This window comes from Leptodactylus fuscus, chromosome 6 (genome assembly GCF_031893055.1).
Source record: "Leptodactylus fuscus isolate aLepFus1 chromosome 6, aLepFus1.hap2, whole genome shotgun sequence".
Classification (NCBI taxonomy): domain Eukaryota; kingdom Metazoa; phylum Chordata; class Amphibia; order Anura; family Leptodactylidae; genus Leptodactylus; species Leptodactylus fuscus.
This window is the reverse complement of record NC_134270.1, coordinates 119,864,158-120,008,336: the sequence shown is the minus strand read 5'-3', so window position 1 is coordinate 120,008,336 and position 144,179 is coordinate 119,864,158. Positions and strand designations below refer to the sequence as shown.

Here is a 144,179-nt window from a genome sequence, read left to right as displayed (position 1 = left end):
ATAACAGCGCAGGGGAGGTGGGACAGGAACTACGACACTGGGGGCATTGAAAAAAATTGGAAAAAGTCATTGGCTGCCGAAATCAGGTGACCTCCATTTTAGACGAATAGTGGATTTCAAATCCGGGTCATATGAGAATGTGAACTTTGTGACTATGAGACAGGGATAGCTGTACAGGCAGGGATAGCTAGGGATAACCTTTATTTAGGGGGGAATGTTATTAAAAATAACTTTTTGGGGCTCTATCGGGTGTGTAATTGTGATTTTTGTGAGATAAACTTTTTCCCATAGGGATGCATTGGCCAGCGCTGATTGGCCGAATTCCGTACTCTGGCCAATCAGCGCTGGCCAATGCATTCTATTAGCTTGATGAAGCAGAGTGTGCACAAGGGTTCAAGCGCACCCTCGGCTCTGATGTAGCAGAGCCGAGGCTGCACAAGGGTTCAAGCGCACCCTCGGCTCTGATGTAGGAGAGCCGAGGGTGCACTTGAACCCTTGTGCACCCTCAGCTCTGCTACATCAGAGCCGAGGGTGCGCTTGAACCCTTGTGCACACTCTGCTTCATCAAGCTAATAGAATGCATTGGCCAGCGCTGATTGGCCAATGTATTCTATTAGCCTGATGAAGTAGAGCTGAATGTGTGTGCTAAGCACACACATTCAGCTCTACTTCATCGGGCTAATAGAATGCATTGGCCAGCGCTGATTGGCCAGAGTACGGAACTCGACCAATCAGCGCTGGCTCTGCTGGAGGAGGCGGAGTCTAAGATCGCTCCACACCAGTCTCCATTCAGGTCCGACCTTAGACTCCGCCTCCTTCGGCAGAGCCAGCGCTGATTGGCCGAAGGCTGGCCAATGCATTCCTATGCGAATGCAGAGACTTAGCAGTGCTGAGTCAGTTTTGCTCAACTACACATCTGATGCACACTCGGCACTGCTACATCAGATGTAGCAATCTGATGTAGCAGAGCCGAGGGTGCACTAGAACCCCTGTGCAAACTCAGTTCACGCTAATAGAATGCATTGGCCAGCGCTGATTGGCCAATGCATTCTATTAGCCCGATGAAGTAGAGCTGAATGTGTGTGCTAAGCACACACATTCAGCACTGCTTCATCAAGCCAATACAATGCATTAGCCAGTGCTGATTGGCCAGAGTACGGAATTCGGCCAATCAGCGCTGGCTCTGCTGGAGGAGGCGGAGTCTAAGATCGCTCCACACCAGTCTCCATTCAGGTCCGACCTTAGACTCCGCCTCCTCCAGCAGAGCCAGCGCTGATTGGCCGAATTCCGTACTCTGGCCAATCAGCACTGGCTAATGCATTGTATTGGCTTGATGAAGCGGTGCTGAATGTGTGTGCTTAGCACACACATTCAGCTCTACTTCATCGGGCTAATAGAATGCATTGGCCAATCAGCGCTGGCCAATGCATTCTATTAGCGTGAACTGAGTTTGCACAGGGGTTCTAGTGCACCCTCGGCTCTGCTACATCAGATTGCTACATCTGATGTAGCAGTGCCGAGTGTGCATCAGATGTGTAGTTGAGCAAAACTGACTCAGCACTGCTAAGTCTGCATTCGCATAGGAATGCATTGGCCAGCCTTCGGCCAATCAGCGCTGGCTCTGCCGGAGGAGGCGGAGTCTAAGGTCGGACCTGAATGGAGACTGGTGTGGAGCTATCTTAGACTCCGCCTCCTCCAGCAGAGCCAGCGCTGATTGGCCGAATTCCGTACTCTGGCCAATCAGCACTGGCTAATGCATTGTATTGGCTTGATGAAGCAGTGCTGAATGTGTGTGCTTAGCACACACATTCAGCTCTACTTCATCGGGCTAATAGAATGCATTGGCCAGCGCTGATTGGCCGAATTCCGTACTCTGGCCAATCAGCACTGGCTAATGCATTGTATTGGCTTGATGAAGCAGTGCTGAATGTGTGTGCTTAGCACACACATTCAGCTCTACTTCATCGGGCTAATAGAATGCATTGGCCAATCAGCGCTGGCCAATGCATTCTATTAGCGTGAACTGAGTTTGCACAGGGGTTCTAGTGCACCCTCGGCTCTGCTACATCAGATTGCTACATCTGATGTAGCAGTGCCGAGTGTGCATCAGATGTGTAGTTGAGCAAAACTGACTCAGCACTGCTAAGTCTGCATTCGCATAGGAATGCATTGGCCAGCCTTCGGCCAATCAGCGCTGGCTCTGCCGGAGGAGGCGGAGTCTAAGGTCGGACCTGAATGGAGACTGGTGTGGAGCGATCTTAGACTCCGCCTCCTCCAGCAGAGCCAGCGCTGATTGGCCGAATTCCGTACTCTGGCCAATCAGCACTGGCTAATGCATTGTATTGGCTTGATGAAGCAGTGCTGAATGTGTGTGCTTAGCACACACATTCAGCTCTACTTCATCGGGCTAATAGAATGCATTGGCCAATCAGCGCTGGCCAATGCATTCTATTAGCGTGAACTGAGTTTGCACAGGGGTTCTAGTGCACCCTCGGCTCTGCTACATCAGATTGCTACATCTGATGTAGCAGTGCCGAGTGTGCATCAGATGTGTAGTTGAGCAAAACTGACTCAGCACTGCTAAGTCTGCATTCGCATAGGAATGCATTGGCCAGCCTTCGGCCAATCAGCGCTGGCTCTGCCGGAGGAGGCGGAGTCTAAGGTCGGACCTGAATGGAGACTGGTGTGGAGCTATCTTAGACTCCGCCTCCTCCAGCAGAGCCAGCGCTGATTGGTCGAGTTCCGTACTCTGGCCAATCAGCACTGGCCAATGCATTTCTATGGGGAAAAGTTAGCTTGCGAAAATCGCAAACTGACAGGGATTTCCATGAAATAAAGTGACTTTTATGCCCCCAGACATGCTTCCCCTGCTGTCCCAGTGTCATTCCAGGGTGTTGGTATCATTTCCTGGGGTGTCATAGTGGACTTGGTGACCCTCCAGACACGAATTTGGGTTTCCCCCTTAACGAGTTTATGTTCCCCATAGACTATAATGGGGTTCGAAACCCATTCGAACACTCGAACAGTGAGCGGCTGTTCGAATCGAATTTCGAACCTCGAACATTTTAGTGTTCGCTCATCTCTAATTGTAACCAGAGCAACCACTTTTTGTGCCATTTCTCTAATAAAGATTACATAATAAAAGCTAAGGATTCATTGGTATTTACTGATCTCACCATTTTTGTGTTCTATAACCTGGGCTCTAACTATTATAAATGTCCACAATGTTGTCTTTATTTTTCTGTATTAGATTACATAGGGGTGAAGATCTTCATATCTGCAAACCATAGAATACTTATGCTATCTCTTGCTGCCAAAGAAGGGAAAAATCTAAATAGGTGAATGAGAACATGTAGCTTTAGTTATTATAGCATGTTATACTATTGGTACCTGTATCAAAAACTGGTCACTTCAATTGAATTGAATGAATTTTTTATGCACATGGGTGTATTATGTACAACAGACAAATTGCATGGAGCTACATTAATGTAGATGTTATGGGGTGACAATGTACCTCAGTGTGCCTCCAATATGCTTATAGACAGCAATTTGTATATAGCGTATATGTAATGTGTAATATCCCATCCTTTAAATAGGCTGTTCCATTGTGTGTGAGGGGCAGAGTTTGGTACCACCAAGGCAGTTGTTTCGGGAAAAAAGGAGACTGAAGGTTTAATCTTTGGAGCATAAGGAAGCAGAGACAGAGCAGTGAGATTGAGTTAGGCTCCTCCTTTTGGTTGCTACTAGAGATGAGCGAGCACTGTTCGGATCAGCCGATCCGAACAGCACGCTCCATAGAAATGAATGAATGCACTTGGTACTTCCGCTTTGACGGCGGCCGGCCGCTTAACCCCCCGCGTGCCGGCTACGTCCATTCATTTCTATGCGAACGTGCTGTTCGGATCGGCTGATCTGAACAGTACTCGCTCATCTCTAGTTGCTACATATCCCCCAGATTTACCATCCTGAACCCATCTCGGCTTAACTGAATTGACATCCTGAGTTTAGTTCATCTGAGGTGCATTCAGGCAGGTAAATGCAGCTGATACATGAACAAGCTTCCCAATCCAAATTTAGCTGTGTGACAAGCCTTAGGGTAGCAGCACATGACCATGTTTCACCCGTGAAACTCGGTCCATGTGTTAGCGAGATTTACAGCTTTAACTTCATGCTGGGAGTGCGACTAGTTATCTATGATGTTAGGAGTCCTTGTTTCCCAGCAACATACTGTCCCATACTGTATTTGGTACCAGACTGTATGTCGCTGGGAGGCAAGGACTCTTTACTAATTCCCAGCAATATGTCTGCAGCATGTTAGGCCTCCTGCACACGACCATCACTTTTATACGCAATTGCAAATCCATAATTGCCGATAAAAGTATAGACCCATTCACTTCTATAAGTCAATAATTGAGGCCGTGTGTCCGTGACGTATTCAAAGATTGCTAATTATGAAACATGTCCTATTTTTGGCTGCATGTTTAGACCAGTGTAGGGAATCATACAAGTCTTTTTGCAGATCCGTGATTTCAGATGACATGTAAAAATGTTTGTTGTGGATTGCAGAACAATATTTGCGTCAGTAAAAACCACTATGGTCATGTGCAGGAGGTCTGAATGTCTAGTAAACTGCCCCAATGTTGTGTTATTCGTTGTGAAGTATGTACATAGAGATCTCTGGGTGAGGCCAGCCATTCCTTCCTTTGTCTGCAGAGAAAATTGAGGATTTACGTGTGTGTATGTGCCAAGTAGATATTTGGAAAGAGAGTGTGTCTACAGTTGTTATGTAAGTGGTGTGATTGGTGTGTGTAGGCGTTTTGTGCATGGAAGGGTGAAAGAATGAATGAGGTAGGGGCAGCCAAGCAACTAGGCCACCGAGTTCATGCCGTCCAGGCATCCAAGTATGAAGACACTGAATAAGGGTCCAGCACATGTCCAACATTTGGTGTCGTGTCAATGTACCAGCTTCCAAATGCAATCTACCATCCAGGAACTGTACCATAAGGGGGAAGGAGCACTGGCTGCTGCCTGAGGAATAAAACGAATAGTGATACAGAATCTAAGTGTGTGAGTGGGAAAGATGGCTGTGTACCCAGTGATCACTGATCTACAGTTTTCCTACAAATTAAGTATCCATGTCTCTCCGAGAAGATATGCAAGTAAAATAAAGTTATTTTCAATGCGCCCCCTGGTGTCTGCATGAGTCAACTCTCAGCCAACTCAACACTAAGCTTCACCCATGTCATTCCTCTCCTATGTCCTGTGCTTCTGAAGATGTCAATACTTTCTTATCTAAGAGACCACTAAGAGACCAGATGAGTTCAGTGGTGTAGCAGGTAAGTGCATAGAATGAAAAGTTGCAAATTCATGGAACTGTCTATACCATTTGTGTGCATTGAGAACAGAATCTGTGTATTACAGATAAATCTGTGAAATACAGTGTATTTCAATGAGATGGTGCTTCAAAATGCTCTCCCCTGCCTCCTGCTTGGAAGAGCTGAGGCGGGAGAAACAGTCTGATGTTAGGATCCCACTAGCGTTGCCTAAGCATTTTTACAGAGTCCGACAGATCCTATTTTAAAAATTGAAAACAGCAGAGGAAAAAGTCCTCTGTGCGGTACATTTTCATATGCCGATTATCTGGCTGACATTTTGAGTCTTTAACGGAGATTCTGGCACAGATGTGAATGTAGCTTGAAGTTATGTCACTTTAGAATACTCTGAGACCCTGCAGTGTAAATAGGCGGACATTAGTCACTGATCTATCTCTTGCTGCTCTTCTGCTAGCTATACATCTCAGCTGACAGCTATCTCACTCATCTCCCCCATAAGTCTGAGTTCACACCTCTGGCTGTGGCTTATCTCCCAAGAACAAATGGATTGGGAAGTTGATTCTTATCTCTCCCGAAATCTGCTTTTTGGGGGAAGGTCAAGAGGAACACATACACATGGTTAGCCAAATCCCATTGAAATAGGAGCATGCAACCAACATTCAATGTGTATGGCCAGCTTTAGACAAAACTCAGTGCACTATGAAGAGACTCCACACCTATGTCTCTGCCATATCAGGGACGAAAAAGGAGCCAATATGGCAGACAGTCCACTCTACAGTGCTGGGACCAAAATTGACCAAAACCATTAAATTGATGCATGAGCAGTGGGGTCTGAGGCGTGGGGCGCTGAAATGACTTGAAGTAACTGGACCTAATGACTTCTTTTAGTATATTCATGTGAACTACTCATGATCCCAGACTAGTCAAGACTGCATGGTCCACATGACAAATGTATTGGGTTGGCCACAGCTTTAATTCAGCAATAAGTCAACATCCAACCTTAAGTGAAACAAAAACCTCCCATCCCAGGTGGTTGTCCTCTTTTATCTTCAAATGTAAATACGTGGACCCAACTTCTTTTTGGCAACTGGACATGGACTCCCACCCAAGATGTAACATCTGAAGAAAAGAAACCAAATCCAGGACAAAGTAAACAGCAAATAAATACTGACTCATGTAAACTCTATGTCTTTATGACTCTATGATTAAAAACACAAGTAATAAAACCGAGGAGCAGGGTGGGTGAGTGTTCCTCTCACTGCGTTTCAATGATAGAAAGTGAGTTTTCTACACCTATATATATGTCTTGTGAAACATTATATATTTCTTAATTCCACTTCTCCCAACCATCTTGTAGAAATTGGAGTCACCACTCATAATTAAAAACCTCACACCCCTTACTTGCTATGCAGTCCCAGTTTTCTCCTTAACCAATTCAGGGCTATCAATGTCAGGCATAAAATATAATATAATATATAAGGCTAGGTTCACATCTGTCCCTGGATTCCATTTGGGGACTCCATTTCCCATTCTGCTTGAAAAATGCAAAGAGAAAAGTTTTGCAATTTTCTCTGGACATTTTTTGGGCAGAAACCATGTGGACCCCATTATAGTCTATATGGTCTGTGGGTTTACAGGGGTAACCACTTTTTAAGCAGATTGAGTTTCCCTTTTTCGGGTCCTCAAACAGACCCAAAGAACGGAAACTGGAATGCAGGTGTGAACCTAGCGTAAGTTGCAAATTTCCTGTATTTGGATAATGCATAAAACTGCAGAATTTTGTCAGAACTTTGTAATGTTCCGGTGGAAGCAAAACTATGTAGTATATCTAATAGCAACAAATCACCTACTTGCACCAAGATGGTTAGACTCTGTCTGGTTGTTATGGACAACACCACAATTCTTGTATGTCATGTTTCTATATATGTGATGAAAACCCGGTATTCGCACTCTTTCATTCTATTCCATTCAGTTTGGGAATTTGGTTTCTTTTCTGCACATATGGCGAGCAGATTGTATCCTGAATGTAACAGTGTACAATCTCCAACCCCTGTAGCTACCCCCCTGCCTGACTCTCACACCTTGGCAAGAAATATATGCCAACACAGCATGGAGACGCTTGTCACCAAGCGTCTCCACAGCTGTTTGTGAATAATGTATATATGCATATCCAGTATTAGATCCTGGCAGATCATAATGTATTTATCAGTCTGCGTATCTGTCATATGTTCATGTATAATAACCCATCTCATCCTATAAACATCTGTGTCTGCCCATCAACATGGATTTATCTCCCCATATCTCAGCATACAAGACGTACAGCCACGTGTTGAAGTCAGTAATGGTGAAGTCATTGACCACATCAATGCGGTATAGGCTCGCACAGCTGAATGCAAGTAGTACAGATGAGGATAGGACATAATGCATGGATGATTTAAGGAAGGAAATTGGAGGGGTGAGGCATACTATTATACGTGACGGATTTAGATTGCGCCGAGAAGAGCTGAGTAAATGTTTGCAGGACTAGGACACCAAATTAGATAATTGATGCCAGAACTAGGTAGGGTTGGCTAATTGAGTACATAATGGATGGCGGAGTGATCAACCGGCCATACTGTACGTGAAAGCATTGAACGCTAGGAGATTTATATGTACAGAGATATCCATCCCATAAAGTTCCCATTCTATTTAATCTGTCCCACATGATTTATCTAATGGAGAAGCATAAAAAATTATACAAAATTTATAGAGGTGCCTGTCAGAACCTGCAATAAAAATATTACTCAACGTAATCTGAAGATTTCATACTCACATTATATGATAGGAAGCAGGGGTATAGGTATACAGGGTGCAGTGGTAGCACTTGCTACTGGCTCCTGGAAGCCTAAGGGGGATCGAAAGCCTATCTATAAGAAACTGCCCTGTAACATGGCGGTGGCAGTTGAATATGTTTGGAGGAGACCCTTTAATAAATTGCACCCAAAGAATTACTGTTTGCTATTCCAAGGTATGAAGGAAGTAAATCCAGAATTATGTCTAAATCACTTGTGAATTGGGTTTAACGTTATTTATAGTCCCGCATAAACTACTTCCCTGCTGTTCCAATGCAGGATATAAACAGTCAGAACCTTTTACAAGTTTGCTATAGAAGAAAAACTTCTCAAATACTTCAAGGGGTTATTTAAGATTAGAAAGGAGAGTATAGTTTTTCTCCAAGAAATAATGCCACCTACTTCTTAGTCCATGGGTTATGTCTGGTATTTCAGTCCAGTCTTAAAAGTGAATAGAGATGAGTGAACAGTGTTCTATCGAACTCATGTTCGATCAGATATTAGGCTGTTCGGCATGTTCAAATCGAATCGAACACCGCGTGGTAAAGTGCGCCATTACTCGATTCCCCTCCCACCTTCCCTGGCGCCTTTTTTGCTCCAATAACAGCGCAGGGTAGGTGGGACAGGAACTACGACACCGGTGACGTTGAAAAAAGTAGGCAAAACCCATTGGCTGCCGAAAACATGTGACCTCTAATTTAAAAGAACAGCGACGCCCAGCTTCGCGTCATTCTGAGCTTGCAATTCACCGGGGACGGAGGTTTCCGTCCAGTTAGCTAGGGCTAAGATTCTGGGTAGGCAGGGACAGGCTAGGATAGGAAGGAGAAGACAACCAACAGCTCTTATAAGAGCTAAATTCCAGGGAGAAGCTTGTCAGTGTAACGTGGCACTGACGGGCTCAATCGCCGCAACCCAGCTTTCCGCGGATCCTGAATGGAATACACTGACAGTGTATTCCCGTATACCCGATATATACCCCGATACCCGTTCCAACGGTGTGCCCCCCCACCTTCACCCCAGAAATACCCTGCAAGTCCCCTAGCAATAGAATTGGAGCTATATACACCCACTATTTTTGCTACTGCTATATAGTGCCATTGTCTCACTGGGAATTCAAAGAATATATTGGGGTTACATATCACTTCAATTCCAGGGAGAAGCTTGTCAGTGTAACGTGGCACTGACGGGCTCAATCGCCGCAACCCAGCTTTCCCAGGATCCTGAATGGAACACACTGACAGTGTATTCCCGTATACCACATATATACACCCCAAATCCCCGTTCCAACGGTGTGCCCCCCCACCTTCACCTCAGAAATACCCTGCAAGTCCCCTAGCAATAGAATTGGGGCTATATACACCCACTATTTTTGCTACTGGTATATAGTGCCATTGTCTGACTGGGAATTCAAAGAATATATTGGGGTTACGTGCACCCACAATTTTTGCTACTGGTATATAGTGCCATTGTCTCACTGGGAATTCAAAGAATATATTGGGGTTACGTGCACCCACAATTTTTGCTACTGGTATATAGTGCCATTGTCTGACTGGGAATTCAAAGAATATATTGGGGTTACGTGCACCCACAATTTTTGCTACTGGTATATAGTGCCATTGTCTGACTGGGAATTCAAAGAATATATTGGGGTTACAAATACCCTCATTTCTTGCTACTGGTATATAGTGCCAGTTTCTGACTGGTAATTCAAAGAATATATTGGGGTTACGTGCACCCACAATTTTTGCTACTGGTATATAGTGCCATTGTCTGACTGGGAATTCAAAGAATATATTGGGCTTACATATAACTTCAATTCCAGGGAGAAGCTTGTCAGTGTAACGTGGCACTGACGGGCTCAATCGCCGCAACCCAGCTTTCCCAGGATCCTGAATGGAACACACTGACAGTGTATTCCCGTATACCCCATATATACACCCCAAATTCCCGTTCCAACGGTGTGCCCCCCCACCTTCACCTCAGAAATACCCTGCAAGTCCCCTAGCAATAGAATTGGGGCTATATACACCCACAATTTTTGCTACTGGTATATAGTGCCATTGTCTGACTGGGAATTCAAAGAATATATTGGGGTTACGTGCACCCACAATTTTTGCTACTGGTATATAGTGCCATTGTCTCACTGGGAATTCAAAGAATATATTGGGGTTACAAATACCCTCATTTCTTGCTACTGGTATATAGTGCCATTGTCTGACTGGGAATTCAAAGAATATATTGGGGTTACAAATACCCTCATTTCTTGCTACTGCCATATAATGCCAGTTTCTGACTGGTAATTCAAAGAATATATTGGGGTTACGTGCACCCACAATTTTTGCTACTGGTATATAGTGCCATTTTCTGACTGGGAATTCAAAGAATATATTGGGGTTATAAATACCCTCATTTCTTGCTACTGGTATTTAGTGCCATTGTCTGACTGGGAATTCAAAGAATATATTGGGGTTATAAATACCCTCATTTCTTGCTACTGGTATATAGTGCCATTGTCTGACTGATAATTCAAAGAATATATTGGGGTTACGTGCACCCACAATTTTTGCTACTGGTATATAGTGCCATTGTCTGACTGGGAATTCAAAGAATATATTGGGGTTACAAATACCCTCATTTCTTGCTACTGCCATATAGTGCCAGTTTCTGACTGGTAATTCAAAGAATATATTGGGGTTACGTGCACCCACAATTTTTGCTACTGGTATATAGTGCCATTGTCTGACTGGGAATTCAAAGAATATATTGGGGTTACGTGCACCCACAATTTTTGCTACTGGTATATAGTGCCATTGTCTGACTGGGAATTCAAAGAATATATTGGGGTTACAAATACCCTCATTTCTTGCTACTGGTATATAGTGCCAGTTTCTGACTGGTAATTCAAAGAATATATTGGGGTTACGTGCACCCACAATTTTTGCTACTGGTATATAGTGCCATTGTCTGACTGGGAATTCAAAGAATATATTGGGCTTACATATAACTTCAATTCCAGGGAGAAGCTTGTCAGTGTAACGTGGCACTGACGGGCTCAATCGCCGCAACCCAGCTTTCCCAGGATCCTGAATGGAACACACTGACAGTGTATTCCCGTATACCCCATATATACACCCCAAATTCCCGTTCCAACGGTGTGCCCCCCCACCTTCACCTCAGAAATACCCTGCAAGTCCCCTAGCAATAGAATTGGGGCTATATACACCCACAATTTTTGCTACTGGTATATAGTGCCATTGTCTGACTGGGAATTCAAAGAATATATTGGGGTTACGTGCACCCACAATTTTTGCTACTGGTATATAGTGCCATTGTCTCACTGGGAATTCAAAGAATATATTGGGGTTACAAATACCCTCATTTCTTGCTACTGGTATATAGTGCCATTGTCTGACTGGGAATTCAAAGAATATATTGGGGTTACAAATACCCTCATTTCTTGCTACTGCCATATAGTGCCAGTTTCTGACTGGTAATTCAAAGAATATATTGGGGTTACGTGCACCCACAATTTTTGCTACTGGTATATAGTGCCATTGTCTGACTGGGAATTCAAAGAATATATTGGGGTTACGTGCACCCACAATTTTTGCTACTGGTATATAGTGCCATTGTCTGACTGGGAATTCAAAGAATATATTGGGGTTACAAATACCCTCATTTCTTGCTACTGGTATATAGTGCCAGTTTCTGACTGGTAATTCAAAGAATATATTGGGGTTACGTGCACCCACAATTTTTGCTACTGGTATATAGTGCCATTGTCTGACTGGGAATTCAAAGAATATATTGGGCTTACATATAACTTCAATTCCAGGGAGAAGCTTGTCAGTGTAACGTGGCACTGACGGGCTCAATCGCCGCAACCCAGCTTTCCCAGGATCCTGAATGGAACACACTGACAGTGTATTCCCGTATACCCCATATATACACCCCAAATTCCCGTTCCAACGGTGTGCCCCCCCACCTTCACCTCAGAAATACCCTGCAAGTCCCCTAGCAATAGAATTGGGGCTATATACACCCACAATTTTTGCTACTGGTATATAGTGCCATTGTCTGACTGGGAATTCAAAGAATATATTGGGGTTACGTGCACCCACAATTTTTGCTACTGGTATATAGTGCCATTGTCTCACTGGGAATTCAAAGAATATATTGGGGTTACAAATACCCTCATTTCTTGCTACTGGTATATAGTGCCATTGTCTGACTGGGAATTCAAAGAATATATTGGGGTTACAAATACCCTCATTTCTTGCTACTGCCATATAATGCCAGTTTCTGACTGGTAATTCAAAGAATATATTGGGGTTACGTGCACCCACAATTTTTGCTACTGGTATATAGTGCCATTGTCTGACTGGGAATTCAAAGAATATATTGGGGTTATAAATACCCTCATTTCTTGCTACTGGTATTTAGTGCCATTGTCTGACTGGGAATTCAAAGAATATATTGGGGTTATAAATACCCTCATTTCTTGCTACTGGTATATAGTGCCATTGTCTGACTGATAATTCAAAGAATATATTGGGGTTACGTGCACCCACAATTTTTGCTACTGGTATATAGTGCCATTGTCTCACTGGGAATTCAAAGAATATATTGGGGTTACGTGCACCCACAATTTTTGCTACTGGTATATAGTGCCATTGTCTGACTGGGAATTCAAAGAATATATTGGGGTTACGTGCACCCACAATTTTTGCTACTGGTATATAGTGCCATTGTCTGACTGGGAATTCAAAGAATATATTGGGGTTACAAATACCCTCATTTCTTGCTACTGGTATATAGTGCCATTGTCTGACTGGGAATTCAAAGAATATATTGGGGTTACAAATACCCTCATTTCTTGCTACTGCCATATAGTGCCAGTTTCTGACTGGTAATTCAAAGAATATATTGGGGTTACGTGCACCCACAATTTTTGCTACTGGTATATAGTGCCATTGTCTGACTGGGAATTCAAAGAATATATTGGGGTTATAAATACCCTCATTTCTTGCTACTGGTATTTAGTGCCATTGTCTGACTGGGAATTCAAAGAATATATTGGGGTTATAAATACCCTCATTTCTTGCTACTGGTATATAGTACCATTGTCTGACTGATAATTCAAAGAATATATTGGGGTTACGTGCACCCACAATTTTTGCTACTGGTATATAGTGCCATTGTCTGACTGGGAATTCAAAGAATATATTGGGGTTACAAATACCCTCATTTCTTGCTACTGCCATATAGTGCCAGTTTCTGACTGGTAATTCAAAGAATATATTGGGGTTACGTGCACCCACAATTTTTGCTACTGGTATATAGTGCCATTGTCTGACTGGGAATTCAAAGAATATATTGGGGTTACGTGCACCCACAATTTTTGCTACTGGTATATAGTGCCATTGTCTGACTGGGAATTCAAAGAATATATTGGGGTTACAAATACCCTCATTTCTTGCTACTGGTATATAGTGCCAGTTTCTGACTGGTAATTCAAAGAATATATTGGGGTTACGTGCACCCACAATTTTTGCTACTGGTATATAGTGCCATTGTCTGACTGGGAATTCAAAGAATATATTGGGCTTACATATAACTTCAATTCCAGGGAGAAGCTTGTCAGTGTAACGTGGCACTGACGGGCTCAATCGCCGCAACCCAGCTTTCCCAGGATCCTGAATGGAACACACTGACAGTGTATTCCCGTATACCCCATATATACACCCCAAATTCCCGTTCCAACGGTGTGCCCCCCCACCTTCACCTCAGAAATACCCTGCAAGTCCCCTAGCAATAGAATTGGGGCTATATACACCCACAATTTTTGCTACTGGTATATAGTGCCATTGTCTGACTGGGAATTCAAAGAATATATTGGGGTTACGTGCACCCACAATTTTTGCTACTGGTATATAGTGCCATTGTCTCACTGGGAATTCAAAGAATATATTGGGGTTACAAATACCCTCATTTCTTGCTACTGGTATATAGTGCCATTGTCTGACTGGGAATTCAAAGAATATATTGGGGTTACAAATACCCTCATTTCTTGCTACTGCCATATAGTGCCAGTTTCTGACTGGTAATTCAAAGAATATATTGGGGTTACGTGCACCCACAATTTTTGCTACTGGTATATAGTGCCATTGTCTGACTGGGAATTCAAAGAATATATTGGGGTTACGTGCACCCACAATTTTTGCTACTGGTATATAGTGCCATTGTCTGACTGGGAATTCAAAGAATATATTGGGGTTATAAATACCCTCATTTCTTGCTACTGGTATTTAGTGCCATTGTCTGACTGGGAATTCAAAGAATATATTGGGGTTATAAATACCCTCATTTCTTGCTACTGGTATATAGTGCCATTGTCTGACTGATAATTCAAAGAATATATTGGGGTTACGTGCACCCACAATTTTTGCTACTGGTATATAGTGCCATTGTCTCACTGGGAATTCAAAGAATATATTGGGGTTACGTGCACCCACAATTTTTGCTACTGGTATATAGTGCCATTGTCTGACTGGGAATTCAAAGAATATATTGGGGTTACGTGCACCCACAATTTTTGCTACTGGTATATAGTGCCATTGTCTGACTGGGAATTCAAAGAATATATTGGGGTTACAAATACCCTCATTTCTTGCTACTGGTATATAGTGCCATTGTCTGACTGGGAATTCAAAGAATATATTGGGGTTACAAATACCCTCATTTCTTGCTACTGCCATATAGTGCCAGTTTCTGACTGGTAATTCAAAGAATATATTGGGGTTACGTGCACCCACAATTTTTGCTACTGGTATATAGTGCCATTGTCTGACTGGGAATTCAAAGAATATATTGGGGTTACGTGCACCCACAATTTTTGCTACTGGTATATAGTGCCATTGTCTGACTGGGAATTCAAAGAATATATTGGGGTTACAAATACCCTCATTTCTTGCTACTGCCATATAGTGCCATTGTCTGACTGGTGATTCAAAGAATATATTGGGGTTACAAATACCCTCATTTCTTGCTACTGCCATATAGTGCCAGTTTCTGACTGGTAATTCAAAGAATATATTGGGGTTATAAATACCCTCATTTCTTGCTACTGGTATATAGTGCCATTGTCTGACTGGGAATTCAAAGAATATATTGGGGTTATAAATACCCTCATTTCTTTCTACTGGTATATAGTGCCATTGTCTGACTGGGAATTCAAAGAATATATTGGGGTTACAAATACCCTCATTTCTTGCTACTGCCATATAGTGCCAGTTTCTGACTGGTAATTCAAAGAATATATTGGGGTTACGTGCACCCACAATTTTTGCTACTGGTATATAGTGCCATTGTCTGACTGGGAATTCAAAGAATATATTGGGGTTACAAATACCCTCATTTCTTGCTACTGCCATATAGTGCCAGTTTCTGACTGGTAATTCAAAGAATATATTGGGGTTACGTGCACCCACAATTTTTGCTACTGGTATATAGTGCCATTGTCTGACTGGGAATTCAAAGAATATATTGGGGTTACAAATACCCTCATTTCTTGCTACTGCCATATAGTGCCAGTTTCTGACTGGTAATTCAAAGAATATATTGGGGTTACGTGCACCCACAATTTTTGCTACTGGTATATAGTGCCATTGTCTGACTGGGAATTCAAAGAATATATTGGGGTTACAAATACCCTCATTTCTTGCTACTGCCATATAGTGCCAGTTTCTGACTGGTAATTCAAAGAATATATTGGGGTTACGTGCACCCACAATTTTTGCTACTGGTATATAGTGCCATTGTCTGACTGGGAATTCAAAGAATATATTGGGGTTACGTGCACCCACAATTTTTGCTACTGGTATATAGTGCCATTGTCTGACTGGGAATTCAAAGAATATATTGGGGTTACAAATACCCTCATTTCTTGCTACTGCCATATAGTGCCATTGTCTGACTGGTAATTCAAAGAATATATTGGGGTTACAAATACCCTCATTTCTTGCTACTGCCATATAGTGCCAGTTTCTGACTGGTAATTCAAAGAATATATTGGGGTTATAAATACCCTCATTTCTTGCTACTGCCATATAGTGCCAGTTTCTGACTGGGAATTCAAAGAATATATTGGGGTTATAAATACCCTCATTTTTTTCTACTGGTATATAGTGCCATTGTCTGATTGGGAATTCAAAGAATATATTGGGGTTACAAATACCCTCATTTCTTGCTACTGGTATATAGTGCCATTGTCTGACTGGGAATTCAAAGAATATATTGGGGTTATAAATACCCTCATTTCTTGCTACTGGTATATAGTGCCATTGTCTGACTGGGAATTCAAAGAATATATTGGGGTTACAAATACCCTCATTTCTTGCTACTGGTATATAGTGCCATTGTCTGACTGGGAATTCAAAGAATATATTGGGGTTACAAATACCCTCATTTCTTGCTACTGGTATATAGTGCCATTGTCTGACTGGGAATTCAAAGAATATATTGGGGTTACAAATACCCTCATTTCTTGCTACTGCCATATAGTGCCAGTTTCTGACTGGTAATTCAAAGAATATATTGGGGTTACGTGCACCCACAATTTTTGCTACTGGTATATAGTGCCATTGTCTGACTGGGAATTCAAAGAATATATTGGGGTTACAAATACCCTCATTTCTTGCTACTGCCATATAGTGCCAGTTTCTGACTGGTAATTCAAAGAATATATTGGGGTTACGTGCACCCACGATTTTTGCTACTGGTATATAGTGCCATTGTCTGACTGGGAATTCAAAGAATATATTGGGGTTACAAATACCCTCATTTCTTGCTACTGCCATATAGTGCCAGTTTCTGACTGGTAATTCAAAGAATATATTGGGGTTACGTGCACCCACAATTTTTGCTACTGGTATATAGTGCCATTGTCTGACTGGGAATTCAAAGAATATATTGGGGTTACGTGCACCCACAATTTTTGCTACTGGTATATAGTGCCATTGTCTGACTGGGAATTCAAAGAATATATTGGGGTTACAAATACCCTCATTTCTTGCTACTGCCATATAGTGCCAGTTTCTGACTGGTAATTCAAAGAATATATTGGGGTTACGTGCACCCACGATTTTTGCTACTGGTATATAGTGCCATTGTCTGACTGGGAATTCAAAGAATATATTGGGGTTACAAATACCCTCATTTCTTGCTACTGCCATATAGTGCCAGTTTCTGACTGGTAATTCAAAGAATATATTGGGGTTACGTGCACCCACAATTTTTGCTACTGGTATATAGTGCCATTGTCTGACTGGGAATTCAAAGAATATATTGGGGTTACGTGCACCCACAATTTTTGCTACTGGTATATAGTCCCATTGTCTGACTGGGAATTCAAAGAATATATTGGGGTTACAAATACCCTCATTTCTTGCTACTGCCATATAGTGCCAGTTTCTGACTGGTAATTCAAAGAATATATTGGGGTTATAAATACCCTCATTTCTTGCTACTGGTATATAGTGCCATTGTCTGACTGGGAATTCAAAGAATATATTGGGGTTATAAATACCCTCATTTCTTGCTACTGGTATATAGTGCCATTGTCTGACTGGGAATTCAAAGAATATATTGGGGTTACAAATACCCTCATTTCTTGCTACTGGTATATAGTGCCATTGTCTGACTGGGAATTCAAAGAATATATTGAGGTTATAAATACCCTCATTTCTTGCTACTGGTATATAGTGCCATTGTCTGACTGATAATTCAAAGAATATATTGGGGTTACGTGCACCCACAATTTTTGCTACTGGTATATAGTGCCATTGTCTGACTGGGAATTCAAAGAATATATTGGGGTTACAAATACCCTCATTTCTTGCTACTGCCATATAGTGCCAGTTTCTGACTGGTAATTCAAAGAATATATTGGGGTTATAAATACCCTCATTTCTTGCTACTGGTATATAGTGCCATTGTCTGACTGGGAATTCAAAGAATATATTGGGGTTATAAATACCCTCATTTCTTGCTACTGGTATATAGTGCCATTGTCTGACTGGGAATTCAAAGAATATATTGGGGTTACGTGCACCCACAATTTTTGCTACTGGTATATAGTGCCAATTTCTAACTGGGAATTCAAAATGCGCAAGGCTCCCGGAAAGGGACGTGGACGAGGCCGTGGGCGAGGTCGGGGGAATGGTTCTGGGGAGCAAGGTAGCAGTGAAGCCACAGGGCGTCCCGTGCCTACTCCTGTGGGGCAGCAAACATTGCGCCACTCCACAGTGCCAGGGTTGCTTGCCACATTAACTAAACTGCAGGGTACAAACCTTAGTAGGCCCGAGAACCAGGAACAGGTCTTTCAATGGCTGTCAGAGAACGCTTACAGCACATTGTCCAGCAGCCAGTCAGACTCTGCCTCCTCTCCTCCTATTACCCAACAGTCTTGTCCTCCTTCCTCCCAAAATTCCCAAGCTTCACAGAACAATAACCCCAACTGTCCCTGCTCCCCAGAGCTGTTCTCCGCTCCTTTCATTGTCCCTCAACCTGCCTCTCCACGTCACGATTCCACGAACCTAACAGAGGAGCATCTGTGTCCAGATGCTCAAACACTAGAGTCTCCTCCATCTCCGTTCGATTTGGTGGTGGATGACCAGCGACCCACCCTCATCGACGATGATGTGACGCAGTTGCCGTCAGGGCATCCAGTTGACCGGCGCATTGTGCGGGAGGAGGAGATGAGACAGGAGTTGGAAGAGGAAGTGGTGGATGATGAGGACACTGACCCGACCTGGACAGGGGGGATGTCAAGCGGGGAAAGTAGTGTGGATGTTGAGGCAGGTGCAGCACCAAAAAGGGTAGCTAGAGGCAGAGGCAGAGGTCAGCAGCTTAGGTGAAGCCAGGCCACACCCGGAATCTCCCAAGATGTTCCAGTTCGTACCCAGCCCCGAAAAACTCCCACCTCGAGGGCACGTTTCTCGAAGGTGTGGAGTTTTTTCAAGGAATGCGCCGAGGACAGATATAGTGTTGTCTGCACAATTTGCCTCTCGAAATTGATTAGGGGCTATGAGAAGAGCAACCTGTCCACCACTTCAATGCGCCGTCATTTGGAATCCAATCACTGGAATCAGTGGCAGGCAGCAACGGCAGGACAAAGGCCGCCTGCCGTTCACGCCACTGCCACTGCCTCTGCCACTGCCTCTGCCACTGCCACTGCTGACTGTGCTGGCGATGCACTCCAGAGGACGAGCCAGGACACCACTTCATCTGCCTCCGCCACTTTGTTGACTTCTCCCTCATCCTCCCCTGTTCCTGTCTTATCTCCTTCTCCTGCACCATCAAAGGCACCATCAGGCGCTTCTTTACAACAACCCACCATCTCTCAGACATTGGAGCGGCGGCAGAAATACACTGCTAACCACCCACACGCGCAAGCCTTGAACGCCAACATCGCTAAACTGCTGGCCCAGGAGATGTTGGCGTTCCGGCTTGTTGAAACTCCCGCCTTCCTGGACCTGATGGCAACTGCGGCACCTCGCTATGCCGTCCCTAGCCGTCACTACTTCTCCCGGTGTGCCGTCCCCGCCTTGCACCAGCACGTGTCACTCAACATCAGGCGGGCCCTTAGTTCCGCACATTGCACAAAGGTCCACTTGACCACCGACGCGTGGACAAGTGCATGCGGACAGGGACGCTACATTTCACTGACGGCACACTGGGTGAATGTAGTTGAGGCTGGGACTGCTTCCCAAACTGGCCCGGTGTACCTCGTCTCCCCGCCTAACATTCCTGGCAGGGACACGAGAAGAACACCCCCCTCCTCCTCCTCCTCTACCGCCTCCTCCTCCGCCACCGCCTCCTCCTCCGCCACCGCCTCCTCCTCCGCTGTTAGATTGACCCCAGCTACGAGTTGGAAACGTTGCAGCACTGGCGTTGGTAGACGTCAGCAGGCTGTGCTGAAGCTGATCAGCTTGGGGGACAGACAGCACACTGCCTCCGAGGTGAGGGATGCCCTCCTCGATGAGACGGCAATATGGTTTGAGCCGCTGCACCTGGGCCCAGGCATGGTCGTTTGTGATAACGGCTGGAACCTGGTAGCAGCTCTGGAGCTTGTCGGACTCCAACATGTTCCATGCCTGGCCCACGTCTTCAACCTAGTGGTGCAACGTTTCCTAAAGAGCTACCCCAATGTTCCAGAGCTACTGGTGAAAGTGCGGCGCATGTGCGCCCACTTTCGCAAGTCGACAGTAGCCGCTGCTAGCTTAAAATCTCTCCAGCAACGCCTGCATGTGCCACAACACCGGCTTTTGTGCGACGTCCCCACACGCTGGAACTCAACGTTTCAGATGTTGAATAGAGTGGTTGAGCAGCAGAGACCTTTGATGGAATACCAGCTACAAAACTCTAGGGTGCCACAAAGTCAGCTGCCTCAGTTTCACATCCATGAGTGGCCATGGATGAGAGACCTTTGTGACATCCTACGGGTCTTTGAGGAGTCCACAAGGAGGGTGAGCTCTGAGGATGCGATGGTGAGCCTTACAATCCCTCTCTTGTGTGTTCTGAGAGAATCCCTGATTGACATCAGGGATATCTCAGATCACACAGAGGAGTTAGGGATAGCATCCGATCCGTCACAGCTGGAGAGTAGGTCCACACATCTGTCCGCTTCACTGCGTTTAATGGAGGAGGAGGAGGAGGAGGAGGAGGAGGAGGAAGAAGAGTTGTCAGATGATGTGATGGTGATATAGGAGGCTTCCGGGCAACTTCGAATCGTCCCATTGTTGCAGCGCGGATGGGTAGACATGGAGGATGAGGAGGAAATGGAGATTGAACTTTCCGGTGGGGCCAGAGGAGTCATGCCAACTAACACTGTGGCAGACATGGCTGAGTTCATGTTGTGGTGCTTTACAACCGACAAGCGTATTGTCAAAATCATGGAGGACAACCAGTACTGGATCTTTGCTATCCTTGACCCCCGGTATAAAAACAACATCTCGTCTTTTATTCCGGTAGAGGGGAGGGCCAATCGCATCAATGCTTGCCACAGGCAATTGGTGCAGAATATGATGGAGATGTTTCCAGCATGTGACGTTGGCGGCAGGGAGGGCAGTTCCTCCAGTAGGCAACCAAGTTCTCACCGGTCCACACAAACGAGGGGCACACTGTCTAAGGTCTGCGACACCTTGATGGCACCCCCTCGCCAAATTGCCGCCACGGAGGGTCCTAGTGTCACCAGGCGTGAGAAGTATAGGCGCATGTTGCGGGAATACCTTTCCGACCACAGCCCTGTCCTCTCCGACCCCTCTGCGCCCTACATGTATTGGGTGTCGAAGTTGGACCTGTGGCTTGAACTTGCCCTATATGCCTTGGACGTGCTGTCCTGTCCTGCCGCCAGCGTCCTATCTGAGAGGGTGTTCAGTGCAGCCGGTGGCATCATCACTGACAAGCGCACCCATCTGTCAGCTGAGAGTGCCGACCGGCTCACTTTGATAAAAATGAACCACCACTGGATAGAGCCTTCATTTTTGGGCCCACCTGTGTAAAGCACCCCAACATGAAACTCCATGTCTGTACTCAACCTCTCCAATTCCTCCGCATCCTCATACTCATCCACCATAAGCGTTGCACAATTCTGCTAATACTAGGCTCCCTCCACCCTGATTTCCACCAACTCTGCTGGTTAGAGGCTCCCTCCACCCTGATTTCCACCAACTCTGCTGGTTAGAGGCTCCCTCCACCATGAATTGGTCCAAACTGGGCTGTTTAGAGGCTCCCTCCACCATGAATTGGTCCAAACTGGGGTTTTTAGAGGCTCCCTCCACCATGAATTGGTCCAAACTGGGCTGTTTAGAGGTTTCCTCCACCATGAATTGGTCCAAACTGGGCTGGTTAGAGGCTCCCTCCACCATGAATTGGTCCAAACTGGGGTTTTTAGAGGCTCCCTCCACCATGAATTGGTCCAAACTGGGCTGTTTAGAGGCTCCCTCCACCATGAATTGGTCCAAACTGGGGTTTTTAGAGGCTCCCTCCACCATGAATTGGTCCAAACTGGGCTGGTTAGAGGCTCCCTCCACCATGAATTTGCCCAAACTGGGCTGTTTAGAGGCTCCCTCCACCATGAATTTGCCCAAACTGGGCTGTTTAGAGGCTCCCTCCACCATGAATTGGTCCAAACTGGGTTTTTTAGAGGCTCCCTCCACCATGAATTGGTCCAAACTGGGGTTTTTTAGAGGCTCCCTCCACCATGAATTTGCCCAAACTGGGCTGTTTAGAGGCTCCCTCCATCATGAATTGGTCCAAACTGGGGTTTTTAGAGGCTCCCTCCACCATGAATTGGTCCAAACTGGGGTTTTTAGAGGCTCCCTCCACCATGAATTGGTCCAAGCTGGGGTTTTTAGAGGCTCCCTCCACCATGAATTGGTCCAAACTGGGCTGTTTAGAGGCTCCCTCCACCATGAATTTGCCCAAACTGGGCTGTTTAGAGGCTCCCTCCACCATGAATTGGTCCAAACTGGGGTTTTTAGAGGCTCCCTCCACCATGAATTGGTCCAAACTGGGCTGTTTAGAGGCTCCCTCCACCATGAATTGGTCCAAACTGGGGTTTTTAGAGGCTCCCTCCACCATGAATTGGTCCAAACTGGGCTGTTTAGAGGTTTCCTCCACCATGAATTGGTCCAAACTGGGCTGTTTAGAGGCTCCCTCCACCATGAATTGGTCCAAACTGGGGTTTTTAGAGGCTCCCTCCACCATGAATTGGTCCAAACTGGGCTGTTTAGAGGCTCCCTCCACCATGAATTGGTCCAAACTGGGGTTTTTAGAGGCTCCCTCCACCATGAATTGGTCCAAACTGGGCTGGTTAGAGGCTCCCTCCACCATGAATTTGCCCAAACTGGGCTGTTTAGAGGCTCCCTCCACCATGAATTTGCCCAAACTGGGCTGTTTAGAGGCTCCCTCCACCATGAATTGGTCCAAACTGGGGTTTTTAGAGGCTCCCTCCACCATGAATTGGTCCAAACTGGGGTTTTTAGAGGCTCCCTCCACCATGAATTTGCCCAAACTGGGCTGTTTAGAGGCTCCCTCCATCATGAATTGGTCCAAACTGGGGTTTTTAGAGGCTCCCTCCACCATGAATTGGCCCAAACTGGGGTTTTTAGAGGCTCCCTCCACCATGAATTGGTCCAAACTGGGGTTTTTAGAGGCTCCCTCCACCATGAATTGGTCCAAACTGGGGTTTTTAGAGGCTCCCTCCACCATGAATTGGTCCAAACTGGGCTGTTTAGAGGCTCCCTCCACCATGAATTGGTCCAAACTGGGCTGTTTAGAGGCTCCCTCCACCATGAATTTGCCCAAACTGGGCTGTTTAGAGGCTCCCTCCAACATGAATTTGCCCAAACTGGGCTGTTTAGAGGCTCCCTCCACCATGAATTGGTCCAAACTGGGCTGTTTAGAGGCTCCCTCCACCATGAATTGGTCCAAACTGGGGTTTTTAGAGGCTCCCTCCACCATGAATTTGCCCAAACTGGGCTGTTTAGAGGCTCCCTCCACCATGAATTTGCCCAAACTGAGCTGTTTAGAGGCTCCCTCCACCATGAATTGGTCCAAACTGGGGTTTTTAGAGGCTCCCTCCACCATGAATTGGTCCAAACTGGGGGGTTTTAGAGGCTCCCTCCACCATGAATTTGCCCAAACTGGGCTGTTTAGAGGCTCCCTCCACCATGAATTGGTCCAAACTGGGGTTTTTAGAGGCTCCCTCCACCATGAATTGGTCCAAACTGGGCTGTTTAGAGGTTTCCTCCACCATGAATTGGTCCAAACTGGGCTGGTTAGAGGCTCCCTCCACCATGAATTGGTCCAAACTGGGGTTTTTAGAGGCTCCCTCCACCATGAATTGGTCCAAACTGGGCTGTTTAGAGGCTCCCTCCACCATGAATTGGTCCAAACTGGGGTTTTTAGAGGCTCCCTCCACCATGAATTGGTCCAAACTGGGCTGGTTAGAGGCTCCCTCCACCATGAATTTGCCCAAACTGGGCTGTTTAGAGGCTCCCTCCACCATGAATTTGCCCAAACTGGGCTGTTTAGAGGCTCCCTCCACCATGAATTGGTCCAAACTGGGTTTTTTAGAGGCTCCCTCCACCATGAATTGGTCCAAACTGGGGTTTTTTAGAGGCTCCCTCCACCATGAATTTGCCCAAACTGGGCTGTTTAGAGGCTCCCTCCATCATGAATTGGTCCAAACTGGGGTTTTTAGAGGCTCCCTCCACCATGAATTGGTCCAAACTGGGGTTTTTAGAGGCTCCCTCCACCATGAATTGGTCCAAGCTGGGGTTTTTAGAGGCTCCCTCCACCATGAATTGGTCCAAACTGGGCTGTTTAGAGGCTCCCTCCACCATGAATTTGCCCAAACTGGGCTGTTTAGAGGCTCCCTCCACCATGAATTGGTCCAAACTGGGGTTTTTAGAGGCTCCCTCCACCATGAATTGGTCCAAACTGGGCTGTTTAGAGGCTCCCTCCACCATGAATTGGTCCAAACTGGGGTTTTTAGAGGCTCCCTCCACCATGAATTGGTCCAAACTGGGCTGTTTAGAGGTTTCCTCCACCATGAATTGGTCCAAACTGGGCTGTTTAGAGGCTCCCTCCACCATGAATTGGTCCAAACTGGGGTTTTTAGAGGCTCCCTCCACCATGAATTGGTCCAAACTGGGCTGTTTAGAGGCTCCCTCCACCATGAATTGGTCCAAACTGGGGTTTTTAGAGGCTCCCTCCACCATGAATTGGTCCAAACTGGGCTGGTTAGAGGCTCCCTCCACCATGAATTTGCCCAAACTGGGCTGTTTAGAGGCTCCCTCCACCATGAATTTGCCCAAACTGGGCTGTTTAGAGGCTCCCTCCACCATGAATTGGTCCAAACTGGGGTTTTTAGAGGCTCCCTCCACCATGAATTGGTCCAAACTGGGGTTTTTAGAGGCTCCCTCCACCATGAATTTGCCCAAACTGGGCTGTTTAGAGGCTCCCTCCATCATGAATTGGTCCAAACTGGGGTTTTTAGAGGCTCCCTCCACCATGAATTGGCCCAAACTGGGGTTTTTAGAGGCTCCCTCCACCATGAATTGGTCCAAACTGGGGTTTTTAGAGGCTCCCTCCACCATGAATTGGTCCAAACTGGGGTTTTTAGAGGCTCCCTCCACCATGAATTGGTCCAAACTGGGCTGTTTAGAGGCTCCCTCCACCATGAATTGGTCCAAACTGGGCTGTTTAGAGGCTCCCTCCACCATGAATTTGCCCAAACTGGGCTGTTTAGAGGCTCCCTCCAACATGAATTTGCCCAAACTGGGCTGTTTAGAGGCTCCCTCCACCATGAATTGGTCCAAACTGGGCTGTTTAGAGGCTCCCTCCACCATGAATTGGTCCAAACTGGGGTTTTTAGAGGCTCCCTCCACCATGAATTTGCCCAAACTGGGCTGTTTAGAGGCTCCCTCCACCATGAATTTGCCCAAACTGAGCTGTTTAGAGGCTCCCTCCACCATGAATTGGTCCAAACTGGGGTTTTTAGAGGCTCCCTCCACCATGAATTGGTCCAAACTGGGGGGTTTTAGAGGCTCCCTCCACCATGAATTTGCCCAAACTGGGCTGTTTAGAGGCTCCCTCCACCATGAATTTGCCCAAACTGGGCTGTTTAGAGGCTCCCTCCACCATGAATTGGTCCAAACTGGGGTTTTTAGAGGCTCCCTCCACCATGAATTTGCCCAAACTGGGCTGTTTAGAGGCTCCCTCCATCATGAATTGGTCCAAACTGGGGTTTTTAGAGGCTCCCTCCACCATGAATTGGTCCAAACTGGGGTTTTTAGAGGCTCCCTCCACCATGAATTGGTCCAAACTGGGGTTTTTAGAGGCTCCCTCCACCATGAATTGGTCCAAACTGGGGTTTTTAGAGGCTCCCTCCACCATGAATTGGTCCAAACTGGGCTGTTTAGAGGCTCCCTCCACCATGAATTGGTCCAAACTGGGCTGTTTAGAGGCTCCCTCCACCATGAATTTGCCCAAACTGGGCTGTTTAGAGGCTCCCTCCAACATGAATTTGCCCAAACTGGGCTGTTTAGAGGCTCCCTCCACCATGAATTGGTCCAAACTGGGCTGTTTAGAGGCTCCCTCCACCATGAATTGGTCCAAACTGGGGTTTTTAGAGGCTCCCTCCACCATGAATTTGCCCAAACTGGGCTGTTTAGAGGCTCCCTCCACCATGAATTTGCCCAAACTGAGCTGTTTAGAGGCTCCCTCCACCATGAATTGGTCCAAACTGGGGTTTTTAGAGGCTCCCTCCACCATGAATTGGTCCAAACTGGGGGGTTTTAGAGGCTCCCTCCACCATGAATTTGCCCAAACTGGGCTGTTTAGAGGCTCCCTCCACCATGAATTTGCCCAAACTGGGCTGTTTAGAGGCTCCCTCCACCATGAATTGGTCCAAACTGGGGTTTTTAGAGGCTCCCTCCACCATGAATTTGCCCAAACTGGGCTGTTTAGAGGCTCCCTCCATCATGAATTGGTCCAAACTGGGGTTTTTAGAGGCTCCCTCCACCATGAATTGGTCCAAACTGGGGTTTTTAGAGGCTCCCTCCACCATGAATTGGTCCAAACTGGGGTTTTTAGAGGCTCCCTCCACCATGAATTGGTCCAAACTGGGGTTTTTAGAGGCTCCCTCCACCATGAATTGGTCCAAACTGGGCTGTTTAGAGGCTCCCTCCACCATGAATTTGCCCAAACTGGGCTGTTTAGAGGCTCCCTCCACCATGAATTTGCCCAAACTGGGCTGTTTAGAGGCTCCCTCCACCATGAATTGGTCCAAACTGGGGTTTTTAGAGGCTCCCTCCACCATGAATTGGTCCAAACTGGGGTTTTTAGAGGCTCCCTCCACCATGAATTGGTCCAAACTGGGGTTTTTAGAGGCTCCCTCCACCATGAATTGGTCCAAACTGGGCTGTTTAGAGGCTCCCTCCACCATGAATTTGCCCAAACTGGGCTGTTTAGAGGCTCCCTCCACCATGAATTTGCCCAAACTGGGCTGTTTAGAGGCTCCCTCCACCATGAATTGGTCCAAACTGGGCTGTTTAGAGGCTCCCTCCACCATGAATTGGTCCAAACTGGGGTTTTTAGAGGCTCCCTCCACCATGAATTTGCCCAAACTGGGCTGTTTAGAGGCTCCCTCCACCATGAATTTGCCCAAACTGAGCTGTTTAGAGGCTCCCTCCACCATGAATTGGTCCAAACTGGGGTTTTTAGAGGCTCCCTCCACCATGAATTGGTCCAAACTGGGGGGTTTTAGAGGCTCCCTCCACCATGAATTTGCCCAAACTGGGCTGTTTAGAGGCTCCCTCCACCATGAATTTGCCCAAACTGGGCTGTTTAGAGGCTCCCTCCACCATGAATTGGTCCAAACTGGGGTTTTTAGAGGCTCCCTCCACCATGAATTGGTCCAAACTGGGGGTTTTTAGAGGCTCCCTCCACCATGAATTTGCCCAAACTGGGCTGTTTAGAGGCTCCCTCCATCATGAATTGGTCCAAACTGGGGTTTTTAGAGGCTCCCTCCACCATGAATTGGTCCAAACTGGGCTGGTTAGAGGCTCCCTCCACCATGAATTTGCCCAAACTGGGCTGTTTAGAGGCTCCCTCCACCATGAATTGGTCCAAACTGGGGGTTTTTAGAGGCTCCCTCCACCATGAATTTGCCCAAACTGGGCTGTTTAGAGGCTCCCTCCATCATGAATTGGTCCAAACTGGGGTTTTTAGAGGCTCCCTCCACCATGAATTGGTCCAAACTGGGCTGGTTAGAGGCTCCCTCCACCATGAATTTGCCCAAACTGGGCTGTTTAGAGGCTCCCTCCACCATGAATTGGTCCAAACTGGGGTTTTTAGAGGCTCCCTCCACCATGAATTTGCCCAAACTCTGCTGGTTAGAGGCTCAATCCACCCTGATTTTCAAAACAAATGTTGGTGCCAACCTCAACTTACTACAAGGGCCAAATTCACTGCTGGTGACAAGCTCTCCTCACTGCAAGTGCCAAATACACATGTTTCAAGGTGTTTTCCTACTGTCAGAGAGGTGGTATTGAGTGTGTAAAGTGTGTAGTTGTTAGGCTGTGATGTTGGGGTAATAGAGGGTCTTTGGTGTGTTAGATGCCCCCAGACATGCTTCCCCTGCTGTCCCAGTGTCATTCCAGAGGTGTTGGCATCATTTCCTGGGGTGTCATAGTGGACTTGGTGACCCTCCAGACACGGATTTGGGTTTCCCCCTTAACGAGTATCTGTTCCCCATAGACTATAATGGGGTTCGAAACCCGTTCGAACACACGAACATTGAGCGGCTGTTCGAATCGAATTTCGAACCTCGAACATTTTAGTGTTCGCTCATCTCTAAAAGTGAATGTAAGTGACTATGGACGACATGTAATACCAAACATAACCTATGGACAAGAGTAGCACTGTTTCTGGGGAAAAACATCAGGTCTTTTTTTCTTCTATCTTATCTTATACAACCTTTTTAATACAGACGTTTGCTTCTTATTTATAGTCTGATCGGATCTTTCAGCATCAAAAGAGAAAAATGTCCTTTTAACAGCACAATGTGGATCATCTACAAAAAATGTCACTGACTTTGGACGTGACAAATGTTCTCATCTCTAGGGCTGTTCTTGAATGCTACAGCATAGAATGAAGCTGTTTTTGGAGACAATTTGCAGGGTTATATGTCCCACTTACATGGTCACTTATCATAGTGATGGATGTGACAACTTTGTGACGTTTATACAGATATCCTGCAGACCTATTATGTACCATAGACAATTTCTATGCTTCTCAGCTCTATACAAGGGATAGATCATTGCTGCAGATGCAATCGCGGACCCGCCTGCTTTTATAGGCTTGAAAATTACTTGGCTCCAAAGAATAATCGTAAAGTGACTTTCAATAGTCAATAATTCCATTCCTTTATTAGTAGCAAATCTAACTATAGAACTGACAAATTATAGGCTATGACATTGTATGCATGTTGTATACAATCATGACTTATTTAACAAAAAACTTCCAAAATTCTGTGCTCATTAATTTCATAAATATCTTTATAGACATGGAGACAATGATAAAATATTTGCATCAATTACTAAGGAGTGCCTACAACATACTGATTTATTGCTGGGGACAATGTATGAAGTGATCATTGGGGTCCCAGTGGTGGGTACTCAATTGATCAGACATTTATTACGTATCCTTTGGTTAGGTGATATATGTCCTTTTCCGGGACAAACCCATTAAGCATGATAGTATTAAATCTCAGGTTATACTTGTTCCAGAAGATTGTTTATGTATGAAGCAAAGATGGACTAACAAGACTGTGGATGAGTATAAGTGATGTCACCTTACATAGTTATATAGTAGATTAGGTTGGATGAAGACAGTCCATCAAGTCCAACCTACAAACCTAAAATCCCCTACCCCTACAGTGTTTGATCCAGAGGATGGCAAAAAAAAAACCATGAGGTTTATGCCAATTGCCCCATTTCAGGGGAAAAAAATCCTTCCCGACTCTAATCTGAACGTATAAAACCCTGGATCAACATAAAAACCCTTATCAACCTTGAAGCCGCTATGGCATTTAAGACAATTAATTGAATCTGGATTTCCAAAGCTGTTGGTTAAGCAAAAAGTATATTTTCAGATGGGATCCTCCATCTGAGTACTTTTTCTGTTCTGGGTGGAAGAGGGTCCAAGAGGAGCTTGTAAATTCCATATGCACTGAGCTGTAGATGCACACCATTTCTCAACTGGTTAAGTTCTCTTGTGGTATGAAGGAAGTTTCTGACTAATCATGGAAATAAAAAAAATAATTACAAATCAAAGTCATAAGGGAGAGATTCATGACAAAGACGGACTTCAAATGTCCTTCGGAGAGCACGCCTCATTTTCTTCCTAAATCAGGCACACCCTTCACCAGATCGTGTGTCTAGCATAGATTTCAGGTATCATTTACACCAGCTTATTGGTGGAGCCAGTCGCCCCACCGAGGTCATACCCTCACCACAACCCCTTCCAGGAAAGTGTCACTACAAAAAAGTAGAAAATTTGTGCACAAAAACCTAGCATACAAGGGATGGTAAATCTCCTAGCAATATACAGTGTTGGCCAAAAGTATTGGCAGCCCTGCAATTCTGTCAGATAATGCTCATTTTCTTCCACAAAATGATTGCAATCACAAATTCTTTGGTATTATTATCTTCATTTAATTTGTCTTCAGTGGAAAACCACAAAAAGAATTGTCAAAAAGCCAAATTGGATATAATTCCACACCAAACATAAAAAAGGGGGTGGACAAAAGTTACAAAAATTACTTCTCTAATTTGTGTAATTAATAGCACCTGTTACTTACCTGAGGCACCTAACAGGTGGTGGCAATAACTAAATCACATTTGCAGCCAGTTGAAATGGATTAAAGTTGACTCAACCTCTGTCCTGTGTCCTTGTGTGTACCACATTGAGCATGGAGAAAAGAAAGAAGACCAAAGAACTGTCTGAGGACTTGAGAAGCAAAATTGTGAGGAAGCATGAGCAATCTCAAGGCTACAAGTCCGTAACCAAAGACCTGAATGTTCCTGTGTCTATTGCGAGCAGTGTCATCAAGAAGTTTAAAGCCCATGGCACTGTGCCTAACCTCCCTAGATGTGGACGGAAAAGAAAAATTGATGAGAGATTTCAACGCAAGATTGTGCGGATGGTGGATAAAGAACCTCGACTAACATCCAAACAAGTTCAAGCTACCCTGCAGTCCGAGGGTACAACAGTGTCAACCCGTACTATCCGTCTGTGTCTGACTGAAAAGGGACTGTATGGTAGGATACCCAGGAAGACCCCATTTCTTACCCAGAAAAATAAAAAAAGCCAGGCTAGGGTTTGCCAAAACTTACCTGAGAAAGCCAAAAATGTTTTGGAAGAATGTTCTCTGGTCAGACACCTGTGGAGAAATCTGAAAATGGCAGTTTGGAGAAGGCCCCCTTCACATCTCAGGGACCTGGAGCAGTTTGCCAAAGAAGAATGGTCTAAAATTCCAGCAGAGCATTGTAAGAAACTCATTGATGGTTACCGGAAGCGGTTGTGCGCAGTTATTTTGTCTAAAGGTTGTGCTACCAAGTATTAGTCTGAAGGTGCCAATACTTTTGTCCGGCCCATTTTTGGAGTTTTGTGTAAAATGATCAATGATTTGACTTTTTTTTTTTCATTCTCTTTTGTGTTTTTTCATTGCAAGCAAAATAAATGAAGATATTAATACCAAAGAGTTTGTGCTTGCAATCATTTTCTGGAAGAAAGAGTATTATCTGACAGAATTGCAGGGGTGCCAATACTTTTGGCCAGCACTGCAGTTATGTGTACTGCTAGGAGTACTTGTCTCCCAGTGACAACTGTCTGATACCGATTACAGTACAGGACAGTACGTTGTTGGGGGATAGAGACTCTTAACTATAGTGCTAGGCGTCCTTCTCACGGCATAAGGTGCAGGTAAATCCAGCCCATAAACTGACCAAGTTTGACATTTGAAACTTGGTCGTCTGAATGTGCCCTTAATGTCTACCAGAGCTCAATGACAGTTCAGGTCAGGGGACCTATAAGAATGTATTTAATCTTTTAGACTTTACTACTGAAACCCTTGGCAATACCATAGGCTAACTCAATTTTATAAACACATCCATTCCTTAGATTGCCAAATAGCCTTGGAGTTCCTTGGGCTCACCAGATGACATGATTTTGAGGGATCCACCCTCCATCTATAAAGTATATGTCCACCTTTAATTGATTCATTATCTTCGTCACTATCATTGTACATACAGGACTTATTCTGTATTATTTGTGAATCAATCTATAGTGCACACTAGTCATGGACTCATATGGCAGGCGAATGGCTCAGATTGGGGTTGTCCGCAGCTTGATAACTTGGGACCAGTATTGTTTCAAAGCAGAATCAGAAACTGGTCAGTTGGTCACATCGGGGTTGGTAGGCCACCAAACTCATAGAGGTTGCTATGTTGGGCTAGTCTGACCCTCTTTCCAGTAACTCGATTCATTTTTGTATACTTTATTCATTCTACACTATGAAAGTAAAATGAACACCTCATTTCCCGTTTCCATAGCTATCTCACAGGATTTATTTGCTCTCTGCTGAGTGGTTAATCTTAGAGATATATTTTAAGTCCTCTGTAAAGGTTATGCAACGAAATTATATTGTATTTGAAGATAATTAATTCAATTGAAAAAATGTCAATCAGGCCCCCCGAAAGCTCCAAAACCGCGTCGTTGTCTGGATTATAAATCATTACCATGGTACATAGCTATAGAGCAGTGCTATCTAAAACTAGAGCAATGCTTCCTTATAGAGCCTTGATTCATAGTGTAAACCAACACCATAAAAAAAAGATTACTGGTGAGGCGAACTGAAATATTAATGCCTACAATTCATGACACGGAGACCGTGACTATCAATGGACATCAATAACATATATTTTTTCGTGGAGTGCTTCATATCATTGGTCTTCATGTTTTCAGAGCTTGTGTAAATGTAGCTCTCATAGCAAGGCAGGAATGGGTTTGAATGAGGAAAGGGTGGCCTCTGCAATTGAAACTTACACTTAGAGGGGTCTTCTGGGCTAAAATTTTCGATTGATGGGGTTCCAAAGGTCAGATCCCCACCTAGCCTTAAGACAAGTCATCAATAGTTTTAAGCTAGAAAACCAATTGTTTGGGGGTATGAGCTACGCATGTATGGGGTTCTCTCTAGTAAATAATAATAATAATACATTTTATTTATATGGCGCCAACATATTCCGCAGCACTGTACAATTTGTAGGGTTCAAGTACAGACAGAAAGATACATTACAAAGAAATAGTCATTTCACAGAATGGGACTGAGGGCCCTGCTCGCAAGAGCTTACAATCTATGAAGTAAAGGGGGTGACACAAGAAGTAACAAGGGTGGCATCAGAGGTAGCATTGCGTATACAGTGGTCAGATGCGTCTTTAGTTTGCACTTGAAGCTGTAGAAATTGGTAGTTAATCTGTTTGTCCGGGGTAGAGTATTCCAGAGAAGTGGTGCAACTCAGGTGCAATGGAGAGCCTTGTGGATGAGGATATTAAGTTTATAATGTATTCTGTAATGAATAGGCAGCCAATGTAGCGACTTGCACACACCAGAGGCATCGCTGTAGCGTCTAGACTGATAGATAGTACTAGGCAGCAAAAGGGGTGAAATAATGTTGTGTCACAGATAACATGGTAACATAATACAGTTGAAAAAAGACATGTGTCCATCAAGTTCAACCAAGGAATAAGAAAAGAAGTATAGTAACAGAGCCAGCAGAATACGACAGTGTCTACATAATAGTGCCATACTCTACTCAAATAGTACAACTCTCACCTTAAAGAAGCACTGGCAGATAAAAACTCTCCAGTGACTTCAGTTCAGAAATATTGGTTCCGTTTTGGTCCTCCAGGTCCGCCATACATTGTATATCTTTGAGTCTATGAAAACAGATAACACATGATGTCTTCTGTTTTTTTTTAACAAACCCAAAGACTTTTATTGGTGTGATGCATTCATGATGCACCCGCAAGTGAAAAAATGAAGGACATGCTTCCATTGTTTTGTTCCAGTCTTATGGTCTGCAACATAAATGGAAGTGCAGACAAGTGAATAAGGCCTTATCCATGCTACAAAGCAGTCTTGCTGTAGGGTTTGTATAAGGGTAACATATACAAATCTTGGGAGAGAATCTGGAAGTTACAGACACTTGGCAAGTGTCCCATTGCTGACGTGAGATCATCAGCGGTAATTAGAATATTGCTCCAGTCCTGGGTTGGGAAACAACAGCACATTTCTCAGACACTGTCTGAACTAGGAATTATTTCCAAATCAGCAGTTTTGAGGGGATATTAGCAGGTAGGAATTTTTCATTTAATGACATGCCACTCGATTTGTCTGTATTACGGGACGTTTAGGGTGGTCCTCAAAATGCAAGCTTTAGAATTTGATGGAGAATGTGTTCTCTACCGAAACAGACGGCAAATATTTCTTTCCACACTTAATATTCCAGGTTCACATTACACTTTGGAAATGTCCCTTTTGTTCAGTACTAGGACTGAAGGGGAAATCTGTCTTCCCAACACTAATAGGATCTAGACTGTGATAATGCTATCATCTGTATCTATATATAACTGGATTTAGAGGCCAGTTGGATGCTTGAATGAGCTTTAGCTTCTAGTAAAGTAGCTGCCAAAAAGCAACGCCACACCATGTCACAGCCTTGGTATGATGGACACCTGTCAAGACAGACAGGCATGAAAGGAGGATTCCTGGGAGACCATGCCGTTGGTGGACACAGCTGTTACAGACAAGATGTGATAGGCATATCAGACCTTGGCAAGGGAATCTGGCTTGGGCACGGGTGGGTTTAAAGGCAACATGATACATTCAGACCCTACTAACAAAGACAATGAATATTACATCTCACTCACACGGATCATAAGTCTTATTCAGCATCACTGGCCACCCTTCACTTCTGGCCATATTGTGAAGTTATTATTTGTATAGCTGCTCTGGTTGAATGGCTCATAAGATAGAGAAGACAACCAATCTAGGAGAGTCTTCGGAAATATTTGCTTATAACTGTCTCCTACTTCTTTCAAACCATTCAAACACTGCTTAGCAAGTTGTAAGGACCAGATAGAAGGAAGAATAACTGAAGAATCAGACTACAAAGAATTTGTAGTCTGTTACTACGGAGACACATTGATCGTTTTATTCAGACTATGATTTCCAAAGTTGGTCCAATTTTTTTAGACGCTTTGGAGAAAACTCTTTAAAGTCAATAACTTGAAATAGTAAATGCAGTCCTAGGAATTACTCTGGATGTGACTTCTTCTTTAGTTAATGGTGGCATTGGGAAACAGGCAGATAACCCAGCTTTTAGGTATATTTGTCCTCTAGAATAGATTAAGCAAAGTTCCCCTAATGCAACCAATAGGCAGTGAGTAGATTGAATTAGAGGTGAAGAAAGTAAAGCCCTAAAATGGAAGGAAGACAGAAGAAAACAATAAGCAACATTGTTTCTATTCGGATTATCTTATGAAACTCGCTGTCCCTTATACGTCAGTATGCTGCACCTTTTTTTTTTTTTTTCAGGAATAATGTGTGAATTTAATGTGACAAAGTGACATTACACCTTGAAATGTGAAATGAAAACTGACTTGTTGTGATTGTCTTATATGCACAAATCATCACTACAACCTGTCTGATGGTAACGTTTGCCAGGTTGGTTATAAAGGGTGCACTGCGCAGGGTTTCCTCCTTGTTAGAAGGATCCCTTGATAATAAGGTGAACCCAAACGTGTCATTGTGCTGGAACCCTAAGCAAGCCTCTGTTACCTGTGGGAAAACCTGACGGTGAGGGAGAAATTGTGCATTATACAGTTGTCATTTAAATCAATGCATTACCTACACAATACCTAGCACAGGACAGGTCCTTTAGAGACAGATGCTTATTTAACTCTTCTCCATTCTCATCAAGTTCCAATATGAACAATAGCTGAAGATGTCCAGTATTTACGGTATTTTTCAGATGATAATATGAGACATACACCTCACGTTTGGAAAAGAAAATTAAGGAAAAATGTTTCATATTAATTTAACTTTTCCTGGTGGTCAAATGGACTAGAAGGGTCATGGTCAATAATTAGTGAGGGGGCAGTAAGGTATCATTATACTGTGGGGGCACTAATGTGGCATCATACTGTGTGGGGGCACTAATGGGGCATTATACTCTATGTGGGGGCACTAATATGGCATTATACTATGTCAGAAGGCACTAAGGAACATTAAACTGTGGGGGGAACAATAACATTACAATATACTGTGTGGGGCACTAATGTGCCATTATCCTGTGTGGTGGGGGAATAAGGGAGCATTATACTGTGTGGGGGGCACTAATGTGGCATCATACTATGTGGGGGCACAAATATGGCATTATACTATGTGAGAAGGCACTAAGGAACATTAAACTGTGTGGGGGAGCAATAACATTGCAATATACTGTGTGGGGCACTAATGTGCCATTATCCTGTGTGGTGGGGGAATAAGGGAGCATTATACTGTGTGGGGGGCACTAATGTGGCATCATACTATGTGGGGGCACAAATATGGCATTATACTATGTGAGAAGGCACTAAGGAACATTAAACTGTGTGGGGAGCAATAACATTACAATATACTGTGTGGGGCACTAATGTGCCATTATCCTGTGTGGTAGGGGAATAAGGGAGCATTATACTGTGTGGGGGGCACTAATGTGGCATCATACTATGTGGGGGCACAAATATGGCATTATACTATGTGAGAAGGCACTAAGGAACATTAAACTGTGTGGGGAGCAATAACATTACAATATACTGTGTGGGGCACTAATGTGCCATTATCCTGTGTGGTGGGGGAATAAGGGAGCATTATACTGTGTGGGGGGCACTAATGTGGCATCATACTATGTGGGGGCACAAATATGGCATTATACTATGTGAGAAGGCACTAAGGAACATTAAACTGTGTGGGGGAGCAATAACATTACAATATACTGTGTGGGGCACTAATGTGCCATTATCCTGTGTGGTGGGGGAATAAGGGAGCATTATACTGTGTGGGGGGCACTAATGTGGCATCATACTATGTGGGGGCACAAATATGGCATTATACTATGTGAGAAGGCACTAAGGAACATTAAACTGTGTGGGGGAGCAATAACATTACAATATACTGTGTGCGGCACTAATGTGCCATTATACTGTGTGGTGGAGGAATAAGGGAGCATTATACTGTGTGGGGGACATTAAGAAACATTATACTGTGGGGGGAACTAAGGAACATTAAACTGTGTGGGGAGCACTAACATTGCAATATACTGTATGGGGCACTAATGTGCCATTATACTGTGTATGGGGCATTAAAGAACATTATACTGTGGGGGCACTAATGTGGCATCATAATATGTGGTGGGGACATAAGGGAGCATTATACTGTGTGGGGGACATTAAAAAACATTTTACTGTGGGGGTGCACTAAGGAACTTTATACTGCATGGAAGGCATTATGGAGCATTTTTGGGAGCACTAATGGGACCAATAGTAAAATGCCCAATTAGTGGCTTCCACAAGTCCAATTAGTACCACCACACAGTATAATGCTCCCCAGACAGTATAATACTGTTGAGTGCCCACACAAAGAATAGACACTAACAGCTGTCAGGAGAAACACTCATCTCTCGACTACTGACCCTCTGATACCTTACCACAGGGTAATCATTCCACCTCCCTGAACAGAACCTGTGTGGGGTCTAAGATTCATTTCCAAACCACACCTTAAAATGGCTTAAAACATAGTGTAGAATACTCCTAGAAACCTATCTATTCAATTTCTACCTCTCTAAGGTAATTTCTGGGCCTCCACCTATTATATTCTGGGGTCAGAGACAAATCTCTAATTGTTCAGTTTTGTAAAAAAAAAAAAAAAAAGAACAATTTAGAATAATCAAATCACCTATCTCTACTTAGCACCTCTTGTCAGGGTTGGCTATAGAGGGTCTACCATGCACTGAAATCTTGGAAACAACTTAAAATTAGAGCATGTTAATATTTACTACCCTAAATCACCAATAGAAATTCATATGTGTAGCAGTATAATTGAAATAATGAATGGTGTATTATTGGGCAATAAATAGCAGTCTCTGGAGAACTATATGGCAGTGTTATTTGGATACTGTATGGAGGAACTTTTTAATAACAAACTAAACACAAGAAGAACAGGACACAATCTTAATTTGGTGCGTGTGTGTGGGGGCATATATAAGATATTGAGCACAGTGCGTATCCCACGGGGACCAGATGGAGTGGAAGGCGTCCAGGGTGTTGTTGGTGTGAGCAAGACTGAATGAGTGGATTGAATTGACCACTGACACTATCTAGTTCAGGAGTCTCAAACGCGTCCAGGTAGATGGGCCACACATAGGAAAAATATGAAGTTGTTGGGCCATATTCCTTATGTTGGCCTCATATAGTAAAATGACCCATACCAATGACCCCATTCAGTAAATTGGCCTCCAACAACTGCCCTCATACAAAGGTACTGCCTCAATGCTACGGGCACACTGCTGGGATGTGACATATGCCCCCACAACATGAAGAAGCCGGATAGTGGAGAGGTAAGTACTACACTCATGCTGTCTATAGCACCTAATGTGATGTGTAGTATATAAATCACAAAGTGGTAAGAAAAGAAGCCTACGGCCAGAACCAGGTCAGGATTCCTCTTCTTCCCAATTCTAAGATCTGTCTAAATTTTGAATAAACAAATTGGCACAGCTGTCAGCAGACCTTGTGTATGAGACCTCTGATCTACTTAGTAAAGGTAAGCATTGGCAAGGAAATAGACAATAACAGCACAAATTTGCCGATCAGTGAAAAGAAGACCCCATTGGCCATCACCCAGCTTTCCTTGAAGCAGAAGTTTACCGCCATCACTGAGGTAGAAACCCAGAGACAGGGAACTGTTTAGGATGCATTTGGAATAAAGTACAAATCCAAGAGGCTGATTTCTATAAGGTACTAATCCTCTTTCTGCACCTCGCTGCACGGAGCCATCTCCTGCCAGATGTGAGATTGAGGAAATTTAAACACTAGCTTCTCAACACATACTTCTGTGCTTCTCAGACATTATGTGCTCCCACACAGTCAGACCACCCGGGATATGTGTCATGTAGCCCAGTTCTGCCAGGCATTGGAAAGCAGGCAAGGCAGACACTGGGACACAGCTTCTTAAATGGTTTGTGATCCATGGTGCTCACACTGCATTAGTCTCTATTCCTATTCTCTGCTGTCAACACAGAAGATTGCTCAAAAAGTTTAAAGGGCCAATAGACCTAAAGTCAGCAGTTTATAAAAAGAGCAGCTAATATCAGTCACATATGGAAATCTTTATGACAATATGCGGCAGGGATTTTTCTGGACTGAAATGGAAAAGTATAAAGAAGTGAAAACATTGTATTCTATGCATATAGGTAGAAAATCTAAATGACTTGTCTTTGGATTACTCTGAATGATCATGCTGCTGTCATCGATCTATTCCAGTGCCCCTAATAACATGCGGTGGATATGTAGGTTATATGTTTAGAGCAGCGTTATCCACTTGATGGCTATTGGGCTATCCAGGTTCGATATTTTGGGATGCAATACAGTATACAGTATATATTTTCAGGTCCTTTTGGTAATTTTGAAAACAGGTATTCCATTTTAGAGACTGACATCCTTTCCACATGCAGGGTGGCACACACAAACACACAAGAATATGGCCTCAAGATTAACCCATCATATGTCATTTGCACATGTAATACTGTCAACCACATACAAAACTTTTTTTTTATTATTTACTATTAAATTTTTTCCTGAAAAGTCATGTCAGATTGCTGAATTGCTGACAGACTCCTTCATCCTAACATGGGAAGTATTTTACTTCCTTGGCCTTATGTGTAATCAGACAGTGGGAACTACTTCTCAGCAGGAATGTTGGCAATATGGCCGTTCTGCTGCAGCCAGTAACGCACTCCTCTGCAGCCAATGCACCTCTGTACCTGGCCTTTCTCCTCCTGAGCTGTTGTCCAGAGAACAACCCCTTAAGGTCACATGAAGCCACTCACCAGCAAAGGGCAGAGATACTTCACTCCTCACTGAGGTCCCCTTTACCGAGGTAGATGATGAAAGTACAGACTATATCATTCTTCAGTGATACAACACGCCAGCTTGAAAGTAACAGTTCAATATATGTCCAATGTATAATATCGCAGGCAGCGGTGATGAATGGTACCCTTCTGCTATCGTAGGGGTTGCATTGTCCTTCCTCCGAGAATTTGTCCTCTTACCCATGAGTGTTCTAGGTTGTCCAGTATGAAATAACAGATGGCATTATTGTACCTTGGAGGAGGATTCCTTTCATGAGCTGTCCAATGTGCTGTCAAGCAGTCTATTCTCTGAGCTATTCCCGATTCTTCCAAGTAATTCAACTTCTGAGCTGTCCTCCAAGCCAACCCACTCACTAAAGAGCAAAGGAACAGGACTTAAAGGTTTTTTTTTGTTTGTTTTTTTTTTAAAAAAAGGTCTGTTAGTGCTAGTGATGGGTTAATAAGTACACCCATAAACCTTCAGCAGTTATTGGAGTGATTTCTGGGTGGCTCTGGTTTCTGCTGCATCCTCTGTATTTGTTTATTTGGTGGTAGTTACCAACTGTGTAACTTCCTTTGTAGCTGCTACACTAGTTCCCTCTCACTAAGCCCCCCTCACTCCGTTACAAAACCCTCCATCTCACAGAGCAATCCCACCCATTGCTAGAACCTCCCACCCTCCCTGTCTCACTAAGCCTAGCGATCCTGTCCATTACTAGCCCCTCCCACCCTCCCCTGCCCCCCCAGCTAACCTATACCGCCCACTACTAGAAGACAGGAAGAGGGGAGGAGCTGTTCCCTGGACACAGGAAGGCTTGCTAAGTATTGATTGGGATAGGAAAGGGGGAAGAGTAATGGTGACCATTTTGGAAGTCACCAAATTATCAGAAAGTGTCCCTGGGGTGGTGGCATGACCACTCCAGCGATATGGGTAATTCTATATTTTTTTTAAATTGAAGTAAATTAGAAGTTAGGTGGGTGGAGGGAGTTTAGTTTAGGCCTGGCACCCCACATTCAAATTGGCGGTGATTTGGCCCACAGTAGACCGTTTAGAGCCCCGTACGACTCAGCGGAGGTAATATGACGTCTGTTCATCGAACACTCATGTTCAACCGGTGCAACGTTGTCTCTGCGATATTGTAGGTCCACCTGAGACACTGTTGACCTTTGAAACTCAAATTCCTCGGTAATCTCCAAAATGCTATGCCCCATGTGTCTTGCACCAATTATAATCCCATGTTCAAAGTCAATTAACACACAACATGCTGCCATGTTCACGAGACAGCTGTCTTCATCAGGTTGCTCAGATATCCTGGTGACACTAGCACCATAGGCCGCATCGCGTTACACTGTTCAAGCATCATATCCGACACACTGGGACATGCCTTCCCCTGACTTTTGGCCACTGAGTGTATACAACAGTATAAACCCCTGTCAACGTACTCATGGTCCACAGGGTGAACAAATCCAATTCCAGAGTAGTACATCTAAAGGAGTGGTAACTTTTATTGATAGTAACTATTACATGGATTGGTATGGGGACATATTAATAATAAGCTCATCAGTAGTTTATAGTACTATATAGTACTATAGTACAGTAGCAATAGTCACCAGAATGCAAATGATGTTCCATGACAGAACTTTTCCAGAAGGATTGTTCATCCTTTTCCCATGGCAGTGAACATGTATGACCAAACATTACCTAGTGTAATGGCTAGTATGGTCTAACTTTATTTTATTTTTTTAACATACATTGGGAGCCCCCTTTAGGGCTCCCAATGTACATTTTCCCTATCAGTATGTCTTTAGCGTATGGAAGGAAAACCACACAAACACGGGGAGAACATACAAACTCCTTGTGGATGTTTTGTCCTTGGCAGGATTCAAACCCAGGACTCCAGCTCTGCAAGGCTTCAGTGCTAACCACTGAGCCACCGTGTTGTCCCAGTATGGTCTAACTTTAGTATGGCAATCTTACACCTGGCACAGTGAATGGTTGTATCATCAGTCTAATTCTACCCAATGTGTGTATGGCCACCTATAGCTGATCCACCTGCAGAGCTATTGTAGGATGTTATGTAGGTTATTATAATGTCCCTAAAGCACAATGTAATAGTGATCTATACAATTCCATAACAAAATGCCATTTGATGGATTCCTGCCCCGTTCCGATCATATCTTTCCATATCTTAAGGTTATGGTCGTCGCAAATAATATTATTTGTAACAAATACAGCTGTAATCCTCTTTCTCATGGTTCTCCACTATAAATAAAGATATCAGCATGAAAGAAAAGCTTTCTCCAATGAAGCCTTTATGTAGATGTTTTGTCTGCATGGTGGTTTTTCCGGCCTGAAATGTCTACATTAATGGAATATGCATTTTACCTACCAGAGATGTGGAAAGAGTAATACAAGCAGTATTTGGCACTATAAGAGATTGTTCTTTGATCCTCTTATGTAAAATGAAGAAGGGTCTAATATGTTGGGGTTGGAAAGCGAAGCCTTGTGTTGTGTCCATGGCAACCTAAACCAGGCCTAGCTAAGTAACTAAAGGCCTTTGGCGGTAGCCATGGCAATCGGAGAACGTGTCCTGCTCCCCGGTGAGGGTGGGGGGACCTCCGTCCTGTATACTCTCTCTTGGTGTCATGTTTTTCAAGTTGTGCTGTAAGTTTAACATTAACTCTTTGATGCTTGGAAACATGAGTTTCCCTGCCATACTATCTTCCTTTCTTCAGATAGCAAAAATAGTCCCAAAAATATTCACCAAGGAAAACCAACAAGAATAATATTCAAGACTTGGTGACATTATAGAAGGATGTTCCACCTAAAAGTCATTAAATGGAACATACAGAAAATATGGACAATTCCAGCATTGCCAAAAAGGGAAAAAAGAGATGAGTACACGTAGCCGGCGCCGCAAGCCATGCCAGCCAGTCCCAATCCATTTCTTCTTCAATATAGCATTACATTACAGACATATGCAAATATCTATGGTTTATTAATGTATATATAAAATTCCATTTATGAAAAATTCAGTGTGGGAGATGTAAGACTGGCATCGGTGATTATAAATTTAGTGCACTTCCCACATACCCCCATCAATGAAAATGGAGTGGTGGGAGGCATACCAGCAAAAAGTTGCAACGTTTTTATGCCTTGCACACCAGATAACTAGCATACAAAGCATGATAGATCTGCACATAAGCACAGGCAATGATGCAACTACCACTATAACAGCTGAAGTTGCTGCTACGAGGTCTGAGACCTTACGGGCCCGATAGGCCCCCTGTTGCTTTTTTTTTTTTTAATAATAGGCCATTAGCTAATTACATCATGGAAGTCAGATTTGCATATTATTCCCATGTTCCTTTGCACAGTGGAGCGCTCATGGCTTAATAAGACTCCACACACCTAATTGGTGGTCTCTCCCTATTGAGTGACAATATCCCCTCAACCCTGTCTAAGCCTCTCACCTCTGCCACGTCAGTCCTCTCTGCGCCAGGCTGATGAGATGCAAGAACATCAAAACAGCTGTCCTTGGCTTAGGGACTACCTGGTATAATCCCAACATCATTTCATACAAACGCCTCTGAGAAGGTCGGCATGATGTTAAAGGGAGCGCCCTCTATTGGTTTGCTTGACTGAGGCTCTGTCTTCCTAATTACATCATGGAAGATAGACTTGCACATTCTCAGTCAGCGCCCTCTATTGGTTTGCATGCCTGAGGCACTGGTTTCCTAATTACATCATGGAAGTCAGGTTTGCATATTCTTCCCATATTCCTAGGCTTAGTGAGACAGGGAGGGTGAGAAGGGCTAGTAATGGGCAGGATCACTAGGCTTAGTGAGACAGGGAGGCCAGAAGGGCTAGTAATGGTGGGATCTCTAGGCTTAGTGAGACAGGGAGGGTGAGAAGGGCTAGTAATGGGCAGGATTACTAGGCTTAGTGAGACAGAGAGGCGTGAAGGGCTAGTAATGGGCGGGATCTCTAGGCTTAGTGAGACAGGGAGGGTTTTGTAATGGACTGAAAGAGGAAGGGGGCTGAGTGAGAGGGAACTAGTGTAGCAGCTACACAGGAAGTTACACTGTGTAAACAAATGCAGGAGGATGCCAGCAGCTGCCAGAGACACCCAGAAATCACTCCAAACACGGCTAAAGATATATGGGTGTACTTATTAACCCATTACTAACACTAACAGACTTTCTAAAAAAAAAAAATTCTGCCCAGAAAACCCCTTTAATGTAACAGAGGATCTTTCCTGATTTAGTTACTGCCATAAAGCTCCACAGATCCAGTAGAAGACCATCCTATTAGGTTCGGACTTAAGGGTCAGTCACTTGCCACTAGAGTCGATGTATTATGATATGATTCACAACCTATTAATGATCTACTTGTGTGTGCAATAGTGTATACAGGAATTACTGGTTATGAATTAGTCAGAATGGTCTTATGTGTAAATAAATATATATCACTATAAAAATCATGCCAGAAAAAACTTTGCAAAGATTATGTATTCATCATTTGGCCCATATCTCTGCCAGGAGTTGAGCAGAGCTTAAACCCAAACATACCCAATGCACATAAATAGGTGCAGTTGTGCGAAACTAAACGCATCATGAGTCTGCATCCATAGCCTTTATTAAATGAGCTTCCTAAGCTGTTAAAATCCATTTGCTTATTATGTATTCCGCTGATCTGGGATTAAATGGTAATAGCAACTTGCAAACGCTAAAAGCCGTCTCATTAGAAACTCATTGGAAAACACAATATTCCCCCTAGTAGCCAATCCCAAGATCGGTGGAAACAGTATTGGTTAGAAAATGTGCGTCGTAGTACTTGCAAATGTCTTGCAGATGTTTGGCTTATTAGTAGGAACATATGAGACACCAATATGTCCTAATTAGATTAGTTGGAATGGTTTATCATTGCCGAGCTACTAGAATATGGGTCTAACCTCAGGAGGTGCCCATTCTTGTGTAAAGGCTTTAGATAGTGTTTGGAAATAAAGGTTGCTCAAAATTCAGTTCTGATCCTTGCAAACTGCTCAAGGCCTAATAGTAAGACAGAAGTACCCAGAGCTATCATAGACATATGGTAGGATGGCAAACGAAAGGATAAACAGGCAATAAAATATGGGCCCGGTTCATATCTGCATTTGGGTTTCTGTTCAGGCAGTCCACCTAGGTGTATTACCACCACCTATGAATTAAAAAGCGGTTACCTGGGAAACACGCGGACCCCATAAACTATAATGGGGTCCAAGTGGTTTCCCCTCGGTTTTGTGTGTTTCCCTAAAAAAAAAAACGTGATTTCATAGTTTATTGCTGAACAATAGCAACCCACCTGAACAATCTGTGCTACAGTGTAAAGCATAGAGGAGAGTTAATCTAAGGTTACCTTATAGAGGGCTGTATAAAGTCATATCGATGCATATAGAAAAAATACATCCAACAATATTGTGAAGCCCAAGCACTAATAGGTTAGTTTACAATGTAATGTAGTGCTCCTGTACTGAAAGACTGCTTTATCTAAGATATGTAATATTCACAGGAGAAAAATAATGCACTCTATAAAAAGAGTTGACTTCATATAAATATGAGCGCGTAGATTTCAGTGCGGGCCATAAAAGTGAGCTGCCACTTATTACGGCATCTTAGCAGATTTTCCTTCATATAATTCACCGCTCTGGAACATGCAAGATGTCTGTAAACTGCTCGTTAGCACTAACGATGAAGCGCCCTAATGGTGTGCAGGTGCAAAGGTTCCTCTAGGAGTGTAGCACGTAACAGCGATCCTCATTGGTAAATTTTTATGGCTATGGCTGAATGCAATATTTAAAGGAGAATATTTATTTTCTTTTTTCTTGATTTGAGGTTTTGCTGCATTTATTAAAATCAGGTCAAAGAACAATAAAAATGGAAAAACTACACTTCTATGCATGTATATATTTAGAGAGATAGATATTCTCTTTCTTTGCTTATTTAATGAATTAGAACATATGGTGTAAGTCCTGGTTTGGGAACATATTTCACTCTTTATTTATACAGTGCTGTTTCATTTTCTTGCTGACGCCAGGTTCATATGAGCGTTGCATCTATGTTGTTCGGGTCCGTTGTGGGACCTGAACAATGGAGAGAAGGACTGCTAAAACAGCAATTATACACAAATCCTGGTGGACCCCATTTACTATAATGGGGTGTATCGGGTGTCCATTGTTTTTAAATTTAAAGAGGACCTTTCATCAGATTGGGCACAGGCAGTTCTATATACTGCTGGAAAGCTGACAGTGCGCTGAATTCAGCGCACTGTCTGCTTTCCCAATCTGTGCTCCAGGTAAAGCGCCATCGGTCCCGGTACCGTAGCGCTTTACAGTCAGAAGGGCGTTTCTGACACAGGGACGCCCTTCTGCCCAGCAGCGCCTATAATGCTGTACTGTGGAGCAGGAAGGAACACCCCCTCCCTCTCCTGATAATACTCGTCTATGGATGAGCTGTGTGAGCAGAGGGAGGGGGCGTTCCTCCCCGCTCCACAGCACAGCGCGATAGGCGCTGCTGGGCAGAAGGGCGTCCCTGTGTCAGAAATGCCCTTCTGACTGTAAAGCGCTACGGTACCGGGACCGATAGTGCTTTACCCGGGGCACAGATCGGGAAAGCCGACAGTGCGCTGAATTCAGCGCACTGTCAGCTTTCCAGCAGTATATAGAACTGTCTGAATAGAAGAGTATATAGAACAATCTGATGAAAGGTCCTCTTTAAACCGGGAGATGAAAGAGTCCTGCAGTCCTTTTTCAACTTTTTCCTCCACTGATTTTTGGCACACACTATGATGGAGTCTCCAATGTATCTATCTATCTATCTATCTATCTATCTATCTATCTATCTATCTATCTATCTGCCATTTCCAGTTATCTCTTTACAACTAACCCATCAAGCATAAGTAGAACATACTAGTGCATCTCTATAAATTAGAATATCATCCAAATTATGGGCTGTTGCTCAGTGGTTAAAGGTGTTTTCAGATGAAAGTTAATTTTGCGTTTCATTTGGAAGGTCCCAGAGTCTGGAGGAAGAGTGGAGAGGCCACTGTACACAATCCAAGCTGCTTGAGGTCTAGTGTGAAGTTTCCACAATCACTGATGGTTTAGGAGCCATGTCATCTGCTGGTGTAGGTCCACTGTGTTTTATCAAGACCAAAGTCAGCGCAGCCGTCTACCAGGAAATTCTAGAGCCCTTCACACTTCCCTCTGCCCACAAGCTTTGTGGAGATGGAATTTTCAATTTCCAGCAGGATTTGGCACCTGTCCACATTGCCAAAAGTACCAAGACCTGGTTTAATAACCCCAGTATCACTGTGCTTGATTGGCCAGCAAAATCGCATGACCTTAACCCCATAGAGAAACTATGGGGTATTGTCAAGAGGAAGATGAGACCCCAGACCCAACAATGCAGACGAGCTGAAGGCTGCTATCATACAACCTAGACGTCGATAACACCTCTGCAGTGCCACAGGCTGATACCTCCATGCCACATTGCCACATTGATGCCGTCATTCATGCAATAGGAGCACCCACCAAGTATTGAGGGAATTTACTGGACAGACTTCTCATTAGAACAACATTTCTATATTAAATAATTTTTATACAGTTGGTCTTATATAATATTGTAATTTTCTGAGATAATGACTTTTGGGTTTTCCTTGGCTGTAAGCCATAAGCATCAACATTAACAGAAAGAAACACTTGGAAAAGTTCCCTCTGTTTGTAATGACCCAGTATAATATATGGGGGTCACTTTTTCAATTTAATTACTAAAAAAAACAAACATTTTTTGATGATTTTCTAATTTATTGATATTCATTGGATTCAACCTCAGGTGCTTAGCGCCATTCCGCCATCGGCCTGAACACACACACCTCTGCGGCACCATTCACTCACATCTCATGATCTTGAATAAGAGACACGGCAGACAACCTGTAATAATTATAATGTCCATTTTGTAATTGTCAGTCAAATTATTTTACATGGGGCTGGCGGCGGAGGGGGAAGGAGGAAGGATCTAGGCTTATCACAGAATAAAACATCAAATATTTACAATTTTAACAAAATCAACGCAGAAAAAACGGCCGAACAATAACAAATAATATTAACAAAAGAAAAAAAAATCCAACAATTTTAGATATTTATATAAAAAGTGCTCTAAAAAATTATTTTTTTTAAAGTAGCAAAAATGCTGCAATTAGGATCTGTTACAGAAAAGACAACATATATAGTAAAATAAAGGCACATTATTTGTTGTATTTCATATTAAATAATGGTAACTAGGCCCGAAACGTGACCTCTGACCTCACAGGTTGGGTTGGGAAGGTTATGACCTCTGGTTAAGTGCTTTAGCTGATACCGCTGATACAGCTGAATGACAATCGATCTATTGAAATTCTTCATTGCTCCTTTTAACAATCTTTAAGCGTTACTCCAGGAGCTTAGGATATCTGAGAATCCTTTCAAAGCCCAGGCCGAATGACTTTGGCTTATGGGATCTTGTAACCTAACTCCGATGATGCCTAATTATCAATTGTAACAGATGCAAAAAGCCAAAAGAGCAGGTAAGTGGAAAACTATTCCAACTACAGCTCTGAAAACCTGGCCTCACAGTGCAAATCATGACCTTAAGCCATAGCTGTCATTAAAGGGGATGCAAAAAAAATGGCTGCTTTCATTCCAAAACTGTATAACACCAGTCAATGGGTTGCGTGTTATTGAAGTTCAACTCCTTTCAGGTCAGTTGCAGTACCAGACATAGCCTATTGACAGGAGTGGCACTGTTTTGGGAGGAAAAAAAGCAATCATATTTTTCTAATTAAACTGCATTGTTGCAATGAGCAGAGAACTTTTAGTAGGAATATAGGATATAGGAGAGATAGAAGTCAAAGGTAATCCATTATCACAAGGAGTATACAAAGTAGTTATATGGCTTATGTTCAACATTGTTTACTTAGTTTTCATAGACCTGTTTCCTGTGAGATTTCTCAAGTTACTTTTTAATGCTATCATCCACAGTGTTGTAGGTACCTATTGCCTAAAATGCCTTCTCTACACAGACATAGAAATATAGGATAGGAGAGTGAGAGGAAAGTGAACATGTGGAGATCATGGTAGGACGTCTGGTGGTGCTTGAGTATGGTGGCATTATATGTTAGACCCTGTACACATTGACATATGCCTTGACTGTGGCCGTATGGCCCATGAGGTCTACCTTGTACTACCTGTACTTCATATCTCCGTGTCTCCTTTATACTTAGCTGCAATCGTTTACCAATGGGAAATCTTGTACCAGACAGCTAAATACATGGAAGACAAAAAGAGCACCATGGCAAACTCTACTCAAAAATGGTATTTTGTATTTGGGTAGAATATCTTAAGAACAAGCTATGGTTGGGCTTTAGGCTGTCTGTAAAAGCTATTTAATCTAAAGATATAAAGTACACATAAGTAAGAAAAGCACAAACACTTTGTATTTTAGGCTTTGACTGGAATGTAGGTCAACGCTAAACCTTTTTAGAATCTACTAGAAATAGTAGCCACATAATGTGATCAGACCTTACAATATCAGTGGCCATCAAAGGATCAGTATTCTCTTCAGAACCCCAGTGGTTCCCCAAATAACAGGAATGTGAATCCATCAGTCTGGCCAGTTCAGACAGATAGATCATACCGAATGTTGGAGAGGTGTTCATAGTTGACCTACACCATCTTAGAACATCAAGGATTTGAGGGTCTTTCAGCTGATATGTAGACTGATGACCCATTTTTCCTTTTAGGGCCTTCAGAAATCTTAATCTATATTTGGAACAAGACGCCTAATAAATCTTCATGTATGGAAAATGAAGGATAGGAAAAGGTGAAGTTGCCCAACCAGACTCTAATTCCCAATGGTGCAAAGGAATTTTAGAAAATCAAAGGAAATTTTCCACAAAAGGCATTTATGGCACATCCACAGGATATGCCGTAAATGTCTTAGCTTCCCCCTGAGGTTCCATGCTCTGCTACTTACCTGACTGCAACCTCGATCTGAAGACTAAACTATGGGTCAGGTTTGGCAGAAACATGGTAGCTCTGCTGTTTGTGTAACTCCCATAGAAGTGTGTGGGAGTTATGGAAACAGCACACAACAGTGAGCTATATTGTTTCCATAACTCCCATTCACTTTTACGGGAGTTACAGAAACAGGGTAGCTCAGAGCTATGCTGTTTCAGTAAAGCCGACTAGAGCTACCAGTCTTTATACAACAATGTCAGGTAAGTAGCAGGCCATGGAGGGTTTGTCTTAGAGATTGGCACAGGTCACAGAAGTGGGACCCACATCTATCAGACATTTATGGCATTATCCTGTCAATGAATGACTACAATGGGTAACAAAAATATTATCTTGGATACCAGATTGCATTTGTGTCCATGGTTTTAGCTACTGTTGGTGTATGTTACCCTGCTATGTAAAACTGCTAACTAGTATCTGGTCTGTGTATGGATCGTGCTATATCTGTTCGTTTTATCCCTGAGTGTGTCACAGGCTGGAGGTATTTAAGATGGCTGTCTATAGGATTGCTATTACTAGGCTGTACTTGCCCTGTACATATGGATCATGATGGCAGCTATGGATCCACAGAATGTTTTTGACTTGGATGTATTACCACATACTATGGTGTCCTACTATTTTAAAGAAGTTTCCATGATTATATGTTCTTCAAGTGTTCATGAAGTTTTAGCCTATAAATTCACCATGTACTAGGTATGGGTAGTTGTGATATCATTGTATGTTGATATTCACAGGCTTCTTTCCGGATGGTGGAAATGCTCCAGGGATCCAGATCGAGGGATCTCAAAGCTGCTATTGAAGAACACATAACTGGATTGAAAACTCTCAAATGTGGGAATGTAGTTGTTATTGGGAACTTAGACCAAGACTTGAAATTTTTTTCTTTTTAGACAATACTTGCATTACAGTGCAATGATATTGCATGATAAAATGCAGGATAAGTTGTATGTCATTGGTACCACCACAGATGATTGTCTCAGTGTCTGACAGTAGTCATGGAATTGTGTCCAGCTAGGTGCTTGGCAGTATTACTAGCTTGTTCTCTGCTGGTGGTAGCTATTGATGGTCTATGTATGCTCAAGTTCATGGCTGTTTGCTTGATCCATAGGTATTGGTCCAAGTTACACAGTATTGGAGGTACAATGCACACTCGTGAGCTTTGCTACAACTTTGGTATTTTCTCGGTTTTCCCGAAACTATGGCTGATTCACCTAATGGTAGTATATTGGATATCATGTGTGTTGTTTTATGGATATTCAAATGTTTTGCTGAGTCTATACAAAAAGTTTACTGTGAACCCATTCCCTACACAAAGTGGACCTGGTCAATATTCTCAAGGAACGTATGGCATCATTGAGGCTCGAAATGCAACGTTCCCAAGATGTCACTAGTTTCTAGTAATCTTAAGGGATTAATGTTAACAAAAACAAAATGGCTGTATCTACATTGTTCAGAAAGTGTGTACCTGGAAGGAATTTTTGTAAGTATTCTGTCATGGTCTTTGCGTTGAATATGGTCCACTTGAGGGAGGTAAAACCTTAAGAAAACAAGGATTCTGTGTTGCAGTACTAAGCCCGCACACAACCAACAATCTCTCTATAAAGTAGCAGCCATTTGGGTTATTGGGGAGGATCATCCTTCAAGGCCTATAAAACAACAACAAAATTTGGATAAAAAAAAGACCGACATTAGAAGAAGGTGGGTGCACCTTTGAATTCTCAAAGCAACGTCTGAAGATTTATAGTTCACGTTTCCTTATCATCTCAAAGTCTTATGGTCCATCACAGTGAGAAACCTGGAGATACAGGACATGAAAGGTCCATAGAGAAGATTACACACCACAATACTGAAAATAATGCTTCAGTGCAGACGGATTGTCCGTTAATACTGGGTAAAAAGGGTAGCTGGGAGGATTTCAGGGTCAAGGGGCAAACTTTCCTTCACATCTCGTGCGGAATGTTCCACTGAAAAAATTTCAACGTGGAACATCATCCTTCTGTCCCACTACATCTACGTTACACTGGTGAGGTAGCAGTAGAGTCGCTATACAAGCTCTGGGCGATGTCTTCCCTTTGAATTTTACGCAGAGCTGTATATAGAGCGTCAGTGGTGGCACAGTCTTTATTCGACCAATCGGATAGCAGTGCTCGTACCGGAAACTCCTCTCTGGTAAAAGTGTCTATGATCTCATCCTGGTAGCCAAGTTCTCCTGCCAGACTTCTCCAAGTCTGGTCCAAAGACCCACTCAGAAGCTTCTCCACCTCTTCTTGCTTATGTGGCGATAGGTTATTGTATAGGTGAAGATCATTCTTGCCTGGAGAAAGGAATAGACAAAATTAAGGCTAGCAATTTAATTCAGCAAACTGCTTAAAGGGCATGCTCACTTTTGCAGTAATTAAAAAAAAAAAATTAAAAAAATTACTTCAACACATATATAAAGGAAATGAAGAAACTTTACAAAAGGTTTTGTGTTAAAATCAAAACCATTTTGTATTCTTAGCTGTCATGCAGACCTATGTGTCTCCATGGTTACAGACTTTAAACAAACCCTTTGTAGTCAGATCATGCTCACTAATCTTCCAAATGCATGTTAGGCCTGGTTCACATCCGCGTTTGGTATTCAGTTCGGGGAGTCCACTTGGGGACCCCCCGAATGGAATACCGAACGCATTAAAAAGCGGTTAGCTAAGACACTACATGGACCCCATAGACTATAATGGTGTCTGTGTGTTTTCTGCGCAGTGTCCACACGAATCATGTGAAGAAAAAAGTGCTGCTTGTGCGGTGCGAACACACCATGATTTCCAAAACCGGTGCGGTTTTGGAAATCGCAGCATGTCAATTATACCTACGGAAACACCGGCGGTTCCTCCATAGGTATAGTTGAAACAGAAAGTCTGCAAAGGAAACCTCTGCAAACTTTCTGTCTAAAGCACTGCGGGAAGAAACATGATGCAATGCCATCACGGTTTTTCCTGCAGCGCCTTTTTGCTGCGGGACACCCGCCCGGTGGGGCCTTAGCCTAAATAAGGCTTTTTTTTTTATTGAAGAACAGTATGCAGTTTTTATTTGTAGTACTGAGTATCACATGTTTCTCTGCATCTTATCTGTCTCCCATTGGCCATTACATTGAAGACCTTTGCTTCGCAGAAATGAGCTACTCATTACTGATTCATTAAATTACATTAATAAATACTGCATGAACTTCTTCAGTAAAAAAGCACCATGTAAACATAGCCTAATAGGTCAATGCACTACTGATCCATGTATTTATTGTCAATCTATGTCTGCACCTCTAAGTGTAGACCAAGACCAAGTGCTTGTCATGTCCACCCTTCATGCAGAAGCTATATATAGGCATTATACAGTGTATATACATTCATCCGTAGGATCTATGGCTGTATCCTAAATCCATTGAAAGAGAGAATTCCCTCCCTAGCTTACTGGTGGCCCCAGTGGGCCAGAGTATATTATAAAGCAAGTGCACCTGTAATGCTCAGTCATGTAGCCCCCTTTTATATAGTCCCCGAGAATCCTATCAATGAAATTACACACAGTGTGAAGTATCTGAGCTCATATAAGATTATATGAGGTCAGTTATTTGTTCACAGATTTCTTGGGTCAGGATTACCATACCCTTGAGTACTATATGTTCCTGTTATATTATGCAGATGGGTAAAATAACACTAAGATTTCCTTTCCCATTCCCTCATTTTAACCTTGGCTCCGTTCAGCACCCTAAACCCAGCAGGAACTTTACACCATGTACAGTACAGTGAATACACAGCCATGTCAATTTCCTTTTTATCTCTAGGGAACCAATAGTGAGCCACAAAATGTAATAAAACATTGGCAAAAACTCAGTTACTTTGACACGTACAAGGTAAAAGTATATTATATATTCAGGCATTTATAACAGCAGCAGAGTTACAGACAGTACATGTGACAAGTCCTCACTTGCTGTGTTTCTCGGGATGGCTCTCAGTATATCAGGCTCAATATATCACTTGTCAAGAGTAGAAGAAATTGAACGATATATTAAAAAGGGAAAATGTACTAAGAAAACTTGCCAAAAAAAATACTTTTTTTCCTGATCAAGCCTGCTGTATTTTAGGAAACAGCACCACTCTTGTTCACAGGCTGGGTCAAGTATTGCATCTCAGCTCCGTTGATTTGAAAGGGGCATGGCTGCAATACTAAACACAACCTACGGAGGCAATGTTTCTGGGAGAATAAATAGGCCCCCTTTCCTAACCTCAAAACCTTTCAGTTTCTACTGACACTCTAAGCTGTTCAGTAGTCATGCAGCATGTTAGCATTAAAGTGGTAGTCGCCACTTTCTATTAGATTGTTCCTCTAATGACATGCTGTTATCATTAATGGGAGCCAAGAAGCCTAGAGACCCCCTGTATTGTTATTATTCAGTAAATGGAGCATAACATGGTGCCCATTGATGCCCATTTCCTAGCTAAAATCAGACTAGGATTTGTCATTTTTGGGGCCAAACAAATCTATATATCTGATGGCTCCTATAACACCGCCCCCATGGAATATCCAACCGCCTTTTTGTCCTCACAAACAATATACAGCCTCCTTGTTGTACACAAACACAATATACTTCCCTCTTCTTGTCCTCACACATAATATACTGGTCCCTTATTATGTCCACATAAAATATAATGCCCCTTTATTGTTCCTACACACAATGTATTGCCTCCTTATGACCCCCAACAAACAATACCCTACCCCCTTATGATACCCACACAATATATAGAGCCCTTAACTTCCCACATAATATACTGTATACTGCCACTTTATTGCCCCCAACACACAAAATACCGCCTCCTTAATGCGACTGCTGGTTGCTATGTGATCAGCTGGGGGTCAAATGCTATTGCTTGGTGGATAACACGGCCCGTGGACTTGGATACAATATATTGTTTATTATCAAACCTTATAGTATTATGTTCTTTACAAATCTTCCATACCTTGCGTGTGTCCTGCCGGTTGCTCAGCTGTACTATCACTATTCACGGAGATGCCACTGTCACTGTGAAGCTTCTCCCCTTCTGGAGACGGGGTCTGGTTCACTGGATGACTGTTTCCCCCTTGTTTGTTCTGTTTACAGCTGTTCCATCTGTGGAAATATAGTGTAATGAGTTGAGGCAGCCTTATTAAACAGAATTCAGGTAGCAATACATGGCCGAGGATACCAATAAACATTGCCATTCATCAGTACCATAAAGACCAAGACTCCTATCTAGAAGGAAACCACCATAGCAATTGGATGTTCTTTGGAGGTTTGCTTTCTCTAACATCTGATGATCAGGAAGAAGGTACGAGTGGCCACCACTTTCCATGCATATACTAAATGTAGTATTATGCCCCCCCCCCCCATTCAGATAAATAGGATACCCTGCAAAACATGGTAGTGCCAAGTCCACTATAGACCAAGACAGTCTATGAAGTTCCTCTTCCCTGTTCATACGGGGATCCCACACAAGGGATTTTTCTGACATCCATATGTCCTAGTAGGCTACATACGGGTTGTTGTCCTGACACAGTTTGTGAAGACCACTTCCTCAAATCATATATAAAATTGACTTTGCCATAACTCTAGTGGTAGAGCAGGTCACAGTTCTCCATGAATCTCAACCATATCAATGAAGACATTGGCAAGCCAAGCATATATTGACTCATAGGTTCTGTCCTTGGCATAGTATTCATCTGTAGCCTTGGTCAAATGATTGTAGCTTGTAGGCATTATCTGTGGTGTTGGTTTTACAAGGCGTGATCATCTTTATGAGCACTGGAAATATGGCTGACTAGAAAAAGCATTGGGTGACATGAGTTGGGGTGGTGTACTGTACTATTGTGGAGCATGACTACTTGGGCACTTTCCCCCAATATCGTCACATTGACTATAGACTATACAAGACAGAAATGACTCCACAAAGATAAGAACACTGGAAAACTCACCGCTTAAAAACTATAAATGCCACCAGTCCTGCAATGACAGCTGCCAAAATGGAGCAGTAGACCGGGATGAGGTTCTCAGCTGCTCCACTAGGAGTGATAGGTTCAGTACCCTCAGTAGATGGATTGACCGTCTCCATGTCCATTACAGTGCTGTCCTGAATGGTAATATCTGTGCTGAGAGTAAAAGGGGTCACTGATGCAAAGCGTGGATTGGGATCTGCAAACAAGGAAGAAAAAACACAACATTTTTGGGTTTACACTTCATTGATTATAATGTATCACTTTAAAATTTGTGGTATAATTGGGAGACTGCTAGATTTCAGTATTTGTGCATGGGAAAATCCAATGAGAATCGTGGCCCTATTTTTTAATCTTAATCATTAATCTGTTAAATTGGTGCAAAAAGTTGCCAAAATGTCATTTCTAAAGATTCATTTTACAGAGTTTTGAGGTCTCTGTATTCTGGAATCCTAAAGCTAAGCAGAACATATCTAGGAAGACTAGGGAATAGGAAATTCAAGGTGCGTTGGAACCTTGCCCAATATCAGCAAACGTATAGGGCCCGGGGGTGATGACAATAATTGATATATTACTGACAAGTGTGAAGATAAAATGCCAACAGTAATAAAATAGTACTAAAATAAGTGACTATGCATAGTAACTGCTGATATAAATTAGGTAAAGGTACTGTATAACAATGAGAATATAGTGGAAAAGAGCCATATAGGGCCATTTTATATGTAGACATATACCCCAAAACTATAGAGGTCCCAGTGAGGGATAGTGGATGTAAAGAAAAAAGAGGTATTCATGAGCTTTTCTGGAAACCTGTAAGGATCAGCGCCATGGGGGTCTCAGCGATGGATGGTAAGATGGAAAATTGGCTTCCAGGACCATTTCATCAGTGGATATATGATCCAGAACCGCAGAGATTTAGGAACTCCAATGACGCATGGTGGAGGTAAGATGAAAAAGGGGCATGTTTAATTTATCATCTCAATGTGCCATTTCATTTGCCCTTAAGGAGAGAATAAGACTGACTGCCAACTCTAGGAAATATTTAGTGACTTAATCTCCTTGTAGCCTGATTTTGAAGATTTGCCTTAAGCAAGCAATAGATAGACTGCCAACTATAGAAAACATTCTTGTGACAACTTTATAATAATTTCCATGACATCCTCTCAAATATTAGAACATTCAAGACAGGTTTGTGCTGTCTCTAACATGACCGCCTTTTTATAGTTCAGGTTTGTGCCCAGATAAAGGGAGTGCCCAGAATTCAGTCCCACAGATAGATAGGCTAGGGTTACCCGAATCATATGATGTTTTACCCTAGTGAATTGGCACTCTTTTTGGCAATATGCAAATGAGCTATTTGGTGCATTGAGTAAGCTGCAACGCTTTCATTGCCTATTAACAAAAACAGGGGTATCTTGGCATGGGAGGTGACTATCTGCTGGGCTGGTTAATACAAGCTGGATTCTGGTGACAGACTCCCTTTAAAAGGGTTGTCCATAATCAGAAAAAAAGCACCTGCATTTTTTTTTCTAGCTGTTGAAAATAATGAGTCTGAACTGGAAAACCAGACAAGGTACATGACGATGGCATCACTTGAAGATCTGTGTATGACATTACAATATGGCAATCTTTGCATAATGTCATGCAAAGAAATGCAAAGGCATATTGTATTATATTATATTACATATATTAGGATAATATGCAGGTTGGGTGTATCGGTGAAGTCATGTACCAGTGTTGCTCTCCTGCAGCAAATGCATCAAGCTCAGTCACAATTCTCACTCGAAATACTTAAATTCAATCTCTACTGTGTGTGCCCAAGATTAAGAACTGACAATTCAGTTGCGGCACACAGCACTCTTTTTGGACATATCTGCCATAATGTTGCTATTTTTCCCCTTGCTAAATGCTACAGCCCAGTGAAATCATATACATTATCTCTATAACTGATATTTTTCCCAGGTACAGTAAAATTTGCCATTTTTTAATAAAACATAAAAGATTGTACAGTGTGATGTGTTATTGAACAGATGTTTGCCTGCCATCTATTTACCCATAGCCATATCTGTCGCTGTCACTTTGACATAACCAAGTCCATGTTTGTATTAGAAAGCTAGAAAGGAGTTAGAATCCTAAATGCCCTAAGGACGATTTTTTCACGAAAGGCATTTGGATGACATCTGAGTGATTTCCATGCTACATTGATTTCAATGGGGGGTTCCTGTTCTGTTCCAATCCATTTTTACAGTCTTGGATAGAACATACGCCATAGTCCTCGGAATGGAACGGAGCATTGAAAGCCCCCTTAGACTGCATGGAGACTAACAGTGTCATATATGACTTTCTAAGCTTTAATTTCCACTTCTGGTTTGGACTGGAACAAAAACTTTGCCCCAAACTGGAAGAAATTCTGAAAGATTTTCCCATGGCTTGGAGGACAATGATGATAATCTGTTAAAAGAGGGGTCCAACCCGGGTTTGTCAGATGAGAACCTGCCACCATAATGAGGGTCCTACGGGGCCCTCTCTTCTATGTACACCACTTGGGCTGAGCACTTTTCAGGTTACCATATGATATGATGTTCTTTGATGTCTGCGTAGGCTAACTTTTCTGAAATAATTTTGCAGAGTTAATATTTCATGCAAAAGTATAACAATAGATAAATCTGAAATGTAGATTCTAATACAATATCTGTACATTCTCCAGACATCTTCGGAATGACACTCCGCATCTTTAGCAGACTCTATCAGGCTATCTCTCCACTAATGAATCCACGCTCAGCATTGTGCGATGGATGTCTAGGACAGAGATGGCCCTGTTGTGGTCTAGGATGCCCGTAGGCTGTTTCCTGCCTTTGCTGTGTCACACAATAAGGTCACTGTAAGCAACAAGTCACAGACAGACAGAGGGACACATCATTAGGCTGATGTGGATGTTATGTCATCCCAAGTGTGTGGAAGGGTAAAGCCTAAGAGCTAGTTCAACTGTACGGTGATGCCAGCATGTATATCTGCAGGCAGAACCCTATATGTAGTACAGCTGTATAGGAGGAATATGTCATCATTCATTGAAGACAACTGAATAATAGGGGAACGTCGTGGAATCCAAATTTCCTGAGGCTTCCCTGCAAAATACAAGCTCCTATGGCCAGCGGCCTGAATTATGATGCAGGGGAACAGCAGGGAATAGGATTTGTTCACTGCCCAGTGCTCGGCACTGGCACAAAATGATCTTATTCATAGATGGGGAATGCCTAAATTAGACATACATTAGGAAGCAGCTTTTAGGTGGTTCTTTGAAGCAGCAATGTGCTGTAGGTTATCATTCATTAATTAAAGAGAAAGTACAGAAAACAGGACAAAGATGTCAAGGATCCTAAGTCTTGTGGTTTCTCTGTAACCGTGCAAAAATGGCTAATTGGATAAAGGACAGTCCATATTCTAGAGGCAATTAAATTGAATAGATAGATAGATAAAGATAGATAGATAGATAGATAGATAGAGAAAGATAGAAAGAGAGAGAGAGAGAGAGAGAGAGAGAGATGGAATAGATAAAGGGAGAAATAGCTGAATAGATAGCCATAGATGGATCATTAATATATAGATGGATAGATAATGGATGGATGCAAAAGATATATAGATAGATCAGTTGAAGACTGGATAGCTCTTGTTTGTTTGTTTTTTGTTTTTTTTTTACATTTTTACATATTTACCTAGTCCACCGATACTTATCTAGTTCACTAATACTTTATCTAGTCTCATAGATTGTAAGCTCTTGCGAACAGGGCCCTCAGTCCCATTGTGTGAAATGACTTTCTTTGTAATGTATCTTTCTGTCTGTATTTGAACCCTACTAACTGTACAGTGCTGCAGAGTATGTTGGCGCTATATAAATAAAATTTATTATTATTATTATTATTATTATTATTATTATTATCTAGTCCACTAATACTTATCTAGTTTACTAATACTTTATCTAGTCCTCTGATACTTATCTAGTTTACTAATACTTTATCTAGTCCTCTGATACTTATCTACGTCTCTAATACTTTACCTAGTCCTCTGATACTTATCTACTTCACTAATACTTTACCTAGTCCACTGATACTTATCTACTTCACTAATACTTTACCTAGTCCACTGATACTTATCTACTTCTCTAATACTTTACCTAGTCCACTGATACTTATCTACTTCTCTAATACTTTACCTAGTCCACTGATACTTATCTACTTCACTAATACTTTACCTAGTCCACTGATACTTATCTACTTCACTAATACTTTACCTAGTCCACTAATACTTATCTACTTCTCTAATACTTTACCTAGTCCACTGATACTTATCTAGTTTACTAATACTTTACCTAGTCTACTGATACTTATCTAGTTTACTAATACTTTACCTAGTCTACTGATACTTATCTAGTTTACTAATACTTTAACTAATCCACTGATACTTATCTAGTTTACTAATACTTTACCTAGTCCACTGATACTTATCTACTTCACTAATACTTTACCTAGTCCACTGATACTTATCTACTTCACCAATACTTTACCTAGTCCACTGATACTTATCTAGTTTACTAATACTTTACCTAGTCCTCTGATACTTATCTACGTCTCTAATACTTTACCTAGTCCTCTGATGCTTATCTACTTCACTAATACTTTACCTAGTCCACTGATACTTATCTACTTCACCAATACTTTACCTAGTCCACTGATACTTATCTAGTTTACTAATACTTTACCTAGTCCTCTGATACTTATCTACATCTCTAATACTTTACCTAGTCCACTGATACTTATCTACTTCACTAATACTTTATCTAGTCCACTGATACTTATCTAGTTTACTAATACTTTACCTAGTCCACTGATACTTATCTATTTCTCTAATACTTTACCTAGTCCACTAATACTTATCTAGTTTACTAATACTTTACATAGTCCACTGATACTTATCTAGTTCTCTAATACTTTACCTAGTCCACTTATACTTATCTAGTTTACTAATACTTTACCTAGTCCACTGATACTTATCTAGTTTACTAATACTTTACCTAGCCACTGATACTTATCTAGTTTACTAATACGTTACCTAGTCCACTGATACTTATCTACTTCTCTAATACTTTACCTAGTCCACTGATACTTATCTACTTCTCTAATACTTTACCTAGTTCACTCATACTTCTCTACTTCTCTAATACTTTACCTAGTCCACTGATACTTATCTACTTCTCTAATACTTTACCTAGTCCACTGATACTTATCTAGTTTACTAATTCTTTACCTAGTCCACTGATATTTATCTAGTTTACTAATACTTTACCTAGTCCACTGATACTTATCTAGCTTACTAATACTTTACCTAGTCCACTGATACTTATCTAGTTTACTAATACGTTACCTAGTCCACTGATACTTCTCTACTTCTCTAATACTTTACCTAGTTCACTGATACTTATCTACTTCTCTAATACTTTACCTAGTCCACTGATACTTATCTAGTTTACTAATTCTTTACCTAGTCCACTGATACTTATCTAGTTTACTAATACTTTACCTAGTCCACTGATACTTATCTACTTCTCTAATACTTTACCTAGTCCACTGATACTTATCTACTTCTCTAATACTTTACCTAATCCACTGATACTTATCTAGTTTACTAATTATTTACCTAGTCCACTGATACTTATCTAGTTTACTAATACTTTACCTAGTCCACTGATACTTATCTACTTCTCTGATACTTTACCTAGTCCACTGATACTTATCTAGTTTACTAATACTTTACCTAGTCTACTGATACTTATCTAGTTTACTAATACTTTAACTAATCCACTGATACTTATCTAGTTTACTAATACTTTACCTAGTCCACTGATACTTATCTACTTCACTAATACTTTACCTAGTCCACTGATACTTATCTAGTTTACTAATACTTTACTTAGTTCTCTGATACTTATCTACTTCTCTAATACTTTACCTAGTCCACTGATACTTACCTAGTTTACTAATTCTTTACCTAGTTCTCTGATCCTCGGCTGCTCCTTCATAGATATTATGATCCAATGATGTTTCATGTTTACTTACTAATTCCATGAATTGTAAGATTATATACTTGTCACCTATCCTGTGATTCTCGGAAATGCTGTTTATATTCAATATAAAACCTTTCTTTTCTTTTCTGTATTACTTGCCAATTTGGGAAGAGAATCTGGACTGAGTTCTGTAGATATCAAGCCAAGATTTTTTAAGAATTAATGAATTTTCCACAACTTTAAAGCAGCTTAGGAATTGGACGCGTGGAGATGCTACTGAGAATCCTACAGCCAATATCTTGCAATACAACGAATGCAGTGCAATGAAAAGGTGATTTATGATGGAAAACACTGCCTTTTACCAGAAACAGCACCACACTGCCATTAGGTATTGTAGTTCAGCTCCACTTATTCCATTCAGTTGAGAAGGGCTATGCTGTAATACCAGACACAGCTCACGGACAAGAGTGTCGCTGTTACTCAGTGCTTAGCGAAATAAAAAAATTAAACATATTTGCAAGTAGACGTAATGAGAAAATCTAATTTTCTTCTATGCGTATAGTTCCTGTGCCTAGCTGTCTCAATGTTTGTAGACTACAAACAACTTATAATCTAATTCTGAAGTCATACTCTGTAATAGTCATGCTAGCCTATCCAATGTACTGAGGAACATGGTTCAGACTACACAGAATTTGTTAGATACCATGGAGATGCCATACATAAGGTTCCACTGGAGCTTTATGTTCAAAACAGTTGGAGATTTTTTTTCATGAAGGATACTCTAGGTTGACAGTAGCATTGACTCTCTGTTGTCTGGATCCATTGGAGAACCCAAACAACAGAGATGCAGACCACTAAAACAGCGGTTACACACGGAATCCAGTGGACCCCAGTGACTATAATGGGGTCCGTTGGGTGTCTGACCTTTTCAAACTGAAACCGGCAGAGGACCTCAGTCGATTTTCAAGAGCAGTGCGACAGAGTCTCTGGCACAGATGTGGCCAAAGTGTAAATATGTGGACAAAGTGCAAATATAAACAAATATTAAAGCTATACGATATGTATATTTTACATATTATTGAGATATAATAGTATACTTTTGTATACCTCTGCCCTCCCTATACATACTCACTGATGCATATTGTGTCTGATGTTGTAGTGCAGTCTTTCAGCATGAGCTCATCATCTTCACAGATTGTACATGGCAGACAGGGGTCCATATTGTTGTCCACATTTGAGAAGGTCCATTCGGGACATTTTTCACACATAGTGTTCTGGCTCATGTAACATGGTAGGACCATACCATATCCCACAGGGCATGTACCGCAATGTAGACATTCTCCTTTTGCATCGTCTCTGTAGAATCCATAAGCACAACCACACACAGCGTCATCGGTCTCCACACAAGGAGCTATCATACGTTTGTTACCATCACATTCTGTGCAAGGCTTACAGGCTTCAATGTGACTTGTTGTGTCCGAATAGGTGACACCTATGAGAGAAGAGAGAAGCTTGATAAATGTCATATTATTAGTATTATATTATGTTTTATTCCATGCCCTCGGTCTCTTTAGCTGTGTCTGATAAACTTATTTTACCAACGGCATATATTACATAATGGGGCTAAGTAAATCTGGGGCACATCAACATAAGGCCAGCCCTGGCTCCGAGATCTCATATGATCATTTAAATGTGGGCCACCTATAACCGCAACATGTAACTATGCAACTATACAAAATAAACCTGTTTTTCAGAAAACACAAAAAATTATTTGGTTCATAGACAGTAATATAAATTGTAAATTCTAGTGGTGAATCCCCAGTACTGTACCCAGCTTGTTAAAAATATTATAAGAAATTGAAATATACACATTTACATTGGATTATGTACAAGTGGATATTGCTGCCCTCTATAGAGGCATGGAAGATATCCTTGACAAGGAGACCCCAAGCTTTGTCAAGATGGACACGTATCTCATTAAATGTTATAACAAGCTGGAAATCCATGCCCTACTCAAGTGGGAAAACAGATGCACCATAGATATAGCGGTGGTGACTCACAGATGACTCATTGAGCAATTACACTGTACACAAGGCAGGACCAAGATAGATGATAAACACAAGTCAGAAATAAGTGAAAACATCTAATATTTATAAGGATTTCTCTATAAACAATTGCTCATTCGGAGACAAACTGCCACATTTCTCACTGGGTCTATTACAATAAATTTACATCGATATCCCGAAAACCTGACTAACAAAGGGTTATGGCCCGTATACTGTATAAACATTGGAGGGATATAGATTCTCAAGGCTGTACTTAGTTATAGTCTGTACAGAATGACTTACTTGAAGAACTCTAATGAAGGACTCATTGTATGGAAAGACTCAGTGAAAGTGGACAGAAGGGATGCATGATGGACTCAATGGGTGGACTCCATGTATGAAAGAACTTCAAGAAGGACTCCATTCCCCATGTGACAACCAAGAGCTTTATAAAGACGTTGTCTACCATCGAGGGTTTGTGTAGAAGCCTAGGATAGGATTTTCTTAAAGACTTTGCAATGAGAGTGCCAAAGGTTTTTCCAAAGAAAACTACAAGGACCACGATAATTGTGGTTTTCACTGTATCAGGCTAAAATATGTAAGTGTCTTGTACCTTGTGTGAGTTGTTAGATTTTATGCAACCCTAAATTTTAATAAAATTTTAATAAAAACCTAAAAAGCCATTATTTTATGACATATCGGATGATGGATCTGGTGTCTTCCTGCATCTCCATACATCCAGCTTAGGTGAGACAAACTTTTTGAGATTTTAAACATTTCCCATCATGCTTCAAATAGTGGCCAAGAGTTATATGATACATGTAATATAAATTTCCATTTTAATAGGAGAGACGATTGTCTGTATGGGCGAGACAGATTCTAATTATGGCATAATGCTCTAATAATGCCAGGAAAGGCAAGACAGTAGGGCCATTTTGTGGCTAGTGTTTCACCTGCCTGGAAACATGATCCCCTATGGGCAACTTTCAAGCATCAACCCCACCAATAGAAACATCTAATAGAGGTTGGCACTGTTGGCTTGCAGCACTGGGGTCCTGGGATTGATCCATCCAAAGGCAACATCTGTATGAAATGCAAATTGAGTCCCCATGTAGACAGAGCCTGTTTTACGCAATGAAAAATGCTAAACAGCATTGCAAAATATGTATGTACTATATAAATGAGTGCAATAAATAATATTGTATGAGCAATTAATCAATAGTGTTGAATACAATGTATACGCCTGTATGTCACTTGTCTATGTCAATTTATCTTATCTAACAAACTGTTATACTGAAATAATACAGCTTGTTTATATAATTCAACCATATTGTATTAACTAGAGATGGGCAAGCCTCACGACATTTATTTCAATTAATATTCGTGAGGTTCGGAACTTAGTTTGTTTCGGAGTGAACTTGTTCATATAGATCCGGAAGTGCAATTATTATATCCTGGGTTCTCCTCAGACCCCAGAGAATAATAAGTGGAGGTGAGGGAAACAACAAACACATTCACCTTGACTCACCTCTTCTTGGCAGTGTCTGGTGGTCCCTCGGCCTCCTGTTCAGGCGTTGTCTATCTTCCAGCTGACATCACACGCCCTTTGTTCACTGCTGAGGCCCGGAGGCCGGAAGAGGACACTGAGGGGCCACCAGAAACGTAAGCATTTCTTATTTTCCCCCACCTCCCCTGGGCCTCCACTTATTATACTCTGGAGTCTGAGGAGACTGAGTATAATAATGTTTTCTGGTTGATAAATCCCAAAAGTTTTGTGTTGCGGAAAGCCAAACCTTTTCGAAATTTTTGGTCGAATCTGGTTCTAAACTGATCGGTTCACCCATCCCTAGCATTGACTTTACAGAAAATGCCATTCTGTTGACATATATTTACCAGTAGAGGGAGCATATGTACTTACTATATTTATTGCTGGGTTCAGTAGGAGCTGTAAAAATCTGTTTAATTGAGCTCCCTCTAGTGGCTACTGTATGTGGTCAGAATTTCAGCATACATCATATAATTTCATATATTTAACAAAGCAGCTTAAAGTAAATGGAAGCTGGGCTGCAGTAACAATACACAGCTACTGAATAATGTACCGTACTGGCCATGGCAGCAGTCTCCTCAACCCATGACCTTTCATAACCTGCTCAATGTTTGCTAGTCATTGTATAACAATAAGTATATTAATGAACTTATAATATGCAGCCTGGGAAGCAAAGCAAAACAAGCTGTCCACATGAGTAATATCCAATATCAGAAGATAATACAGTGTGTCTGGCACTTGTATAGTTCCCAAGCAGCATACTGTGTCCAGGCTCCATGCATCACCCATGTGAAAGCAGCCAGCACCAAACTCTTATCTTTCCGGTATAGGACATTGACCTATCTTTGCAAAGCCAAAATATGGATGGTGTGTTGTAAGACCAAGCTTATTGTGCTTCCCACAAGATTATGGGCAGAAGTTCAGAATGCTACAATGTATTTTTCTGGCTTTTGATAAACAAACCACAATTTGGCAAAAGTTAAGAAAACTGAGATCAACAAAGAAATCATAACCATATCTGCAGAAGAATGTGCAGGACTGGGCAGAATTATTATATTGTCAATGATAAATCTGTGAGAGGGACTCGTGCAATATGTCACTTATCATACTGGTGTCTTGTTATGCAGAAATTTCTTTGTAAACCTTACCCACATAATGTTAGCCATGGTGCCCCCATTAATATAAGAGCACAGCCCCCCTTAAACGTGCCAGCAGACTGCAAAGTACCCCCCATAAACAATAAAGTGCTACCCTTCTTATGTCCATACAGTTAAGTAACAGAATTTTTCAGTCTTCAGGCACCACAAGGGGGAGCTCTCTGTAAGTACTGTGCATCGTTGCTATGAAAGTAAGAAGGAGCAACGTAAATATATATGTAGCACAGCCCTCAGCATGGTGGCTGTCAGCACTCTTTACTGTTTGTGGAAACCCCTGGTAAATCCGGGAGGGTAGACATTGGGCTGTACAAATGTCCTCTCAGTAAATAATGCTAAAATGAAGGCAGCAGTGATGGTGATTTACATATATCCACTCAATGAGATATTTATATCACTGTCTGGCCTGGCTGCCACTTTTGTTTTTCCATTCCCACAATGCACCTTCATTTCAGCAGGGAAATACACAGCGCACAATCCAGCCAAGCACCTGACTTGTGGTTTGTGGCTGGGATCTCGTATTACCTTCTCCAATTGAGTTTACTTTATGATTTTCACTTTTTAAAGAAGGATGGGAACAGAGAAATACTTATACAGATGGATCCTTCTAGAAGGGATCTGCTTTCAGATGGGAAAAGGGTTTAGGCAATATTATATGCAAACACATAGACATGACATAGAAAGAGAGGTAGAAACGTAGGAAATAGATACATAGATAGATACATACATAGACAAGTAAATAGACAGAAATAAGCACCACTATTATTGCAAAAAGTAACTTTTCAGGTGTCACATCATAGGACCTTTCTCAAGATAGATTGACAGATATTTCCAATAAAAGTTGGTACCACCAATGATCCACACTAGTACGGACTTGAGATAATAATAAGAAGGCTTGAGAAAGGTCTTTTGACCTAAGCATCGCACAAGCCGGAATAACGTCCTTATTGCAGTGGATCATTGGTGGGGCTGCCTTTTATTGGAAATATTAGAAAAAGAATCCCTGCCTAATTCGTGTACCTTATACTCTTATACTCTGTGTGTGAACTGGGCTGCTCTGAAATTTTGGTTTCTAGATAGATATGAGGTAGATATATATGTAGATAGATAGGCTTGGGCTACACATATAAATAGGGAGAAATATATGAGAGTAGTAGCTCAGCTCATTGGATGGGTGGATGGATGGATAGATAGATAGATAGATAGATAGATAGATAGATAGATAGATAGATAGATAGATAGATAGATAGATATGAGGTAGAGAAATATGTAGATAGATAGGCTTGGGCTATACATATAGATAGAGAGAAATATATGGGAGGAATAGCTCAGCTCAGCTCATTGGATGGATAGATAGATAGATAGATAGATAGATAGATAGATAGATAGATAGATAGATAGATAGATAGTAGAAAAAAATGCAGAAGCAGCACAGCATACAAACCGGGTGCAAAACCAAACTAGAAGATGGCTAATATTCAACTTTACATGGATAGATAGATAGATAGATAGATAGATAGATAGATAGATAGATAGATAGATAGATAGATAGATAGATACTGTAGATAGATAGATAGATAGATAGATAGATAAATAGATAGATGATAGATAGATAGATAGGTAGATAGATAGATAGATAGATAGATACTGTAGATAGATAGATAGATAGATAGATAGATAGATAGATAGATAGATAGATGATAGATAGATATCCTTCTGTAGAAATACAGTAAGGTCATTGCCTCCTAATAATGTCATTCTATATTCCAATATCACTAGTATAAATGTTGATCTATTTTTATTGATATATTGATTTCTGTATAAACAGTATGTATATATGTATATTATCTATTCAGATATGTATTAATTTTGAGAAATGGATAAATGATAGATATAATAGATATATGAAATGTAGATAGTATGCCCCCCTCTCGAACCCCTATAAACTTTGACTCTGCTTTCTAGATATCAGCCAAGAATGGCCAGAATAATACGGACACGCTAAAGTATATATAGTATGATTTTGTTTTTGCTATGGGGATTCTTTCTGGAAAATAGTCAGAAACCTGGCCAGGAGCCACAATAAGTTGATGGAGGAGTTGAGGCTTACTAGCTCCTTATTGTGTAATACTGGGGGATAAGATGGAGTCATCTGCTGCCACTGACTATTGGTGACCCCTCACTGCCCCCACCTGTACATGGCAGGCAATAGGCACATTCATAGTTCCTTCACATTTCCTGCTGTTTTCAGACAAGATTCCCTGACATTGACAGTGGTCTGGCAAACACTGATCCTAATTGTTGTCATTCACCATTTCTTCCCACAGTGAGTGTAAAATCAATTCAAGATGTTGTAAAATCTGGCACAATATGTTATGTGCAAACAAAGGAAAGTGAGTTCTGTTCTGTTTCATGTTTCCACTTTTCCACCAGTCTTGTTGAACTATGCCCCATTTATACTTCCACATCCTGACCTACTGACTACTATGTTAGAAAGAGTGTATACACATATCCGACTCTTCTTCATCCATCTTCTTCACAACACTGTATATAACAGGGGCATTGACTGAGGAGGGTAAGCGACAGAGGTGGATAAATCCTATAAATGACTACGAAAGGAATTTGATACAACATCCCAATGTCAGTAATTACCTAGTTTGGTAATTCCAGGTTTACAGAAGGCCTTCAGTTCCCAGTAGCCATTGGTTTTGCCCACTCTCAATTTGACAATCATTGAGTTTATTGCCAAGGGCTGCAATTAATTCAAACTTCTTGGACCCTATCTATGTAGAATACAATGATCCCCTTACAAGGATGACCAATGTTGGCTATGTGGAAGACAAAAATACAAGGAGGTCATGGCCATCTCTAGTGAAGTATACTAAGTGCACATGGGGCTACTATACTGTTGGCATGCCACAAATGTCCAAAGTAGGAAAACACCAATTCAAGGGTTATACATCTCTCAATCATAAGGGTTACACATCTCTCAGTCATAATGTAGCTCTTGGGGTTCAAGCTCTTCTGACTTCTGTGAGAATCTTTTGCCACGCTGAATACTTCCATCTCCCCCTACACACCCAGTTATGAGCCTGATCTTTCCACATATATTATGTGCATCTTTCCAGATCCAGGAATTGCTGCTTGAGGTTAGCCATTATAATAGCACCAAGTCCCTAAACCCTAGCAGCCCGTGATACGGCACCACTCATGTAACTGGAAAGTTATTAAGTGAACATGAAGCCTATTTCTCAGCTTTCAGGGATGAGGGCACCAAAAATGTGTTTGATGCACGCAGACCATAGTCCCAACAGGACAGCAGGAATTACTACAGCATTTGACTCAATGTTCTGCTGGAGGCATAAATAATTGACTTTCATTGCATCCTTTGTATAGCACAAGACAAGTGAATCATTTGTTTTAACAAGTCCTTCTAAGCACATCAATTCCCATCTATGTAAAAGAAGCGGCACTGGCATTTACATGTATATTAAATGTAAGCTGTGGGGCCCCCTAGAGGCAGAAAAGGCATTGAGTCAGAAATTGTATTGTATATCTGCTTCATGGAAAAGTAAATTACAACTAATATTCCTCCCTCCAGTATCTTAACCCATTGCATGACAGCTCTCGTTCTTATGCTGCTGTCATCTTCACACTCCCATTCATACATAATATCTCATCTCCACCCATGCGTGTGCTACAGGGGACCATTCTTGGTTGGTTTTGTCCCTATTTTAATGAATAACGAGAACCTACACATAGAGGTGGTCTCCATATACTGTATAGATACAGGGGAAAGTGTCAAATACCCTTGAGGAATAAGCCTACCTGGATCTACTATTGTAGTTTGGTATGTGCTGGTGTCAGGCAGCTGCTGAAAGGAGTAGAGATGAGCGAACAGTAAAATGTTCGAGGTTCGATATTCGTTTCGAGTAGTCCCTCAATATTCGACTACTCGAATCGAATATCGAACCCTATAATAGTCTATGGGGGGAAAATGCTCGTTTCAGGGGTAGGCAACATTCGATCAAATTATACTTACCAAGTCCACGAGTGAGGATTGGGCTGGATCCTCCGAGAAGTCTTCTCCTTGCAGCGTCCCCGCAGCATCTTCTGGCTCTGAATTCACTCTGCCAGGCATCGGGCCTGGGCAAAGCCGACTGCACATGCCCGCACTACAAGCAGACATGTGCAGTCGGCTCTGCCCAGGCCCAATGCCTGGCAGAGTGAATTCAGAGGCAGAAGAAGCCGCGGGGAAGCTGCACGGAGAAGACTTCTAAAGGTAGGAGAAGAACCAGCGTTGATTGGCCGACTGTATAGCATTCAGCCAATCAATGCTGGTTCTGCATCGAACTTTTACATTCGAATAGCGAGTGGTACTCGATCGAGTACGAGTATTTCGAATACCGTAGTATTCGATCGAATACCTACTCGATCGAGTACTACTCGCTCATCTCTAGAAAGGAGCATAATATTTATTGTGGCTATGGACCTCCTTGTTCTCTGTATATGTATATACATCTCATAAACTGCTAGCAGGACCTCTCTGGTGGGTCAAGCTGTCTCCATTGGCTTGATGATGTTGGATGCCATGACTCTACAGTAGTTTTTGGTGGTGGCTGTCATGTTCAACTCAGGCTCTGTGATGTTTATTTTTTGTTTATTCACTGTATAAGCCTAGGAAATTTCCCAATGTATATGCCAAGCATATTAGCCCAATAGATGCTACTGTAAGTCACCCATTAACATAAGACCACGGTAGGCTTCAATGGTGAGAAAACATTTCATGATTCTTTTATGGTGGTCCATTATACAGCAAGGAACCAACCCAACAGGACGCTCTTTTGGCTTTTGTCTGGTGAATAAACGAGTAAATGCTTTTCTTGTGCATATGCCAACAGTAAAATAAAGGCTAAATGTGAAGGGAGACTTAGATGCCACTTTCCAATGCCTGGCACTGTACAAAGAGGAAAACCCAATGTGACTCATTAACTATATTATAATCCACTTATAGCATGTCTTGCAGCAGAGCTGTTGGCGCCTGGAAGACGTGAGATAGGGAATTCGCCAGTTCAGCATATCCAAAGATGAAATTAAGTAATTAGATCAAGAGACGAGATTAAATAATTCAATTAAGAAGGCCACACTCTTACATCATGTAATAATTAAAGGATTGCATGTACATTTACACGAGACCTGAAATCTCTCCTGACATGTCTATTTTACCCAATACTTGTATTCTTCATAAAATAACAATTTGGAGCATCTTTTCTGCATTGTTCCATTCCTCTGTTATTCCTCCTGGAATTGCATAAATAAACCAACAACTGGGTGTTACCATTTCTCTTATGGTCTAACACAAGGATCGGAAACCCCTGGCAATACTATGTATTGACGGCAACAATGGGGTATTCTACTGTGTATAGTGGCAACAATGAGAAATAATGCTTTGTATGATGCCCCATTGTTGGCCCCTATACAGTATGATGCCTCATTGTTGGCCCCAATACACAGTACGATGCCCCATTGCTGTCATCTATACACAATATGATGCCACATTGTTGATCTCTATACATAGTATGATTCCCCACCATCATACAGTGTATAAGGATCATCAATGAAGCATCATACTGTATAGGGGCCAACAATGAGGCATCATACTGTGTATAGAGGCCAACAATGAGGCATTATACTGTGCATGGGGGGCTACAATATGGCATCAAGCTTTTTATAGGGACAACAGTGAGGAATCATACCAAGAATCGTGTAACATCCTGTGTATAGGTGGCTTGGCCTTCACAATAGAACAGTTTGTCAATTTTCTAACAGAGCATCCAATGCATGTATTACAGCTACAAGTCCCGATATTATATGACTTTTGTAGGGATCGACAACCTACAGTACACTGAGTACCTCATCCTCAATTTATTTATTTAAAATGGTGCGTTGTACCAAAAGGGTTGTCTACCCCCGGTCTAACACATTGGACAGTATCAGGATATGTTTCTGCTTCATTCTGTGTATGGACTCGGTTTGGTATTGCAGTGAAGCTCCATTTAAGTGGGATGAGCTGCAATATTTAACACAGCTATGGACAAAAGTGACCCTGTTTCGGGAAAAAAAAGCAGAACATTAAGGTCTCTTTCAAGTTTTTTGATGCAGTTTGTAGACGCTAAGATTAGGAGGATTGAAAAAAAAAAGGAAATTCCTTCATAGGTTCTCACCTTGTAGGATACACTCTTGGTTTTGGATTCAAAAACTGTATAAACATGTGTCCTTACCCTTAAAAGCATTGTACAGGATTAAAAAATAAATAAGAAAAAAATGAATGTTTACTTTCAAAAACAGTGCCACACTTGTCTACAGGCTATAGGTGGTACTGCATCTCATCTCTATTCATTTCAACAGACGACAGAAGAGGCACTGTTTCTAGAAGACAGCAGACGCGTTTCTATCCACCTTGTGCAAACTGCTGCTGAAATAAGAAGGATATTTAGCTTATTGCACCTTTGCCCTGGATACTGAGGGGCTCAAAAAGATCTCTCCAAATGGCACGTGTTAGGTGGGAGCTCTGTAATAGAGTCTGCATTGGGACCAGGAGCATGAAGATATGCTCATAAGCAGTCATGGAGCTGAACATGACAGCTAAGTCACCCAGTCGGCAGGTGTTTTCTATTAACATGACAGGTTTTTCACTGGTGTTTGCAATTCACATACCTCTGGGCAGTCTTTACTTCAAACATGTCACCAGTAATTCTAGATTTATGCAGCTCGGGCCTTTCACAAATCCTTACAAATCTGGAAAACTCTCGTAAAATCCAAACTATAAAATGTTATATAAATTCAAGTTAAAATGATGGAAGTTGCTGCAGCATCATAGGAGACTACTATCTATAAGCTTGGACTCATGGATTGGATACTTGTCTATCTGTAGCTACAAGGGGTGACCTTAAGGGGCCCAAAAGACCTTCTGCTACATGAGAGAAAATAAGGTTGGGGGGAGGGGGTTAAATATTTTGCATCAAGGAACCAGAAGTTTGAAGTTACTCCTCTGTAAAGGACCCCATATCAATGATCAAGCTACTCACCAAATATGGTACAGGGATTTGCTAGCCAGGACAGAAAGGACTAGCATTTATTTCCCCTTTCCTCTCCACGGCCACCATGTCTTGTTTTCTAACAGTACAGTTCTTCTGGACAGGGAGTCCTAAATAGTCCTTACTACTAAAAATCATGGTGGCTGGGATCAACCAGACCAGGGCCTCTTCTCTCACTAGGTCCCTCTATGGCAGTGGTAGGTAACCTTCGGCACTCCAGTTGTTGTAAAACTACAACTCCCAGTTCTGCTGTTCTTGGACCTCCTATGGAAGTGAATGGTGCATGTTGGGAGTTGTAGTTTCACAGCAGCTGGAGTGACGAAAGTTGCTGACCCCTGCTCTATGGTATGGTCCATTAGAAATAGGTACAAGTACAGATCTAGGCAGTGATGTAATTAGGTAGGACTACAGAGGCATATCTTGAAGCTCCTGAACTTCAATGCAAAATCTGTAATGCAGCCCCTACCTTGTACCCTTTAAAATACTGGTATATTTTATGTGGCAGAGGAACCATTGGCGACTGCCACCATTGCAACCCTTATAGCTACACCCCTGGGGTCCTACCTGAGCAGGTGACGCGGGTGCTAAAAGCCGCTTTGCTTTGGCTACTGTATTTAGCGTTAGAGCAGTGAACTTAATCTTTGCCCCCTATGAAAACAGACTACTTCTTGGAAGCTAGCTCTCATGCATGTGTCCTGGATTTACTGTATACATTATTTCATGCAAATATTAATTACTATTGCTTTTGAAAAGCATTTAGTCACTGACTAAATCCCTCTTTTACAGCAATGGTAATGACTAAGTAAACCTTAATATTCCATTACATTTCAATTAGGGTTTTGATGAGATCCCCTTAAGGATTGGAATCCCATTTGAGTTTGGAAGCAAGAGATGTCTGAGCTTCTCCAGACCATGCTCGGGGAGAGGCTGTGTACTTAGTGTTTATAGTTTAATACCACTTGTTTCGCTGGTATTAGAGTCATTTGCATGGTTAACGCATCCCATTAAAACCCTTAAGTTTAATAGCTGCTTTGGGGTGTGAGTCAGAGGAGCGCAGTTCTTGGATTAATTCCTGTAGCAGGATTATCCTACTGTTCTCCGTCATCTTGCCATAACTGGTAAAGTTAGGAGTGGTGGCTGTCCCGGGCATAATAGGGATTAGAACAGTCAGGAAGGTGTAAAACTAACTTCAAAGTCACAGGTACTATTCACATGTACTGTTATGGCTGTTACTGTTATTGTGGTTACTATGATGACTTGATGGGCACCATTATTTCTTATAAAATGTGCGTGATATGCATTGTACGACTTAAAGAAGTTTTCGGGATTACAAAAAACATGAATTTCTTCCAAAAACAACACTAAACGTGTCTGCAGGTTGCATGACATATTGTAGCTTTGCACAATTTACGTATTTGGCCCTGAATTGCAATACCAGACACAACCCATGGACAAATGTGCCATGTTTTTTCTAAGGGTAAGTTCAGAGGGGTTTTGATTTTGGTGGCAGCTGTCTGTCCGTGTGAACTTACCCTAAGCCTGTAGAACACCATTAGAGATTGCATTAGATGATTATTTTTTTTTCCAGAAATGGTGACAAACTTGTGAAATAGCTGGGCCTAGACTGCAAATGTAATACCAGACACAGCCCATACTTAAGAATGGTGATATACCCACGTGAAAGCTTATTCTTGATTCAAATATCCCCTTTAATGAACTGCAGCATTGAACTATATCCTTGATGCCACTTGCATTAAAGAGGTTGTCCAGGAAGTATGGGAAATTTAGGCTCGGGCTTAATGGGTGATGTCGGAGAGGAATTGATGATGTCACTCAGATACATCATTAGTTCATACACATAGGCCACTGATTGGTCGCAGTGGTCATGTGAGCCTCTTAGTGAGTCCCGGCAAGAGATGGAAAGAGGATTGGGACTATGCAATGAAGCAGAAGGAATAGGTATGGCTTTTTTTTTTTGTTTTACTTCCACCCTGGCCACCCCTGGTTTCCTATCCCTCTTGGACAGCCCCTTTAAGTTAATATGAAGAAGCCAGTGGAACGATATTCCCATTCCCTGCTATTGATATGAGGTTCAATGTGAGATAAGTAAGAAGACTTAAGATGTAATCTGGGTCTAAAAATGTTTAAAGGGATTCTATTAGAGATGAGCAAACACCAAAATGTTCGAGGTTCGAAATCCAATTCGAACAGTCGCTCACTGTTCGACTATTTGAACGGGTTTCGAACCCCATTATAGTCTATGGGGAACATATACTCATTAAGGGGGAATCCCAAATACGTCTCAGGAGGGTCACCAAGTCCACTATGACACCCCAGGAAATGATGCCAACACCCTGGAATGACACTGGGACAGCAGGGGAAGCATGTCTGGGGGCATATAAATCACTTTATTACATGGAAATCCCTGTCAGCTTGCGATTGTCGCAAGCTAACTTTTTCCCATAGGAATGCATTGGCCAGCACTGATTGGCCGAATTCTGTACTCTGGCCAATCAGCGCTGGCTCTGCTGGAGGAGGCGGAGTCTAAGATCGCTCCACACCAGTCTCCATTCTGGTTCGACCTTAGACTCCGCCTCCTCCAGCAGAGCCAGCGCTGATTGGCCGAATTCCATACTCTGGCCAATTAGCACTGGCCAATGCATTCTATTGGCGTGATGAAGCAGTGCTGAATGTGTGTGCTTAGCTCAACTACGCCGGTGGAGTAGTTGAGCTAAGCACACACATTCAGCTCTGCTTCAATCAGCGCTGGCCAATGCATTCTATTAGCGTGATGAAGCAGAGTGTGCACAAGGGTTCAAGCGCACCCTCGGCTCTGATGTAGCAGAGCCGAGTGTGCACAAGGGTTCAAGCACACCCTCGGCTCTCATGTAGCAGAGCCGAGTGTGCACAAGGGTTCAAGCGCACCCTCGGCTCTCATGTAGCAGAGCCGAGGGTGCACTTGAACCCTTGTGCACACTCAGCTCTGCTACATCAGAGCTGAGTGTGCGCTTGAACCCTTGTGCACACTCGGCTCTGCTTCATCACGTTAATAGAATGCATTGGCCAGCGCTGATTGGCCAGAGTACGGAATTCGGCCAATCAGTGCTGGCTCTGCTGGAGGAGGCGGAGTCTAAGGTTGGACCAGAATGGAGACTGGTGTGGAGCGATCTTAGACTCCGCCTCCTCCAGCAGAGCCAGCGCTAATTGGCCGAATTCTGTACTCTGTAGCTAATCAGCGCTGGCCAATGCATTCCTATGGGAAAAAGTTTATCTCACAAAAAACACAATTACACCCCCAAAAAGTTATTTTTAATAACTTTCCCCCATAAATAAAGGTTATCCCTAGCTATCCCTGCCTGTACAGCTATCCCTGTCTCATAGTCACAAAGTTCACATTCTCATATGACCCGGATTTGAAATCAAAAGTGGAAGTCACCTGATTTCGGCAGCCAATGACTTTTTCCGATTTTTTTCAATGCCCCCATTGTCATAGTTCCTGTCCCACCTCCCCTGTGCTGTTATTGGTGCAAAAAAAGCGCCAGGGAAGGTGGGAGGGGAATCGAATTTTTTTAGAGTTTTCCACATGGTGTTCGATTCTAATCGAACAGAGCGAACAGCGTGATGTCCGATCGAACATGTGTTCGATAGAACGCTGTTCGCTCATCTCTAGATTCTATCATTCATAAAACTGATTTTGAGCTAAGCATATGCCTGAATAGGCTTTAAAAAGGGTATTCAGGTGCTGCCTCCAGTTTTTCCAAAGACCCCCCCCCCCCCCCGTTTTTAGTAAAATTGGGTAAATAATGTATGCTAATGAGGCTCTCCGGGCACCCTGGATATTCCCCAGGGACAGCGAGCACCCCCACGTCATACCTCTGTATGTAGCACCCCTCGCCCCATTCTGAGCAGTACTGCGCATGCCAGAACATCATTTTGTTGTAGACCGTGCAGTTCTCTATAACAAAATGTTGCTCGGGCCCTCTGTGACCATCAGAAACCAGAGACTTGTCCTCTAGGCTTGAGCCGATCTTGAGATTTCAGGATCGTTTTTAAAATCCGATTTTCGATCATTTTCCAGCCGTTCCCGATCGTGATTGTGAAATTTGCTCAATCGACGTTCGGGATCCGATCTTTCCCAATCCCAATCGCTCAGCCCTATTTAGGAGTTTATGTATTCTAGGGTTGAGCTGATCTTGAGATTTCAGGATCGTTTTTAAAATCCGATTTTCGATTGTTTTTCAGCCGATCCTGATCGCGAAATTTGCTTGATTGTTGATCTTTCCTGATCCCGTTCGCTCAACCCTATTGTCCTCTAACCAGTTCTTTATAATGAAGCAGTGCTAAACATGCATGACCACCAGTCCATTAACATCTATGGGACTGACTGAGATCGCTGTTCTGAGAGTGCCTAAAAGGAACTGAGCAATACTGACATTTGTGCACTACCACTCCATTCACATGGAACACTAAGGAACCCCCTTATCATAATTGTTGGGGTTCCTAGTAGTCAAACCATCAGTGATCACAATCTTATCCCTATTATGTGGAAAGGACATAAGGTTTAGTAGAGAATAATCCCCTTTAAATGGCAAATGCTTGGTTTTCTAAAGTCACCTCCAGAGGGAGCAATGGAGCACAATGTATACTGTTGTAAAAACATGTACAAACAGCATGCAGTTATCTACAAGGCTCCCTCTAGTGGTGCTGAAAAATCATTTTGCTGTGTATGGGGATTTATTAAATTGTCTAAAAGAAAAATTGTCTTTGTGCTTGTAATAACCAACCATAGTGCAGGTTACATTTATAAAATGCTCTACATAGTGCAAACAGGTCCACTCCGGGATATTGTAGAAGACATCCCGCAGCAGACATGGGGTCTTAGTTTTCAGCTCTGTATAACAGAACAGAATATTGGACCTAAAAATAACATTAAAACCTAAGATAGATATATTCTTGTGCAATATTCATGTATTAACCTACATGTATTATAATATCATTAGATTTCTTTAGAAATTGAAATATCCCTCTAATCCGATCATTGTCTGTCTGCTGTATGAGCAAACTCGATCCTTCATGAATCTGCTCTCTCATTGCACTCATTAGGGGATAGAGGCAATTCTATGTCTGCTACAGTGAATATTATCTCCCTCCTTCCCAAGGTCACCGTGGAGGACACAACAAGAAGGAGGCAGGGTGCCATTGATTTTGAAGTAATGAGGTTTATATTATGGCAGATGGAATCCAGATTTTGATTTGAAGGACATAAAGAGAGGCCCCCTAAGGGGGGCAAAGCACTGCGCGGTCTGGGGCGCAGCTGCCGAGTTAACCCTTTTAATCCAACAGGGCAGCCGAGATATCAAATAAAGTGATGTATAATGTCAAAGACAGTTCAATATATCATACAGAAGTGTTGTTGTAAAGAGAGCACTGAGCTGCAGTATATTAATAGTGTAACATATATATATATATATATATATATATATATATATATATATATATATATATACACACACACTCACCGGCCACTTTATTAGGTACACCTGTCCAACTGCTCATTAACACTTAATTTCTAATCAGCCAATCACATGGCGGCAACTCAGTGCATTTCGGCATGTAGACATGGTCAAGAAAATCTCCTGCATCAGTATGGGGAAGAAAGGTGATTTGAGTGCCTTTGAACGTGGCATGGTTGTTGGTGCCAGAAGGGCTGGTCTGAGTATTTCAGAAACTGCTGATCTACTGGGATTTTCACGCACAACCATCTCTAGGGTTTACAGAGAATGGTCCGAAAAAGAAAAAACATCCAGTGAGCGGCAGTTCTGTGGGCGGAAATGCGTTGTTGATGCCAGAGGTCAGAGGAGAATGGCCAGACTGGTTCGAGCTGATAGAAAGGCAACAGTGACTCAAATAGCCACCCGTTACAACCAAGGTAGCCAGAAGAGCATCTCTGAACGCACAGTACGTCGAACTTTGAGGCAGATGGGCTACAGCAGCAGAAGACCACACCGGGTGCCACTCCTTTCAGCTAAGAACAGGAAACTGAGGCTACAATTTGCACAAGCTCATCGAAATTGGACAATTGAAGATTGGAAAAACGTTGCCTGGTCTGATGAGTCTCGATTTCTGCTGCGACATTCGGATGGTAGGGTCAGAATTTGGCGTCAACAACATGAAAGCATGGATCCATCCTGCCTTGTATCAACGGTTCAGGCTGGTGGTGGTGGTGTCATGGTGTGGGGAATATTTTCTTGGCACTCTTTGGGCCCCTTGGTACCAATTGAGCATCGTTGCAACGCCAAAGCCTACCTGAGTATTGTTGCTGACCATGTCCATCCCTTTATGACCACAATGTACCCAACATCTGATGGCTACTTTCAGCAGGATAATGCGCCATGTCATAAAGCTGGAATCATCTCAGACTGGTTTCTTGAACATGACAATGAGTTCACTGTACTCCAATGGCCTCCACAGTCACCAGATCTCAATCCAATAGAGCATCTTTGGGATGTGGTGGAACGGGAGATTCGCATCATGGATGTGCAGCTGACAAATCTGCGGCAACTGTGTGATGCCATCATGTCAATATGGACCAAAATCTCTGAGGAATGCTTCCAGCACCTTGTTGAATCTATGCCACGAAGAATTGAGGCAGTTCTGAAGGCAAAAGGGGGTCCAACCCGTTACTAGCATGGTGTACCTAATAAAGTGGCCGGTGAGTGTATATATATATACACACACACATCAATATTTGATGTGACCACTCATTGGAAGAGGAGTCCTGCAAGTGATGATATAGCACCCACAGTGTCCTGATCTCAACATCATCCAGTCTGTCTGAGATTACACAAAGAGGTAGAAGCATTTGCCGAGATAGAAGGTCACTGATATTTTAAAGACAAAGAGCGGTCACACCAAATATTGATGGGATTTAGATTTCTCTTTTGTTCATTGACTTTATTATATTAATTGACAAAATTAAACTATTCACACTTCTATTTTAGAAAGCATTCTTACATTGCTGTATATTTTTCATACCTGCGCACATCACTGTGTATATACTGATGTATCAGAAATAACCTGAATATCTAGTTACACTTCTGCACCATAATATCACAGACGACAACAGAAAACAATGAAAAGTCAATGTTAGTCAATGGAAAATGTTTTGTCCGATGACTTTTCAATGGGTTTAGTTTGCTTCTGTAATAAGATGTCATGCTGCAGCAGTTTAACCAGTTGCAGAAGTTTCAGCTAACTCTGATACATCTGTATATAGTATATATGCATATATACACGTGTACTGTACATTTAGTCTGAATTACTTACTGTCAAGGCAGGGTTCACAGACAGTTTGGTTCACCCCACATTCTTGTACAACACCCTCTCCAGATCCACAGGCTTTGCAGCATTCTCCACTTTTGGTGTATTGTCCTGTGGGACAGTCTTCAGCGCCCACCAACAACTGCAGAGACAAAAGATATCAATCAGATTAAAACCTTATTTTTGTAATATATTTCTGTATTTATCTATTGAGCTATCTGTCCGTCTTTGTAGCTATCTATTCCTTTTCATTTATAGTAAAATACTGACTGATCTATCTATCTATCTATCTATCTATCTATCTATCTACCTATCTATCTATCTCTACGTATCCATATGTAATATCTATCTATTGTACAGTGCTGTGGAATATGATGGCGCTATATAAATAAAATGTATTATTATTATTATTATTATTATTATTATTATTATCTATCTTTCTATGTTTTTCTACATATCCATATGTAATATCTATCTATCTATCTATCTATCTATCTATCTATCTATCTATCTATCTATCTATCTATCTATCCAGGTATTTGCAATAGAGAAAGAGGGAATAATCTGCTTGGAGGCACCTTTGAGGGATATCTTATTACTCAATAGAACAAAGGATCAGGCATATTGAAATTCATCATACCTTCTTTGTACAGGGGCCTCCCAAACCTTCCCCCAGCAGCTGATGTCATGGGAAAGAGGGGAGGCTGCCATACCCTTAAGAGATCTGGTCATACCACATCAGTGGAGCCACCCAGATTTATCTTATGTATCTGGAAACCTTAAGACAGTATTATCTTGCCATATGCAATATGTTAGAAGGGTGACATTATGTTGGCTAAAATTAGAACAGCGGTTGGTAGGTGAAGCAACAGCTGTTCAACGCATAGTATTCAGAACTTGAAGGACCTATCTTAAGGAGACGCCATCAATATCCAGCCAAGTTGTGGTAGCATTGTTATACTATATAGGCCTTAGGTTGGCCAACTGTATCCTTCACTGAATAAATCTCTAATAGTGATGTTAAAAGAAACATTTGTTCATATAAAATCCTCCATGAAAATACATTACAGGGGTGATGTTTTGTACCCCCAACTTGTCAACACCTCCCTCCAATGGGAAATGTTCCACAGCTGGGAAAAGAACTTGGAATTTCAGGACTTCAAAGGCCTTGGAGCTTTTCCAGCAGTAAAGGAACATACAGAGTTTCTCACTTACCAACTCTGACCCACCATGGGTCCTTTGGGGTGAAGACCACAGCTGGTGTCTCCTACCTCTGAACAAATAATGGGTATTTGGCCATAGGTAGAAAAGGAGAATTCTAATTGTAACATTTGATTTGAGATTCTTATTTGAACAATTCCCTTAAGTGTTTATCTCAGATAAGAAAAATAACATGGGCTCCTTTCTTCTAGTGCCGCAACCATCCACAAGTTCTATGTGGTATTGCAAATGTCTTATATTCACTTCCCTGGAGTTGGGATGCAGTAACAGACACAGCCTGTGGTCAGGTGTGGTGCAGTTGAGCCATATTTCTCTTCTACTATACATCCCATTTAAACATTACGCCAAAAATATAAACCTATAGTGGTCTATATATAAAACAGCGCCATAAACAGACAGAAAAAAAGTTGACATGGCAGCTGATCTCCAATAGCATGACATGGAGAAGCAGAGTGATGTTCTTCCAATTAGTAGGAATGTTTTCCAGTCAGTGAGCCGTCCGCCAATGACCGAGTCTCCTAATAAACTAGACCAATTTGCCATGAGACACAGGACAGCTTTCCAATAATCATGCTGCTCCTTTTTCCCACACTCAGCATGGTAATAAATATACGCAAATGACTTTATAGAGCAGTGGTTTCCAATATCCTTACCCTTCCCCCCACCCAACTGGCCATGTCTTAATAGCATCCTTACGCAGATGGCAAAGCCATTAGTGCAGGTAGATATGTCACTGACCACCTGTGGTCACAGTGTCTCCTGGATGTTGTATATCCTCACTGTACTAAAGCCAATGGTGTATCTATAGGGGGTGCAGAGGTAGCAGTGTTACCCAAGCCCTGGTGGGTGCTTGAGGGAGCCCAAAAACCTCTTTGCCGGACACCATTATTATAATTGGCACAAAGTGTGTGGAGGATCTTTTGCATTAGGGTATAAGGGGCTTGAAGTTCACTGTACAACTTGGGCAATAGACTGTGTAATTGTGTTAATTAGAGACTATATTATATAATTTAACTAATCAGGCACTCTACTGTGTAACTGCATTAACTGGGCGTAGGTAATAGACTGTACTAATTGGCACTATACTGTATAATTATATGAACTGGGCGCTATACTACACAATTGCATTCATTTGGCAATATAGTATATCATTGTATTAAATTGGGCACTATACTGTGTAGTTATGTTAATTGGGCCCTTTACTGTAGAATTGTAGAAATTGTGCACTATACGGTGTAATTGTATTAATCGGACATTATACTGTGCATCTGTATTAATTGGGTACAGTACTGTGTATTTGCATTAACTGGGCACTATACTGTAGAACTGTATAAGCTGTGTAATTGTACTAATTGAGCGCTATACCAGCATCAGTTGGGCACTATATGATATAGGAAACTGAACTGTACGACACATTGCACAGGAGCCTTCATTCCTCGGTACTTATTGAGTTTCTGTTCTATTGGAGTATGATATGAGGTATAAAACCCTGCTTGTGTTCTCCTGGCATCGCCCCAAAGGAAGGGTGACAAATGCTGAGGCTTACAGTTCTTGGTGGCCCCATTGTTACCTTAGAGGGCTACTTCAGCTTATAACAGCTGCTTGCTCCAAACTGCACAGACCACAATAAGAATTTGTAGTATTTAAAGGAGACTTTTAATATAAGAATATATACTTTATTTATACATATGAACATATTCTTTAGCATTGACCAAAGGAAATTGTGAGTTGGCACCCAAAAAAAAAATCTTATATGTGAAATTTGCAGTTATAAGCAGTAAGACCCTCAAATAAGACCTTTATCAATTAGCTGGAGAGTGGCTACAAAGAGTGTCTTCCACTAAAGTATCCATTATATCCATGCATTACCCAGACAGGCCATTAAGTCATATAGGCACTATGAGCTCAGGCCCTATAGGCAATAGAACCCATTACTCTCGCTATTATATAGGCACTAGGTACTCTGTCTTGTCCATGCACTTGTGAAGCTTAGTCTATTCAAGTGAATGAAGTTAAGCTGCAGTACCAAATGTATCCTCATGTAGGACTGAGTCACTGTGAAGGCATTTTGTTCTGGGCACAGGAATGTGAGTAAACTACAATAACAGTCACAACCGTTTTAGCTGACATGACATTGTGGCCCCTTCACTCTGATGATTGTGGGGTCCTAGGGGTTGTATACTATCTGATCACAAAATGAATAATAGGTGTAAAGAAGACCTTTCACCCCTTCCACCAACACCAACTAATTTCATCCATAAATAGGCGCTGCTCCACCGATTCCGGCGCAGTTGGGACAATTTCTTTAGCTCTGACCATTCCAGAGCAGATTATGGGGATAACGTCCATCCTTAGGGAGAGACCACCTTCTCAGGTGTGTGGAGACTTATACATCCATAGTTGCTCCACTGCAAGGGAACATGGGAAGAATATGCAAATCTGTCTCCCAAGATGTAAACAGGGAGACAGTGTCTCTGTTATGTTGCCCTCTATAGCAAGCACCCTGAACATCATGCCTGACTTCCCAGAAGCCTTTGCTGCATAATGCGAGGTTATAACCAAATCAATTTCTCAGCAGTCATTTTTGTGATTTTCAGTACAGTTATGTTCTCTACTGTCAAGTGGGCAGTCCTAGGCTGCAGCATAAAGACAGGGACCACCCACTTGACAGCAGAGAGCACAATTGTGTAAAACCTAACAGCAATGATTGCTCAGAGACAGTGAGGGCTAGAAGAAAAATTCCAACTGCAGTGAAATCAGCGGAGACGCGCCTATAGAAGGATCTAAAGCGTTGAAGTTGTTGAATGGTCCTTTTTAACCCACTACATAACAGTACAAGGCTATAGAGCTATTGGGTGTTCCTGCTATTTCTTCACTGTACACTCCACTTCATAAGTTACTTGGCAATTGCTTAATTCTTAAGTGTGGTATATTTGTTATAATAAATGATGCGTATCATGTATCAGTGCGGCCATAGCTGTTTAAAGAAGGGATCATAGACGGATGCAATGTTTACATTCCCTCGAAAGTTCAGGCCCTTTTCATTACTTTTAGATTTTTAGCACTCTATTTAGTGGAATCGGAGCTCTTCTTCAAATAAACAAAATCATTACATCTCCTTCTTATAACTTTTATGTGGTTTCTATCTGAGCGTGTTTTATTAGTTAGAGGAATATTTACATTGAAGGGGATTTCCATACAAAAATGAAAGCCATATCATTAAGTATAAACTGTTTCCTGACAACCAGCAGTTTCTTGACAGACCATTATGGGGTCACAGTAGTTGTCACCCAGCTTGCAGGTATTCACAAAGAGCAAATTAGCCTGGTTAAGCAGAGAATGCATTACTGCATAAAAAGGCGGTTTTGACATTCAGAAGTCTAGGAAAGCTGCATTATAGGCTATATAGGTTGTTATCTAGCATACTAATGCAGTGACGTAACTAGTAATGGCTGAGCCCCAAGGTGAACATTTGTCATGGCCCCCCTTCCCTGAACCCAACCGACCCAAATACCCCCCCATCCCCACACAAACCACATTCCTGCACAGACTATTATACATCATAGTGGCCCCTGCACACAGTATTTTGCCCTATTGCGGACCATCCATGAACAATTAATATACTCTGGGGTCTTTTCCGACCCCAGAGTATAATGATCGGAGACCCAGTGGAGGATACAAATATGAAAAACACTGTTACTTACCTCTCCCTGGCTCCGGCGCACTCCCCACTGATTAAGACCATGTTCAGTGCTGGACCAGACGTCACGTGAGCCAGGCCTACGTTGTACTTACGTCGTGCTGCATAATGACGCAGGCTCAGCCCACGTAAAGTCTGTGACGTCACCATATAGGCCCGAAGCCTACTGGAGCAAAGGAGAGGTAAGTAACAGTGTTTATGTTCCCTCACCTCTACTACCCTCTGATCTTTATACTCAGGGGTCTTAAATGACTCCCGAGTATAATGATAGCAGTGTTTGTGGGATTTGCAGCCCCGCAGCCTCACTTACTTCTCCACGCTCCTGATCACAGCCGTCTCTACTTCCCGTGAGCAGAAGCAGGGATTGGTAAGTAAATAGGGCTCATTACCTGCTGGAGTTTTCAATTAAAAAAAAAACATCAGGAGCCCAGAGGGCCCCCTAAAGTCCCAGGCCCTGTGGCAGCTCCTACCACTGCTACGCCAGTAGTTACACCACTGTCCTAATGAATATAATAAGGAAAATGGTCGAAGTTCTCCTATCCAGGAGGTAAGCAGCTAGTTACTGTAAGACTCGGGCACCTTGGGCTAACTAGACACAAGATATTGCCGGCCCATGTAATTGTGTCAGGCATATTACAGGACATTGATGACCTGGTGGGCAAACGTGGATCTAGTAACAGAGTCTATGGCAAAAAAGAACAGACTACATGAATAGCGACCATCTGGCCCTTGCCTTGCTGCTTGATACACCGATACAAAAATAGGAAAAGACTTCTTCAATAAGATGTTTTTTTCTCCAACCCCTTCCCCTAAATTCCTACATTCCTATCTCACTTGTGCAGAATCGGCACACTTCTAACATTGTAATAACTGCCTATAAACAAATAAAAGTAATACATGTAATAAAGGCCATCCAGATGTTCCCTGAGGGTAATACATACAAGCTAAAATTATATTAATATACTTAAGGAAGTGTTGGCTCTTAAATGAGACAACAGATGGACTTAGGTTTATGGACACTACTGATTCCCACCAGTTCTTTGGGCCCTTTCATACATGACTGTACTTATCCCTAAGAGCTTAGTGCTTATATGAAACAGCCATATTTACCAGGGACCATACGGATGGGTTGAATTCATCTGTAGAGCAGTTCAACCTAAGCCCATGATGTCAACAGAAACTTCAAGGGCATGTCTTTGGATGAATCAATGTGTGCTTGGAAAATTGAAGACATCAATACGTTTTCTTTCTTGGTTCTTCTGAAGGGCTTAACCTTAGTACCAATTTGGATCTTATCAAGCAGCTGTTATTAAAGGGAACCTGTCGGATGGAAAATGCAGTGCAATCTGCAACAGCAGGTTATACAGCAAAGGAGCTCAGCAGACTGGTATATAGGTTTTTGGGGAAAGATTCAGTATAGTTTGGGATTTATCCATTGACGTCCAGTAGGAGGTCTTATCAATGACTGACAGCTAGCTCTGTATGCAGAGTGATGGGGGGGGGGGAGGCTGTCAATCACTGATAGGACCATCACATGGAATTCTCAACATAGAAAGTAAAGATATTTCAATACATAAATCCTAAGACCTAAGACCTATATATACTTCAGTCTGTTCAGTTCCACCTGCTCTATAACATGCTGCCTGCAGACTGGACCTGAATATTTCTTGTGACTGTTCCCCTTTAATATTCAAGCAGAAAAACCAAGTCAAATACCAGAAGCTCTAGACAGACCCACCGTTCAGGACTCTCTAATACACGTGTTCTGTTCCCCAGAATATATCAAATCAAAGCTTGCTATTTAGGAGGTCATGTCAATATGGCTGCCTTGAACACATCGCTTAAAAGAAGGTCTTCACAGTATCCAGCAGGGCTGAAGTTCTTGAGAGTATTGACCTAGCCACAGTCAATCCATAGCAGCTTCTCAGCAGTTTGAGTTGGCAGATTTATATAAATGCATGATACGTGCAGCATCTATGGCTACTAAGATGTCAAGCAATGCTGATCTCAATCCTCTTCTCTATGGGTGGAGGAACTTTAGAAGACTTCATGTCATGTCTCTTTAACAAGAGATGGGAAGGAGGATCAATGGGCCTCCCAACAGAGAGGCAAATATATAAAGTCAAGGATAAGAATACCTGGTTGCAGAAGGTAACTTGTAACTCACTTGCATTTTGTAGCTACTATGCTATGGTAAATCAAATAATTAAATATAATATATCACTATATAACTAAGGTCTATGTCTACGTTGTTGTAGAACCTAGGGTCTCAGCTTGTAGTGTGTGTACCTATGTGTTCAAAATCTCTACGACAAGGATGTATAATGTTTCCTTACCTCATAAACACATTTTTAGATGGTGCTGCTCCCAAGGGCCACCATAAAATTTAATAAGGAGCATCCACCACCTCCACCAATTCTTTGCATTTGTTAATAGGCTCCAATCTGCTCTGCTTGAGTTTCTTATCTAGCCTCCACTGTCCCAAGCAATCATTTATCTTAGGTTTGCACCCTATTTAAGGTCTCTACTGTCAGGTGGGTGGTCCCGTGCTCTTTGCTACAACAATCAGTATATTGGGTCCTGAAAGTAACAGCCAGGATTGCTCAGAAATGGTGGAAGAAGAGAGGAAAATTGAGTTGTAGTTGGAAGAGGTGGTTAAAGGTCTTCTTTAAAGTGTTCACCCATAGCCCCATTTACAGTCCTAGGTTCATTTCCTTTTTCCTACCTAATGGTCCAATAATTCCCTAAGTTAGCATATTTGGTCACGTTTCACATTCTCCATATACTACAATGGAGAAAGAGCTACATTAATATATAACCTTCCTTTCCTCTCTTGAGTACTGGACAGAGACGAGTCCTAAATATGGGGGTTCAGGCTGTGTTTTTAACGTGAAGAATAATATATTGTCCACAAAAGCTTCCATCAAACTTTTGCTAACTCCTCCTATGTAAATTTTATGTCAAAGGTCTACATGTTGTCACTCATCACATTCAAGGTCACTGGTCCTCTTCCCAACAGGGCAACCTTGTAACCTTAGTAGTAGGCCTGTCATCTTCTAGGAAATAGTCATACAAATTGTGATGTCACCCAATGAAACTCATTGGGTGGGCAGGAATGTAGATGTTAGCTTATTTGTCCAGCAGTTACAGATGTTTATGGAATGGATGGTGAGTAATTGAGCTGCCACATTCCATGTGTTGATCTTGCCAACGGTCAGCCGAAATGTCTGTAGCTCAAATTGGAGACCATCTCCTTTATATATTTAGACAGGCATTCACCATTTCAGTGATTGCTATCCATACACTTCGAATAGAGCCAAAGTATGTTTATTCATCCTATAAACATCTGTAGTCTGTATACTATAAGATGCAACTACATAATATAAGCTACATAGAAAACATGATCAAAGTTATGTACAAAACGAACATCAAGTGAAACTTCAAATTTAGCAAAATGCTTTAAAAAAAATGGTGAAACAATGTAAAACTTAAAAACGTATCTGCCGAGAGTCCGAGGTGACACTTGAGGCATTATAAAAGGGTGTGATGCTAAAACTGGTGGGCTGGAAAAAAAAATCAGATTGGGGTAGAGATTGGTAAATAAACAGCATTGCGCTATTTTCCTTATAGGTTTTGAACATATGGTATTATCTATGCCACATACATGACATGGTACCTATATTCTGTGGGTTAATAGAATTACAGAGTTACTACATGATATTGTTTTTGCGCTGTTTAATGACGTTTTGATGTACATGAAGTTTTGTAAGCCTCCTTTTTGTAGGACACGTTTTGGTTTCTATTTATACCACATTGAGGTTTGTCTGAAGTTTTGATCAGTTTTTCAATTTTTTTATTGATTTTCTGCCATTTTTTTTTCCAGCTATCACCATATGTGATATATACACTCACCGGCCACTTTATTAGGTACACCTGTCCAAGTGCTCGTTAACACTTAATTTCTAATCAGCCAATCACGTGGCGGCAACTCAGTGCATTTAGGCATGTAGACATGGTCAAGACAATCTCCTGCAGTTCAAACCGAGCATCAGTATGGGGAAGAAAGGTGATTTGAGTGCCTTTGAACGTGGCATGGTTGTTGGTGCCAGAAGGGCTGGTCTGAGTATTTCAGAAACTGCTGATCTACTGGGATTTTCACGCACAACCATCTCTAGGGTTTACAGAGAATGGTCCGAAAAAGAAAAAACATCCAGTGAGCGGCAGTTCTGTGGGCGGAAATGCGTTGTTGATGCCAGAGGTCAGAGGAGAATGGCCAGACTGGTTCGAGCTGATAGAAAGGCAACAGTGACTCAAATAGCCACCCGTTACAACCAAGGTAGCCAGAAGAGCATCTCTGAACGCACAGTACGACGAACTTTGAGGCAGATGGGCTACAGCAGCAGAAGACCACACCGGGTGCCACTCCTTTCAGCTAAGAACAGGAAACTGAGGCTACAATTTGCACAAGCTCATCAAAATTGGACAATTGAAGATTGGAAAAACGTTGCCTGGTCTGATGAGTCTCGATTTCTGCTGCGACATTCGGATGGTAGGGTCAGAATTTGGCGTCAACAACATGAAAGCATGGATCCATCCTGCCTTGTATCAACGGTTCAGGCTGGTGGTGGTGGTGTCATGGTGTGGGGAATATTTTCTTGGCACTCTTTGGGCCCCTTGGTACCAATTGAGCATCGTTGCAACGCTAAAGCCTACCTGAGTATTGTTGCTGACCATGTCCATCCCTTTATGACCACAATGTACCCAACATCTGATGGCTACTTTCAGCAGGACAATGCGCCATGTCATAAAGCTGGAATCATCTCAGACTGGTTTCTTGAACATGACAATGAGTTCACTGTACTCCAATGGCCTCCACAGTCACCAGATCTCAATCCAATAGAGCATCTTTGGGATGTGGTGGAACGGGAGATTCGCATCATGGATGTGCAGCCGACAAATCTGCGGCAACTGTGTGATGCCATCATGTCAATATGGACCAAAATCTCTGAGGAATGCTTCCAGCACCTTGTTGAATCTATGCCACGAAGAATTGAGGCAGTTCTGAAGGCAAAAGGGGGTCCAACCCGTTACTAGCATGGTGTACCTAATAAAGTAGCCGGTGAGTGTATTTTTATTTGTTTATAAATTGAGTAGATTTTGGTTTGGGGTTTTATCAGCCACTACAATATACAGCAGTATATTGTAAAATCCATTGCCTTTGGCAGTCTGTAATGGAAGCACAGTAATGACAAGCCTGGGAGCCTTCAATAGGGTAATGGATCACCATCCCTGGATCTTGCTCCGAGGGGCAGTCAACGAGGTGGTATCTGCACTGACACTATTCAGATGCTTTGGTTGCATTTGACAGAGGCATCTGAAGAGATAAATGCCCACTTTTAGATAGTTTTTTATTTTGTAAAACAAAGACTGAGCAGCTATGGTGTCCACTTATTTCCTGAGTGGGCACCATGTTTAAAGTCCACCATAAAAGTTCAGTGTATTTATTGAGCACCATCATTTCCCATAGGGCTTTACAGATATTGACAACACTGTAACATAAACATTCCTATACAATTGCCCCCCCCATCCCCCTCCCTCCCCCTTTTTCTTTTCGTAGTCTCTTTGTATTGTTGGGTCGATTGTTGGCCCCCACTATTTTCTTTTTGTGCAGCGGTTTGGCCCATAGCCTTTCCCCAATATGATGTTCTAATTCTGTTCTTGTTCGTCTTATATTTTGTTATGAAAAACTTTGTCAATAAAAATTACAGTTGAAAAAAAAAAATTCCTATACAAACGAACATACAAACTCCATGAAAATGATGTCCTTAACTGGATTTAAACCAAGGACTCCAACACTTGAAGGCAATAGTGGTAACCACCATGTATATGTAAGGGAGGATTAATAGGACTTCATCATATATGCATATTAACTTATCAGAGGAACCTGACTCATATCCAAGTGGTTAGTGTCCTTGTTGCTTTGGTAAGTACAGTAACACTTGATATAGTAATTAAAATAATCAGGAATTGTGGCACAATATGTAACAAAAACATGTGTTGCATCACTTTTATTAAAAAGGTTTTCTGGGCTCAATATATTCATGACCTATGTTAAGAGCAGGTTCAATATCAGATGGGTGGGGTTTCTCGAAGCTGAATGGAGCAAGAAGCAACTTCATTCTCTGTCTAGGGGCCAGACCAAGTTACAGCAGCAAGACTAACAACGAAGATAAGCTGTGACTCGGTTCAGCCACTACAAAGAGAACGGAGCTGTCTGCTTCCTGCTCCATTTTATGTATATTGGCTACTGAGAGCAGTTGTTTGGTGGGGGTACCAGCTGTCGGACCCCACTGGATACCATGTATAAAAACTTTGTCTTACAACATTGTGTGGCTTAATTGGAAAGGTCATGCCTTCATATAGCTTAAAGAGATAGCCCAGTTTCAGCAAATAACAGTTATTTTCTAGTATACGTTATATCAGTTTTCTAGGTCTCAGCTCACTTTTGTCTACAATCAGTCCACCTGATGCACCCGTGTGCCCATCACATGACTATGGTCTGATTTTCATCCCACAGGGGCAGGAGAACCAGACCTCTGTTCTCAAGATTGATGGCTGTCCTATTGGTTAGACCCCCATCGATCCTGAAGTTATCCAATATGAAGTAACTTCAAAACTTGGTATAAACCCTGCAAATGTGAATTGTTTAATGTATCATTTTCTGCCTGGTGGCGCTGCAAGGAAACTGAACACTTGCTGTAAGGTTCTACTGCACGTGATAGCTGATCCTTGGAGATCCAAGCCATAGGATAGCCTGTGATCTGCTGATGGTTGACGAAGGACCCTTCTGAAAGAAAATGGACATCCCCTTTAAGAGGAAACACAATAAACTCAGATTAAAGTCTCTTTTTATGTGCTGCCAAACTCCATGAAAATGTGTGTCCCCATCATCACCGCTTGATCTTCCATACCTCCACTTCTGAGAGCTTCCAGGAACATTTCCATACACGTGTGACCAATATTAGCAGATCTTTATTATAAAGCCAAATGTACTTTAGGTTTAGTAGTCCTCTAAACAGCCCATCAGCGAGGAGCCTGGACAGTGATACTAAAAGGGTGTTACACATAAAGGCATCTCCAGATCTGGGAAATGCCATACCCCAGGTAACTAATCTCTGAAGGAAAAGGAGACTAAAGGATTTTCAACTCTCAGATGAATTTTCTGTTCAAAAGTCTTTTAAGTACAAAAGTCTGCAAAATACCCCGTATTAAAGGGATAACAGAAATAAAACAGCATGCTAATATGCACATTGATTTCTAAAGATCTGGGAGATGAAGAAAAAATAACAATGAGGTTCTAATTCTACACCAGGCTGTATGGGGTCGCCCTTGCCGAAATACTATATATGAAAAGCATATGTCCCCCCCTGCAAGCTTACCCCCTCTGACATGATCCACATCAAAGTTCATATACCGCCAAAGATCACAGGGCTCCGAATCCGTGAACAAGTGGTATAAAAACTTCCAGAAGAGGGAAGGCCAAGTTCCAGCTATGCTATATTATACTGTATGTGATGTATACAACGTCCCACATGTGCTGTATGTACATACTGTGAACACATGCCTTGTTTTACTACAGATTATATATAGAATAACAGGAAGAAGATATATGGCGCAATAAGAGGACATATAGGGAGAGGTTATATGGAGTAATAGGAGGAGATATAGGGAGAGGTTATATGGAGTAATAGGAGGAGATATAGGGAGAGGTTATATGGAGTAATAGGAGGAGATATAGGGAGAGGTTATAATAGGGGGATATATAGAGAGAGGATATATGGGGTAATAGGAGGAGATATAGGGAGAGGGTATATGGAGTAATAGGAGGAGATATAGGGAGAGGTTATATGGAGTAATAGGAGGACATATAGGAAGAGGTTATATGGAGTAATAGGAGGAGATATAGAAAAGTTATATGGAGTAATAGGAGGAGATATAGGGAGAGGTTATATGGAGTAATAGGAGGATATATAGGGAGAGGATATATGGAGTAATAGGGGGAGATATAGAGAGAGGTTATATGGAGTAATAGGAGGAGATATAGGGAGAGGTTATATGGAGTAATAGGAGGAGATATAGGGAGAGGTTATATGGAGTAATAGGGGGAGATATAGGGAGATGTTATATGGAGTAATAGGAGGAGATATAGGGAGAGGTTATATGGAGTAATAGGAGGAGATATAGGATGATATAATATGGAGTAATAGGAGGAGATATAGGGAGAGATTATATGGAGTAATAAGAGGAGATATAGGGAGAGGTTATATGGAGTAATAGGAGGAGATATAGGGAGATGTTATATGGAGTAATAGGAGGAGATATAAGGAGAGGATATATGGAGTAATAGGAGGAGATATAGGGAGAGGTTATATGGAGTAATAGAAGGAGATATAGGGAGATGTTATATGGAGTAATAGGAGGAGATATAGGGAGAGGTTATTTGGAGTAATAGGAGGAGATATAGGGAGAGGTTATATGGAGTAATAGGAGGAGATATAGGGAGAGGGTATATGGAGTAATAGGGGAGATATAGGGAGATGTTATATGGATTAATAGGAGAGATATAGGGAGAGGTTATATGGAGTAATAGGAGGAGATATAGGGAGAGGTTATATGGAGTAATAGGAGTAGATATAGGGAGAGGGTATATGGAGTAATAGGGGAGATATAGGGAGGTTATTTGGAGTAATAGGAGGAGATATAGGGAGAGGTTATATGGGGTAATAGGAGGAGATATAGGGAGGTTATATGGAGTAATAGGAGGAGATATAGGGAGAGGTTATATGGAGTAATAGGAGGAGATATAGGGAGAGGATATATGGAGTAATAGGAGGAGATATAGGGAGAGGTTATATGGAGTAATAGGAGGAGATATAGGGAGAGGTTATAAGGAGTAATAGGAGGAGGTATAGGGAGAGGATATATGGAGTAATAGGAGGAGATATAGGGAGAGGTTAGATGGAGTAATAGGAGGAGATATAGGGAGAGGATATATGGAGTAATAGGAGGAGATATAGGGAGAGGTTATATGGAGTAATAGGAGGAGATATAGGGAGAGGTTATATGGAGTAATAGGAGGAGATATAGGGAGGTTATATGGAGTAATAGGAGGAGATATAGGGAGAGGTTATATGGGGTAATAGGAGGAGATATAGGGAGGTTATATGGAGTAATAGGAGGAGATATAGGGAGAGGTTATATGGAGTAATAGGAGGAGATATAGGGAGAGGATATATGGAGTAATAGGAGGAGATATAGGGAGAGGTTATATGGAGTAATAGGAGGAGATATAGGGAGAGGTAATATGGAGTAATAGGAGGAGGTATAGGGAGAGGATATATGGAGTAATAGGAGGAGATATAGGGAGAGGTTAGATGGAGTAATAGGAGGAGATATAGGGAGAGGATTTATGGAGTAATAGGAGGAGATATAGGGACAGGTTACATGGATTAATAGGAGGAGCTATAGGGAGAGGTTATATGGAGTAATAGGAGGAGATATAGAGAGAGGTTATATGGTAATAGGAGGAGATATAGGGAGAGGTTATATGGAGTAATAGGAGGAGATATAGGGAGAGGTTATATGGAGTAATAGGAGGAGCTATAGGGAGAGGTTATATGGAGTAATAGTGGGAGAGATTAGTGTTTTTTATAAGGTAAAACTAGGGTCATATGGCAACTTGGGACGTGACTCTCATTGTGTGACCAAAAGATTGCCATGTCGCCCTGCGACCTCTTCACGTATGTTAGTGAATGGAGTTGCATTATGACTGTAGCGATTGCATAATAGATGAATAATGTTAAACATTTTTGCGGTTAGAAGCTTCAGTCATGGCAATCTCTGGGATGCAATGCGCAAAGGAGTTGCATTACAAGAGTCATGGCCAAAGATACAGTTTGGCCTTAGCCTATTAGGAATTACAATGAAGTGTTGTATATAAAGTAACAAAAACCGTGATAAAAGAAGAGAAGTTTAGGAGAAGTTTCAGCTTTTCTTCTCATGGAGATTATATGGAGCTGTGAAATGAATTATCAGGAGAGGTTATAATGTGAGAAGACAGACTACGCCACATGTTCTACGTGTTATAAATATAGATCTGTCAAAATATTTAGCTCAAAGCCCATTTAAAATCCCCTTGGACATCAGATAATTTATGGTTACTTAAAAACTATCTAATAACATGAAATGAAAATCTAATTAAAAATAAGATGTTATTATAAAAACCTATTTCAATGGAGGTCGGTTTATAAGGTACGGCTATAAAAATAAACAGTTGCAGGAATAAAGACCCTTTTAGATGATTTACATCAGATTTATTGGGACTTCAAAAAGTCCAATCTGCTTTAAAGTAATGAGCTGTGATCTCTTGACCATAGAGGTTGGAGGAGATTAAATCAACATGGCTGCTTTCTTCCAGAATCATCCATGGACTGTATCTGGTATTATAGCGCTTCTCTGTTCAAGTTAAGAACTGAGCTGTAAGATTTTTAAAGTTTTACAGTTTTACACTAATACATATATATATAATTACTAATCTCTGCCCACGACTTTGTCTGCGTGTTGTTGGCGTTGGTGATCCGCCTTTATTCAGCAAATTGCTGCCGTCGATGATTTGCCTGCTCCAGCGTTTCGGCAGCTCTTAAGCTGTCCTGCTGCTGAACTTGTTCCTCACACCGTGCCTGTGATTGTTCCAGCATCTCAGCAGCTCGCTGAGACGTCATATAATGAGTGTGTTGTTGGCATTGATGATCCGCATGCTCTGGCGTTTTGGCAACTCTCAAGCTGGCCTGCCGCTGAACTCATTCCTTGTGCTGTGCCTTTGATTATTCCAGCATCTCAACAGCTTGCTGGGACGCCATATAATGAGCGTGTTGTTGGCGTTGATGATCCGCCTGCTCCGGCGTTTCAGCAGCTCTCAACTTGGCCTAGCACTGAAGTTGTTCGTCACACCGTGCTTGTGATTGTTCCGGCATCTCAGCAGCTCGCTGGGACGCCATATAATGAGTGCATCAATGATTCCCCTTCATAGCTATTGTTGTTTACAACATGTTCCAAGCATGTTTCAAATTGACAAACTGCCAATTTGGATTAAAGGTGTTTGCCCATGTCAGTTTGTCAGCATGTTGCCTGGAGCACATCAGATAATATGCAAATGTATGTACACAATCCACTGAGGGTTAGCGAGTATTTACACAGAGAGATAACAGACCTGGGACCTGAGATAAGCTGCTGCAAGAGCAGTGTAATATAGTATGTGAACATAAATTGATAACAGTCGTGAAGCCATGTCATTTACCAAGATAAAAGGTATCCTATGTGTTAATCAAGGTTACAGACTATCTATGTGCCAAATTACATTCAAATCCGTTCAGCCGTTTTTGCGTGATTGAGGAACAAATTTATAATATTAGTAGGATTTATTTAATAGAACGGTCCCTCACTTGGAGTTATTTTATATTAACCGAATCCAACAGCTGCTATAGAGAGGGATTCGTGGCCTAGTGAACCAAAACTACTAATAAAGTGGGACCTCTGGCAACCAGCGTTACTCAGTAGGGCAGTCCAGCAGTAAGTGCTACCTCAGGGTAAATACATAGGGTGTTACATATTTCTCTTTAAAATATGAAGCATTGAAGCACCAGGTCCTTTGTAGATGCTCTCAATAAAGACCCTAGTACATGGGCCAATTCGTGGGCTTAGGGCCAGTCATTCCTGATAACTGGCCCATGTACAGGAGCTATCATTCAACGCAGCAAACAAGCAAAGGATGTGGTTTCTTATACTCATTATTTCTTGGCAGCTATCTTCCTGTGTAAACATGGCATGGTGCTACAAAACTATGCCAACTTAATGGGGAGGAACAATTTGTTCATCTCCATACGGCAGGGATGATATCTGCAAATAAATGTAGCAAACAAGGCAGCTATAACTGGGAATGAACTTTGCTAGGAACCTCCATTCCCAACAGTTGTACTTTTACAGCTTCCCCAAGAAGGGGTCCTGACTGGTAGACCCTCTACTATTGAATAAGCAATTTCCACTATGGTATTTGACAATGGGTTTATCTCTTCAGACTAGTAACACCAGTAATAGCTCCACTGCTCAGGTAATATAGACATTAAGATTTGATCTAAGGCATTAGAGCAGAAACTATATGTAATGTGACACTGAATTTAATGTCAGGAATATCGTATTTAGAGTCAATTGATTTCATGTCTTTTACAAGCAGGGCACATGTAAATAAAGAAAATGACACCTGCAGAGCCTCTGTCACTGCTTTGATCTGCAGAGCATCTCGCTGTCCCTCCCTCGGATTGTTTGAATACTTGCAGAGCGTTTAACAGCTGCTTTTGGCCTTGTCCTCCGACTGACATAACTAAGTGACGCTGACAACCTGCAGGTGCAAGTTTACCACAGTTCGCGGCAGGTTCCTAGTAAACACTTAATGCCCGGAGCATCTTATGTACCTGTCCTTCTCACACCCTTTGCAGTTAAACTGCGTTTTTTTACATCACACACTGACGTAGAATTGCACTTAGTGCCATGGAAACCGATATAAATATGTATCTTACAGATTAAGGGGGAGATGTAGCCTTTTTTTTGCAATTGAGACAAAAATGTTAGTTAAATGTTGATGTTAGTCTCGGGCAAGGTGCTACAAGTGAGAAGTTATCAATGCAGAGAAAAAAGGGAAGACGCCCAAAAGAGCCCAGACGGACTCGCCAATGGGAGAAGCTCTATTAGACCATAGTGTGTAGCCTTTGCTGCCCCAGGGCACAGGCCAGCCAATCCTTTATTTGGCCCTGACTGGGAAACAAAAAAGGTGATGACCCCCTCCTGCTCTGGTCCTGGATGTAAGACATCAAAACCACTGCTTGTCCCATTCCTGAAGACAGATGGTCACTAATAAAGGAACCATTAGAGGCTTTGAAATGGCAATTAAACCATCATGACCGGCTTTGTCATTTTCTGGCTGGACCTCACTAAGCGAGCCATGCCATTTACTTAACACGCTGCCTAAAGCAGTCGCATCTTTTAACCAATCAAAAGTCAGATTTAGGCTAAGGCCACAGGTTGCGGAAATAATGTTATGTTTCATGGTACCAGTAAAGAGAATGAGATTTCATCTTATCCACGTATTGCAGGAAAAAAAGTTGCAGAAAGTTGGGTTTTTGAAAATCGCATGCATTGTAGTTGTAACTGTGGAATCTCAGAAGAAAAAATGCAAATGGAAATGCAGCAAAAAATCAGTAAAAAAAAAAAAAACCCTCCAAGACATTCTTGCTGCAATTTTTCCCTCAGTGTGTTTTAGTTGCATTTCACTACGTGGGTCCTTAACCTTACTAAGGTCAAGAACAGACATAAAAACATACTGTATGCATGATGTGTTATACGGTTATAGTAGTCCACCATGCTGACCCATGAGGACTACAGCATCAATGGCATAGCTATAGAACAGGGGTAGGGAACCTTCGGCTCTCCAGCTGCTGTGAAACTACAACTCCCAGCATGCTCCATTCACTTCCATGGGAGTTCCAAGAACAGCAGAGCAAGTGTGCATGCTGGGAGTTGTAGTTTTGTAACAGCTGGAGAGCCGTACGTTCCCTACCCCTGCTATAGAAGGTGGCGAGATAGTAGTCACACTCAACCTCTACTCCCCGGGAGGTCTAGAGAACATTCTGCCATATAAGAGGACACCGACCGGGGCCCAAATTACCCCTCTGGTCACTTTATGTGTTAAATACGTAAATTGAATCTGATATACGTTATATTATTAAATAATACTGACTAGAGTATCAGCTCCCCCTGTATCCTCTATCATTGCACCTTGACCCTGAGGAGCCATCCTTTTTCATTGAGTTTCCCTAGGCTTGGGCCTCTTGCATAGAAAATCCAGGGCTGATTTTGATCAATTAATATATATTCTCTTCATCTATTTCCTTAATGCATCAGTTCAGTGTGAATAGAGTCCTCCAGAAGGAAAGTCTCTCCTGGCAACAGAATGATGGGATAGTGGGTCCATAGCGCTCATATGACTTATCAGGGGTTAGCAAACATTTACTCTACCAGACTAGAAAAACTCAATGCTCGTTGGTTGCTGCTAATTAGTGGACCAGGAGATTTTCAGCACTCAATATGCTGCTACTATCAGGTGGGTGGTCAGGGCCCGCCCACCTGACAGTACTGAGCCTAAATAGCATATTGAGTGCTGAAAATTTCCTGAATAATACTGGACTTCCAATTACAATTAACTAATTTTCCAAGGATACTCAACAACCAATTAGCATTGTGTTTTTCCAGTCTGGTACAGTAAATTTTTGTCAACCCCTGATAAGTCATACTGTAATCATGATGGGAAAGTGGTCCCGTGACCAGGCATAACTGATATTGTGAGTCGGGGTCATCAGGCAGTGTGTAGTCTGAGGAATACATCCAATATACAGATCGTATATTCGTGAGGAATACGTCCAATATACAGATCATATTTTCAGGAATGTAACTGCTTGTGTGTGTAAACCCATAGTGTATGTTGTGGTTGCAAGTTAAGAGTGCCATAATGGGACCAGTGGGAAGGACCACCCATAGACCACTTGGTCATCTCCCTGCTCTCTGTTATACAAAGCTACAAATTGTAAGAAGACATTTCCTGAAGTTTACTCAAATAATCTAAAAAAATAATTAAAACAAGTCTCCACACACACAAACAAGCCGGTGTAGACACGCAAGGATTCACATGATCGCACAATTAAACACACGACCAGGCATGTAAACACATACAAAGTCATGGACACAGATTCTTCAAGTATGTGGTGGCTTAGTTATAATGCATGAATCATTACATTTTGGCTCCAGATCTGTTATATTGACACCCCTCATCCCTATAGGGGACATGTGACTAAACTTATGGAACCGGTATTTGTGTATGCATACATACACTGCATAGTAACATCAAAAGAAAAAGTTGTAGCAGAGCTGGGTTTGTCAGATATTACAGGGCTGAGTTTGCATTGGATGCAGCTGACAGTGATATAGTGTTATGTTACTTATGTTATCGGATGTATCTATATACTATGTACTAGTTCATTTTGTGCATATATATTCTACTTACTACTGGGTCACATATATTGATGGTTTATTTGACAGTGTGATTTAGGTTATGCTCATTAGTGATGTATATGTGTATATTGTTACTATGCTATTACTATTGTAATCCTGACAGTAGCAGTGTTTGCATTGTGCTTGCAGCATGGTGTCTGACAGGTCTGCAGCTTGTGACAGGGTTTAGGGTGGAGTAATGAGCAGATTTTAGGAATGTTGTTCCAGGCTCTTTGATGTGTGACCAAAGAAAGTGAAAGCTCAGAGGCACCGGGGAAGCCTGAAAATCAGCTATGTATCTGAATAAACTACTAGACTAGATGACTGTCTTAGCACCCCATTTTGTCGCACATAACAGATTGGCGCCCAAGCATCATCCAAAGCCAGGGTCTACCAGGTGAGCCAACAGCAATAACATTAATAGTCAAATGAAATATCTTAGATTGCCCCATGTGCTGCATACTCTACGGGCCAGGTTAGAACCGAATTCATCCAGAACCTGTCTACACACCCTTAGGGTGCATTCACACTTCGGATACGTTGACTGATTCTGAACGTTAAAACACGTTCAGAATCATCGCGTATAAAGCAGATCCCATTCATTTCAATGGGAGCCGGTATACGATTGCTCCCCATTGAAATGAATGGGCTGCTTTTTTCCCTACGAGCGCTCCCATTGAAGTGAATGGGAACTGTTTAGAAGCGCTTGCATGTACGGCTTGGAATGAGCCGAGCGTTTACGCCGTGTGAAAGGGCCCATAGAGGAAAAAGTAGCCCATTCATTTCAATGGGAGCGCTCGTATGCCGGCTCCCATTGAAATGAATGGGATCTGCTTTACACGCGCTGATTCTGAACGTGTTTTAACGTTCAGAATCAGTCACCATATCCGAAGTGTGAATGCACCTTAAGAGTGTTTTTGATGTGTGGGAATAATCCACTTAAACATGGGAAAAACATGCAAGCATCATGCAAAAGTTGACTTTTTAGAACAAGACCATGGCCTTACTGCTGGATAATGGCAATGACAATGCCTGAGTCTCACTACACTAGATAAAGAGAAGTCTGAAGGGTGATCTAACAAGAGCAACTGTAGATCTCCTCTCTACAGAGTCTACAACATTAGGAAACAAGGGCGGGGAATCAATTCAAGGATCACATACAGAATCCCCAGGTCCTTCTGTTTAAGGTGATTATGGCAACCAGATGTAACCTAATTTTAATTATGCTATGGGACAACCTTTATGTGTAAGCCCCATATTTCATGCACCATTCTACTATAAGCAACTCCCAGAGTCAACAAGACATGGGGGTGTCTTATACAGCAAATACAATGTGAAGACCATGCCCACCCACCTCATTCATTACATCTAATGATTATGAGCTCAAGCTACTTGTTACGGTTCCTCTGTATCAATTCATATGGGACATTACGAAACGTTGTAAATTGTCCTCTATGCTTCTCCTGTGCTTCAGGGTTGCCTGCCAAATGTGTTATTGTTTGAAAATTGACAGTACTCAAGTGAAATGACCCATAAACAAACATCATAATAGGCTTTACATTCCTCAAATAATCAACATTCATAACATCTTTCCAGCTAATGTCATTTCTTCTACATTTCTGACCTACTCATGACAAATTGCACAAAATTGTAGCATTTCCCAATAGATGGCCCAATGGCCTCCTAATAGGTTTATACCAACCACAAACTCTCTGAACACAAGACTCAACTGATCTAGATCCAGCCCCACAACACCACCCAGCCCCATGACACCATCCATTACTGGCATATAATGACAAGTCAACTCATCAGAGAAGACCATTAGTGGCTGATACTCAAGACCATGCCAATGAGAAGCTTGAAGATGGGACAACCTGGAGAAACACTATTATGGTCAAATGGACTCCAAGATGGTTCTACTGTACTTTTAATACATCAACCTGATAGAAGAAGAGAACTCGGTAGACATCAAAAAATATATGAAAACATAACGTTCAGAGACATCAAATATGGACCATCACCTCTTAGAAGAAACATTTCATAATGTAGTCCAGATACAGTTGATTACTTTTGGAATCAGAAGAGTAAAAATTACACTATAGAAACTATTGATGTCCAATGAACCTTCACAAGACAACAAATTTTCAAATTTATCATTGCCAGATTTTGAAAGAAAACTTGATCCAATGTTATAGAAACTTTAGTAACTTAACTTTTACTAACAGACCAATATCCTGTATGGTGTAATAGATCACTGTGGGACAACTCCCTCATCACCATACTGGAGTTTTGGAGAGTCCTTTAAAGGAGTCAATATTTCATCCTGAACTGGTTCTGGTACTTAAACCATTAGCTTCTACAGTAACTAAAATTGTACCATCTATGTCTAGATGTACCAGGGATCCGACCATACAGTGGGCACTATTAACAGCTCGTACCATTCGCTAACTAGTCATCTTGATATCGTTCTGCTCAGTCTTCTCAGAAACACCCACTTGAATCAACGGTCCATTGAGAATACTCCTTTCATAAACCACGACCCTAACCTATCCATACGCCTTCCACCGAGCCCTTTTCAAAAAGTTACAACCCAAATCACTTCCCCATTCAGAAATTATCCCGTGAAATCTCTTAAACATCTACAATAACAAGCCTGCCAAATTCACAACTGCTGTCTGGGACATTACTTGCAGAGAAAATCATCCTGTCAATCAATGACTTCCCACCTACACGGGTACAGTCTGTGCATGGATGGGGCATCATAATGCAACCACGAATTTCAGTTCAGAATGGGTGTTCATTAATCATAAAAAGTGAATATCTTATAAAAGATGTATATAAGAACACTGCTAATCCCCTTAATTCTGTACAATGAAGGAAAACATACATGAATGAAGAGATTATAGAATTAGATCACAGAGCTTGCACTCTATTCTGAACTATTATAGATTGTAGTATATAAGAGATAGGGACTTAGATACAAAGAGCTTGCACTCTATTCTGAACTATTACAGATTGTAGTATGTAAGAGAAAGGGAATTAGACCCAAAGAGCTTGCACTCTATTCTGAACTATTACAGATTGTAGTATGTAAGAGAAAAGGAATTAGACCCAAAGAGCTTGCACTCTATTCTGAACTATTACAGATTGTAGTATGTAAGAGAAAAGGAATTAGACCCAAAGAGCTTGCACTCTATTCTGCGCAATTATATATGCTACTACATAAGGAAAATAGAACCAGATCAAAGAGCTTGCACTCTATTTGGAGCCATTTGAGATCACAATATATAGAGGAAAAGGAACTGTACCCCAAAAGCTTTCACTCAATTCTAAGCTAATTTAAATTCTACTATCTTGCGAAAGATTACTCTGATCTTTTATAGATGGAATTTTTTGGGGAAAAATTAACAAAACTTGAGAGCTTGAGAAGATGAAACTGGTAAAAGAGCTTGCACTCTACATTATGCTACCAAAAATAAGAAGTTAAATTAAAAGGAGAAACCCAAAGAACTTGAGGCATCATATGAGGCAATAGGAATTATACCCAAAGAGCTTGCACTCTAACCTGCATGAGTACAGACAGTAGCATGTCCCATCCTGTACCATATAAGGTCAGCCAACTTCACATGTCACAAAAAATAAGATGTAAATGTAATAATGACCATGAAAATAAGCAGAATATGGAAGGAAAGGAGACTGCAAGGAGGAGCAGGAGATAAGCAGAGAGTGACAGCTTCCATGCACCAACTAACCAATTGATATATTCCATTAATGGGTTTTTACATAGGGAGGGGGTGACTGGTTTGGGACTGGCTTCTGGACTGAAGGGCATGCATTGTGCAGCTCCTACTGAAATCTGAGTCTGTGGGGTTTTGTGTGTGCAGTAATAGGAAGGTAATTATCCACCACTGCATTATCCACAACAAGCCAAACCCTTATACACTGCAGATCTGGACTAGCATGGCTCCCAGCAATATACCACAACATATATACAACAATATAAAAGCTAGAATACAGCTGACACAGGGCAAAAGCATCAAAAGCCAAAGCTTAACCTGAAATGACACTTCTGGAAGAAGGGGCAAGGATAATGGAGCTGACCAATCACTAGAAGGAACATAAAAAGCATGCCATATAATGATGCTAAGATTTCTATCTAATGTATGGAGTAATGAATGGTGGAGCATGGGGATGTGGTCCTATAGAGAGAATGCACTTACTATGCTGCATAGGATGACAAGCAGTGGAGCCTCCATTCTCCTGGTCCTATAAGGCTGATGGTTATGGAGTGATAAGCAGATAGAGAATGCAGCGATTCAGCTACACCTGCCCCTAAAGCTTTGACAAGCCATCCCCTTCTGTTTAAAGAAAACCTTCCCCTTAGCTGTCCTCCCATTAGCTGCAAGTCCATCCCATTGACACAGCATCGCCTCCCTGCCTCCCTCCCATACAGGGAAGCGTTCCAACAAGCAACGACTGCTTGTCAGGATTGGATTTAGGGAATGATGTTTGGATCTGGGCCCCGAAAACACTTAACTGCTAATTATTTAAGAGGAGACGAGAAAACAGAAGATGCAGCATTTTTCTTTGTCCCTCTGCTGAATCTCCTGCTTTACATTGGGCTGTTCACACATGGGGATTGACAGGATGCATCTGTACTGGGTTATGTAGAGTAATGTGGCACACAGCGGGCACAATGTATAAATCAATGCCTGGGTGCCTGGGCCAGAGACTGGTCATACACTATAGATAGCTGTGAGCCTGGCACATGTTCATTATGTAGGTGGGCGTGTGGCACATACTGTACCTTGCAATGCCCTGAACTTCTGCACAATTGTACAAGCCTTTTCCTGTGGTATTGCTAGAACCTGGCATGCCTCGGGTCTGTTACCTGGTGTTCTGGATCTACTGGCGCCATCCATTATTATATCTAGTTGTAGCTATGTCTATCCCCCTCCCCTTCACTAGTACCCCAAGGTGTCCCAGGTATCTTCAGTGTCTACCAACACTCCTGTTTGCCACATGGCTATAAGACTCCTTTACAAATGGGCAGGAAACATAAAAACGAGATAAATGGGTGCATGCAGATTTGGCGCAATTCTCGTTCGGGCACCTTTGCAAGGTACCCAACCAGTTCTGAATAGGATCTGAGTTCTAGTCTAAGCAAATGATACAGTGATGGAGCAAGCTATGGTTATGTATGACTGTAGAGCTATTCAGATATGCCATTCAGTAGTCTGGAAAAGCTGGGTGAAAATCCAAATGATTACTTGTCTCACCGGATACTCATCCAGCTCTTTGTGATTCCTGTTTATTAAATCTGCCTTGTTATGTAGGGAACATAGAGCTGCATTCCTGGGCAGATTTGCAATGCAGAATTCTGGAAAAGTTGGGTGAAAACTACAGCACTTAGGCTGCAGTTCCAACAATATTACTCATCTCCTGGCTCTCAAATTGCAAATTTGTCTAGTTATCCAGATAGTATAGTGATGTCTAGCGTTAGCATTCAGGAATCTGGGAGAGCTGGGTGAAAATTACAAAATTTGACAAGATTCCTAGCTAACCTAGGGATCTGCCTATTTAACCTATGGATACAGAACTGGATAACTGGGAAAGATTGACATTCAGTATATTGACTAGTTCTATAGGACATATAGCACCGTATACCTGAGCCGATTTTCTATTCAGTGGACTAGAACAGCTGCAGTGCAAATCCACAACTCTAAGAAGTGATGTAATCCAGCTGTTCCAGGCTCCTGAGTAGTAAATCTGCCTAGTTATGCATAGAATACCGCACTGTGTTACCTAGGCAGATGTGCCATTTAGGAGTATGGGAAAGCTGGGTGAAAATGATTTAAACCGCAGCTTGTAGATGGGATATAATCCAGTTGTTCCTACCAGCTGTTTAGTAAATCTGCCTAGCTATGTAGGAGACAAAAACAGATTTCCCATACAGGAGTCTGGAAAAGCTGGGTGAATACTAAAAAAAGCCTACAGATCCCACAGAGGATGTCAGCCAATTCTCACTAATTCCAAAGTTGCAAGTCTGCAGGATATACAGTGTTGGCCAAAAGTATTGGCACCCCTGCAATTCTGTCAGATAATACTCATTTTCAATCACAAATTCTTTGGTATTATTATCTTCATTTAATTTGTCTTCAATGGAAAACCACAAAAAGAATTGTCAAAAAGCCAAATTGGATATAATTCCACACCAAACATAAAAAAGGGGGTGGACAAAAGTATTGGCACTGTTTGAAAAAATATTGTCATGCTTCTCTAATTTGTGTAATTAACAGCACCTGTTACTTACCTGAGGCACCTAACAGGTGGTGTCAATAACTAAATCTCACTTGCAGCCAGTTGAAATAGATTAAAGTTGACTCAACCTCTGTCCTGTGTCCTTGTGTGTACCACATTGAGCATGGAGAAAAGAAAGAAGACCAAAGAACTGTCTGAGGACTTGAGAAGCAAAATTGTGAGGAAGCATGAGCAATCTCAAGGCTACAAGTCCATCTCCAAAGACCTGAATGTTCCTGTGCCTACCATGCGCAGTGTTTGTAGAAGTTTAAAGCCCATTGCACTCTGGTAACCTCCCTAGATGTGGACGGAAAAGAAAAATTGACGAGAGATTTCAATGCAAGATTGTGCGGATGGTGGATAAAGAACCTCGACTAACATCCAAACAAGTTCAAGCTGCCCTGCAGTCCGAGGTTACAACAGTGTCAACCCGTACTATCCATCAGCGTCTGAATGAAAAGGGACTGTATGGTAGGATACCCAGGAAGACCCCACTTCTTACCCAGAGACATAAAAAAGCCAGGCTGTAGTTTGCCAACACTTACCTGAGAAAGACAAAAAAGTTTTGGAAGAATGTTCTCTGGTCAGATGAGACAAAAGTAGAGCTTTTTGGGAAAAGGCATCAACATAGAGTTTACAGGAAAAAAAGAAAGAGGCCTTCAAAGAAAAGAACACTGTCCCTACAGTCAAACATGGCGGAGGTTCCCTGATGTTTTGGGGTTGCTTTGCTGCCTCTGGCACTGGACTGCTTGACCGTGTGCATGGCATTATGAAGTCTGAAGACTACCAACACATTTTGCAGCATAATGTAGGGCCCAGTGTGAGAAAGCTGGGTCTCCCTCAGAGGTCATGGGTCTTCCAGCAGGACAATGACCCAAAACACAGTTCAAAAAGCACTAGAAAATGGTTTGAGAGAAAGCACTGGAGACTTGTAAAGTGGCCAGCAATGAGTCCAGACCTGAATCCCATAGAACACCTGTGGAGAGATCTCTTGATGGCAGTTTGGAGAAGGCCCCCTTCACATCTCAGGGACCTGGAGCAGTTTGCCAAAGAAGAATGGTCTAAAATTCCAGCAGAGCATTGTAAGAAACTCATTGATGGTTACCGGAAGCGGTTGTTCGCAGTTATTGTGTCTAAAGGTTGTGCTACCAAGTATTAGACTGAGGGTGCCAATACTTTTGTCCGGCCCATTTTTGGAGTTTTGTGTAAAATGATCAATGATTTGACTTTTTTTTCATTCTCTTTTGTGTTTTTTCATTGCAAGCAAAATAAATGAAGATATTAATACCAAAGAGTTTGTGCTTGCAATCATTTTCTGGAAGAACACGAGTATTATCTAACAGAATTGCAGGGGTGCCAATACTTTTGGCCAACACTGTATGGTAATATATAACTGGGTAAATTTGCCATTCAGGAGTCATGGAAAGCTGGGTGATGACCGAAGAGGCCACATTTTTCACAGGCAGTGTCATACATCATGAGTGACACGCTTGACAATATAAGGAGGAGATTATGTAGTTGTAAATAAGAAAAGATTTTTTCTATTTGAGAGAGAATAGCTGTCATTTTTCTGTGGGGTAAGACTCATTGACACATTCTCTGGACGTGGGATGAATAGTAGCAACTCATGAGCCTCCGCTCACAGCTTGTCTTTGTATTATCCATGCACTGACTATTAAGATGGCCAGTATATGGTACAAGTCTAATACTGAGCCTTAAGACACTAGAAATAGGCCGTGCCTTGTAAAATTGTAAAATATGTCTTGGACTGAATGACACCATTGACACCCGCCGCCCTGTCAGTAACGGGTCATTCAAACACTTCTCATCGCCACATGCAACACACATTTTTACACAACCGGAAGAGATATGATAGTAATGTTTTATAGTGCATGATAACTTCTCTAATGTTATTATGAGGTCCTTTAATCTGACATCTGATAATCCAGAATTCAAGTAGTTCAAGCATAGAACATCTGGTTTCCAGTATCAAATGTATCATCCAATAATCTGGAATATTTGACAATCCATCAGATTTTGTTAAAGGTGTTTTCAGGGCCAAGAACATTTATTGGGTTTTCAGTAGACATGTATCCCCTATATACACAATTGCTGGATAACCCAAATATCAGGAGAATGGAGGACCACAAGTACCCTGCTCTGTGAATGGAGTAGTGACGCATATGTGTGACCATCGCTCCATTCACTTCCATGGGGCCTCTGGAGACTGCCGTGTTTGTCCCATAGAAGTGTATAGAGCAGTGGCCACACATGTACAATATTTCTCCATTGACTTTTGCTGGAATCATCTACAACAGACCCAATGCCATGGGCAATGATGGCTATCAAAATAAATAACCATACATGCCAGGCACAGTCCACCAAATAATGTCACCACGTCTCATCTTAGAGTCTATTGAGTTTCTCTAGGATTTGGCTCTGAAACACAATAACATCATAAATCCAATCCTTTTCTTTGGAAATGCTTGGACAGCACTTGGCTACAGAATTCTAAAAATCCAGACAGTGCAAACCCTCCAATATAGAAAAGGTTAAAATAAGAAAATTTTAAAGAAAAGAATTGACAAGACAATTGCCAAGAAAATAACAACTGCACAGATTTATACAGTGTTAGGCTCTTTAATACTACTATCTGTATAGCCCCCTCTGGTGGTGGCTTCATGAAGCCAGAATTATTTTGTTTCTTATTTTACAGAGAGAGAAGATCCCTATACAGATTTATTATCAAATATAACAAATCATATGAATTTCTTAATAGAAAAATAGAATAGAATTGAATAGAAAAATAGAATGTAAAGATCTTAGTGGGGAGTAGCGGCTCATTCTGAGCTTTACTTTTCAGCTCTTTGTGCGTATGCTGCATCATATTATATATCAATATATTAAAAGATAAATAGAGAGATAGCTAAAATAATAGAACAGTTGATGATAGATAGATAGAATATAGATAGAAAGAAAGATAAATTGATAGATAAAAGACATAACCAGATAGGATAGATAGATAGATAGATAGATAGATAGATAGATAGATGATAAATAGATAGATATATAGATAGATAGATAGATAGATAGATAGATAGATAGATAGATAGAGTCCACAAAAGAGCAGCACCAAAGAGTTAAATTGTGCAAAGGTGGGTCAACAGCTAATTGACTATGTAAGAAAATTTTTTTAAAAAAAACTACAGGCAGCATTCCAAAATAGGCAGATGGATAGATAGATGATAGATAGATAGATAGATAGATAGATAGATAGATAGATAGCAGTTAGATAGATGATAGATAGATAGATAGATAGATAGATAATAGATAGATAGCAGTTAGATAGATAATAGATATATAGATAGATAGATAGATAGATAGATAGATAGATAGATAGATAGATAGATAGATAATAGATAGATAACAGTTAGATAGATAATAGATAGATAGATAGATAGATAGATAGATAGCAGTTAGATAGATAGATAGATAGATAGATAGATAGATAATGGATAGATAGATAGATAGATAGATAGATAGATAGATACCGTATTTTTCGGACTATAAGACGCACTTTTTTTCCTCCCAATATGGGAGGAAAATGTGTGTGCGTCTTATAGTTCGAATGCAGCGTGTGCAGTGTCTGTGTCCAGCGTCTGGGAATCAAAAGGAGAGCAGCATGGTGCCTGCCTGCTCTGCCCCTCCTTCCCTGTCTGTGTCGCGTGTTTGCAGGAGCGAGATATGAGAGGCAGGGAAGTAGGGGCGGGCCAGACAGGTGAAGGAAGCGTGGTTTCAAGCTTGCCGAGAAAACCACGCCTCCTTTTCCCGTCTGGCCCGCCCCTCCTTCACTGCCTCTCATATCTCGCTCCTGCAATGAAGCCACACAGACAGGGAAGGAGGGGCGGGCCAAACGGGAGCAGGAGGCGTGGTTTTCTCGGCAAGCTTGAAACCACGCCTCCTTCACCCGTCTGGCCCGCCCCTACTTCCCTGCCTGTGTGGCTTAATTGCAGGAGTAAGATCTGAGAGGCAGTGAAGGAGGGACGAGCCAGACGGGTGAAAGAGGGGTGTTTTCATGTTTGCTTAGAAAACCACACCTCCTTCACCCGTCTGGCCCGCCCCTTTTTCTCTTTTTGCATAGCTTCACTGCAGGGTGTCTCTTTCCATCCATGAATGAGATTAGATAGATAGATAGACAGACAGACAGACAGACAGATAGATTAGATAGATAATGTTCAAATCACCCCCATATCCCTAGAATACATATAAAACAAAAACATTACTGTGAAACACATACACATTTGGTATCCCTGTGTCCGAAATCCCCCGGTTCTATTTACATTGGTGAAATATTATATTATTAGGTTATTAAATATTTCACCAATTTTTTTCCTTAAAATTTTTTTTTTCCCTATTTTCCTCCTCTAAAACCTAGTGCGTCTTATGGTCCGGTGCGTCTTATAGTCCGAAAAATACGGTAATCGAACCATGGGCTCTTACTCCCATTTCTGTGTACCAGGATGCTCACAACTTAAAATTCCTTATACATGGCAGGAATTCCACAGAGGCACAACTCCTGGGTAAAACTGTATTGGCACTGCGATGTTCAGATACCAATTTTAGTGAGTGAGGTATCCTTTGCTCTTCTACCCCTTAACGGGTGTTGCTACCTTGTTTCCATTCCTGGTATATAATTATATATATATTAGCTGTGGACTGTGTAAAGATATAATTATATATCTCTGCACTGAAGGGGTTAATTAGTGGATGCAGCATTGTTTTTACAGATAAATCAATCTTTTGGGACTGAAAGGATTGAGACCTGGAATTTGTAGCCCAAGGGGCTTTGGGGTGCTTCTAAGATTCACAAAGTCCAACACATTAGGAAATTTGAAGTCTCAGATACAAAAATCTCACTGAACCGTAGCCATGTCTAGCTAACGGGTATTATTTGGGGATACAAAAGCTCAGGGACAAGGATTCAGTGAAGAAGATGGGATCTTTCTGTGCGGCCATTCAAGAAGATAGGAAAAGAAGAGTAATGATGTGAGATTCCATACAAGCATCTTATATCTTCCGGGCATGGCTGAGAATCTTATCCCAATGTCTCATCATTTGTTCTTAAGGAGTCTACATTTCAAACCATTTTTAGTATATAGTTACTTATGTTTGTATTCTAGGTAGGAGGATTTCAGTAATACGAGGAGTTAACAAGTAAGGGCACCAAATGAACTTCAGATCTATTCTCATGCTAAAAACCACTGTAAGTAAGAATTCTGAGAAAGGAATATGCAAATAAGTCCTTCTTGGTGGAGAAGTGGAACTTGTTCTAGCAATACTTTTTGGAGGTAGCTTGTTATAGATTATTGGTCATTGTAGGAGACATTATATCCCTTCTAAAAACTAAGAACTCTTACCCAACTAACAACCCACTCCCAGTCAGCCAGTGGACTTCTTCACACTACTAAGAGGCAATAACCTCACAATAGATGTCTGAGAATGGGTTTCTCTTTCTTTTGGAGGAGATTTCTGGATTTATTCCTAGATTATGCCACTAGGTTTCAGGAAAACAGTACATTAATCTATAGCTGTGGTGACAAACCTATGGCACATGTGCCGGAGGGGTCACACAGAACTGTGTGGGGGCCACTGTGGAGCACATAATATTGTGTGTGGGGTGGTCACTGTGGAGTATATTATACTGTGTGGGGGCCATCGTGGAGCATATTATACTGTGTGAGGGCCATTGTGGAGCATATTATACTGTGTGGGGACCACTGTGGAACATATTAGACTGTGTGGGAGCCACTGTACAGCACATAATATGGGCCACTGTGGAACATATTATACTTTTTGAGGGCCATTGTGTAGCATATTATACTGTTTGAGGGTCATTGTGTAGCATATTATACTGTGTTGGGACCTATGTGGGACATATTGTACTGTGTGGGTTGTACCGTGTGGGGGCCACTGTGGAGCATATTATATTGTGTGCGTGCCACTGTGATGCATATTATAGTGTGTGGGCGCCACTGTGGACCATAATAGACTATGTGGAGGCTACTGTGGAGCATATTGTACTGTGTGGAGGCCACTGTACAACAGATTGTACTGGGTGGGGGGGTCACTGTGGAGCATATTGTACTGTGTGGGGGCCACTGTGGAGCAGATTGTACTATAGAGGGGCTGCTGTGGTTTGTATCTTAGAAAGCTCTGTAATGCCCAATCGTACAACCATATTTTTCATGTCCATAACTGTCCACAATTGTGGATCTGTAATTGTGGACAGTTATGGACACTTTCATTGTTTCAGACCACAAAAAATAGGACATGTCATTACACGTCCTGCAAAAATGGATACAGTCATGTGAATAGGGCCTTATGGTGTTTTTCTTTTAAGACAAAAGATGTTAATGTATGAGTTGTATTTTTATAATAAAACCTCAGTATTGAGGTTACATTGCCAGGTTGCCACTTTGTGTTAAATTACTGCATTTTGGCTATAGTTTGGGCACCTAGTCTCTAAAAGTATCACCATTACTGATCTGTAGGAAGCAACGTTCCAACAGGTGGCGACAGAGCAAGTTCCTCTTTTCCACCAAGGAGGATTTATGTGCATATTCCTTTCTGAGAATTCTTAGCAGGGTCTAATAAGGTTATATACAATGCAAAGGTGATATCTCTTTAATGAGACCTATTATCCCTTCATACCCAGCAAGCCAGTACTTTGCATTGCACTGATGAGCGGTAATAGCCTCAAAACAACTGCGGATTGGTCTTTCTTCCTCATGGAGGAGATATACTGCCTTGGTTTTATTTCCAGATTATGCCACTAGGTAACGGGAAAACCAGGAATTGATCAATAGGTAACTACCTTCCAAAAGGTGGCACTAAAGCAATTTCCCTTTTTCCAACAAGGACTTATTTGCATATTCTTCATCCTGTGCTTATAATATCTGTCTATGAATCTGGCTAACAAATGGTATCTCGAATTAATGCTAAGGCTAGGTTCACATCTGCTCCTGGATTCCATTTGGGGATTTCGTCCCCCACGCCATTTGAAAAAAGCAGAATGAAAAGTCCTGAATTTTTGGAAGTGAACCGAGTGGTTTCTGTGGGTAAGCATTTTTTAAGTGTATTGGGTTTCTGTTATCGGGTCCCCAAGCAGATCCGAAGAACAGAAACCCGGTGCGGTTGTGAACCAGGTGTAAGAAATGCATTTTAATTTTCTTCTTCTTCAATCATTTGACAAATCCCTGTGAGTGCAAAATCTGCCTGGCAGCAGAATTTTATTTAGATATTCCAGGAAACTGCATTGTAACGATAAGTTCACACTAGCGTTTGGGTTTCCATCTTTCGGGTCCACATGGGGACCCGAAAGACAGGAACCCTGTCCATTTAAAAAATGCGTGAACCCACGGATCCATAGAATATAATGGTATTCACCCGGTTTCCACTGATTTTACACTAAAACCGGTGGAGAGAAAAATCCTGCTCACTAATTTTAAGCGGAATCTGAGATGGAGTGACTCTAACACTAGTGTGAACCTAGCATAACATGTAACAAAAGTAGCTAAATGCACATTAGGGATGCAGTGCATAACTGAAGCAAAAAAAATTCTCATTCAGTCCACTGGAAATCAAACATCAGAGACTCCATTGCAGATTCCATCATAGTTTTCCCATCAAAGAGATACCACTACAGAACCTAAGAGATCCCATTATAAGTCAGTGTCCATCAGGTGCAGTTGGTATCTATCATACAAATGATCCGGCAAAGTGCTGTGGGTTGTGTTCATAATGAGAGCCCCAGAGCAAGTGGGAACTTAAACTGTACAGCAATAAATGAATGGTACAGGTAAAAAATAAGAAACTTTGTGATATATCTTATTAAGATCTGTTTCATTCCCCACTTATTAAGCTGTTTTCCTACTCCTTATCTTCAATCTCACTGCTTGTTTATATTATATCTGTCTCCATATTCAGTCTCACATACTATGGAGCATGGAAGAATTGAGTAGGATTCTACTGCCGTCCCTTTAGTTGATTTATTGTCTTGTTCTGTGTACTAATAGCTTCTTAACTACAACATAACAGTATTAAAAATGCAAGGTATAGCAGAGTGTAACAGTAGCAATTATTTGACTGACTTCTATCACCCTCCCCTCTTCATATGAAGAATGTAACTGCTTGAAACATGGAGAAGGAAACATATTCCTTTAATAAGATATACTACAAAGTTTCTTATTTTCACTTGCACTATTTATTTATGCAAAGTTGCTTATCACTGGAGGTATAGTTTAAAAGCTGAGAATGTAAGTAGGACTACTACTAGCACATCACTACTTCAATACGTCCAGCACATCACTACCGCACTACTGCCAGCACATAACTACTGCATTACTGCCAGCACATCACTACCGCACTACTGCCAGCGCATAACTACTGCATTACCGCCAGCACATCACTACTACACTATGGCCAGCACATAACTACTGCACTACTGCCAGCACATCACTACTACACTACTGCCAGCACATAACTACTGCATTACCACCATCACATCACTACTGCACTACTGCCAGCACATCACTACCGCCAGCACATAACTACCGCATTACCGCCAGCACATCACTACCACACTACCGCCAGCACATCACTACTGCACTACCGCCAGCACATCACTACCGCCAGCACATCACTACTGCACTACCGCCAGCACATCACTACCGCCAGCACATCACTCCTGCACTACCACCAGCACATCACTACTGCCAGCACATCACTCCCGCCAGCACATCACTACTGCACTACCGCCAGCACATCACTACTGCCAGCACATCACTCCCGCCAGCACATCACTACTGCACTACCGCCAGCACATCACTACTGCCAGCACATCACTAACGCACTACTGCCAGCACATAACTACTGCACTACCACCAGCACATCACTACTGAATTACCACCAGCACATCACTCCTACACTACCACCAGCACATCACTCCTGCACTACCACCAGCCCATCACTACCGCCAGCACATCACTACTGCCAGCACATCACTACTGCACTACCGCCAGCACATCACTACTGCACTACTGCCAGCACATCACTACTACACTACGGCCAGCACATCACTACTACACTACGGCCAGCACATCACTACTACACTACTGCCAGCGCATCACTACTACACTACGGCCAGCGCATCACTACTACACTACGGCCAGCACATCACTACTACACTACGGCCAGCACATCACTACTACACTACCACCGGCACATCACTACTACACTACTGCCAGCACATCACTACTACACTACGGCCAGCACATCACTACTACACTATGGCCAGCACATCACTACTACACTACCACCAGCACATCACTACTACACTACGGCCAGCACATCACTACTACACTACGGCCAGCACATCACTACTACACTACTGCCAGCACATCACTACTACACTACGGCCAGCACATCACTACTACACTACGGCCAGCACATCACTACTACACTACCACCAACACATCACTACTACACTACTGCCAGCACATCACTACTACACTACAGCCAGCACATCACTACTGCACTACTGCCAGCACATCACTACCGCCAGCACATAACTACCGCATTACCGCCAGCACATCACTACCACACTACCGCCAGCACATCACTACTACACTACAGCCAGCACATCACTACTACACTACCACCAGCACATCACTACTATACTACTGCCAGCACATCACTACTACACTACGGCCAGCACATCACTACTACACTACCACCAGCACATCACTACTACACTACCACCAGCACATCACTACTACACTACTGCCAGCACATCACTACTACACTACGGCCAGCACATCACTACTACACTACCACCAGCACATCACTACTACACTACGGCCAGCACTTCACTACTACACTACCACCAGCACATCACTACTACACTACTGCCAGCACATCACTACTACACTACGGCCAGCACATCACTACTACACTACCACCAGCACATCACTACTACACTACCACCAGCACATCACTACTACACTACTGCCAGCACATCACTACTACACTACGGCCAGCACATCACTACTACACTACGGCCAGCACATCACTACTACACTACCACCAGCACATCACTACTACACTACTGCCAGCACATCACTACTACACTACGGCCAGCACATCACTACTACACTACCACCAGCACATCACTACTACACTACTGCCAGCGCATCACTACTACACTACTGCCAGCACATCACTACTACACTACCACCAGCACATCACTACTACACTACCACCAGCACATCACTACTACACTACCACCAGCACATCACTCCTGGCCTCTTCTGTCCCACACATTCTCTATATTGGATTCTATTCATGAAGATGCATTTACTAATTTTGGCCAAAATGTCATGATCAAATCTCTGTGCTTGCAGAAGTACCCAAAATACTAATACAAAATACTACTACTAATATAATACTTATGGGCAAAGTGTTTCATAGATTGTGATGCAACAATGAAATAAATATACGAAGCAGATCAACTCCTGGAGTGTTGTTACTAGCAAGTATGGTCAGTCTCCATTGGAAAGTGCACACGTCCACCTTATAGTAACAATGTGCTCAATGCTACCTGTGACTAAAGCTCTTACATTCCTAATAAACATATACAGTAAAAATATCATGAGATCAGTAAAAAAGCAACTGTAACAAAATGGATACATCTATTTATTTATGTAGGCTACCCACCTGTACATTATGACTGCATGCATATAATGCAGATGTCATAATGAATATGGGTTGGTATAGGGAAGAATCTATAATATTTAGAACAAAATGTATCTGTTACATGGACCCATAAAAGGTAACTTACACAAATTTATTAACAAGGGTGTTCTGGTCATCGATGAGTTAACAAAATTTTAATAAGTTCACTCCACTTGAAGCTTTCCACCACATACTCCAGATATCTCACACACATACATGTTATTTGTCCCTTCTGGGATTTCTATAGCATTCAAGCCTATGCAGCTGCTTACATCTGGAAATGACCCTTATAAAACCGAATGCTGCTGTAACCTGCTAGTAACTAACCAGTCTTACATCACAGCACAAGGGACGCTCATTTCCTCCCATACACAATAATGGAGGTCTTATGTATCAAAGAACTGGATCTCACCCGAAAATAAACATAGGGAACAATCTATAGAGTATAGCAATTTCCTAATATTAAGATTTAGCACTACATAATACAAGTTATATCTCTCTTGTTACTCCTTATAAACCCTCACTGTACCTTATCTAACCTCTTCCTATATCTCCTGCTATTACTCCATATATCCTCTCCCTATATCTCCTCCTATCACTCCATATATCCTCTCCCTATATCTCCTCCTATTACTCCATATAACCTCTCCCTATATCTCCTCCTATTACTCCATATACCCTCTCCCTATATCTCCTCCTATCACTCCATATATCCTCCCCCTATATCTCCTCCTATTACTCCATATAACCTCTCCCTATATCTCCTGCTATTACTCCATATAATCTCTCCCTATATCTCTTCCTTTTCCTCCATATAACCTCTCCCTATATCTCCCCCTATTACTCCACATAACCTCTACCTATATCTCCTCCTATCACTCCATATATCCTCTCCCTATATCTCCTCCTATTACTCCACATAACCTCTACCTATATCTCCTCCTATCACTCCATATATCCTCTCCCTATATCTCCTCCTATTACTCCATATAACCTCTCCCTATATCTCCTCCTATTATTCCATATAATCTCTCCCTATATATCCTCCTATTACTCCATATAACCTCTCCCTATATCTCCTCCTATTACTCCATATAACCTCTCCCTATATCTCCTCCTATTACTCCATATAACCTCTCTCTATATCTCCTCCTATTACTCCATATAACCTCTCCCTATATCTCCTCCTATTACTCCATATAACCTCTCCCTATATCTCCTCCTATTACTCCATATATCCTCTCCCTATATCTCCTCCTATTACTCCATATAACCTCTCCCTATATCTCCTCCTATTATTCCCTATAATCTCTCCCTATATATCCTCCTATTACTCCATATAACCTCTCCCTATGTATACTCCGAGTCCTATTACTCCATATAACCTCTCCCTATGTATACTCCGAGTCCTATTACTCCATATAAACTCTCCCTATATCTCCTCCTCTTACTCCATATAACCTCTCCCTATATCTCCTCCTATTACTCCATATAACCTCTCTCTCTATCTCCTCCTATTACTCCATATAACCTCTCCGTATATCTCCTCTTATTACTCCATATAACCTCTCCCTATATCTCCTCCTATTACTCCATATAACCTCTCCGTATATCTCCTCTTATTACTCCATATAACCTCTCCCTATATCTCCTCCTATTACTCCATATAACATCTCCCTATATCTCCTCCTATTACTCCATATAACATCTCCCTATATCTCCCCCTATTACTCCATATAACCTCTCCCTATATCTCCTCCTATTACTCCATATAACCTCTCCCTATATCTCCTCCTATTACTCCATATAACATCTCCCTATATCTCCCCCTATTACTCCATCTAACCTCTCCCTATATCTCCTCCTATTACTCCATATAACCTCTCCCTATATCTCCTCCTATTACTCCGTATAACATCTCTCTATATCTCCTCCTATTACTCCATATACCCTCTCCCTATATCTCCTCCTATTACTCTATATAACCTCTCCCTATATCTCCTGCTATTACTCCATATAACCTCTCCCTATATCTCCTCCTATTACTCCGTATAACCTCTCCCTATATCTCCTCCTATTACTCCATATAACCTCTCTCTATATCTCCTCCTATTACTCCGTATAACATCTCTCTATATCTCCTCCTATTACTCCATATAACAGCTCCCTATATCTCCTCCTATTACTCCATATAACCTCTCTCTATATATCCTGCTATTACTCCATATAACCCCTCCCTATATCTCCTCCTATTACTCCATATAACCTCTCCCTATATCTCCTCCTAGTACTCCATATAACCTCTCCCTGTATCTCCTCCTATTACTCCATATACCCTCTCCCTATATCTCCTCCTATTACTCCATATAACCTCTCCCTATATCTCCTCCTATTACTCCATATAACCTCTCTCTATATCTCCTCCTATTACTCCATATAACATCTCCCTATATCTCCCCCTATTACTCCACATAACCTCTCCCTATATCTCCTCCTATTACTCCATATAACCTCTACCTATATCTCCTCCTATTACTCCATATAACCTCTCCCTATATCTCCTCCTATTACTCCATATAACCTCTCCCTATAGCTCCTCCTATTACTCCATATATCCTCTCCCTATATCTCCTCCTATTACTCCATATAACCTCTCCCTATAGCTCCTCCTATTACTCCATATAACCTCTCCCTATATCTCCTCCTATTACTCCATATAACCTCTCCCTATATCTCCTAATATTACTCCATATAACCTCTCCCTATAGCTCCTCCTATTACTCCATATAACATCTCCCTATATCTACCCCTATTACTCCATATAACCTCTCCCTATATCTCCTCCTATTACTCCATATAACCTCTCCCTATATCTCCTCCTATTACTCCATATAACCTCTCCCTATATCTCCTCCTATTACTCCATATAACCTTTCTCTATATCTCCTCCTATTACTCAATTATAGAATATACTTTCCATTTCAAAAGTTTAGGAAGTTCCTGCAAAAAGTGATTTCTCTGGCCGTGGAGAGTAGATATTATATTTGACACGTCACGAAAAAAGAGACACAACCAACACAATTTTTGTCCACTTAAGCAAAAATGGGTGTGGAATGCAAATAGAGGTGTTTTTACTCCTAACGGTATCAGGGCTTTGCAAAAAGTAAACATGTCCACATGAAAATTTTCATATGACGGGTCTCTCTTTTCCTACAGTATATCTTATCCTTTTACTCCATATAATTTCTTTCTATATCTATACCTCCCAACTGTTCTAATTTCAGAGGGAAAGCTTATTTTATGTGCTGTCCCTGGCAATAAAAAGTATTTCCCGACTTCAGCTCATCACTCACTCGCTTTTAAGTACAACGGTGAAGCAGAAAGTCACCTGCTCCCTGCTTCACCATTCAGCCGCTGCCAACGCATAATGTCTGCTCCATAATGAGGAGTTATTATAGTGTGGGGCAACAATAATGGGATTTTAGTATGTAAACCACAATGAGGGAGCATTATACTGTGTGTGAGCCACAATAAGGGGTGATATAGTGTGGGTTCTGCAATGAGGAGCATTATAATCAATGGGGAGCCACAATATGTCACATAGCAAGGGGGCACCATAATAGGAAGCATTACAGTGTGGAGTTCACAATGAGGTGTATTACAGTGTGAGGGCCACAAGGGGGGCATAATACAGTGGGAGTACATGGAGGTACTACCACCCAATCACGCCTCTCACCCAGTTTCTTGAGTGACATCTCTAAAAGCGCATTCGCACAATGTGTACTTGGCCGTGAAAAGCACACCTACGGTACATCCAAGGATAATCCATTTTCATAGGTACTTCATAGACTTGAATCTATTGAGGGATCCATGAAAACAGCGAGAACCTTGTCATGTGAATAAGCACTAACATGGTGACAATTTTACTCTACTATAGAACCTTCCTTTTCTAGGTGTTCCAATTTCTGACTAGATAAGACATTCCTTATAGTTACCCCTCATTTCTATGTTTTCCTTTACAAACCCATAGACTACTACTACTACCAGTATTTCTCTAAACATTGCCCCTCCCCCATGTGACTGTCATATATTATGTGGTAGCATAGATGCAATCGTGTATAATACTGCGGTCCTTTCTCTCCTATTCCGCCATGCTTCTCTATCAGGATCCCAGCCCCCACTCCCAGCCTTCCTCCGCAGTTTGTCAAGACGTTCTGGCAGTGAATGAGTGTTTTCTATATAAGAGACCCTTTTAAAGAAAGATTGGATGCAAGCTTCCAAGTGACATCCATTATTAAAACCCGCAATAAAGCCCATTTATCCCTGAATAAATCCCTAAGGATCATCATAAAAAGCTTTTTAGCTGTGAAATTGTAGAGGACGATAATTAACCTAGCAATTTCTGCATCCTATTCATATTACATGTTAATACATCTTGATATACTTCAGTGTATATCATATCTATATATATTAGTATACAGTATATTAGATTATATACAGTAGTCTACATTTAGAGAAGATTTCTATATTAGAGGTATAACTTAAAGCTTGTGGCCCCAATGCAGAATCTCTATGGGTCCCCTATATACCTGCCATTTAGAATAATGGAATATTATATGTGGGAGAGGGACCTTTGGGCCCCCTGAAGGTTCAGGACCAGTAGCGACTGCACCCCCTAAATCAACTATTTCTTCCTATATAAAACACTGGTTTAAAGTATGTTTAGATGGCAGAGGGTGATGAATACATATTTGGTTCCCATCTGATACTGAAAGTGCAGAGACCAGACCTATTTCTTGCATTTTACTGTAATGACTGTAGACCAGCGCTGGTCATGGGCCTGGTCCATCAGTGGTATGTTGAGCTGATGGCACCACTAGTCCCACTGCTTATATTTCTATAGCATTGCACTACTTCAGCTATGTCCAGCAGTTCTATATCCATCAGTCCAATAACAAACAGTAAAGCAGAATTGCACTTGTGCGACCATCACACCAGAGCACCCTACTGTATTGATTGGGGAAAAGTCCAAGTGGTCTGACCCCGGACTGATCTGCAACTTATCCCCTATCTGGTGGATAGGGGATAGTCTACCATGCTTTTGTGAACAATAAAGTGCACAGCAACAAATCTATTTTTTTTAATAATATAGAACAAGGTGTGAATGTATCCTTACAGACACAAACCTTTATCTTATAGAGTGTTGCTTACAATAGTCTCTCATACAGGGCACAAGTAGAATACTTACTGTATAACACTTCTTGGCAGAGGCACTGAGCTTGGTGGTAATGTCTTTATGGCCGACAGTGAGAAGGATTCATCAAGGGCATCTAAAAATGACTTGACTCACCACTGCATCTTATGTTAAAAAAAATTGAGGCAATTTACACAAGAACAGTATATTGAAAACTGGCTATTGTTTGGCACAGCTTCTATGGCATTGAAACTTCTTTAAGTGTTGCAATACGCCAGGGTTGTGGTGGTGTGATTTTGTGCCTAGAAATGAGTCTCTTCTATTGGGTGCAATTGTAGAATTTAACACATTTCTCAACGTCATGCAGACAACGCTCATTTTTTTTCCAGTAGAGAAGACAGAACTTATATACTGCTCTGGGCCGCCGATAGGCCAGTACTACTGCTACTGGCGTCAGGGGCCCGGCCAAATTTAAAAATGGGGGGGGCCCGGGCCCCCTGGCGCCGGCAGCAGTCATTGTATGTCCTGTTTGTTTCAACTCAGATCTGCGCCCAGAGGACGCAGATCTGAGTTGAACACATACGCGGCTGAAGCAAGGAGCTGACACAGGTCAGCTCCTCACTTTGCCGCTGCCGCCTCTCTCGCTGACATCGCGTCTACACTGCCGGGTAGCCGGCATCAGCGGCGAAGCGAGGGGCTGACACAGGTCAGCTCCTTGCTTCAGCCGCATATGTGTCAGTTCCTCGCTTCAGCCGCATATGTGTCAGCTCCTCGCTTCGCCGCTGCGGCCTCTCTCGCTGACACATATGCGGCTGAAGCGAGGAGCTGACCTGTGTCAGCTCCTCGCTTCGCCGCTGCCGCCGTCTACCCGGCAGTTTAGACGCGATGTGATGACGTCACATCGCGTCTACAACTGTGCGCCAGTAAGAGAGAGAGGCGCGCAGAGAGCAGCGGGGGAACGAAGGAGAAGGTAAGTGTAATGTGGAACGTGAAACTGGGGGAAGATGAAGGCGAGGATGGCATGACACTGGGGGCAGAGATGGAGGGACATGAATCTGGGGGCAGAGATGGAGAGGACGGCATGACACTTGGGGCAGAGATGGAGGGACATGAATCTGGGGGCAGAGATTGAGGGGACATAAATCTGGGGGCAGAGATGGGGGGACATGAATCAGGGGGGCAGAGATGGGGGACATGAATCTGGGGGCAGAGATGGAGGGGACATGAATCTGGGGGCAGAGATGGGGGGCATGAATCTGGGGGCAGAGATGTGGAGACATGAATCTGGGGGCAGAGATGGAGGGACATGAATCTGGGGGCAGAGATGGAGAGGACATGAATCTGGGGGCAGAGATGGAGGGGACATGAATCTGGGGGCAGAGATGGGCATGAATCTGGGGGCAGAGATGTGGAGACATGAATCTGGGGGCAGAGATGGAGAGGACATGAATCTGGGGGCAGAGATGGAGGGGACATGAATCTGGGGGCAGAGATGGGGGGACATGAATCTGGGGCAGAGATGGAGGGGACATTAATCTGGGGGCAGAGATGTGGGGACATGAATCTGGGGGCAGAGATGGAGGGACATGAATCTGGGGGCAGAGATGGAGGGGACATGAATCTGGGGGCAGAGATTGAGGGGACATAAATCTGGGGGCAGAGATGGGGGGACATGAATCAGGGGGGCAGAGATGGGGGACATGAATCTGGGGGCAGAGATGGAGGGGACATGAATCTGGGGGCAGAGATGGGGGGCATGAATCTGGGGGCAGAGATGTGGAGACATGAATCTGGGGGCAGAGATGGAGGGACATGAATCTGGGGGCAGAGATGGAGAGGACATGAATCTGGGGGCAGAGATGGAGGGGACATGAATCTGGGGGCAGAGATGGGCATGAATCTGGGGGCAGAGATGTGGAGACATGAATCTGGGGGCAGAGATGGAGGGACATGAATCTGGGGGCAGAGATGGAGAGGACATGAATCTGGGGGCAGAGATGGAGGGGACATGAATCTGGGGGCAGAGATGGGGGGACATGAATCTGGGGCAGAGATGGAGGGGACATTAATCTGGGGGCAGAGATGTGGGGACATGAATCTGGGGGCAGAGATGGAGGGACATGAATCTGGGGGCAGAGATGGAGGGGACATGAATCTGGGGGCAGAGATGGAGGGACATGAATCAGGGGGGCAGAGATGGGGGACATGAATCTGGGGGCAGAGATGGAGGGGACATGAATCTGGGGGCAGAGATGGGGGGCATGAATCTGGGGGCAGAGATGTGGAGACATGAATCTGGGGGCAGAGATGGAGGGACATGAATCTGGGGGCAGAGATGGAGAGGACATGAATCTGGGGGCAGAGATGGAGGGGACATGAATCTGGGGGCAGAGATGGGCATGAATCTGGGGGCAGAGATGTGGAGACATGAATCTGGGGGCAGAGATGGAGGGACATGAATCTGGGGGCAGAGATGGAGAGGACATGAATCTGGGGGCAGAGATGGAGGGGACATGAATCTGGGGGCAGAGATGGGGGGACATGAATCTGGGGCAGAGATGGAGGGGACATTAATCTGGGGGCAGAGATGTGGGGACATGAATCTGGGGGCAGAGATGGAGGGACATGAATCTGGGGGCAGAGATGGAGGGGACATGAATCTGGGGGCAGAGATGGAGGGACATGAATCTGGGGGCAGAGATGTGGGGACATGAATCTGTGGGCAGGAATGGAGGGGACATGGATCTGGGGGCAGAGATGGAGGGGACATGAATCTGGGGGCAGAGATGGAGGGGACATGAATCTGGGGGCAGAGATGGGGGGACATGAATCTGGGGCAGAGATGGAGGGGACATTAATCTGGGGACAGAGATGGGGGGACATGAATCTGGGGGCAGAGATGGAGGGACATGAATCTGGGGGCAGAGATGGGGGGACATGAATCTGGGGCAGAGATGGAGGGGACATTAATCTGGGGACAGAGATGGGGGGACATGAATCTGGGGGCAGAGATGGAGGGACATGAATCTGGGGGCAGAGATGTGGCGACATGAATCGGGGCAGAAATGGAGGGGACATGAATCTGGGGCTGAGATCGGGGGACATGAATCTGTCGGCAGATGAAGGGTGTATATGAAGCTGGGGGAGAGACGGAGGGGGGACATATAATTTACGGGTGACTGTAGGAGGATTATACAGTGTGCGGGCACATGAAAAATTAATGAGTGGGCGGAGTCAACATAACAGTGGGTGGGGCTAAATTTCTCGGGCGCGCAAAGCGCACCGCACATTTTGTCCCTCTTTTGGTTCTTCAAAAGTTGGGAGGTATGGGTACATGGGGCAATGGAAAGATGTTAGAGGGTGGACGGGGGGGGGGGATTGTTGGGACATCGGGTGTGCGGCACTGCGGAGAGGGAACTGGGGCAATAATATATAATATATAAGTTTTTAGCTGGAGAATAATAATGATGTAGGCTATGCTACTAGCATAGCAGCCTGTTTGGGGGTGGGATTTTCACTTTAAAGGAGTATTCACGTTGTGTTTTTGGCCTCCCTTGCCAGGATACGTTGGTAACCAGTCACAATCAGCTCCCCACTTATCCCTGCACGGAGAACTGCAGGCCCCCCTTTTTTTTAATGGCCAGTTCTTCGTGCAGGGATAAGTTGACAGCTGATTCTGACTGGTTACCAACGTATCCCGGCAAGGGAGGCCAAAAATGCAACGTGAAAAAGCCCTGAGGATTTATTAGGAGGGCTCTTATAAATGGTGTTGGCTCTCTATAGGCGCTGTCACACGTAGCAGATTTTACCTGCAAATAGAATCTGATTAAGCCTTGTAATGCTAAATAAAGGGAAATGTAATACATAATTGGTATGACGCAAAATAAGGTAGTTTTAAAATGGCGGGGGGGGGGGGCAGACACTTAGGCTGTATGGGGCCCCAAAATTCCTGATGGCGGCCCTGATACTGCTAGTCCTATGCAAGACACTCCTGATTTACCTAAGTACGCTCTCTTTCTCATTGGGTTTAACCGGTGACACGTCACATGGCAGGACTGTCCAGTGCTCTTGATGCCACATAATAACAATTAGGTGCACTGATGCCCTCCAGCAATTTGGTGTTCAGGTCCTGACAGCAGTAGATTTTTACAGACTCTATACTAAGATCCACTACACTTAGTGTGGTTCTTCAGGAAGGATGGTCACTAATAGGCTTCGATTACTGCCAGTTCGCCTACACTGGGACATGGTCCATAACTAGAGAAGAGAAAACCAATTTGAAATAGGTTGGTTCTGAATTTACCAAAAGTTTAGAATTCTATAGAATCAAAAACTTTCTGTATATGCTTCAGGAGAATCTAAATACACAGAATATACAATGCCGGAGGCGGCATACTGTCCTCTGTGTATACGGAGATGGTCCAGCCATTTAACTTAATAGCAGGTAGCTCTTATATTTATAGCATAAGCTACTGCTATCAATTTCAATATCCCGGACAGCTTTGTCAATGATAGGTCCATTTGAATTCAGTATCCTCAGGATAGGCCATCAATATTAGATCTGTGGGAGTTCAACACCTGGGACCCTCGCAGATCACCAGCACGGATGTTGGGATTCCTTATATACTACAAGCCGCACAAACTGCAAAACCTACACTCACTGTATGTCTATCTATACATTGCTCAGCAATTGTAATTGTTCACACATGGTATAACATACTCAATATCAGAATATCAATATAATGATACGTAATTTAAGGATAACATTAACAATATCAATTTTCATCCCTATTACAAACTCCAATACAGATGTATTTTTCTCCATTCTTACAGACTAGAAAACCCTTGTGTGGTCTCCTGCAGCCATGTTTTTCTCTACTCTGGCTTCCCCCTCATAATGCTAACTTGTGGAGCAAAAAATGGGCAAACTAGAGGCATTTATAGCTTCCAGCTTCAGTTCCTTCTAACTCATTTTATCTCCCGGCTGTCATACAATATAACTCTATGATTAGGATGGAGAAACCTTACTGAGGATTATATTTATACAGCAATGATAAAGAGCATTGATAGAACATAGAGAATGAAGAAGATCCAAGAAGAGGAAACAGCGGAGGACAAGATAAACACATGGTGGAGAGAAGCCAAAGTGATATATGGGGAGGAGACATCAGCTCAACAGCTGAACTAGGTGTACAAGGTACAAGGTCATTGAAGAGCAAGCAATACAGGATGTGGCCACCTGTTGACATGTAAACCTTAAGAACAAGCAATAAGCAGGCACAGCATAAGAAGACAATGAGGGTACCGTGTTTCCCCGATAGTAAGACACCCCCGATAGTAAGACGTAGTGGGACTTTTGGGGGGTGGGCTAATGTACCCCGAAAGTAAGACATAGTAAATGTCTAAAAGTAAAAGTAAGACATACCGTAGTAAACATAAGGCGCACTGGACAGCACTGCACCTTATAGTTCGGTGCGCCTTATATATGAACCTAGGCAGGACTATAAGGCGCATTACCCATGAGCGCCTTATAGTCCTGTCTAGTCGCACCGGACTATAAGGCGCACCGAACTATAAGGCGCAACACTGTCCGGTGCGCCTTATACGGTATGTGATTGAAAGCGGCGGCACGCCGACTTTGCCGGCGGCCGCTTAACCCCCCGTGTGCCAGCCACTTCTATTCATTTCAATGGCACGCTTCCATTGAGATGAATGGAGGTGCTCGGCACGCGAGGAGTTAAAGGGATTCTACCATTAAAAGAAGTTCTTACCTCTGACCATGTCGGAATAGCCTTAAAAAAGGCTATTCGTCTCCTACCTTTTGCCATATCCAGCGCCGCCTTCTTCCTGAGCTGCGTCCGCCCCTTCTGTGTTGTCTTCTTTTGGCATCATGGATGACGCATTCGCAGTCGGCTCTGGCTAAGGTGAAGCCATTGTAACTAATAATTGGATCCCAAGATCCCAAAATGTCCCTAAAAACGCCATACAGTGTGTTGTCCATATAGCACTTTCATATGGTTAATGGGTGCTAGCAAACGCTAGCCTGTGTGTTGCGATCCCACAGAATAGCCATCATATCACAAGTTTTTCAAAAAGTTGAGAAAGATCACACATAGTATATAGGGCCTTGTTGTCTATGAAGTGCAAAGCCGCAAACATGCTTACCACTGTCAACAACTAAAAGCTCTCAAAGAGGGTGTGCGAACATCAGATGTGGATGACAGAGCAATGAAAGCTGGCTGCTCAGTCCGATGAATCATATTTTCTTTCACTTCATGAGAAAGACATGTTACTGGAGGTGGAAAAGCCAACAGGGTACATGTCTACAATGGTACTGAGGGGTTTTGAATCAAGTGCGCACAGGAAGTAGCTGGAGTTCCAAAGATAGACAATCCTTCAATTAAATTGTTTAAAATCACAACGCGTTTCGGCTGAGCCCTTTCTCAAGTGCAATCAAAAACTGGCTAGTAGCCCTTTTGCAGGAGCTACCAGCCAGTTTTTGATTGCACTCGAGAAAGGGCTCAACCGGAAACGCGTTATGCTTTTAAACAATTAAATTGAAAGATTGTCTACCTTTGGGACTCCAGCTATTTCTTGTAAGCACTTTGCCCAAACCCCTCCGTACCTTTGTGGACACGTACCCTATTGGTTTTTCCACTTTTGCTGATCACGCTACCTCTATAGTGTTAGGAGGAAGTTGCTGCCACCATGTATTGGGTTTACTGCATGCTGTTTACGGTGTTGTGACAAAATCACAACATCAGGAGGTAAGAGGCCACCTTGTTGGCAATCTTACTAGTCTATATTAACTTGACTACTAAACTATAATTCCACTCGGTGTCTCCCCATTTTCTCTTTTTGCGCGATGTTACTGGAGGTGTCCTGGGGTACTAGGTACTAGCTACAATGAGAACAAGGCCTAGGTTAAGGAACTTTAATTCATGATCGAGGCGGAAGAGAAAACAAGAACAATTTAGGAGCAATTTAGGGAGTGGGCATTATTGCTGTATTATGTATCCCTATTAGAATTTTATCACTCCCATAACCCAATCTCCAGACCTGCATACGGTATGCATTTACCCTCACACCTTTATTATTCCCATCTGTATTGTTGGGGTATTTAATGCCTTGTGTGTCTTAGTTCTTAAGGAAAAATGTAATGTGTTAGTATTTAGGGTGCTCTGTTTTCTGCTAAATGAAGGGAGTTGGGGATTTTTGATGTCAGGGCACATTGAAGGGTTAATCTGCAGATTGTTTCGCATATCATAAGCTACAGTATATGACGTTTTGCAGGTCCTGGGCGCTGACACATTAATTGGTCTGTTTAATCCCGTCTTTCGCTCCACATCTGTCTTTATTTTACCACCCTTTCCTTTTAATCACCCTTTCTTTCAGCTCTAGGCTCCTTCCATTCTATTGTTTTCTTGGTATTTTAGCTCGTAAGACATAATATATGTTTACATTTTATTCTTCTTATGATATTGTTGTATCTACTGTATTTTATTGACATCCACTTATCCTCTTCTTGAGGTTGGGTTCCCAGTAGGGAAGGAAAGTAGAGGTGCGGAGTCTGTGTGTACATAACATTTTGTTATACAAAGGTGTGGCCAAGTTGGCCTAATTCTAAACCCTACTTGCCAGCTTGTAAGAAGGAACATTAGACAGATTCTGAAAAGTGACGTAGGCAGCGGCATGCACAGCAACGTTTTTTCACTTCCAACCTATTGCGTTAAATCACAAACAATACATATGACCCCTTCATTAATCCCAAAATGAACACAGACATAAACAAGTATACATACCAGATCCCAGACCAGACCCCGTAAATTAATCAAGACTCAAGATTAAATCTCCCAAAACTAATACAGATCCTAAACTTTATCAAGCCTTCGGTGCCTATTTTTTCTAATTCTAGCCCCTTTTTAAAGAGTTACGCCATGTGCTCAGAATTTATCATCCATTTGCACCTATGTTGATGGCTATTACATATGACATGCCACTCTTTTTTGCTTTATTTTTTTGTTTATGTGACGTAACTTTTTATGACACATTTATGTAAAAAAAAAAAAAAAAAAAAAGGAAAAAAAGGAAATATCTGACAACAGTGGATCCACAATTTCCCAAAGTCAAATATGTACAATGTTTTTTACTTATTTATGGTCTTGATTTAGGAACATGGAAATATACCCCAAGTAGCTAAAAATTCTGGTTCCCTTTTTCCAAGAATTTCCGGACATTCGGGGAGAGCTCACAAGTAAATATTTCCAAATACCACGTAAGAGTAGAAACAATCTGTCAAATGGCTATACCACATTCATCTGCTAAACACCAGTCCTTGGATGGAGAACCTACTGACATGAAGACAACATGGAGATGATCATTATGGTTTTTCTTATGAGGTTCAGTTTCCCTACCACTAAGGACATTATCCAGTGCTATAGATGGGATTAAATTTCATTCTATTTAGGTTTCATTGCTTTTTTTCTTGACGTAAACATGCTTGTAAGCAATTCTTGTGGATCTGCAGACAATTTAATATGTAGGTTTTACTTAAAGGGGCTCTATCAGCAAAATCATGCTGCTAGAGCCCCACATATGCGTGAATAGCCTTTAAAAAGGCTATTCAGGCACCGTAAATGTTATATTAAACTACCCCCCCCCCCCCCCCCCCCCCCCGTTTTAAAAAAATAACCTAAAAAAGAATGTGCTCTACTTACGGATCGTGCATGCTGGGCGGGCATTCAGGGTGTGTCTTCATCTTCTTCCCCGCCTCTTCTTCCTCCGATGTCCTCTGGTCCCGTCTTCTTCCAGCGCTCGCTCGCAGACACTAATATTAAAAAATGGCCTGAGCGCCTGCACAGTAGCACGCGGCTTCTACTACGGCTACTGCACATGCGCCCAGGCTATCACTGTCCGTTTGCAAGCGCTGGAGGAAGACGGGACCGGAGGACATCGGAGGAAGAAGAGGCGTGGAAGAAGATGAAGACACACCCTGAATGCCCGCCCAGGGTGCATGTTCGGTAAGTAGAGCACATTCTTTTTTAGGTTATTATTTTAAAACAGGGGGGTAGTTTAATATAACTTTAGCGGTGCCTGAATAGCCTTTTTAAAGGCTATTCACGCATATGTGGGGCTCTAGCAGTATGATTTAGCTGATAGAGCCCCTATAAATATTAGATTGTTGGACAATTTTAACAAATTGTGTAGATCCACCAAGACATGGTCAGCTTGAAGTGTTCCCACAGGTGCCCTGTTATTGGTCAGAACATCCTTAATCACTAAAAGATGTGTCTGTTAATCAGGGGTGAACCTGTCCCTTTTGCCGCCCAAGGCGAATGACAGAAAGCCGCCCCCCATCCCGTGGCGGAGGGGCGGGGCTAAGTGAAGGGGCGGGGCTTAGTGGCGTTCGCAGGCAGAGAGCAGGCACGGAGAGGACCTGCTCTCTGCCTGAGCGTGAGGGGAGGCTGCTGGAGCAGCGCTGCTCCAGCAGCCTCCCCAATCCACCGCTCAGTGCTAAGCCAGTCCAGGACAGCTTGTCCTGGGCTGGCTTAGGTAAGCAAAAATGCTGCCTTCCCTGGGGCCCTGGCATAGCGCCACCTGAAGCGGTCGCTTCAGGTCGCCTCATGGGAGGTGCAGCGCTGCTGTTAATTGACGGGGGGGGGGGACAGAGGTGGGGATATGATGTAGCGACTAATGTAGTCTTCTTGTGAAGCAACAGGAACGGCTGAAGGTAAGGAAAGCAGATCGGGAAGACATTTGATTGGTTCATAATATACAGCATACCATCAGGAACAGCCCCCCCCCCCCCCCCCAGGACTGAAAAAGAAGGCCAGGGGAGAATATAATGTACATTTACAAGAAAACTACAGAATGAAGAAAATTATCCATTGACTGAGTATTGTGATGTTAGGTGTTCACACATTTGTCTGTAATGACAAGACTCAAGTGCAACTCCATCGACCAGACACTCATCAAGGCCATGTATGACTCTAATAATATGCCATTATCCTCTGTCAATTTTCTGCCCTCAAGAACATACATCTTCCTACACATCTCATTCATGGTTCTTCATATGTCTTCGCTATGTATGCCCTTCATTTCTCTTCTCATAACTTTATTATATTTTCTATCTCTCTTTTTATGTGCAGACCTTTCTCTACCTCATTCTACTGTATAGGATAACCTTCATTCTCTATTATGAAGTTTGAGGATATGTAGACTTCTTAGAATGGGGCTTGAATCCAGCCAATACTAAAACAGTTGGGCTCCCTCTACCTGAAGAACAAAAATATTCACTCTCCAAATACAACAAGGCTTCTTTACCATAAGAGCTGTGAACCTGTAGAATAGTCTGCCTCTGGGGCTGGTCACATTACAAATCGTGGCTTAGATGTTTTTTAAGTACAAAAAGGCATAAACAGCTATGAAAATCTATAGAATTCTCATTTCCCAGACTCCTATTCATCATTCACATCTACTCCTTCCTGGGGCTATTGTGACACATTGGTGGGCTAAGTGGGAAAGTTTCATAGTTATCCCCCCTCATTACCACCACTTAGACTGACCCACCCAAAATAAAATGCCCACTCAGTGGCTTCCATATATTATAATGTCTGCTTAGTGATCCCATACAATATAATGCCCTTGAGTGGCTCATCACCGCTCCAGACATCAACCTGTACCCCAGCGGCCCCTCAGGCATTAACACGCCCCTCCAAGTGCCCCATCAGACATTATATTATAATATCCCCCTCCAGTTGCGCCCACAGTATAATGTCTAATGTCCCCCTCCAGTTGCGCCCACAGTATAATGTCTAATGTCCCCCTCCAGTTGCGCCCACAGTATAATGTCTAATGTCCCCCTCCAGTTGCACCCACAGTATAATGTCTAATGTCCCCCTCCAGTTGCGCCCACAGTATAATGTCTAATGTCCCCCTCCAGTTGCACCCACAGTATAATGTCTAATGTCCCCCTCCAGTTGCACCCACAGTATAATGTCTAATTTCCCCCCCCCAGTTGCCCCCACAGCTTCTTTGCCCCTTCAGTATATATTGGCCCGTTCCAGTTGCCCCCACAGTTTCTTGTCCCTTTAGTATATATTTTTCCTCTACAGCTTCCCCCGATTACAAATTGTCCCCTTCCAGTTGCCTCCATAGTAAAGAAAAAAAACCTAATACTCACCTTTCTGCATTCCCCTATCCCCTGTTCTCTTCTGTGTCCATCCTGACGTCTACAGGGAGTAACAGGTGGGATGTAAGTGTCATCACTACATCGTGTCTATTGCTCCCGAGGCACCAGAAGCAGAGACAGAGGTCAAATGGTGTGGACTGATTGTATTCAACTCATCTGCGTCCTCCAGCAGAGCTATCCAAAGGGGCCCCCACTACCATAGGGCCTGAGGCAAGTGTACCATTGGCCCTATGGCTAAAGCAGCCCTGCTCCTACCCTTGGCTGAACTTGATGGGCATATATTTTTTCCAACTGTACTATGTACTCTTCCATATTCAATATCCATATGTATATAAGAGTAACTTAAAAGGTTTTTCAGGGTAAAGATAGGCCATGTATATCAGAATGATGGGGTCTACCACATGCCACCCCTAATATTAACTGTTCTTAGAGAATGGAACATGAAGCAGTCAGCTCTGTTCTCCATGTAGTAGCCAGATCAGTGTATTGCAGATCAGCTCTCATTCACATGAATGGAATCTAAGTTGCAGTGCCTCAGTTCAGCCAGCACACTCAGTGACTCAGTTTAGCTGTCTGCTTCCTGCTCCATTCTCTGTGTATCAGCTACTGAGAACAGGTGATTAATGGTGGGCCATCATCAGACCCTCATTGATCGGATATTAATGTCAGTGTCAGACCACCACTGATCTGATATTAATGGTCTATCCGTAGGATAAGGTATCAATATTTTTAGCCTTGAAAATCCCTTTAATCTGCCACCTTTTCTTCTACTCTCTTTAAATTAGCCATCTCAGTTCCTTCCAGTACATCTCCCCATTTCCACCTCTGCTCAATCTTTCCTAGTTCCTCTGTGAATACATTGTATAGCTCCTTTTACTTCTCTGCAGTATTTAATCTTTCCCAATCATATTTACAGTTTGTACTTTATTTTCCAACTCACTTATACATTTTCCTCTCGCCTGGTTCTCGCCTGGTCCCATCTCTGTGGACTCATTATTTTCCTCCCTGCCCCACCTCCCATTCATCATGCACACATAAAGATACGCACAGACTACTTTCACTGGCTTTCATGTGCGTCCTCTTCATCCTCCTTTGCATCCTTTACTTTCTCTCCCTCCTCCTCCCCATCGCCTCCATTCATTTATCTCCCCACCCGCCTTCTCGTGTTTATTTATCTCCTGCTGTTTTTAGCTCACTCAATAATGTTTCCAATCCGTTTCTTGCCTGCCTTTCAATGGAAGGAATGCTCTGCTAGTTGTAAACCTACACATATGTAAGCACACATGCATGTGTCTCACAGTAAATATATAAACAAGAAGATTATGGCTCATGATAGTGAGGGGAGGGGGGAGTTTTTGAGATAAAAGGGAATGGTATAGGTCACTGTAAGACACTTTATGACTAGACTTCATCAGGTTTCACTTACATCAGAATTTAGATAAAGACATCTGAAAGATGTGGGCTACCATAGCGAACATAGAAAAGAGGTACATTGACCACCTTCATCAGTGTGTAGAAGCTCAAGACTACGTACATCAAAATGAAAAACCTCACGACCACCTACTTCAAGATGAAGAAAATTATGACCGCCCACATCAAGATGAAGAAGCCCCTGATCACCTACACCAGGGTAAAGAAGCTCCTGATCACCTACATCAAGATGAAGAAGATCCTGATCACCTACACCAGGGTATAGAAGCCCCCTGATCACCTACAGCAGGATGAAGAAGACCATGACTACGTATATGAAGATAAAGAAGCTAATCACAAATACCTACATCAAGATGAAAAAGCTCATGACTACCTGCATCATAATAAAGAAGTTTCTGAGTACCTACAGAACATCAGCATGAAGAAATTCATTACTAGCTAAGTCATGATGAAGAAGCTATAGGCCACCTAAATCAAGATAAAAAAGCTAATAACCACCTTCATCAGGGTAGAAGATCAGGACCACCTTCATCAGAATTAAAAGCATTGTGACCACTTTGATCAGGATGAAGTTATTCTTCTATGACCAGCACATGGGATCTACTAAGACTCCATCTTTTTGTGCAACCCCACAATGTAATGGAGAATGGTAAAAACAGCAGACAAATTTCAAAAACATGACTGCAAATGAACATGTATACAATCTGTAGTCTATGGTTTAGTCATTTGGGGGCCTTGTTCTTAAATCCCCGGGCACAACTCAGAGACTCTTTTTTATTTTATTTAAGGGAACAAATGGATTGTCCAGATTGTTTTGACATTGTTTGTACATCTGGTCATAAATCACATGTACATGGTGAACACTGACATGTCCTATGCCTACATACAAATGGACATAAGTATTTAAGCAATGTAAACAGTGAATCGTTTGAAAACAAAATCCTTTGCGCCGCATACTTAAACTATTATTTGATGTAAAACACGGTTATTATAGGATTAAAGGGGTTTATACGACAGCTGATGAGGTGCAGATGTAGAGTGTAAGCTCCTCAGACCTTCAGCCTAAGGGCTAAGCATCATGGGAAGTAACGTAAGCTAGTAATGAGAAGGTCGGCAAGTTTTCGTAGAGCTAATTAGGATGTCCTGTATTTGGAGGAGAACATAATTCTGAACAGATTCCTACCACATGTTCGGCTTCACTCCACAAATGGTTTTGAAGAAGGCAGCTGTCTTGAAGTCTTAGGGAGGTTGTAGAAAAATATAAGGACCATACTGTATCTAGAAAAGCTTAGCGTGGATCTTGTACTTTCTGCAAAGATTACTGGAAGCTTGTGATCCTCAAACAACTTAAATTCTGAAGAAAGAGTCCAACCTAATTCTGAGTAATGAAGATGTGAACAATTGACTTTGAGGTAATTTGTCCTCCTCTGAGAAGAACAGCTGTGAGAGAGATGTCCTGGCATATGCTACAGCTTGAGGTGATACATCTTGGATGAAGTCTTCAGAGGACATTGTTTATCTTACTATTTGTTTCAATCAGGGTCACATTTCTGAAGATATGCCTGTAGGCGCTGAAGTGCTTGGTAGTGATGTCCTATGTTACATCATCATATGGAACCTGCAGATGACAAAATGGCGCCTATTGATATAGTTTCAGTATCATGGCAACTAGAAGATAGGCAATTTGGAATATCTTGTGTGTTTCAAAAGGTATATGTATGTGCTATAAAACTATATGATACAATAGATCTCACTGAATATAGCCTTAGTGGTATACATAAGGGCAGTGGCGTAACTACCACCATAGCAGCGGTAGCAGCTGCCACAGGGCCCAGGACATTAGGGGCCCGGTGACAGCTGCTACTGCTGCTGTCATTATGCTCGGAGGTCTTTTCAGACCCCCGAGTATAATGATCAGGGCCCCCTGTTGGTGGAATACTTTCCACCAACAGGGGGCCCCGAAGCTGCAGCAACGGCTGAGACACAGGAGCTGCAGCTCTGGCTCCTGTCAGCGCTGCAGGACGTTCCCCCTCTCTCCCCCCTCCCTTTCTCTGCTGTCCTCTGCCCACCAATGAGAGGAGAAGGCGGGGCTTATCCCTGCCGTCAAGCACAGAAGAGAAGAGGAAGAAGCTGCTCTAGGAAAATGAAACTGAAGCTACACAGGTACGTACTGGGGTTACTATACTTATTACTATCAGGCATTTGGGGGGATTACTTGTGTTTTAGTAACTCCATGTGCCTCATAGTAATAGCAGTTAACCCCATCATCTCCCTCACATTAACCCCTGTTTGCCTCACCATAAGAGTTACTGATATGTGAGACATTTGGGGGTAATAGTAATGAAGATACTTTATTATTACCTCCATGTCTCTCACATATCAGTAACTCTTATGTGAGGTACACAAGGCTTAATGTGAGGGACATGATAGGGTTAACTGTTATTAATATGAGGCACATGGAGTTACTAAATTGTAATGCACAGGACCAGATTTTTTTTATCCACAATTTGTCCTGGTATAGCGGTCAGCGGTGACAGTATTTAGTCCTGTAGGGGCCACTAAGGGACATAATACTGTGTGCAGGGGGCCACTATTGGGTATAATACTGTGTGCAGGGGCCACTAAGGGACATAATACTGTGTGCAGGGGCCACTAAGGGACATAATACTGTGTGCAGGGGCCACTATGGGACATAATAGAGCGCGCAGGAATGCGTAGGAGGGACTCGGTCGAGATCTTCGGTGTCGGGGGGCCCCATGTCAAAAGTTCGCCACGGGGCCCCGCCATTCCTAGTTACGCCACTGCATAAGGGTACAAGAATGGTGCCCAATGCCCGTGTTGGTTTCTATCTTCTCAATCAGCACACAAGCAGTATAATAGATCCATCACTTCTCCTTTTTCCTATCCTATTCCATCCTAGTCTGTATATAGTCATGGAAGCCAGAAGCTAAAGACAACCAGTGTATATACTATACTGTACATATACTAAGCTGTATGCCTAGGAAGACATAATAAATGTGGATGAATATAACCTCAGTGGCAGACATAAGAGTATTAAAATGGTGCTCTCTACTAGTGCTGGGTTCCACCTTCTCAGCTCCCATCTTATTGTCCTTCATTTTACCTTTCTCTTATCTTCCGTGTCATTTCCTATAGTAAAGTGCAGCAGTTACCAAGATGTCCAAGACTTTCACTAGTGTTTCTGTTGCTACCGTGTATTCATGAACTTTTTTTAAAATCAGCTTCCCATTTGGTATGAGCAGAAGTATTGGGCACGTCCATTGCTTGACCTTCTTTGCTGTCAATGTAACATCATTCACCTCCTCAAATATAAGTGTTCTGATAGCAGAATGGCATGAAGGAAGTGAGCAAACTCAACACCTATAAAGATTATATGTCAAACAACAGCGTAGCCAGATTGTTGTCTACGGGGTAAAGTAGTGAAGTTAATTCTAAGGGCTACTGTAAGGAAGATTTTGTTTTATACTTATACAATGTTCTACTTTATATGGAACAATTCAATCCAGATAGGGAGAGCTGGTTTGCTTTCTCTCTATTATAGTTTACATAAACAGCAAAAAGTTCCTTCCCGATCCTATAAGGCGATCGGATTGGATCAACATAACACCAAATAGCAATGGATCATTTGTGTATGCCAAATGTGTTCTTTTATCCAGCATCCAAGAAAAAAGAGAGAAAATAGGAAAAAGAATTAATCAGTTTTTTTTATTTATTGCAATTACTGTATATTGTATATATTGGCAATTACTGTCCATATTGTATTTTGCCAATCTGATAATCCACCTACATTGTCTGCTGTTATTTTTTTCCAGTACGCTTCCTTTGTCTTTCAGATGCTTTCTTCAGAGATTAATGGAACCACAGGCGGCTTCCAGTTTTTAGCTGTCAGTATATGGGAATTTTAAATAACATGAATGAACGGTTCCAGAATCCCATAGCCCGGGTTCTTTCGGGAAGTGTAATACAAAAGGTTGATCATAAGATTTGAAAATGTAAAAGATTTTAGCAGCTCCTGAACATTTTAATATCTGTAAATACTATATTTTTGTTAAAACTATATATTTGTTGAACATATGCAGACTGCAAGTTATATAGCAGATATAGCTGCCAATCATTGGGTAAGACCACCCTCTGGACTCCTATGATCACAATGAGCTGGAATTTAAAGTGTCACTTTGATCGTTTTTCTTTCATTATAGACCATACGGTGCAAAGGTTTTAGACAGGTATGGAAAAAGTCAGAATGTTTTCAGAAATAGAAGTGTTAGTAGTATATTCTTATTTGTCAGCTAACAAAAAGAAATGTGATTGCTCACAAGAGAAATATGTCAAACATGTCCGTATGTGTTTTTATGATGGAACTATTTTTGCACTACCTATTTTTTCTGTTTTCACAGACTCCTCAATAGACTCACGTGAGAATATACAGTATTCTGCAGCAGGACGACGACCCTAAACATACAGTCAATGGCATTATGAAGTATCTTCAGCATTAAGAAGAACAAGGGGTCCTGGAAGTAATGACCACCCCAGCCTTATACTTTGCACAGTGCTGTATCTATTCTCCACTATATAGAATTCAGCTACTATTTCTTTACTTAGTTATTGCTTTCTATCTTACAATGCAAGGTATCCTTCTCTTCAACTCCGGGTGATGTTATCTCATTCCAAAAGTCTGTAAGAGGGGTGTGCCGTATATCACTGATTTCAAGAACTGGGGTGTTTTGCTCCCTAGTTTTGTATGGAACTGCTGGTCGAACCGAGCATGCTTCTCCATTCACTTAAATGGGGACCACCAGATATACTATCAATTTGGTACCCAAATTATTTCCAAGTACTAGATTGTCCGTGGGCAGACAGATGACTATGAAGATTTCCCATACCAGGAAAAACTTCTTGACCATGAGTGATCTTATATATAGTAAACCTGACACTAATTTATATACATTTCCATATACACGAGATAAAACCTTGCAAGATCTGTTATGCTCCTACATATTGAAATTGAGACCTTGCATGGGTTTGGTAGTTTCCTAGGTAACTAAAATGTTCTTTTGTTTTGTCTACTGACATGTTCCACAGAATAATGTTCTCTGTGGGAAATGTAGGAACCATCGTATTCTTCAATGGAACGTTTTGTGTAAGGAACAGGTGCAGATGTATGATAGTGATGACGCATGGGATTACTAAAAGGTAGTACTGGCTAGAAGTGGCTTATTGAATTGGATGGTCCTAAAAGTCTTAAAAGCCTTAGACGTATTACAAAATTGTATCCAACAGGGATTTTATGACACATAATGTTGTTATATAGCACAGAATGGTAATATAATGCTATAAAATGCTGTATTATTTGCGGGGACTTTAGATTTTTTGTGTTTATCAAACAAGTTAGGTATCATTTTATTTTAGTAATGTGTTTTATGTTTAACACATGCTGTTTAACACATGGCCCATCGCATATAAACTGTCAAAATAATTTATTCTACATCAATGATTTTAGTTAATTTGTATAGGCAACTTTAATTCAGTTCTGACAGACATGAGTTAACTTCTGGGACCTTAAGACTCCTTACATGGGTTGTCTGGGATAAATAGAAAATTAAAGGGGTCTTCAATGCAAAAAATTGTTTTAAAAAAAAGTGTCTGACAGAGTTACTAATGGGTTAATAAATGTAACCATATACCTTTAGCAGTGTTTTGAGTGATTTCTGGGTACATACTTACCTATCTTCCATCCAGTCTTCCTCCTGTGGGATAGCTCATCCTTTTCTGACTGCCAGCATGTGCTATAGACCCATTACTGCTCTGTAGTCGACGATCCACCTCTACTGCGCAGCACTCTGATTCTGCTCCCATGCCTGCACAGAAGAGATAGATTATTGGCTGCATAGAGCAGCGCTAGGTCTATGCACGGGTACGGGGAGGAGCCGTCCTGCAGGAAGAAGCCTGGAAATACACCCATATACCTTTAGCCATGTTTTGAGTGATCTCTTGGTGTCTCTGGGTGAGTGAGTTAGATAGGTAGATAGGGTTAGTAGTCCACGGGCTAGCTAGAGAAACAGGGAACGGGTGTGAGAGAGAGTGAGAGGAGGATCATGGGAGTTGTAGGTTATGTCAGCAGGAAGCTAGGGAAGCATGTACATGAATGCAGAGGATGCCAGGAGGTCCCAGAGAAAGACAAAAATCACTCAAAACACTGCTAAAGGAATTTTTTTACCTGAAAAACCCCTTTAATGAAGTTGTCCTCCACCATGTTCTCAGGTGCCAGGACTTAGGTGCCATTACCAGGGGCAGAGTAAGACTACTAAGGGCTCTGGACTGTACAAAGATTGTGGCCCCCACCAAGCTACTGTTTTCAGGGCCTTTTAAATGGATTGATGATCAGCTTCATAGGAATGCTCATTCTCAATCCATTTTCAGTGTTAGTTTGAGTTTATACATTGTGTATGAAATGCGTAGAACATGCACTTGGAATGCTGCTAAACCCAGGATGAGATGAGTAAAGACAATTTTATTTTTAATAGCCAAAGGGCACAGGTTAGCACACTAGTTCTATCTGGGCATGTATTTACAGGTACATGTAAAATTCTATTGCCACTGCAGGCCACTTCTAGTTGGCACACACTTATTAAAGCTGGTAAGAGATTTGGCTATTTGTTCAAAAAGATGATATTAAAATCTGCTGCTGGCCGTTACTACTACTGCATCCCTTACGGAGATGCTCATGGCAGTTCTCTTGTACTGTGGTTAAAATAATCTGAAAGCCATTTTCTCCTCTATATGTCCTTTTTAGTGGTCGGATTATAATGTTCATTCATTGCAGTATAATGTCAGGGTAGAGAACAACATTTTACTGCTCTTTGGTATCCTTAGGATATATTCTGTATACTGTATGGTACTTTATCAATGTTAGTACCTTACCAAAAGAGTGAATTGCCTCTCACTGTTATTATCCATTCTCTGTACTTGCTGTTATTTTATTAAAAATCCTGTATTTTCTTCATAAACTATGTTCTATCCAAGCGAGCCATCCCACTTTACATTGTATATTTCATCTAATTACCCCTTCGCCCACCATAAGTAATAATTTTTCTATGTTAGTCACCCTCTTGGCTTATTCTATGGCAATTACACAGCCCCAAAATGAATGTTATGTTATGGAATATCTTAACCGATTTTATCAGCCACTTACAACCACTCCAACGGCTGTTAAAAAAATATTTCCATCTAAAGGGTTTCAACCAGATTAGCAGCCCATTCCACCCTGCAGTTCATGTGTTCCAATATTAGATTACGGCTTGCTGGAGCATTCTGTACAAAGTAATGTACAGCGTTCTTATTGACTGCTATGGAAAAATGCTCAGTCAATTCCATTAATTCAACACCAAGGAGGAGGCAGAATTTGAAAAATCCTACTCATATATAATTGGAAATCACTTTTTTTTTCTCCAGCTCGTTCCGCGAACAAAGAATATGCTGAGAGAGCGTTCTGGTCATTGCGGGTAAGATTGGAAATAGGGAAAATGACACAATGATTCATACTTAAGTCACTGGCAAAACTCCACACACTCCCTTATAAGAGAAGAGGGGGGTTAATGTTCCTTTGTGATGGGATGAATACAGGGTAAGAGCCTAGTAAGAGATGACAATGAGTTTGATCCTATTAGCTAGAATAGCACGTGATCTCATTAGGAAATAGAATTCTGCCTTGTTCCTATATATCACGCCATAATATGGGGAGTGTGAAGTCACCACCATTGTATAGTGAATTAGATCATTAAGTCTATGATGGTTCATTTACATGAGTGAGACATGTTGCTATCACTTAACTTTTCTAAAGCTTCATGGACTGGAATATATATATGTTTCTTTTCTATTAAAGGGGTTGATAAGTTGATCT

The 144,179-nt window shown here is 42.2% G+C and overlaps 1 protein-coding gene across 1 annotated transcript; it reads right to left on the bottom strand.

Moving 5' to 3' along the window:
- Nucleotides 1–47,939: 47,939 nt before the first annotated feature.
- On the bottom strand, nucleotides 47,940–105,693 carry NGFR (nerve growth factor receptor). The gene is made up of 6 exons (XM_075278351.1): nucleotides 105,572–105,693; nucleotides 81,281–81,416; nucleotides 63,245–63,604; nucleotides 56,037–56,253; nucleotides 55,046–55,194; nucleotides 47,940–52,371 (listed from the first exon to the last, which is right to left on the bottom strand). The coding sequence occupies exons 1-6, from the start codon at nucleotides 105,605–105,607 to the stop codon at nucleotides 52,073–52,075; spliced, it is 1,197 nt and encodes a 398-aa protein (XP_075134452.1). The 5' UTR covers nucleotides 105,608–105,693; the 3' UTR covers nucleotides 47,940–52,072.
- Nucleotides 105,694–144,179: the final 38,486 nt, after the last annotated feature.

Coding starts and splice junctions, on each gene's coding strand:
- NGFR (XM_075278351.1), bottom strand. CDS start 105,607: ATGGAGGCTCCACTGCTTGTCATCCTATGCAGCATA. Junction 56,254..63,244: donor ATCAGACACAATATGCATCA/GTGAGTATGTAT, acceptor CCTTGTTTGCAG/ATCCCAATCCACGCTTTGCA. Junction 52,372..55,045: donor ACCGGCAGGACACACGCAAG/GTATGGAAGATT, acceptor TCCTTTCTCCAG/GCAAGAATGATCTTCACCTA.